Here is a 129,714-nt window from a genome sequence, read left to right on the forward strand (position 1 = left end):
CCGGGGGGACGGACTCCCCTTCTTGGAGCTCTCTGAGCAGAAGTGGGACAACGGCTGGTGACGGCTTCCTTTCACATACAGGCTGAAGCAGACGGCTGTTCAGGTCCCTTCTGGAGAGCTGGGTGGCGCCATGGTGCACAGAGCCCCGGGCTGGGAGTCAGGAAGACTCATCTTCGTAAGTTCAAATCCAGCCTCAGATACTTACTAGCCATGTGACTCTGGGCAAGTCACTTCACCCTGTTTGCCTCAGTTTCTTCATCTGTAAAATGAGCTGGAGAAGGAAATGGCAAATTATTCCAGTATCTCTACCAAGAAAACCCCAAATAGGGTCACAGAGAGTCGCACAGGACTGGACAGTGACAACAAAGGTCCCTTCCAACTTTCAAATCCTTCCTGGTTCTGTGACCTTGTATGTTCTTTCTCCATCTAGACAAGTGTCAGGAGGAGAGCTGGAAAGGGCCTCAAAGGATACTTAGCTCAACCCTTACATGTTACAGATGAGGAAACTGAGGGCCAGAGGTAAGTGACTTATTCAAGGCCACACCGATAGTTCAGTGTTCTAATATTGCAGTCAAGTCAGAAGGTGTGGGTTCAGATCTTAGCTCTGCCATTTATTACCTGAGTGACCCAGAAGCAAGTTTTTTAATCTCTATGGGCTTCTGTTTCTCCTCTGAAAGCGGAACATAGGATATGGATTTAGAGCTGTGAAGGGCCTTCAAGGTTGTCATGTCCAATATCTTCATTTTACAGATGGGGAAGGAAAGTGAGGCCTCGGGCAGGTAAGTAAGTTGATTAGAATCTCATGGCTAGTAGAAGTAAGTGACAGAGCTGGGATTTGAACCCAGGTCCTTCGATGTTAATGTTTTTGTCCAGTCATTTCACTCGTGTCTGACTTTTCTTGCCAAAAATACTGCAGTCTTGATTTGCCTTCATGCTACAGCTTTTCCTCTCATGTTATCTTCATTTTATCCTGTTTCTACCTTGTTTGTCCAGAGCTATTTTCACGTTGTCTTCCCCATCAGACTGTGAGCTTGAGGGTGGGGACGGCCTTGTACCTTCCTTTATATCCCCAACCCGTAGCATGGTACATGGTATATAGTTGGCACTTAATAATTGCTTCTTGACTAACTGTAAAATTGAGCAGATCTGAGAAGGAAATGGCAAACCACTCCAGTATCTTGGTCAAGTAGCATAGATGGCACTGGTGAGCTAATGGTCCACAGGGTTATGGAGAGTCAGATACAACTGAACAACAAAATTTACACCCGCAGGTAATCACTTATACCCTTACATCAATCAAAAGCCTCCACCCAAGCATAGTATATACAAATAAACATACACAGTCTCCCACATAGACACACATGCATACATACAATCAGCTTTGGTGTAGAAAGAGCACAGGGCTGGGATTCACAAAACCTAGGTTCAAATCGCAGGTCACCTATGCAAACTTAGGAAAATCCCTTTGCTCCTCTGGGCTTTGGTCACCTCGTGTGTAAAATGAAAAGTGCACGCTATATCAGAAGATCATAGATTTATAGCCAAAAGGGCCCTTGGGAATTGTCTAGTCTGACCTCGTCAGTTGAAAGATTAGGAAACTGAGCCTGAGAGGTCAAGTGGGATTGGGGATGTAGGTCTTCTCGGTCTGGAACTGGTACTGTTTCCATTTTATCATGACCTTGAAGGTCCCTTCCAGCTCTGATAAATACACAGAGGGACACACGCTTACATGAGCACACAGATCCATTCCCAGATCCCCTAGTACCCACAGATAGTTTCTGAAGGTGCTTTGAAAAGTAAGAAATTCCCTAAGATGCAACGCCGATGGTCACAAACACAGGTAGCTGCATATCTGCAAACTGATAGACACAACCAAACATACCCAAATAGAAGTACACCCACAAATAGACAGACGTCTTTCATGGAGTAGGAGGGTTAGATGAAGATGTGGGCGGATAGCTCAGAAATTAGGGAAGGGACTTTTACTATTACAAGAAAGAGGTGTGCATGCAGGTCGTGGGAGAAGGTGGGAGCAGGTGACAGCCTGTGGGTGGGTGTGAAGGAGAGACTGAGGGGGTGGCTGGGGACGGGAATGGTGTGTGTGTTGGTAGGTGGATGACAAGGAGTGGGTGGCATAGAGAGAGGATGGTTGGTAGGCAGGTGACAAAGAGGTTGGTGGGGGTGATGGAGTAGAAGGTTGGTAGGCAGGTAATAGAGAGTGGGTAGGCTGGTGACAGAGAAAGTGGATGATGGTTGGTAGGTGGGCGACAGAGGATGGTTGATAAGTGGGTGACGAGGAGAGTTGGTAGAGAGTAGAGAAAATGGAACAGCCAATGCTGCTTGACTTTGCCGCATGAGGTCTCTAGTGAAGGCTGAGGGGCTAGAGAAGGTTCCCATGTATGCCAAGGAAGATGCTGCTGGGGCTGGGAGATGGAAACAGAGTGGGTGGGGAGAGGGGATGAAGACAGGGATGAGGTGAGAGGATGCTTGGCTGTGGGTCCAGGAGCTGAGGCTCCCAGGCTTCATGTGTAAGTTCAAGACAAGAGGAGTCTGTTCTTACCTGCTTTTGTCCCAGAGTTCTGGAGAAAGGCTGAAGGTAATAAGGCTCAGTATGGGGTGGATCTTAGAGCCAGGACAAGAGCTGAGGCTGGAATGGTCCTGGCAGGTTCTGGATCAGGAGCTGGGATTTTATCCCATGGTCACATTGGAGTTGTTTCCTTACAAACACAGAATGTCAGCGCTGGGAGGGACCTTAGAACATTGAATGTCAGAGATGGGAGAGGCCTTAGGACATGGAATGTCAGAGATGGGAGAGACCTTAGAACATGGAATGTTAGAGCTGGGAGGGATCTTAGAACATGGAATGTTACAGCTGGGAGGGATCTTAGAACATGGAATGTTACAGCTGGGAGGGACCTTAGAACACAGGATGTGAGAGCTGGAAGGGGCCTTAGAACCCAGAATGTCAGAGCTGGGAGGGGCCTTAGAACATGGAATGTTATAGCTGGAAGGGGCCTTAAAACATGGAATGTTACAGCTGGGAAGGGCCTTAAAACATGGAATGTCAGAACTGGGAGGGGCCTTAGAACACAGTGTTGGAGCTGGATGGGTCCTTGGAAATCATGTCATATGACCCCCTTATTTTACAGAAGAAGAAATTGATGCCCAGAGGAGCTATGCCCAAGGTCATGCTCAAGGCAGAAAGTAGAAGCCACATTTCCAAAGTCCTGATTCTGAACCTTAGCACTGATAGCAGAGAACACTGCTGTGATGGAGCCCCAAAAAGGTGAGTGAGAGAGATGGGACTCAGGGAATACTCTTAGGAAAGAGACAGCTCCCGGCTGGGCCAGGCCAGGAGAGCTGGTGCTGTTGTCTTTGGGGACATTCCTCTCATTTCTTCAGCCCCAGGTCCCTTAGGGGTCTGGCCCCAACTCTCTGGGTGTTGTCCTTCTATTCAGAACGGTGGTCTAGTATCATGAGAAGAGGGCTGGCCTTGGAGTTGATCGATCTATTGATTGACCATCAGCCAGCCAGCCAGCATTCACTAAGTCCGTCAGACCCAAATGAAGGAATTCCTGCTTTCACAGGGCTTTCATTTCATGGGGCAGCAGGAGGCGGCTTGGGTGTCAGGACACACAATACACAGTGCAGACATGAGGTTCTGGGGAGAGCCAGCAGCAGCCGGGGGCTGGTGAGGAAAGGCCTCCTTTGGGAGATGGTGCTTGATTAGAGCTTTAAAGGAAGTTATGGATTTATGTGCTGGAGATGAGGAGAGGGGGAAGCCTTCTAGGCATGGAAGGAAGCCTGAGCAGAGACACAGAGAAGGAAGAGAAGATGTTGGGTTTGAGGAACAGCAAAATCTGGGCTTGAGTTCCCCACTTCGTGGCTGTGTGATTCTTGGCAAATCATGTAACCTCAGTTTCCCCATCTATAAAATGGGAATAATAGCATCTTGTGAGGATCAAATGTTTTCACAAAGCCCTTAGCACAGTTCTAGGCACAGAGTAGGTACCTTAACATATGCTCATTCCCTTCTCCCTTTCCCTCCCCCTCTGACCCTCAGTGCTTTGGAGCTAGCTGCAGCAAGAGCTCTGGAGGATTAAGACCCAGGTTCAAATCCTACCTCTAGTTGACCCTGGGTCCATCTCTTCACTTCTCTGAGATCACACCTGTAAAATGAGGGATAGAGGAGGGGAATGGGATGGCCTCTGGGGTCCTTCCAGCTGTAGGTCTGGAATCCCCAAAAAGGGGTTTGAAACAGATACATTTTTTTTCCTCCTTTGCCCCACCTCATGTTTGTTGTACAGAAAATGTTATTTGAACCCCCCCCCCAAACGGCTCCTCCCCTCCCTGTCAAGATTCTCCATGTCCCCAGCAGTAGGAGGGCCCCTCCATCCCTGGGGACAACCCATCAGGGCCTCCCCCTTCCTTCCAGGCCAAAGCATGGGGCCTGTAGAAGTGATAGATTCAGGTCAGCCCAGTCAGCCCCTCTGCCACCTCATTATCAGGAAAAGCAGTGCATTAATAGCCCTGATTTTTATTTTAAGGAAAAAATAAAATAACCTTATCATCAGTCAGCTTCACTGGGAAGAGATGAGCTGGGTTGAAATTTAAACAAATGGCAGGGGTGGACGGGGGATGGGCTTGGGGGTGCGAGTGTCCGGGGTGGGGGGGAGGATTTAAGAATGGCATTGTGCTAATATGCATCTTCCCCTTATCAGCGAGGATATTAAAGGTATTGAAATGCTAAGTAGCTCTTTAAGGCTGTGTCTGATTTTCATTAAAGCCGAAGAGGGGAGGGGAGGCAAGAGAGGGGGCCAGGGCCCCCACATTGCTGCCTGGGAAGAGATGATAGCTGGATTGTGAGCTGGTGACAGCCGCTGGGGAAGTCTCTTCTGTTCTCCCCCCCCACCCCACCAACCCCCAGTGCTGGGAGACGGTGAGGGAGCAGAATCCCAGGCAGGAAATGAGAGTGGTCACCCAGGGGGATGTTTCTATTTGTTTCCTCCTTCTAGAATCATGGAATACCACTTCGTGCCTATGTGAGCTTGGAGAAATCATGTGACCTCTCTGAGCCTCATTTTCCTTATCTGTAAAACAGGGTTCAGGATGGTTGAATGACCTACCTTATAGAGTGGGCTGTATGGGGTGTTCAGGAGAACTAGCATCTCTGGTGTGAAGGTTGTTGAGTCCTTTTCAGGGCTGTCCTCCCACTTTTGGTGTCTACCTGGTTCACCCAACTCTTACCTGTGGCTTCAAGAAGCCACACCCTGGTAAATCATCTCAGCACATGGGCTAAACCAGGTTGACAGTAACTGACAGACCTCAAACCTGTCAGTGAATTAGACTCCGCCAAGCACACGAAGACTTCCCCTGATGGAACGAGTGGATGAGAACATTTTTCCCCCAATGGCCACGAAAGTGGCTTAGACCTTGGTTAGGCATCGAAGATGCCAAGATCCTGGGTCATCGCCAGTCGTCTTGACTTTTGTCCTGCCTCTGGACTTTGATGACTCAGGAAGAGAGAGTGAGGTGGATGACTTTGTACAACTCTGCCTCACTTCAGTCCAATTCATGCACAAGTTAAGACACCACCGGCGATGTCACTGGTCCCCTTCGAAAATGAAGGGTGAACAACATCACCTTACAGGGTGGTGGTTGCTGTTCATGCTCCAGGAGGACCGTTGTGAGGGTGACATCTTGACTTTTGAGTGGATTGGATTTAAGTGAGGCAGAGTTGCACAAAGTCCTTAGCCTTGCTCCTAAGTCAAGGACAAAAGTCAAGACAACTGGTGATGGCCCAGCACGCAGGTGGCTTTGAATTGTATTTTTAGAAGGAATGTACCCCTCCAAAAAAAAAAACAGAAAAAAAGGAATGCCCAATTAATGAGATCACAGATCTATTTGAATACTTGAGTGCATAATGAAATAGAGCAAAAGAATTAATTAAAAATTAAATTAACCAGGAGTTGGCCTGAGAACACAAATGTTTTCAGTGGTAGGCAGTGCAATTATCCTACTGATTTGACTGATCTTAAAAGCACTACAGAAATTTGAGCCCCTATTATTACAAAGTTAAATGTGAGAGGAATATGGAGAGAGTCTTGCATCTGAAGTTAGGGGACCTGGGTTAGAATCATAGTACTGTTACTACAACCTACTACTTCCCCTCTCAGGACCTCGGCTTCTACCCCTCTAATATGAATTGGTCTCAATGATCTCTTTAAAAAAAAAATATTTTCAGGTTCAAGTTCTCTCCCTCCTTCCACCCATTGAGAAGGCAAGAAATATGATTCCCATTATACATATAAAGTCATGGAAAACATTTCTGCATTAGCTATATTCAAAAAAGGAAGTAAAATAAAGAAAGAAAATAAAAGTCTGTTCCCATCTGTACTCTGAGTCCATCAGTTCTCTGTCTGGAGGTAGACAGTATTTTTCATCATGAGTCCTTTGGAGCTGTAAGGGGATCCTTGTATTGAGCAGAGTTCCTGAGTCTTTCACAGTTGGTTATTGTTATAATATTGCTGTTGCTGTGTAGATTGTTCTGGTTCTGCTCACTTCCCTTTGCATCGGTTCATTTAAACCTTCCCAGGTTTTTCTGAAACCATCTCCTTCGTCGTTTCTTATATCACAGTTGCATTCAATCACATTCATAGACTAAAACTTGCTCTGCCATTTCCTAATTCATCAGCATCTCCTCAGTTTCCAACTCTGACACCACAAAAAGAGCTGCTATAAATATCTTTGTACATATGGGTCCTTTTCCTTTTCCTTTGAACTCTTTGGGATACAGACCTACCAGAGTTATTGCTGGATCAAAGGGTATGCACAGTTTTATAGCCCTTTGGGCATGATTCCAAGCTGTTCTCCAGAATGGCTGGACTAGTTCATAAACCCAACAGTTTATTAATGTCCCTGTTTTCCTACGTCTCCTCCAACATTTGTTATTTTCTTTTTCTTTCATGTTAGCTCATCTGATGGGAATGAAAAGGTACCTGAGGGTTGTTTTAATTTTTATTTCTCTAATCAATAGTGATTTAGAGCATATAACTATTGATAACTTTGATTTCTTTCTCTGAAAACTGCCTATTTGTATTCTTTGACCATCTATCAATTGGAATATGGCTTCTATTTTTATCAATTTGGCTCAGTTATTAATATATTTGAGAAATGAGACTTTTATCAGAGGTACTTACTATAATTTTCCCCTTAGTTTCCTCCCCCCCCATTTCAGCTACATTGATTTTATTTGTGCAAAACCTTTTTGAATTGTCTATCAATGATGTCTTAAGGTCCCTTCTACAACATCTCTTGAAGACTTTCCCTAATTACACTAGTCACCACACAGTCACCACTAGTCAGCTTCTTATCACCTGTTGCCTGGACTATTATAATAATAGCCTTCTAATTGTACTCCCAGCACAAGTCTCTCTCTGCTCTAATCTATCCTCCACAGAGATGCTAAATTAATATTCCTGAAACACAAGACTGACCAGTGTCAATTCCCCTGCTCAAGCATTTTCAGTGGGTCTCTCTTGCCTCTAAGATCAAATACAAACTCCTTTGTTTAGCATTTAGAGTCTCCTCCAAACTGTCTTTCCAGTCTGCTTTCACATCGCTCCCGCTCCATGTCAGTCTCATGTAACCAGATTGGCCTATTTGCCATTCCCTGTACATGGCATTAAAGTTCTGCCTGCACGTCTTTGCCCAGGCCATGCTCCATGTCTGGAATTCTCTCCCTCCTTATCTCAACCTTATGGAATACTGAGCTCCCTTCAAAGTCCAGCTCCTTCCCTCAAGAAGTCTTTTCTGATTCCCCAGTTGTTAGTGTCATTCCCCACTCCCCATATCTTGGGTTTATTTTACATGTTTTATATTTACCTGTGGACATCTTCTGTCCCCTGCACCATCAATAAAATGTAAGCTTCTTGAGAGCAGGTATTGTTTGGGTTTGTCTCTGCATCTCCAGCACCTAGCACAGGGTAGCCGCTTAACGAATGCCAGTCAAATTGTTGAATCCTGTGACTTCAGAGGCAATGCAGCATAATTCAATGAGTTCTGGATCTGGCAGACAAAGAACCCGGGTTCATATCCTAACTCTGCCAGTGGGTGACTTTGGGCACATCACTTAATTTCTGTAGGACACTAGGTGGTGCCATAGTGCACAGAGCCCAGGGCCTCGAAGGCAGGGATACAGACCAGAGTCCTCAAAGATGTGTGACCTGGGCAAGTCACCTCACCAATGGCCTCAGTTCCTCTATCTGTAAAATGGGAAATCTAATAATAACCCCTGTCTGTCAGGGTTTTTGCGAGGATTAAATGAGATAATAGTTGTAAAGTGCTTTGTAAACCTAAAAGCATTAATAAATGCTAGTTATTATTATTAATCTTATCATTATTATTATTATTAATCTGTAAAATAAAGGGGTTGGACCAGATAATCTTTAAGCTCCTTTCCAGCTTCAAAATCATTTAGATTTAAGTGATCCTACAGCATCCAGTCCAACTCCAAAGTCACAGACAAGCCTTTGGTTCCTTATTTTTTTCCTGCTTCCTTCCTGGCCTGGTTGGAATACCCCCATTATTTCCCCTAGCTTACTCAATAAAGGTGAGTTTTTTCTAGGGCTATAGTAAGTAATTGACGAGAACAGGATAAAAAAAAGCAGATCTACAAAAAGGCAGAATGACTAAGTCAGAGAATAGAAGGATTCTACCCCAAGACTCCCCAGTGAAGATCTACCCTGAAAGGGGGCCCTTTAAGGACCTCATCTTCCTGGGGGATCTGACCATTTGTGGATCTGGCCCAGAAGAACGGGCAGCTATTGGAGGCCATAATGCATAGAGCACTGAAGACTAATCTTCCTGAGGTCAAATCTGGCCTCGGACACTAGGTGTGTGACCCTGGGCAAGTCACTTCACCCTGTTTGCCTCAGTTTCTTCATCTGTAAAATGAGCTGGAGAAGGAAATGGTATCTCGGCCAAGAAAACCCCAAATGGTCATGAAAGGTTGGACACGACTGAAAAATGACTGAACAACTATGCTTGCTATGTGCTCGGCACTGTGGAAAGATAGTTCCTCATACCCTTTGATACAGCAACAGCACTCCTAGGGCTGTATCCCAAAGAGATCAAACAAATGGGAAAAGGACCCACATGCACAAAAATATTCATAGCAGCTCTTTTTGGGGTGGCCAAGAATTGGAAATTGAGAGGATCATATAGACTAGGTAGAAAGTGATGTTAGAGAGGAAGGCTCTAGCAGCTGGGAGGGAAACCTGGAAAGGCTTCCTGCAGGAGGAGGCATTTGAATAGAATCTTGAAGGAAGCCAGGAGGCAGAGGTGAGGATGCCTGGGAGACACGCATATCCATAGCTCAACGTGCATTTATTAAGCACCTTCTGTGTACCTGGGAAGGTACTAAGTGTTGTGGATGGAAAGGTCAAATTTAGTTCCTGCCCTTAAGGAGCTCACAGTCTAAAGGGGGTGGGGAGGAGAGAACATGCCAATAACTATATACAAACAAGCTATTTCTGGGATAAATGGGAGATAAAGAGGGATCTGGTAGGCTTTTTACAGAAGATGGGATTTGAGCTGGGATGTGAAGGAAAGCAGGGCAGCCAGGAGGTGGCGCTAAGGAGGAAGAGAGTTCCAGGCATGGGGACAGCCCCGGAAAATGCCCCAGTGCTGGGAGATGGAGTGCCTAGTGTGAGGAACAGCCAGGAGCCAGTGTCTCTGGATGGAAGAGAACACCGGGGGCAGGGAGGTTGTGAGGTGTAAGATGACTGTTTAAAATCAAACAAGGTTTTCCATTTGTTCCTGGGGATGACAGGAAGCCATTGGAGTTCACTGAATTAGGGGGAAGGAGGGGTGATGTGGTCACACTTGTGCTTTAGGAAGATTGATTGATAGCTTAGCAGAAGATGGCCCAGATTAGGGGGGACACTTGTGGCAGGGACCCGCAGGGCAAAGGTTCGTTGACAGGAAATAGAATGTCCTATGTGGGAATGATGGGGTGTTTGGGTGCTTGTGTTTGGGTACTTGGACCCCAATTTCTCCCTAGCCTCAGAAACACTGTCCCTGACAGTTTCTCCCCAGCCCAAGGACACTGTGCCTAGCAATTACTCATGAGTGGGCCCCAGCAAGACCCTTATCGCTCTCCCTGGTGCAGTTCCAAACAGCACCTGAAGGAATTATTAGTTTAAACTGGCTTTGCACTGGGTCATAAAGACATTCTTACCCACTGGACTATCTATTCTACCACCCTACCTCATTATCTACATCTTGGTCTCCTCATTATTTGTATTCTAGACTTAAGACATATGTATACTCCCTACATCTATCTTGTCAAACAAGACATTGACTGGTGGCAGACTGGACAACTCTCAGTTACCCCTGAACTCTAGTTAATTTAGTGACATAGCAGGCCTAAAACCACACCTCCATGCGGCCCCCCTTGTGGCTTTTCCTAGTGAACTCTGGGTAAAACGCCTGAGCAGCAGGTACAAGAAGTGCATGTTCTTTTAAGAACTGACCACTCCTTAACCACTCCCTAATCCCACCCTGAATCCCCTAGTTAGCATATTTGGCACATGTGTTATTGTGTTTTATCCTATATAAACTTTAACTGTACCCCTTTAAGATCTCAGGATCCTTAAGAATCCTTGCCCACTGAAAAGCGTAACAATAAACTTTTCTTCTGGATGGAAGAAGATTTGAGTTGAATTCATTCAGGCAGGGCCCGGCGTCATAATCTTGGGGCTCCCAGGAGCACCCCAAAAAGTCCTAGACCTCTTCAGGAACAGCAAGCAATAAGCCAGTATGGCTGTATCACAGAATGTCTTCAGTATAAGAAGACTGGAAAGATTGGAAGGAACCAAGAACTTAAAGTTAAAGCTGGTCCTAAAGTTTATCGAGTAGGGGGTGACATGGTCACCATTTGGTCTCTGAGACTCTTGGCTCCCTGAGTTCATGGACCTGCTACAGCCTTTCCCCTGATTACAGCCACCAAGTCAAGTCAGGTAAACAAGCGTTCATTAAACACTGACTATGTTTCAGGCCCTGTGCTAAGTGCTGAAATTGCAAATACAAGCAGAAAGAAATTTTGTTTTGAAACCATCCTTAGGATCTTACTCTTTCTTTCCTTTCTTTTTCTGGGGTCCCACACTCCAGACCTCAAAGGCGCTTCCCCCTCATCCTACTTCTGCCTCTTGTTGTTAGGAGACAGAAAATACAAATTTAGAAATGATACAGAAAAATGAAGGGGATGCCAACTGGATAGGAAAGAAATTGACCCATTTTGGGGGGACTCCAGTCCTTCTCCCTCCTGCCCCCCTGATTGACTCATCTATTCTATTCTATCAAGCTAAGCATTCTCCTCTCCCCAACCTTTTAGCCCACCACACCGCGCACACACACACACACACACACACACACACACACACACACACACACACACATTACACTCAAGGGTACTGCTCCTGCTTGGCTCTAAATGAAAATGGTTTTATCTAATACTAAGCTTTATGCTTTAAAGCTCCAAATAGGGAGGGTTTTTCCTTACCTTTTTTCCAGAGGAGTCACAATCTAACCCACTTTCCCCAAGCCCTTTTAGACTTAGAAGCACAACTGATCAATAAGGTCTTACTCATGCTAGTCTTCATTTCTATGAGAATTCTTGAGTTCTGACGGTTCCCAGACCTTGTCATTCACTAGGGTGAAACCACAGTCTCTGACCCACCCATCACCAGCGCCAGGAAGAAAGAACAGGCTCTTGAAATCAAGGTTTTATTAATCACTACTTTGCTAAGCAACCCCCCAATCCCACCCCAAACCAAGAGAAAGAAAGGAATAATGGCAACGGAGGGATAGTGGTGACCTTTCACTCAAAGCTGTGCATATATCTCCCAAAGATCATGAAGATAACAACTTTGTTCTTTATAATCACTAAGCTGGCACAAATACTTAAGTATCATTGGACTAATGAGATCCTGTCCTATCCGACTTTGGCCTTCTCTTACCATAGAGCACTGTCATCTTGGTGAAGAAGAAACCTATGGTCCATTCTCTCTCTTAGGATCATAGATGTAGAGCTTTATCTCCCCCCACCATTTTAAAGAGGGTAAAACTGTTGCCCAAGACCTTACATGTCAAAAGCAGTGTTTGAATCCAGGTCAATTTGGTTCCAGCATAGACCTTACCATCACACTGTACTGTGTCACAGGACACCTTAACAGAGCTTTCTCTTCTTTTCTGTTTCACAGCCAGTGCTTGTTCTAGGCCCTTCCATCAACTCCTGGAACCAGGACAATTGCCCACCATGAGTCTTTCACATTAGCGTATCTCCACCTGTTTCTGCTGAGTGACTGATGCATCCTCTCATCCCTCTTTAATGTCAGAGAAATGTTCACGTGAAAACCCCTCACAAGTCTACCATACCTATATGCAGGTCCCTCAAAGTGGCTAGCTGACCCCTTTTCAGGGATGTTACCAAGGGCATTCTTGATCAAGTGTGGATAGCCTCTGAGGTCCTTTCCAGATCGAGGCTGTGTGATCTATGAACCATTGAATGCCCGAGGCTGTGTAACCTCTGGCCTAAAACCTCTGGAGAGAAGAGAGAAGGGCTCAGATGGTATTGTCAAAGATATAGCTGTCAGTGACCTTGTGCCATAGGCATTGCTGACCTTTAGTGTTTGTGTCTGAGGCCTCAGGCAGCTTGTAGCCTAGCTCAAGGAACATGACTTTCCCAGGTTCACTGAAAACACAGAGTAACATGCATGGCCTTGCAGGGGAAGCTCGCCCCAGGTTATCAGATTCCCTAGAGTTCTGCTGTTAGACTGCAATGAAGCTTTATTGGGGCTCTCTTTCCAATCTCCCCGCTTCCAACACGTGTAGCTCAACCAAGCAAGTATAGTGGGCCAGCCCAGAGACCTGGGATTTCCCTGCTTTTGTCTGCTGCTGTTAGTCTGCCTTGAGTAGAGAGAGGCTAGTGCTCCCATTAGGGATCTGGCAGCAGGTGCTCCTTTCTGCCCCACAAATCAACTGCCTTTTCCTTCCTGGTGATAGTAATAATACAATATAGAGGGCTCCATGTTTCATAGGCTGCTTTCATCATCATCATCATCATCATCATCAATAACATTTATATAGTACTTATTATGTACCAGGAAGCACTCTATAATCATTATCTCATTTGATAATCACAATAATTCTGGGATGTAGGTGCTATTTAAAAAAATTTTTTTTGAAGTAGGTGCTATTACAAGGGCACTGTAAGTGGTACAGTGGATAGAACATTGGGCCTGGAGTCAGAAAGACCCAAGTTCAAATCCGGTCTCAGACACTTACTAGCTGTGTGACCCTAAGCAAGTCACTTAACCCTGTTTGCCTCAGTTTCTTCATCTGTAAAATGAGCTGGAGAAGGAAATGGCAAAACCACTCTAGTATCTTTGCCAAGAGAACCCCAAATGAGGTCATGAAGAGTCGGACAGTGAAAATGACTAAACAACAGCACGTGGTATTATTATCCACATTTTGCAGATGAGGAAACTGAGACAAATAGCAATTAAGTGATTTTCCCAGGGTATGAAGTGTCTGCAGCTGAACTTGAACTTCGGTCTTTCTGATTCCAGGCTCAGTGCTCTATTCAATGCAATAAAGGAAAACAAAAATCATCTCAGAGGATATGAGGTAGATGACAGAACATTAATTACAATGACATTCTAGGGAAAGTCCATCACAGACACCACCAAGGACACGTATGACTGGAGAGGGAGGTGGACCAGTCATGTAGTAAGATGAGGGTCAATCGATGGATGGCTTGAATGCTACATCTGGACCAGATCCACTATGAGGAGTGATGTGAGGGTGGGGGTGAAAATGACAAAGGATGAGAAGGTGCAGAGGAGGATTTCCAAAATGTGCTCGCCCAGAAGAGAACAAAGATTTGCCAGCATCCCAGTGCAATAGGGAATACATGCAATCCCCACCCATAGGAAGAGAAAGGTTTTTTCTTTCCAGAGTGAATCTTACCTCTCCTGCCTGGGTCGAGCTCCCCTGTGAGCAGCAGCAGATGCTGTCCTAGCTCTGCTCCCAATCCCTATCCCCCATCATTCCCCGCTGCTTCCCAGCTTTAGCTTCATTAAGCAGCAGCCCAGAGGGGAGCAACAGCCCAGGGTGGCCTTCCCTGTTGGGCCACAACAGGAGCTGAGCAGGGATGGAGAAAGAAGGTCAGCCAGAAGAGTTCAGGGTGGAGCCCAGGAGCCCTCCATGTAGGGGGCCATGAAGCTGACAGGAAACTGGGGTGGGGAAAATTGTCTTTTGTGACAGCCGTGGTGAGGAGCCTGCCACAACCAGCGGGTTAGAGGAAGCCACAGCACCAGTTATCATCAGCAGGCATTCAGCTACTGAGGGAGGGGGCAGAGGGGAGTGGAACAGGGAGGGAAGGGAGGCATGCCAAAGGTCATTAATGCAGGAGCATAAGGACCTCTAGAAGCCATCCCATGGGGCACTTAATCCACTTAACTTTGGAACTCCTGCCCTGGGGCTTAGCCGTTCACATCGGTGAGTGAGCAAATACAAATTCACATAGCCTGCTGTTATACACACAACCTGCAGGCCCTAGACCAGACCACACTTCCCATCCTCCACAGTCAACCAGTTCCTTACCATCTGATCTGCTGTCTCACAGTGCTTAGCACATAGCAAGCACTTAATACATGCATTCATTCATTCATTCATCCAGATGAAGAAACAGGTGAACAAATCGTCACTCTGAAAATTATTAGCTCTGTGACTCTGAGAAAACCACTTTTAATCTCTTGGATCCCTATTTTTCTCTTCTATAAAATTGGGGTAAAAATCAGTCAGCAATTGATTGCACATGTATAACCCATATTGGATTGTTTACTGTCTTAGGGAGAAGAGAGGGGAGAGAGGGAGGGAAGGAGGGATAGAATTTGGAACTAAAAACTTAAAAAATGTTAAAAATTGTTTTAACATGTAACTGGGGAAAACTAAAATATTATATTAAAAATTGATCAGCAAGTATTTACTATACACCTACTATGTGCTAACCAATGTGTTAGGTGCTGGGGCTGCAAGTACAAAGAATGAAACAATCCCAACTCACAATTATCTAACATCCCAACAGGGGAGACAAGTGCACGTAAACTATAGATGGCATAAATATCAAATTAATAGATGCAGATACACACATAGTAGTTAAATACAAGGTAATTTGAGAAGGAAGGCACTAGCATTTGGGGGATCAGGAAAGGATTTATGCAGAAAATAGTGTTTGATCTGCATCTTAAAGGAAGAGGTCTCTGTGGGGTGGAGATAGAGAAGGGAGTGCATTCCAGTAAAAAAGTAATATTTGCATGACTTCCCTCACAGGATTGGGGTGAGGAAAGTATTTTTTCAAAACTCATAAGCCCCTCTAGACATGAGCATGGTTTTGGCTGTACTCATGTTCAGGCAAGAGTCTGAAGGACTGGGTATCTAAATGGAATAGAGATCCTAGGGGCTGTGGGGGTGTCATGCTGTAGTGATTATTAAATCAGAGAACCTAGGTGTGAATCTTGGCTCTGCTATTCACCAGCTGTGTGGCTTTGGGCAAGTTCCTTAGCCTGTCTGGGCCTCAGCTGCCTTATCTGTAAATTGTGAGTACCGTGCTTAAAGGGAGTTGTACGTGCATGTCCAATCTTAGGGCCAGTGAACAACAAATGATGAAACAAATTTTCCACCTCTCAGCAGAGAGGATGGGGACCGAGGGTATGGAATATCACATCAGCAGTCAGACATAGAGGCTTTGTTGATTATTTTGGCTAACTGTGGGGTTTTTTTGGGGGGTTCCGAGGGAGGATTCATTTAGAGGGGGATGGATAAGAGGAAATGATTGTGATGTAAAAAACAAAAGGCATCAGTGAGAACTTAAAGCCAACTCGGTTTAAAGGACTCGGGTTGGAGATCTCTGAGGTCCCTTCCAGCTCTAAGATTTTGATGCTAAGACTTGACAAAAGGTAAATTTCATCATTTGATTCACTCCACACTCAGGCTATGATACATCCTTTTGAGCCAGAGCCTTTGAGGCTAAGCCTAGCTCCCTGGATCTTCTGCATTAGCCTCAGCATTGGACAGATCCCTTTCCAAGCCAGGGATGCCTACGTTGGCACTGGCTGAGTCCAAGTGGTGGCACACGTGGGTGGGGAGCAAGAACCATGGCAGGACCTCAAGCCCAGAAGTGGTAGATGGCTGTCCACTTGTAGAGTGACAATTTGTTCTTGGATTTTTGGAGACAGTCCTGATTTCAAGGATAGGAAATGTATCTTTTAAAGAGGTTTTGGGGGGTGGGGTGGGAATGTAGCTTTTGTTAGCCCAGGAGTCCTGATCCATTGATATGGATCACCATATCAATGTAGAATGCATTAAAATAGGGCACAGAGAAGCCTCTCTGAACACAAAACATCTCTGCACCTCAGGGGTCACAGTGTCTGAAATTTCCCTCATTTGATGACTGTGATTTTGACTTGGGCAGGCTCTGCAAGCCAAAGAAGCTCTTTTCTTTTTCCTTTCCTTTCCTTTCCTTTCCTTCCTTCCTTCCTTCCTTTCCTTCCTTCCTTTCCTTTCCTTCCTTTCCTTCCTTTCCCTTTCCTTCCTTCCCTTCCCTTCCCTTCCCTTCCCTTTCCTTTCCTTCCTTTCCCTTCCCTTCCCTTCCCTTCCTTTCCCTTCCCTTCCCCCTTCCCTTCCCTTCCCTTCCCTTCCCTTCCCTTCCCTTCCCTTCCCTTCCCTTCCCTTCCCTTCCCTTCCCTTCCCTTCCCTTTCCTTTTTTCTTTTCTTTTCTCTTCTTTTCTTTTCTCTCTCCCTTTCTTAGTTTCCTTTTTTCTTTCTTTCCTTCCTCTCCTTTCCTTTCCTTCTTTCCTTCCTTCCTACTTTCCTTTCTTCTTTCTCCTTTTCTCTTCCTGTCTTCCTTACTTCCTCTCTCTTCCATCTTTCACTTCTTCTTTCCCTTTTTCTTTTCTTCTCTTTCTTTCCATTCATTCATGTATTTGTTTACTTACTTTTTTGCTTGCTTATTTGTTATGGGCTGGGTCTTTCCATCTCACTGCTCTGTAAGGGAACTTTGATCTGCTCTGTTTCCAACCCAGGCTGGTTCCTGCTCTCCTTAGTCACCTTGGTAGGCTTTCACTTCCCGGGGCTCCCATAGTGATTTTGGACTTAGTGAGGATACCAGACTGGCTTTAGCTGTACTGAGCTCAAAACTCCAGAGCTGAAGTAGTTCACTAGCCTCGACCTCTCCAGTATCAGGGATTACAGTTAGCTTTATTTAAAAAATAATTGTAATAAGGTTTATATGGGTGAGGGAGGAGGTAAAGGGAGGGAGAGAATTTGGAACTGAAAATAAATTTTTTTCAAATGAACAAAAAAAGATTTTTCAATGCTTTTTATTTTTATATGCTGGTCATTTCTGGATACTCTCTTTCCCTCTCCACCTCTTACCTCACCTGTTTCCAAATCAAATGTTCTTTTATAACAAAGAAAAACAGTTAAGCTAAACCAACAGATGCAGTGAGTCCTGTAAATGGAAGCATTCTGCCCCTATTGTGTGGCACCCGGAAGGAGAGGCTCAGCTTTGTCTCTTGTCTGGAGTCAAGATAGGTTATCATAGATAGATAGATAGATAGATAGATAGATAGATAGATAGATAGATAGATAGATAGATAGATAGATAGATGTAGGTATAGATAGATGTAGATGTAGATATAATTATATTCAGCATTTGAATCCTTTTCCATGTGTTTTTGACTTATATGCCTGTAATAATAACAATTGTGAAAACACTTCTATGGAGCTTTAAGGATCATAGATCCAGAGATGAAAGGAACCTGAGAGGTGATCTAGTCCAGTGGTGTAGAAACTCAAACAGAAACAGATCCCTACTGGCTGTATGTTGACTTAGAAAACCACAAGTTAACATTATCTATGTTATATTTCAGCAGATAAGAGTGCTGGATCTGGAGTCAGAAGACCTGAATTCAAATTTAGCAGCAGATATGTAAAAGCACTGTGATCCTGGATAAATCACTTAACTTTCATTTGCCTCAGTTGGCACCTACCTCCTAGAGTTGTGAGGATCAAATGAGATAATTGTAAAATGCTTAGCATAGTGCCTGGCACATAGTAAGTGCTATGTTATGCTATATTAGCTATTATTATTATTGTTATATTGATTCATTTATTTTGTTAAACATGTCTCAATTACATTTTAATGTAGTATAGAAAGAACTTTGCTGGTCTACAGGTTTGACACCTCTGCTCTAGTCCAACCCCCTCATTTTATAGATGAGGAAACTGAGGCAGACAGAGGTAAAGTGATTTGCCCAAGGACACACAGCTAGTGAGTGCTTAAGGCAGGATCTGAATGCGGGTCTTACTGTTTCCTGGTCTAGCACTCTATTCATTATACCACACTGCCTCTCAAGAATTACAAAAAGCTTTAGTCGCTGTTGGCAAATGTGAGGCATCTAGGTAACACCATGGATAGAGTATTGAATCTGGAGACAGAAGGACCTGAGTTCAAATACTGTTTCAGACACTTACTAGTTGGGTGACCCTAGCCAAGTCACACTCTGACTCAGTTTCCTCATCAGGAGGGTTGTTGTCAGGATCAGATGAGATGATATTGTTATGTTTATTTATTATATTCTTTCTTTACATTTATTATTTTTGTTCTTTTCATTCTGATCATTTTCCTTGGTAGCATCTATCTACTTCACTTTTCCCATTTCTCTTAGTTTTTCATGTTTGTCACTCTCATTGTGTAAGCATATTTCATCACATTCAAATGCCACAATTGTCCGGCCATCGCCCCCACCCCCTTTATTTCTGTTTCTTTGACGCCACAGAAGAAGCCGCTGCAAATACTTTGGTGTACACGGAACCTGTTCTTCCTGTCTTTGACCTCCTTGGGAATAAGTCAGGTAACAGATTTATCAGGGTTAAACAATATAAATGTTTTATTTATGTTGCATTTCCAAAACAGTTGAATGAGTTTACAGTTTCAACAACAGTGTACGAAGTGCCCGTCTACCTATAGTCCCACCAACGTAAGTCAAAGAAGTTTCCAGTGTGCATGTAGTCTAGAATCTGACTCCAGCCCACCTTTCAAGGCTTATGAAGGCAGCTATGTGGTACAGTGGGGAGAGTGTTGAGTCTGACTTCAAATCTCTCCTCTGAGATACACTGGCTGTGTGACCCTGGGAAAGTCACATTATCTCTGTCTGCCTCAGTTTCCTTAACTATAAAATAGGGATAATAATAGACTCTACTTCCCAGGATTGTTGGGCAGATCCAGTTAGATGCTATTTATAAAGGGCACAGTGTCTTGCACATTGTAGGTGCTTAATAAATGATTGTTTCCTTCCAATTTTCCTTGGAAGAATTCTGGGGGCAGGGGGTGTAAGGATTATTATTATTATTATTACTTACATTTTATAGGTGAAAAAACTGAGTCTCAGTGATGTAGCCCTTTGCTAACACAGTTAGTAAGCATCGGCACTAGGGCATGAGTCCAAGGCCTAGCACACAGAATCATAGACTCTCAGAGTTGGCAGGGACCTCAGCGGTCATCCAGGCAACCTATAATCCCTGGTAGAAGTCATATTCTAACATGGAAATATGTTTTTCAAGACTTTACGTGCATGATGAATATCATATTGCTTGTCTTCTCAGTGAGTGGGGGAGGGACTAGATGGAGGGAGAGAATTTGAAATTTAAAAGAAAAGTTTTTTTAAAAAAGTGAATGTTAAAGTGAATGGTGGCAGCTACGGGGCTCAGTGGACAGAGCATTGGGCCCGGGAATCAGGAGGACCTGAGTTCAGAACTGACTTCAGACACTAGCTGTGTGACCCTGCGCAAGTCACTTAACCCTGATTGCTTCCAAAACAAAAATTAAAGAATGAATAAATATTTTTGAAAATAGAAGTCATACTGCAACATACCTGATAAGCAGTCCTTGAGACTTCTGATTCCAAGACCAAGAATGTTTTTACTTTACCAAACTAAGAAAGCAGATGAAGAAAATTCGGCTGAGAAGGAAGGTGATTGGCCCAAGGTCACACAGCAAGTTTGTTGCAGGCCATATGCCCCTCAGATCCCATCAGGTAAAAGAATTCTTTCTTCTGCCTATGGGCAAGGCCAGCCTTGAGAGGGAGAATCTGCAGTGGCATCAGCATTCCTGGGCTCAGGCTGGCTGAGGATGAGCTGGGTCCTAGCCTGGCCTTTTGCATTGCAGTAACTCTCAGGAGTCCTGGCTAGGGAGGGCTGAATTTCCCTGGCCTGTCAGCAAAGCCAGCCCTCTGCCTTCCCCACTGACAGCCTCCTGACAGGGCCACTTCCCCTTCTCTGCCAGGTCAGCAGTGCCTGGCTGCTGGAGCAGACAGGGCCTCTGGCCTCCAGAGTTCCCTTGGGAGGCCTGGAGAGGTGGGGGCCTGACTACTGCTGGAAGCCAGCTGCCTGTCAGGGGGCAAGGCCCCATGGGCTGGAGAAACGCCACAAGCTGGGGCTGGGGGGCTGTCAGGCTGAAGACAATGGGTCACCATGGCAGCTGGAAGGGCTGTGTCTGACCACTGACCCTGATCAGCCTTAAGACAAGCCTAGGATATGCATGCATGACCAGCTGGTTGAGAATGGGACAGGGAGCCAGACCAGCTCTTGGCTAGCAATCGGCTCCAATGTGAAGTGCATAGGATGGAGACCTCCCTGAGGTGCAGCATCCAGACAGAATGCGGAGTATTTATTTGCCTGAGGATCTAGTAGGTTGGGGTCCTACCAGGAATTCTGGGGGTCTGGATAACTTGAGACAAAGTGGCAGGGATGCCAAAGAAGGGGTTGGTAACCTCTGGCTTTGGGGCTGACATTGGCATGCAGGTCTACTGGGGTGGCATGATGGTTGGTACTGTGCCCTGCTGCTCATGAGAAGGGCCAGCTGGCTACTGGGAGAGCCCCATCTTTAGATATTTCCCAGGTTCGTTGTGTTCCATATTTGAGGTAGTGGAAAACACTTTGGTGAAATGAAAAGAGGGATGGATTTGAAGTCAGAAGGCTCTAGATTGGTTTTCTAGTTCTGCTACTTCCTAGTTGAGTGACCTTGGGCAATTCACTTCTTTAGCTCTGTTGGGCTCTGTGCCTTCATTAGTAACATGAGGTAGTTGGACTAGATGATCCTGAAGGGTTTTTCAATTCTAAATCCCATGAATTTAATTTTAGGTGATAATTCTTTTTGCTTCTTGCCTCTTTTAGTTTGAGGGAGAAAGGAGTGGCAATACAAAGGAAGCTATTTCATTAACAAAGAGGTTAATGGTAAGATGGGGGACCACCAAAGCTTCCTGGTTAACGGAGAGTCAGCTTGGATTCTAGAGTGGTGAATGAATTCAATCCACCTGGTTCAGGTAAGTCAATCCCCAATCCTCCAGTAGATGTTCTGAAGTGGGAGATCCCATTTTCTTTAGGTGGAGGGTAGGGAGGGAACACAGATCTCTGGGTCTAGAATCTTGGAACTCATTAGGGCAGGAAACTTTACCTAGATAGAATGGTTTGGAAGTGCCACTGAGACCAACACTGCTCATAGAATCTTAGAGTCAAAGGGGATCTTAGAGGCCCCAGTCCATTTCCCATCACTCTGCCTTTACAGGGGTCATCTCCCCTGTTTGCATAGTATACGCTTTGGATTTACTCTCCCAACCCTACTCATGCTGACAGTCTAGGTCTTGAGAAAACTATTCTTATGTCTCCCCCTCAAGGTTCTAAGCTGGGTGGTGCCATAGTGCACAGAGTACCAGGCTTGGAGTCAGGAGGACTCCTCTTCCTGAGTTCAAATCCTGTCTCAGACACTTCTTAGCTGTGTGACCCTGGGCAAGTCACTTCACCCCGTTTGCCTCCGTTTCCTCATTTGTAAAATGAGCTGGAGAAGGAAATGGCAAACCACTTTAGGATCTTTGCCGAGAAAACCCCAAATGGGGTCACAAAGAGTCAGACACCACTGAAATGACTCAGCAACAGCTAGAAGGTTCTAAGGGTAGCCTTGAGGGTCGGGAGCAGGAGGAAGAGTGGAGTATCCTTCTATAAGCCCCTTCTAGTGTGTTTCCCCCAATGCTTAGCTGTTGATAGCAATTAGTCAGCCACACTTTAGGTTAATGTCATTTACTAAAGTGGAAAAATAAGAATAGCTGGTACACTCCCAAATCCCCCTAGAAGTCGGAGTAGGATGATTGACGGATTGATTCTTGTCACTTCTGCCTCATAAAATCCAAACACCTACTATATGCAAGACACTAAACAATGTGATTGGGGGGAGGGGCATTAAAGACTGGGGGAATCAGGAAAGGCCTCTTGTAGGAGGTGACTCATTGCAGCTAGCCTTGAAGGAAGAATAGGTCTCCAAGAGGCAAAAGTAAGGGGCCAGCATTCCAGGCAGGAGGCACAGCCTATGCAAAGGTGTGGAGGAAGAAGACGGGATGTGGCATCAGGGGGACAGAAATTGCACCAGTTTGTGTTTGCTAAGCTCTGTGATACAGCCCAGAGGGGCAATGGAAGATATGAGAAGGGAGCAGGAATAAAGTGAAGATCTCACTTGTAGGCAGGAGTAACCCCAGTGGGCTTCATGGAGGAAGTGAGGCTAGGTCTTGAAAGATGAATATCTTTACACTCAATACTGGCCAGGTGAGTTTAGGATCCATTTTGATTTGGAGAATGACTAAAAACAAAAGAAGAGAAAAATGGCTGGAAAGAGAAGAGTTGAAAAAAGGGGAAGCTGGAGGTGATGTGTGGAGACATCATGGGAAGAATGGTTACTTTTGCTTCCATTGAATCTGTGGGATTGTTGTGGGTTGGTTATCTGGGGAGGACCCACAAACTATTTTTGCATGGGATTCTTATTCCTGTCACAGATAACTTTCTAGGTTCTGAATATTCCCTGCCTCCCTTTCAGGAGAGCAAGGGAGGCTTCTGTTGTGGGAGAGGACAATGGATTTGTGAAAGAATATTATTCCGTGAAGCAAAGAGAGATGAAGTAAAGGAGAGCTGGTGACAGATCTTGTAGGTCTGAATTTAGAGAGATTTCCAAGGGTGGGGGGGGATGCTTGGGGACAGGCCTGGCCTCTATCTTTAGAGGGGAACTAATGAGGCATAGATAGCCCAGACCTTAATCCAGGGTTCAGGGATAAATTTAAAGGTGTCTGTGAACTTGGATGGGAAAAAATTATGTCATTTTCACTAACTTCTGATATTTAGCATTTCTTTCAGTGAATTAAAAAAAGGGTTAAGAAGTCCTGATCTAGAGAGATATTGGGGTCCTCTGGAGACCTCCTTCCTGGGTGGCAGTGCAGAGCAAGAGCGGGCCTCGAAACTGGACATTGCTGGGTATCAATCCTGGCTTTATAGATCACATCTTGTCACACACTCTATGGTCCACCCAAACTGGCTTTTCCATCGTTCCTCACATGTGCCGTTCCATTTTGGACACTTACTGCCTGGGAGACCTGGGGCAAATCACTGAATCTCAGGGCTCCATTTCCTTTCCCATAAATGGAGGGTGATGATTGACATGATCTCTGAGGTTCCTTTCGCTTATGACCTAGACTATGATCTCCCATCTTCATGCCTTTCATACGTGTAGTCCACTCTTCCCCTGCCAGCTGCTGGTGCCTTCTCACCAAAATGATCATGTATGTGTTTTGCATGCATTTTGCACAAGCTTATATGTATGTATGTACGCCATATGCCTCTCAATAGAATATAAGCTATTTGAGGACAGCAGTTGTTTTTATTTTTTTTCTTTGTATCCATAGTGCCTAACATAGTGTCTGACACATAGAATACTTATTAATTGATTAATCGATATGTGAGACCCTGAGCAAGTCACTTTACTTCTCTGGGTCTCAGTTTCTTCATCTTTAAAATGGAATAGTAATATCTGCCCTGGCTACTGAACAGGACACCTGTGAGGATGGAATGAGATACTGGATGAGAAAGTGATTTTTGGAGAGTGATTTTAGAAGAAGAAAAATTTTACTCAAGAGATTCAATAGCTTTGCAGCTGGAATTGTCAGTGAGACACCTGTAGCCCCACTCTCCAGGTTGGTGAGACATCCCATTCCAGGAGGAGGAATCTTATCTGGAGGCCAGGACTCCCTGTGTTTCTTCAATCCTAGAGTTTTCACCTCTTCACAATTCTTTCGATTCTAATCTCCTAAGTTCCCACCAGATGCCAGCCTTAGGTACAGGAACCTTTTCTCTTGGCTGGTGACCTGGCCCTCTAGCCGTGTTATGGCAAGATCTAAGAACCTTACCTCTGGCTCATGACTCACAGCTAGTGGTCCTAATCTTGGTTCAACAAACTTGGCTCTGATTTCTAGGGGATCCTGACCTGAGCTCTGTAAACCTTGCCCTGGCCTCTGGGATTCCTGATCTGATGTTGACCTCCTGGCTTCCTGACTTCATTTTCTATGGAGCTCACCTGTCCTTTTCTCAATCCAAAACAATGCGTGTTTCTGACCTTCTCACCCTACCTTTCTGCCTGGTTAACCCACTCCTTTGCCCCACGCCTCCCTTGGTTGAATGGCTGGCTACTGAGACAACCCGGAGCTGTCCAAGTCCTGACTACCACCTGCTCCCATTCCCCTGTTAGTCTCTCTCCCTGTCTTCCTTCCCACCCTCCCCAGGGTGCTGAGATTCTTTTCTTTCCCTCAGCTTGTCCCCCGACAGATCCCACATCTGTCTCCAAACCCTAACAGCTGAGGTGGGGGGGCCCCCAGCTCCAGCCCCGCCTTCTCCCAGTACGCAAAGGGCCTGTAGAGTAGAGGATGAAGCTGTCTCTGACAGGGGAAACTAAAGATGTAAACGGGAGCATGAAATCCCGGGTGACAGCCGTGACCACTCTGCCTCCAACCATTAAATGTAGAGTTTTAACTGCACAGAAAATACACCTGGGGCACTTGTATAAATCTTTCTTAACATCACACGCACATACGCTGAGGCGCACACACATGCGCATGTGCACACGCACGCACACACACACACACACACACACACACACACACACACACACACAAAAGAGTCCCTCACAGATAGACTTCCAGAATATTAAATCTGGAAAGCACCTTTTGAGACTATTAAGTCCAATTCCCTCACTTTAAAAAGGAAGAAAAGAGGGCCTGGAGAGGGTAAGTCTTTTGCCTACACTCCTAGTGTAGGTAATAGCAGAGGATCATGGGATTTAGAAATGGAAGGGACCATTTTTATAGAGGAAGAAACTAAGGGTCTGAGAGGTGATGAGATCTGACCAAGGAAGTGGGATTTAGATTTGGGTCCTTCAATGACAAATCCATCTCACTCTCCAGCCCAAGGCTCCTGACTCCCAATTAGGGACTCTTTCTATATCAAAGCTCTAGCATAATTGAATCTATACATGTATGTCCCATCACTCTTATACTTCACATGGCCCCAGATTTTCTTGTACCTTATACATATGAATTATACCTAAGGGACAGCATATTAAAGCAAAGACTAAGCTAGACTAGGAATCAGGAAGATCATAGCTAGTATTTATATAGCACTTTAAGGCTTGCAAAGTACTTTAGAAACATCTCATTTTATCCTCACAACAACCCTGGTGTTACTACTATTATCATTTTTAAAGATGAGGAAACTGAGGCATATAGAAGTTAAGTGGTTTACCCAGGGTCAGATGGCTAGTAAGGTCTTGAGGCTGGATTTGAACTCAGGCCTTCCTGACTCTAGGTCCAGGGCTCCTTTTACTGAGCCACCACCTTGTTGCCAGGTTCAAATCCTGTCTTTAATGTTGAGTAGCTGGGTGATCATGGACTGGTCTCTGAGCCTTAGCTTTACTAGTAAAGTGGAAATAATAATATTGATAAGTCCCTGCCCTGCAGCGTTATTGTGGAGGTTCCAATGAGACAATGGATATAAATGGAGGTAAAGTGCTCTGCTATTTTTATTATTCTTTTTCCTTGGGCACCATTCTGCAGCCCTCAGAATTTTCAGCTAACATCCTACTCTGTCTGGGTCATCATATGTCAAGTCATGGGAAAAGGGTGTATGCTGTGCCAATCTAACCAATCCATCCTTGCCCATCTGCACTGAAGGGCCCATTTGATGGTGGGGATCAAGCTGGGTTCAGAAATTGGGAGCTACTGAAGGAGCCAGAGAAAGGTCAGTCTTACAAGTGCCCTCCTGAGATTCCACACTGTCCCCTATTCTATGGCCTCACGAAAGTGCAGAGACTGTCAGTTCTGTGGGTTTCATGGCAAGACGAATAATAATATACTCCTTGTTTATCTCTTGTGTGCTCCACAATTTTAATTGTTTCCAGCAATGGGCCTGGCTGCACCAGGCCACCCCTCATCCTTTACCAAGAGCGTTGGGCACTCAGATGGCCTTAACCTTTCTTTAGGTCTCACTCTCTCGTTACTATCTTCCCTAGCTGCCTGCAGACGTTGCCTGGTCTCAGTTCTCTGAAACTGGATAAAGATGTGCTGCTTCTGCTTCCTAGCACCATGGACAGAATCCTGCAGTTTGGTTGTTTTGGTTTTTGGGGGGAGAGAAGGGAGGCTAGATGTGCTTCTGGGTCCTGATTCTGTCACCAACTCCCCGAGTGACCTCAGGCAGATCATTTTTTCTTTCTGAGCCTCAGTTTCCTCATGTGTAAAATGACAGGGTTGGATTAGAAGGCTCTCAGGTACCTTTTGGCTTTGACAGTCTTTGAATTTGATTGTTGGCAGGCAAGCAAACAGGGAGGCCTGGTGCCCGCCCCCTGGGGTGCCCATGTGCTAAGGCCCACCCTCCCCCACCCCCCAGCCCTGCAATCTCCTTTCCACTAGGGACTCATTGAAAAGAAATGACCAGCTTGCCAGAGGACTTCAAAGATAGCGTTTGATGACTTTTTAGCAGCTTCAGCAAAACTCTCATTTGAATTTCAGGGGCTGCTATGTGATTTCTTTCCTCGGTGACAGCTCGGAGGGGCTGTCTCAGGCTGGGGCTGTCACTGAGCAGTGCCTCTCCCCTCTTTCTCTGCACTCCCTCCTAGGAAAGGGAAAATGGCGAAAGGAAATGTGGACCCAGTGAGGCACACACAAAGACGCCAGAAGCAGCTTGAGCAGGAGAGACAGAGACCAAGCGACAGGAGGGGAGGCCTCCGAGAAAGGGGCACCCGGAGGGAGATACTGAGTGAGAGGAAGAAGGAAAACCTGGCTAAGAAAGTGCCGGGACAGAGAACAGAGACAGAAACTGAGACTCCAAGCAAGAGAGAGACAGAGAAAAAAATGCAACAGAGACAGTCGGTCAACAAGCATTTATTAAGCACTTTCCTTGTGTGTGCCAGGCACTGTGTTAAGAACTAGGGGTTCAAAGATAGGCAAAAAATGCAGTCCCTGTCCCCCGGGAGCTCACATTCTAATGGGAATGACAATGGGGGGCATGGGTGGGAATCATAAGATAAATACAATAGAAATGGAAGGAGACAGAGACAGAGACACACAGGAAGACCAAGAGGGAGGGAGGGAGACCAAGTAGGACAAATAGAATGAGAGTCACAGAGCAGAAAACCAAAGATTGAGAGAGACCAAGAAGCCGACCCAAAGGAAGGAAAAAGAGAAGGGAAGGAACGGAGAGATACCAAGAGAGGCAGAGAAATAGGAAAAGACAGTGAGAGACCAGCAGAGATCGGAAGGAGTCAGAGAATGGGGAAGAGAAAGTCTGGAGCCACATGAAGGGGAGGGAGCAGAGGAGAAGCCCCTAGCCCCTCAAGGAACTTGTGCATTCCAGCCGTCTGAGGCACTGGTTAAAAGTATGAAGCCCAAGGTGGAGGGGACTCTAGCCAGCCTGTCCTCAGAGCTGGAGTAGGGCCCTTCTGGCCCCTCATCATCCTGTCCTTCCCTTCAGTAACTTGAAAGCATTAGATATGAGTTCTGGGCACGAATCAAGCTGCATGCACTGTCAAAGCATCACCCGCCCTGCATTTGTCCCCTCAAAAGGGAGTGGGGGTGGGAATAGAGGGATGAACAGAGAGAAAGAAAGAAGGCAGACACCAAAGTGCTTCCTCTCTCTTTGCTCACTCCCAGCTCTTCACAGATAGGGGAGCAGACAACCCTCTCGGTTTTCTCCTAACATCTCTTTCCAAGGTGAGGGGTGGGGCATGGGGAGGAGGGTGTCAGGACTGGAGGATCCATGCAGGAGCAGTTCTTGCCTCCTGTTTGCCAAGAAGTTGGGCATCAAAGGACCACCAGAGTCCTATGTCCTTTGATCCAGTGGTTGGGGTCTTTGGGGTGTGGCTGTTTGTCAGTCAATAGACATATATTAAGCATCTGCTATGTGCCAGGCACTGTGCTAAGCACTAGAGATACAAAAAGAACAAAAGATACTCCCCACCCTCAAGAAGATTACACTCTAATGGGGTAGACAAAAAGCGAACAAATACATACAAAAGGTCATATACAGCTGTTATGAGAATAGGAAATAATTAACAGAGAGAAGGCACTAGAATTAAGAAGGGTTGGGAAAGGCTTCATGGGAAAGTGGGATTTTAGTTGGGACTTGAAGGAAGCCAAGGAAATTGGGGGGAGAGACGAGATGGGAGAGGCATAGGGGACAGCCAGAGACAATGCCCAGAGCCAAGAAATGGAGTGTCTTGTTAGTGGGATAACCAGGAGGCCAGGGTCACTGGATTGAAAAGTACATGGTGGGGAACAAAGTGTAAGAAGACCGGGAAGGTAGGAGGGGGCTAGGTTAGGAAGGGCTTTGAATGCCAAACAGCATTTTGTATTCGATCCCGGAGGCAATAGGGAGCCAGTTGATGGAGTAGGGGGGTGACATAATCAGACCTGAGCTTTAGGAAAATCAATTTCATTGTTAAATGGGGGATGGATTGGAGTGGGGAGAGACTTGAGGCAGGCAGCCCCAACTATTGCAATAATCCAGGTGTGAGTTGATAAGGTACCGCACCAAGGTGGTGCCAGTGTCAGGGATCAGAAGGGGGTGTATTGGGAAGCTGTTATAATGGTGAGATAAACAGGCGTTGGAAACAGATTGGATATGGGAGGTGAGAGATGGCCAGGAATCCAGGATACTCTTAGTTTGTGAGCTCTGGGAGGATAGTGGTGCCCTGGGCAGTAATAGGGAAGGTAGGAAGAGGAGGGGTTTAGGGGAAAGACAACAAGTTTGGTTTTGAACATACTGAGTTTGCTTCTAGCTCAAGATGTCTGAAAGGCAGGGAGAAGTAAGACTGGATGTCGGCAGAGAGGTTAAGGCAGGATAGATCAATTTGAGAAGCATCAGCACAGAGGTGATGATTAAATCCATGAGACCTGATGAGTTCACTAAGTGGTATAGAAGGAGAAAAGGACCCAGGACAGGGCCATGTAGGCTTCCTACAATTAGCAGATGTGACCTGGAGAAGGATCCAGCAAAGAAGACTGAGAAGAAGGGGTCCTACAGGGAGGAGGAGAACCAGGAAAGAATGGTGTGTTCTGAAAACTTGAGAGAAAAGAATATGAAGAAGAGGGAGGACTGCTGGGTGTGAGGCTCTGAAGAGAAGATGGCTAAGCATTCTACAGCTGCCAATCAGCCCCATCCCTTACCCCAAGGCCGGCCAGCCCACATGCTCCCAGCTCTCTCCATATGTTAGGGGAGGCAATGAGAAAGTGGAGATGAGACTCACCGAATGGCAGGACTAAATAGACTTATTTTACAGACTATCAGAACAGAGAGCATCAGTGTTTTCTAGAAACCTGCCAACTCTTCATTTTACAAATGAGGTAACTAAAGAGTTTAACTCCTAGAAAATAATGGAGTTAGAATGCAGTTGATCGACAAGCATTTATTAATCACCTACTATATGCCAGGCACTGTGCTAGGATTAAGAACACAAAGACAAAAATGCAACAGCCCCTGCCCTCAAGAAGCTTACATTCAATTGGGGGGGGAAACAACATTAAAGTTTATATATGTAAATATATGACACATATAGTGAAGATACTGGGTGACTGGGAGTGGGAGGACATTAGAAACTGAAAGGATCAGGAGAGGCCTGAAAGAAAATGAGATTCTAAGGTACAGATGAAGAGGGAGTGCTTTGGAGGCCCAGGACACAGCCCATGGAAGGGCACAGAGATGGGAGAGTGGGGATCACAAGTAGGCCTGTTTGGTCAGAAGAGTAAGAGAGAAAGAAAGAGAGAGAGAGACAGAGGGAGAGAGAGACAGACAGAGAGAGAGAGAGAGAGAGGAGAGAGAGAGAGAGAGAGAGAGAGAGAGAGAGAGAGAGGGAGGGAGGGAGTAATGTATGACAAGTCTGGAAAGGCAGGCTGTGATGAGGTTTTAAATGCTAAACAAGAGAATTTGTATTTGACCCTAGAGGCAATGGGAGCTTTTCAGAATAGGGGAGTGTCATAATCAGATTTGTGCTATAAGAATGTCAATCTGACAGCTGTGTGGAGAGTGGAGTAAAGAGGGGAAGAGTCTTGAGGAGGGAGCCCACATCCAGGTGAGAAGCGAGGACGGCTGTTCTGGGTCGAGAGTGGAAAAGACAGGGATGTGAGATGGGTGGAGGTAGAATGGAAAAGTCTTGGCCAATGACTGGATAAGGGAGGCGAGGGAACATGAGGAGTGGACAATGACGTAAGCTGGGCATCTGGAAAACGGGAAGCAGGGTGGTGCCTTCAACAATAAAAGGGTAGTTTGGAAGAGGAGTGGGTGGGCCATTGGTGATGGAGGACCAAACTCAGGAAAGAAACTAGAGATGGATCTATAGATGTGGGAGCTGTGGCCTAGGCTTGTTCTTGTGCTCATGCATCATTTACTTCTTTTTCTTCTTCTGTCGTTTCAGTCACGTCTGACTCTTCATGACTTCCATTTGGGGTTTTCTTGGCAGAGATACTGGAGTGGTTTGCCATTTCCTTCTCCAGCTCATTTTACAGATGAAGAAACTGAGGCAAACAGGATTAAGTGACTTGCCCAGGGTCACACAGCTAGTAAGTATCTGAGGCTGGATTTGAACTCCCTAAGATGAATCTTCTTGACTTCAGGGCCAGCATTCTATCCACTGCCCCATCTAGCTGCTCCATCATTTTCTCATCACCCCTCTAATCTGTTATTGTGTATGTGGCATTCTCTTGGTCTCCCTATTACCCACAGGTGGTCCACTTCCATTATGATAATTCTAAAATTCCTTTAGCAGATCATAATCTCCCATCATTCTCTCTCTCCCTATGTCTTCTTCTCTCTCCAAGATCTACATTTCACCCTTACTATGACCTCTACCTCTCAGTCCTTTTTTACATCCAGGGTAAAACCCCTACTTGGGCTTCACTTTCCCCCTCTTACCAATCTTGACCCTATAGTTAACCATTTCAACATTACAGTGCCCTCTACTCTCAAATCCCCTACCCTGTAGCCCCTCCTCCCATGTAGGACCCTGCCCCTGATGGCATTTAAAGCTCCTCTAGACTTAAGCTGAACCTTTCCAACATATCTCTGCCAAATCAACACCTGGAGGGCAGGCTAGTAGAGTCATAGGATTATAGATGATTAGAGCCAGAGACATGAGTGATTACCTAGTCCCGCCATTTTATAGATGAGAAAACTGAGACCTATAGTGGTCTGCCCAATAAAATCCAGGATTCTAACAGATACTGTGACTCCAAGTCCCTCAATTCCCACCACACCACACCCTGCAGACCCCGCTATGTTACCTTCATCTCCAAGTTCAGAGATAACAGGTCAGGTTCATGCCTGGACCAGGGTCTGAGCTCACTTCAAGGTTGTGGCCAGACTGCTATTGCTGTGGATTTACATGGCATTGTTGAGTCTCTTTGTCCTTCTTCTTCCTCTGTCCCAGTTCACTCGTTTGTAGCCCCTTCAAAAATTTTTTATTGATGCCTTTTTAAGGAAAATCATGCTCATTTCCAAATATATTCCTTCCCCACAGTTCAACGCCTTGTGACAAAGATCAAAAGGGGGAAAAAAGGCAGTTCAGCAAAACCACCACATGACAGTATATGCAACATGCCATACTCAGTGCCCCCTCCCCCCTTCCTTAATGAAGGCAGAAAGGTATATTTTCTCAGCTCTTCTCTCGGTCACCGCAATTATACTGCCTTGAGTTTCCATCTATTGTCCTTTCTGGGTTCATTGTCCTAGGCATTATGCAGAGTTTCCTGGTTCTCCACATTTTGCAGTGTATCCCATCTTCCCTTCTCTAAACTGTCTATTCAGTCTTTCCTTACAGCACAGTCATGGCCTGTTATATCTGTGCATTGACTGGCACCAGCTTTGCTTCTGGTCTGCTGCTTTGAACACGTTGGTGGTCATGGAGCCTGCTTGGGTACTGGATGGAGCACAGATGGAGGGCCACTGCTTCCTGCTTCCGCCTGCTCCCCAGGACCTAATCCTTTCATTCTAATCCTTGCTATTTCTCAATTCAGATTTCTCCTGAGATTCTACCTCAGTTGCTCCAATGTGGCCCACCTTCTCCTGTCACCAGCGGCAAGCATCCCCTGCCCCCACTCCAATCTCCACCAGTCAATCATCTCTTCCCAGCTGCTTCTTCATAGTCCCCTCTCCCAGCCTACTCCACCTGCCACAGACCTTGGGAGTCAAAAACTTACATGGGAAAATATTTCAGAGCAGTCTAAGGGGGACAGTCCCTGAAGGTGCCCTCCCTAAGGTGATGAGTGGTGGCAGATATGTTGAGGTGAAGGGAAGCTGCCCTTGGACTCAGATCAAAGCTGCAGGGAGGCCTCGAAGGACGCAAATGGTTCTCTTTGATGTCTTCTCACCACCTGTGCTGGGATCAGCGCCACTCCTGGGCACGTTCCCCTCCCCTCTCAGGTACTCTGGGCTCTCCAAACAGCTCTGACAGAACAGAATGGCATTGGACCAACTGCACACAAACGGGTTGCCTTCCTGGAAAGCAGTGTGCAAATCAAAGGAGGTGGATTTTTGAATCTTGTTTTCCTACTGACTTCTACCCAATTTTGCAGCTGTGTTCCCATTTTAAAAGGCCGCTGGCCCCAAGACAAAATCAAAATCACATTTGAGAGCTCTAAAAAACTGAGGTTTAATTAAGGCAAACCACTGTCCAATAAAATATTCATCACAATAAGTCATAGATGAATACAGAAGCTGAGGATGATGGTGAGACCCAATAGCTACAGCTGCTTGGGCCATGATTTGCATTCCAGCTATACTTGGAGTAATAAGAGGTATTTAAAAAGCCGTGGAAGAGAGGGGAAGCCAGGCAGAGAGTCCATTGTTACCTCTTAAATCCTCAATTTCTTCTCTTATTTTGCTTTGTTCTAACTCTAGCCCTGGAGGCTGGCAAAGAGAAGGAAATGATGCTTTCCTTGATCCTTCCAACTGGAGGTAGTCTCAATCTCACACCTCACAGCACATCTCTCTGTACTAGAATCCACTTTGTTTGACCTGCGTCTGTGGAGGGAAGCTGTTTGGGTGAACAGGGTGCTGGTCCTGAAGTCGGAGTGTGGAAGCCTTGAATGTCAGGCAGAATTTAGGCAAGGCAGTTGGCAAAAAAGGAATGAGGGTCTTGAATCGGGGAGTAATATGATGAAAGTGTCATCTAAAAAAAAATTAAGTCTGGCTAAGGATGCAGGACAGATGGGAAGGAAGAAAGATGGAAAGCAGAGGGATTAGCTAGAAGGTGGTCCCAGTAAACCAGGCACATGACAGTGAGGGTCTGGGCTAACTGGAATGTTCAAGGAACAGGGAACCGCAGTGAGCTGAATTTTCGGATTAACTGAGGATTAAAGCAGAAAATCCTTTTTGCCTCAACCTTCGCTGAAAATCTTCCTAAAATGTGGTAGTAAATTCTTGACTTGAGTTGGGAGTGTGATAAGTGGAAAAGGCAGCGTAAGTTTGGAGTCGAGAACCTACTTGCATTAAAATCTCCATTTTGACCTCTTTGGGACTCAGTTTCCTTATCCATGAAAAGAGGGCACTAGGCTAGCCAGAGGTGTCAAACTTGATGTCCCCAAGACTCCACAGTGCAACAGGACCCATAGTAAAATATAACTGGGAAATGTTTAACAAAATAAATATGCAAGGTAGGGAAGGTTAATTTATGGTTTTATAAGTTAACATCCATTTCTATTTGAGTTTGGCACCACGGGGCTAGCCAATTTCTAAGGTCCCTTCCAGCTTTAGATCTATGATTCAATGAATACAGTACAGGCCACACTTTTCTGTCTTCCTTAATGTCTGTGCCATGCCATTCAAGGCTCACTGACCGTCCTGTACATCCCTGGGGGTTACGTCTCCTCGCCTCAATGCTCTAGAGCCCCACTGCTCAGCTTTGCCATTTCCAATCCATTTTTCTCGGGATGCCCTAATGAGAGCAGTTTCATAAGACTCTCAGAATGCTGGAGCCAGAAGGGACCCTAGGGAATATCTAATCCAATCTGATCTTACTGAAGAAATTGGGATCCAGGGAGAAGGGACTTATCCAAGGTCATGCAGTCAAGTGTACTTTTCAGCACTGTTCCATCTTGTCTTATCTTTCCAAACAGATGATAAATGCCTTCAAGGGAAGAGCCACCTCTCTTTATTCTCCTGTCACCCTCAGCACCGCGCTTAGCCCTGGTGATCTCTGGTACAGAACAGCCCTTGGTGACTCTGCACAGGTTGTCTTGCACACCTGCTCACCTGCACTTGCTGAAATGCTTCTCTTCTTTCACGGCTTAACTTCGGTGCACCTCCCTCCATCATCCTTGCCTGCTACTAACTCAGATGTTTCTAAAGTGCTACGCTGTCCAGGCCTCTTCTTTGCCCCATCATCTTCCACCTTGCCATCCCACTTATCGCTCTATGTGTCACCTCCTCCCAGTAGACTGACTGGAAGCTCTTTGAAGGCAGAGGCTGTGTGGCCGGCTTCTTTTTTGTCTTGCTTCGGTATTTTCACTGACTTCCTAGAACAGTGCCTTGGCTGAAGTAGGAACCTAATGACTGTTTGTTCAGTTAAATGAGCACCTGTCAATGGGTCACATAGCCCAAATCTCATACTCCCCTTCATACTTTAGTGGCTTTTATTCAACTTATTTCTTTACGTCAAGAAAGGCAGCTCTGAAGCCAGCTCTTTCTAATGGGAATGTTTGATTCTGGCTGGACCCTGCATGGGGTGCAAGAGTGGGGAGGTCTCTCTTCTCCTCTGCACCAGAGCCCTCCTGCTCGGCTTTGCCACTTCCAATCCAGTTTTCTCAGGACCCCCTAACGACAGACCTGTGTAATCCTCCCTGGAGGGGCACAGTGGGTTTCTGCAGTGACCTTGTCCTGATATGTTCAATCTGATGTTCTCAGGCATCACCAGGGAGTACCTGGTGTGAAAAGAGCCAGCAAGAAGGGCTTGTTACGAGGCCAAGCAAACAGCATTTGATGGGGATAGTAGGGGGAGCTCCCTGGTCCACGTGCATTGCTCTGAGCTTCCTGCTTATCTCTTTACGGGGGACAGAAAGGATGAGCCAAGGTTCTGATGGAGCCAGCACTGGTGGCCATGGGGTGATACAACCAAGAAGCGGCAATGTTCAATTCAATTAACATTTTTAAAGAGCCTACTGTGTGAAAGCTTCTCTTCTCAGCTACACTGGCAGAACAGGAAGGGATGGAGCAGAGACATCAACGTCGGCATCACTCCATCACCTAACAAGCATGTAGTGAGGGCATCCTCAGTGCTCAGCATGCTGCTGAGGCTAAGAAGGAGGAAGCAAACAGGCGTAGGTGCCTTCCCCCATAACCACTGCGCACCACCACCCCCGGAATGCTGGGAGATCAGCTCAACTCAGCTTCTGCTCCTTCCCCCATCCCCCAGGCACACTTCTACTCAGCTTGCTTTGTGTTGAACTACCCACCGTCCTCCACACTGTCCTGCAACATATTCTCGTAAAACCCATCTGCAGGGTAAGGTAGGTTCTGTTTATGACACACCCTCTCTGCCCTCAAAGAACTTATGGTCAATTTTTTTTTTTGGTAAGGCAACTGGGGTTAAGTGGCTTGCCCAGGGTCACACAGCTAGTGAGTGTTACATGTCGGAGGCCGGATTGGAAAACGGGTCCCCCTGACTCTAGGGCCGGTGCTCTATCCACTGCGCCATCTAGCTGCCCTGAGCTTATGGTCAAATTTACACATGAAACAAGCAACCACCAATATAAAAGCTGCATATAAGTAAGGGTCGCTAGATTGTGTGGTAAATGTGACTCAGGAAATCCAGGAATGAAGACTTTAGTTCCATCTTATGCAGAGGCAAGGATGGACTACGTGGGACACGGAGGTACTGTCCAAACAACAGTGGGGTTTGGGAATCCATCAGTTTCATGAAAAAAATCAACCAACAGCAGCCAGGTATTCAACTTGTCTTTGCCATCCTTGGGGCAGGTATATAGCAACCAGGGCTACCCGGGTGGGGACAAGTTCTGGAGGGGTAATGAGGCTTTGTAATGGGACAGATGCAGCCACACAGCTCTTCGGCCACCCTGGCACTGGTTCCTTTGCTCACTTGGTCATGGTTCTGGAATCTGGGTTCTAGACCCAGTTCTACTTCAACCCCTGGCTGTTTTTCCCTTTCTGTTGACCACAACCTTATGTTGGACCAGACCCAAGCAAGCAGGCTTGTCAAATGGGAATCCTTTCATGAGGAGAAAGGATAAGGCAGACTGGAGCCCCAGGGACAGAATGGACCTGAAAGCATCACAGTCCATGCAACACTCTAATGAGGCATAACTTTCCAATGGCCCTATTTTGGTTCTTTAGTCTGCACCAATGCAGGTCTATCTAACAAAAGGAAGAAGCTGTAATCAAGTCCATACGGATTTGTCAACTTTATGGCTGTTCCAGGTACAACCGGCAGGCAACCAGCCCAATTACCCTTGGCACTCTACCTAATGATTTTATATCTGGACAATTGAGAAGAAATCCGATTTAGCTTTGGGAGCACCTCAGCTTTCGCCGTCATCTCTAGCATGGATGGTCTCTTTCTTCCGTGCGTGTGTGTGTGTGTGCGCGCGCGCATGTGTGTGCCTTAGCGCACACACAGAGGAAGTGTCAGGAATCAGATCTCTTCCTTTATTTCTGAGCCTGGCCCAAGTCTGACCAGCTCTGGGACATTCTATCACAATATGACAGATAATTAACCACCTCGCTCTGTGACAATTCCCTAAATCCCAAATCCTGCTAATGCCTCCCTCTATGCCAAACCCTCCCTTTTTTTCTGAGGATTCTAGGGACACCAACAGTGCTAAGCAGATCTCTGGAGCAGGTGCTGCTGAGTGGGGGAAAGGGAGCCTTTCCCCCACACTCTCACTATTAGAAGAGGTGGCCTCTCCCACAACCACCTGGTTCTACCGGAGGAGCCGGCTGGCGTCTCCTTTCACCCAAGAAGGCACCACACACGGCCCTCCAAATGGATGAATGCAGTCTGACCTTCCAACAAGATCCTGCCGCCGGCTTACTGAGGAGCAAGAGAAGAGGCAGCTCATCTCAGGCCCCCTTCTCTCTCCTGTTTCTCTGCTTCCACCTGATTGAGGGCAGGGATCCCATGCACCCTCCTGTTGTCTTGGGCACCCATCACCGCTCCCTCAGCCAGTCATCAGGCAGCAAACCTCTTCTTTCTCGATAAGCCAGAAGCTGTCTGACTCTCTTAAGGCCCTGGGGGTGCTCCATGAAGAAAAGCACTTTATTCCTCAGAGAGGATTTTAATCACCATGGGAACACAACATCCATATTCCAGCCTCTGGTCCATGCAGAGCTGAAAGCTTTAAGAAGGTTGTAGAATCTGGGGCTTCTGAGGCAGATGAGAGAGACTATTTTAAAGAAGAGAATAAAGACTTCTCAGTCTCCTGGCTGCTCCGCTGACCTCCTGGTCCTACTTCCACATACACTACACTCAGAAGCAATGACTCATCCTCCAATGGCAACCCATGCTTCCTGACCATCTAATTGCCTTCTCCCTGAAGCGGTTCCCTGTGACAGTCAAACCCTGACTCACAGGAGCTCCATAATTGATCCCTGAATTAGATTCCCGAACTGCTTTCTCCTCCTGGCTGCTTCTCCATCAGTCATCAACCCTACCAGAGGAGCCCACAGTAGATGGATTTGTGATTCACTCCCCTGAAATGCCACACACTTCTTGAGAAAACGTGTAGTCCCTCCCTTGGCAAGGGGATCATTGGCTCATGGTGGACATGTTGGGGCCATGATGAGAATAGATTATTTGGAATAACATCGAAGGAAGACAGGAGGAAGGGGGAAACCCTCACCGGGGCAATGTGCAGCTGTATTCCTACTCAGAACCCTCTCTGGAACAGATTCTACCACCCCTGCTCAGCAAAATCATTCAGTTTTAGAATGAAACAGAATTTGGAGAACCAATAATAGGTTTTGCAACTACCATTTGCCACTGCCAGATCCGTAAGAGCTCCCTTGGTGGGCCTGATCAGCAACCTGGCCTCTCAACCCACTCTTGCTCAACATGCCACAGGCCTGACAATTCTGTTGAAGGCTACAAGGCTCCTCTCTGAATGCCTCTCTCTGCCAGAAATCTGGAAGGCCTTTTCCCAAATGCTCACATGGAACTGAAATTTAAGTCTGCAGTGCATGGCCCTTTCTATAGAACACAAATCCATGAGACCCCACTCTTGTCACCTCAATTATGAATCTGTTTTCTTTTGTTTTCTCCCTCTTCAGCTAATTGTAGGCAACAATTCATGGCCCATGTGCTGCTGCCGGTGGATTCTCTGGGGTTTGGCACCAGGACCTTCTCGATGCACGTCATTCCATGATGCTGACGTTACAGGTCCTTCTAGGTCACTCCCTGTGGGTCAAGTACTTTCTAAGTCTGAGAGCTTAGGGGGACTGAGGAAGCTTAAATGACTGCCAAGAATCTAAGGGGAAGTCACTGTGGGGCCTTCACATTAAGGCTAAAGCCAAGTCTTAAAGGTTTGAGCACCATCTTCTGGTCATTATCAGTCTTTAAGGCTGTCCCCTTGGAAAATTTCATTTATTTCAGGTTTACTGGATGAGCCTGAGGGACATATACACTGATGTAGGGTCATTCAGTCACCCTACCCAATATTCTTAGCAGTCTGGCCCTCAGAACCGGCCCAGGCTAAAGCAGCTGAGGCACTGCCCCCATGGAAGGGCCAGTCTGAGACTCCCGTCTACAAAGCCAGCCAGTTCACAGACAGGTGTGAAGCCCCCACAGCCACAAGCTGAGAGGCAGAAGCAAAAAAGGCCTTAAGCTAAACAAAACAGGTGCTTACTTCTGTGCACAGCTGTGTGCAATGCATTTGGAAAAAAAAGGGCTCTCTCTCCTGTTGGAATTGGTTCCAGGAAGAGTGATGAAGTGGACATCGCTCTCCAGAGGGGGTCGAGGCCTGGGCTGTGGCAGGGATCACGGCTCAGCATGTAAACACTGCATGGGCAGAGTCCAACCTTTTGGCACAAGGAATGGAAGATAAATGCTAGGCACTCCCTCTAAACTGCAGGAACCTACATCCATCTAATTGCACTTCATAATGGAGTCAACAAACCATTAATTATCAGATTATATTTTAGGAAACGGAAGATAAAAGGCTTTGGGAAATGCAGTCATAGAGGGGCCATGGCCTGGCAACAAGAGAGGCATAAGGAATGGGCTCTGACGGCAGCCTGAGCCCCAAGGCTCTGAGAACCCTTCACAAGGAGGCGAGGAGCCGGGGGCCTGCGGGCAGCCTCTGCTGCCTCTCATGCCACACTGGGGTAGAACTGACTGCACTCCTGCCAATTCAGCGACCGTAGTTGTATCAGATGCCTACGGTGAAGGAGCGCGGCTCTCAGGGGACTCCTCTGCTCCTCCAGTGGTGGCTTTGGGCTTTCAGTTAGGGAGTGGGGAAGCTGGCACAAATGAAGGGACAGCTGGAGGAGCTGGTGTTTCCCTAGGGCACTTTCCAAAGAATGTCCCAAAGGGTCAGGATGGAGCTGCTGGGGCTGCTTTGGCAGCTGGCATATCTCACATTGCATGTTCTCAATAGAAAACCTCCAAACTCTTTGTTCTGGGAGAGAGATTACTGCACCACACAAGGTGAGATCTGGGTGGGAAGACAGCCCATTATTTTGATGGCCCAGTGATAAAAAAGTAAAAGTTGGCTTGGGTCATCCCCACGGGCAGTGGGTTAGGGAACGGCGCTAAGGCCCTGGGTTAAAGGGGAGCTTTTCTCCCTGTTCCTTGGACATCGTTTCAGCGAGAGGGTGATGGGCTGCTGATGGCCTCCTGATCACCACTTACCAAGGCAGGACTGGAAAAATGAGCAGCACAAGGAGACCCTGGACTGTGGTCTCAGCCAGGATGGGCAGAACATGCTCCAGGCTGGAGCTGCCTGATACCTTGCTAAGGCATTTCACATAAAGATTACAAACTGGGTGTTTGGCCTGACTTTGTTGGCCCCGTCCATGATCAAACTAAGCTTCAGTCCCCAACCTCCTTTGCCCGATGCTCATCAGGCATGGGTTGTGGAAGTGACACCTGATTTTAGGCTGACATGTAACCAGACTCTAAAGCAGCTGACCTGCATTAGAGGCCAGGCTCAGGGTCTCCATCCCAGACAGAGTGGGCTCTGTGGCCCAAGGCAGCACACTCAGAATGCTCTCTGAAGGGTAAGTCACTGTGTGGCTCTCCCTGGCTCCCCCCCGACATCTCTCATAGGTGCTGGAGCGCTTTCACTTGGCCTCTCCGCAGATGAGGGTCACGGTCCCATCCAGTAAGTCCTCCACCGTCACTGCCACGAGCTCTGAGCTGGCTTGAGGGGTCTGGGAGTCGGGCAAGTCACAAACACCTGGGATCCAGCCAGAGGGGTCTGCTCCAAAGTGATCACTTGCTCAGCTGACGCTCCTGCCTCTGGAGCCTGGATCACCTGTAACAGACAACAAACCGGGGCTCTGGGAGAGGCCTGTGGGCAGCCTTTCTCTGCCATTTCTTAAGCTCGGTCTCATTTCAGCCTCACACTATAATGATCATATTTGTTCTCTCACCTGAGGAGAGCAATTACAAAATGCATGTGCCTAATGGGAAACTCCAAGTCTAATACGGCAGTGATGCAACTGGGAAGGCAGACAAACAATCTGAATAACTCTACACATCAGATTGCTATAATTTGGCTCCGTATGCCTTCTCAGAGCACACAGACTCTGTGATTACATGCTAGCGAGTACCCACTCACAGGTTTTTTTGTGTCTCAAGGGCCAGATCACAGTTATTTCTGCAACATGAAAGGCATATAAGAGACAGTGGTTGATCTCACCCACGGATCTGCTTCAAAACATGGACACGTGGATTACTTTGCTGGGTTTTCCAAAAGGGTGGTGGGCTCTCCATCAATTACTGCTAATAAAGGGTGCACAAAGCCAACTCTGAGGGCAGGTAGGTGGTTCAGGGGATAGAGCACCAGGCCTGGAGTCAGACTCATCTTCTTGGGTTCAAAGCTGGCCTCACACACTTGCTAGCTGTGTGACCCTGGGCAAGTCACTCCACCCTGTTTACCTCAGTTTCCTCATCTGTAAAATAAGCTAGAGGAGCATGGCAAACCCCTCCAGTATCTCTGCCAAGAAAACCCAAAGGGGGTCACAGAGAGTCAGACAGAGCTGGAACATGACTGAACAACAGAAGCCAACCTTGAAGGGCTCAGATCACAGGGCCAATCGAGTCACAGAAAGTAGGACTTAAGAGCTGGAAAAAAACGATAGAAATTGTTGTGTCCAAACTCCCTCATTTCATAAAGGAGGAAACTGAGCCCCAGAGAAGGGGAGTGCCTTGTCCAACATTTCCTAGGTAGGAAACAGGCCTTCTTCCTTCAAATCCAGTGCTTTCCCCACTGACCACGCCGGCTCTCATGTCAGAGGCCCTCACAATCCCGAGGCACTTCTGAACCCTGTTGGGTGTGCACACACAGACAATACTATTTCTTATGGGGCAAGAAACACACAGGGAACTAGAGAGAGGACAGTACAGCACACGTCCTGTAGGTCTTAGCCCAGCATCTCTGTCTGGGGACTGTGATGAAGTGTTGAGTGTCTCCCGAGAAGCAGGGGCTACCTCAATCCTACCTCAGTGTGACGTTCATCTCCGCAAGGAACGTTCAAAGTCATACAAGGGGTGAACATGATTCCTCATTCTTCTGGACTCCTGGTTATCTACAGCACCGCGACAAAGATTGAGCCTGGCCGAAAACCACAGATCCTCACTAAAGTTCCCATAAAGGCCATCAAGCGATCGATACAAGATCAATAGCAAAGGAAAACAGGCAGAGAAGACCTGAAAAGCCAACAGACTGAAGAAACAGTCCTTGAAAAACCCTCAAGCGCATGGGTTCTTAGAGTACCAAGTCAAAACAGAAGCCATCCATGCTTCTGTCTCCTCACCCTGCTCAGGTGTGTAGGGTTGGAGATGAAGTGAGAGGGAATGCTAATGGAAACCACGCCACAAGCAGAGGAAAGAAGAAGGGGGAGACAGAGGTTCTACGTGCCACTGACGCGTCTGGTGGCAAACAGGAGGCGACCATATGACTTTGTTCTCTGAGCTTCCGTTTCCTCCTTTGTGAAAGGAAGATACGGATATCGGGGGGTTCCAGCTTCACTGGGTCATTGGGAGGTTCAAATGACATAAGATAACCAAGCATCCGGCAGATTTTAAACTGTTTCAGACACGCCAGTGTTACCATCACAAGTCACATTACCACCGTAGTTTGCAAGGATCCTTTCTTCACATGCACTCTTGTTTGATCTTGACAGCAGCCCTGTCTCAGAGGTGTTATTGTCATCCTCTACTACAAATGAGGAAATGGAGGCTCAGAGGGGTCACACAGCCAGGCTAGGGAGTGTCAGAGGTGGGGTCGGAACCTTGGTTTTCCTGACTCTGACCTGACTGCTCCCTCTATAGCAGTGCCATCCCACCTCTCACCCTCAGCAGTGGTGGGATCCAGACAAGCTCCTGAGGTGGGAGGTCCTTTAGCGGTCCCCTGGTCCAGCCAGTACAGGAATCTTTTCTATCATTTCCCCCCACAAGAGGTGCCCTAACCTCCAATACCTGCTAAGTGGGGCCGTTTACTTCTGGACCCTGCTCATCATCACAAAGGTTTTCCCGACATCAAGCGGAAGTCTGTGTCTCTGCCACCCCGACCCACTACTTCCAGTCTTGCCCTCTGGAACTAAGCAGAAGACGGCTAAGCCCCCCTCATAGCACGCATTCTTGAATGCAGGTATCAGCTACTGCCCAAGTCTTCCCTTCTCCAAGCTAAACACGCCCAGTTCCTTCATCCCATCGGCCGAGGGTGTGGTCTGACCCCACTCCAGTTGGTCACTGGGGAGTTTACTCTGAAACATGGAGCCCAGAGTCAAACACAAGCCAGGACTCTGCTCTGCTCTCCTCCACCCCTACCTCATGCCCAGGCTGTCTCTCAACACCATCCCTTTGGCCCACATGCATTCTAAACCCTTGGTTCGTCGGTGCTAGACGGTCAGATTCCCTTAGTTGTGGCGGATGGCCTGGGCACGAGGAGTCCAGAGGCTGCAGAATGGCGTTCGCCCGCTTGTACAGCTTGTGACATTCCCTGACAAGACAGAGGCCAGGACTGGGGCAGTGCTCACCTACGCTGCAGTAGGCAGCTCCCTCCCAGGGCAAGGAGAAACACTCCTTCACTTGAACAGGGCCCTCCAGGGTACCACCACCCTGGTCAAAGGTGCCTTTGGCAGTCTCCGAGTAGGACACGTGGGGCTCAGGAACTCCTCCGCTCTGTATTTAAGGATGCCCATGTTTGGGTAACTGAGAAGAGGCATCGTGCTACAGCGCAAATCTATGTTGGACTTAGAGTCAGGAAGACCTAGGTTTGGATCCTGGGTCTGGTGTAACTTAGCCTCTATGAGAGGATCTGGCCTTGTGTAAACTGAGGATAAACAACAGCCTCTTCACCAAGCCCAGATGAGATCACGTACAGAAAGAGCTCTGTAAGTGAGCTAGAAACGCTGACTGTTCTTATTCCAACCTACTTTCCCTCCTCTCTGCCTTTAAACATCTTTCTTTCCATGTTCCTTGGTCCTCTCTGATCAGACGGATTTCCCTGGAACACTTTCCCCAGACCCTCCTTTGCCTCCTCAATCACAACAGAACACCAAACACTGATTTCGGACCATGCCGTGCCCCACTAGACTCCTGTGAGAAGGCTGGAGAACGTGCTGCGGGTCATCTTCACATACAGGCACCCAGCAGTGTGTGGCGGGCGCCAGGCCCTTACTGAGCCTGGAATAAGGGAACAGTGAGTGTATGAAGGAACACGGGAGTCAAGCCCGAGAGACCTGGACAGTCTGCAACGCTGCCCTCACTCCCCTAGCCATTCCCTGGCACCCTGGCTTCTGCAGTCGGCACTCATCCGATTCTGCCATTTGCAGAGCTGCCAAATCTGATGGATTTTTCTGTCTTTGTCTTCTTGACCTCTCTGCAGCACTGGACCCTGCTGACCATTCTCTCTCCTGGACATCCTCCCTTCTGAGTTTTCATGACACTGGTCTCTCCTGGTTCTCTTTCTACTCGCGTGACCACTTCCGCCCAGTCTTCTTTGGGGGCTTCTCAGCCATATTTTCACCCCTCATCTGGGTGTGTTCCAAGACTGTTCTGGGCCCTCTTCTCTCTCTACATTCTATATGCAAATCTAACCAACTGACTCCTGTCCCCCATCAACTCCAGTGACTTCCTCCTGACTTTCTCTAGAATCAAACATAAACTCCTCACTTTGGCTAAGACCCTTCACAACCAGTCATTAGACATGACTCCCCATCCTGTAATCTGATTCTCTGTTCCTCACTCATGACATGCCACCACTAGTCTCTGGGCTTTCATACGGACTGTCCCACATAGTGAACACACTTCCACCCTGACACACCCTGCCCATCGCCACAATTCTAAACTCTTGGCCGCCACTACTCACATGCCACTCTCCATCTCACATCCTCCTCAGCATGACTCCTCTCGAAACCTGTGCTCTCTGGAATCCCTGATGCATAGGTAAAGTGCGAGCCTACATCTTCCATCTTCTTTTCTTGCTCCCTCCATATTCCTGCACTCACAGAGCCAAGGCTGGCTCCCTCCTGATGACAGAGCTTCCCTGGGCACCCTTCCCAGCGCTGGCTACTCTCACTCCCTGATGGACTCCCTGATGGTGGGAGAGCTGGAATAGTCCTTGCTCCCCAGTGCCACTTCCCATATCTCCCATTTCTCTCTCCGTCCTCCCCCCCCACCCCATCATACAATAACCTCTCCTCCTCTGAGGTTCATTCAATCCATATTTATCACCTAATCAGGATTCTGGTGTTTGTTGGCTACTGGCCTCTCAGACAGTCTCCTTCCTCAATGAGATCAGTGCCTGTGCCTTCATTTTAAAAGGCTTCAACATTCACATTCCCTCAAATATCTCAACCTCCCAGTTCCTCCATCTACTCAATGCCCACGACTTAATTCTACAATTCCCCCCCAACCCATAGAGATGCTCATCTCAGAAGCCTCAGTTTAGCCCTTGTGTCTCTGCTGAGTTTCAGGCCTGCAATACCGACCGGACGCTTCAAACTGGACATTTCACAGACCTCTCAAACTCACCATGTTCAGAACAGAAATCATGATCTCTCCCCTCCAAATGCCTGCCTCTTCCAAACCTGTCTATTTTTGTCACAGGGAATTATCCTCTGAGTCTCCTGGGTCAGCAACCTTGGGGTTATCCTTGACCTCTTACTCTCCCCTACCCCACATATCAAATCCATTGCCACATCCTGTCCATCCCGTCATTTCATACCTGTGCATCATCCCCAGCACACTCTGCCCTCTCTCTGCTCCTATGACTGCCGCTCTAGCTCTGGCCTCCTCACTGGCTTCCCTGACTCCACACAGCTGGCACAGGGACTTGGCTAAAGCACAGATCCCCAGGGGCTCCCTATTCCCTCTAGGACAAATATAAACTGCTCTCTGGTTTTTAAGATCTTCAAGCCTGTCCCTCGCCTTTCCAGCCTCATTCTATGTCAATCCCCTTCTCACACTTTGCAATCTAGCCCAAAGCAGCTTCATCCCCCATCTCTGCACCCTTCCTCAGGCTGCCCTGAGTCTAGAACACACTCCCTCCTCATCTCTTCCTTCAAGGCAGTGCTCAAACTTCCCCCCTTACACGGAGCCTTTGCAGCTTCCCCTGCTAACTAGCATAGTTAGCACAGTCCTCTTCTCCTCCATGCATCATCTATTTTGAATTTCTTCTGTACGTGCTTACAGACGGGTACACGGCCTCCCCCAGTGGGCTGTAAGCTATGTGAGATCAAGGCTGCTTTATGTATGTCTCTGTGTACCCCTCCCTCAGCACACAGTAGGTGCTTAATAAATACTTGCTGCCTGTATTTTCTTGAACAATCTGCTTATGTTCTTTCACTTACTGTCCTCCTCTGTGGACCCATATGGTTTGAAATGGCTGTGGGAATTACCTGTACCACCTGGGTGGTGGCTGCTGCGACCTGGGCTTCCGTGACCACTACCTTCCCGTGTTCAGAGTCAAAGTGTGCCTCTAGCTGGGCCTGGGAAGTGAAGAGCTCTCCACACACCTCGCAGGGGAACGTATTCTCTGTCTGCCGGAAGTGCTCGGTGGCCACGTGGTGCTGCAGGGCTCCAGGGAAGCGGAAAGAGGCTGCACAGTACAGGCACCTGAAGGGCTGGGAACCTGGGGGATGAGGAAGGACGAGAGGCTGAGAGCGGAAAGGCGAGAAGGGCCAGTGGCTACATAGCAAGTTCTACTGAAGAGGCAGTGCTTCACACAGAAGATAAAGGAAGAAGAAAGTCCAGGGGGAGGAAGGAGGAGGAATGGTTGGGCAGGGTCCCTAGGCGAGTGACACTGACCTGAATGCCGGCACTTGGCATGAACCTGAAGCAAGGCCAGGGTAGGAAAGAGCTCCTGGCAGGTCTCACACTCGTGGAACTTCACGTCTGGGGAGGAGATGAGAGAACGAGGAGGAATGCAGAGGGACAGCAGTGACCCTGAGCGCCTCTGGCAGTCCAGGGCAACACACCAGAAGTCTTCCCTGCATCTCCCCCTGACCCTGAGTGGGTGAGAGTGGTGGAGAGATCAGATCAGCTGGCTCCCCAGCCCCAGCCCCACCCCAGCCTCACCTGCGTGCTCTGCCTTGACATGCTTCTTGTGAGCGGCCGTGCTGGTGAAAGTTTTGTCGCAGGAGCTGCACTGCAGTGCAGAGAACTTGGAGGACCGGTGGTTCTGGGCAGCAAACACGTCGGGGTGGTGGGTCCGGTTGTGATACCACAAACCAGACAATTGCTGTGCATGAGCAAGGGAAGGTACAGTCTCAAAACATGTTAGGATGTGGGCAGACATGCTCTCCATGCCCAACAGCCAGACTTCTCCCCAGTGGGTCAGGGAGGGCAGCTGGGGGTGGGCTCTGATTCTGGGGTGGTGGGGGATGGCCAAGGGGCCCCTGCTGAGCAGCTCCCATCCAAGCCTCCCAAGTCCTCAGAGCTTGTCCATCTTAACAAGGTCTGGGTTTTTCTTTTTCCAGGTCAAGTGTTTAAAGGGCATCTAATTGGTTAATAATAGTCAGTCCTGTTGAAAAGCCAGACTCACAACTGAGCTAACACCTCAGGAGTTATTTTTCCCACTCACATTAGTTCTGCATCATTTGAAATTCCCCATAATCAATGGTGGCTTCAGGCACTTATTTGTCATGTGACCCCAGACAAGTCACTTGACCTGTTTTCCTCAGTTTCCTCCTCTGTAAAATGGGGATAATAACAGCCCCCACCTTGAAGGGTTGTCGTGAGGATCAAATGAGGTAATAGCTCTGAAAGTGCTCAGTGCACCATCTGGCATACAGTAGGCACTACATAAATGCTTGCTCCCTTCTCTCCCCACGTTCTGACGTCAACCTCGGCCTTAGTCCAAAGGCATCAAGACCCCTTCCCTCCCCTTATCTCAGAACTCTACCTACATCCATGACATTCCTCAGAGCCCATACCCTCAGCAGGTCTCACTGTTAGCTCCTAATGAGGAAGCCCGGCTGAATTCCCAGAGACGGAGAGCAGCAGCACAGCTGACTATTTGCCCCTGGTAAGCCAGGCAGTCTTTCTTCCATTCCCCCATCCTGGGCCTGCTCTCCTCAGGGTATCCGGGCATCCCTGAACGAGCTGGCACCTGCCTGCGGCTGAGCAGGATGACCCAAGCATCAGCCTCCGGGAGGATGACCGTGGAGCCACCAGCAGGCTGAAGACCAGCAGCCAGGAGGAGGGGCCCTCACCTGGTAGGCCTTGTCACAGATGCCGCAGCTGAAAGGCTTCCCTCGGACGTGGGTCACCATGTGTCGCTCCAGGAGGGACGGGGCGCTGAAGATTTTCCCACATGTTGGGCAGGGATGGTATTCCTTGGAGTGGACCTCGTGAATGTGATTTCGATGATCTTGCAGGGTAGGAAAACTCATCCGACACTTCTTGCAGTCATAGGGATCATCTATATCTGAGGCCACAGAAAAGGTAGAAGAAAAGGAAGGTAGAAAGTGAGTGAAAAGAAGAAAAGCCGCAGGTACCGAACAGTAAGAAAACAAGGAAACAAAATTCTTAGCAGTCCATGTCACTGTTCCACTGAAAAATACTATATACACCAAAATCCCAGGACTCTGGCGGGAGCCCAGAGATCACCACATCGACTCCCCTGCCTCCAGCCAGGACGAGGCCAAGTCTTCCCACAGAGACGATCCAACACTTCCATTCTTTCAAAGGTGACTCCCAAAGGGGTTTGCACAGCTGCCCAGGATGGCCCAGCCAACTGCCCACCAACTCTGCTGGCGTGAAGCAGGCGATCAAAATTCCTCAGGCTGCAGTCTGATCCTGGTCCTCCTACTCAACGGGACCCCAGGTCCCCAAGCTGTCGCCAGACTTGCCAGCCCCCCTCTCTCTCTCTCCCTCCCCGCCCTCTGCGGGCCCCCGAGCCCACAATCTTTCTTTGCCACACACGCTATAGAGCTGACCCTCCACTCTGGGCTGCCAAAGCTCTCTTCCAATCAGGCTCATGCTCTCCTCTTCCATGTGCCTACATTCCTCTCTGTCCTCCCAAGCCCACGCCCTTGAGAAAGTCTCCCTGACTAGGAGAAGGACATGTATAGAACTTACAGCCACCACCAACCTGACAAAGGTGCCTTTCCCTCCCCTTCTATAGGGATCAATAGTCAAATCAATCAATCAATAAGCATTCACTGAATGCTTGCTATGTGCCAGGCACTGTGCCTGATTACCAAAGATAAAGACATTCACTCTATAATCTCAATGAAGCGTTCAAGAGGCTTCTTAAAACTACAACTTGAATAAATGCCCGGTGCAGCGTGGGTAGAGGACAGCTAGTCTTGCAGGTAGAAGCACGAGTTTGAGTCCTGGCTCTGACACTTTGGAGATGCACGGCCCCGGGTTGGACTCATCCCTTCTCAGAATCTAGGTTTCCTCCTCTTAAAGGGGATACAAGCCCTCCCACAGTAGTTGTGAAAAGCTTTTATAAACCTTGGAATATTCAGGAAACATCAGTCTTGGGGATGATTAGAATTCACCTTCACTTCTTCTCTCTTCTGTCCTCCTACCACTCAGCGCTTTGCCAGGATTCCTCCTTTGCACTGTCCCACTCTCCCTGTCCCATAGTTAGTTATCTATTGGTCCTGCCTCTCACTAGACTCCTAGATCCTTGAGAGATGGCCTAGGTTACATCAATTGCTCATCTCCATCGCTTACAGCAAAGCCTTGCACCTAGTAGTAACCTTTGATAAGCACTTGCTGAATTCAAATGACTGAGGCAGGTTTGGGAAAACATGGACTTTCCCCTGAAGCACAAAGGAAGCAACAGTAATTCTTTCCTTCTTCTACAGTGAATGAAATGCGGGAAGAATCTCATCTGAAGCGTTTGGTGGCCCATGCCTCCAGCACAGTCCTCCTGAGTCTTCCTTCCACATGGCGACCACAAGGCTCACCACACTGGCCAGGTGTCAGGACAGGCCTGGAGCATTCTGAGGACCACCGTGGCAAGGCTCATCACCAGAAGGATGGCCCTTAGAGGATAAATATATTTGGCCACAGCAATTCAAAATGATTTGGAGGGATAATGGTCTAGGCAGGCAGAAGGAATGCCCGCACCAGTGAAAACACAGATCTTTTCAAGTGAAAAGATGGGACATCAAACTATCATAACAACAGGCTATTACCGAGTACTGAAAACTCACTGCTTTTACTGCCATGAGATAATAAGCTCCTTTCGCTCGGGCTGTTAACTCTCTATTTCTCACAGTCTTGCAGAACCCTTAATACATAAGTATCTGTGAATGGATTGAAATCAAATGTTCCAAGTGTCCTGTTACAATAACAAATTTGGGGGCGGGTTGCAGGCGGGGAAGAAAAAGGATCATTAGTTTTGCTCTGTTTGGCCCCAGAAAGCAGGACTGGGAGCACTGCATCCAAGTTTTTTTTTTTAAATAATTTTTTAATTTTTTTTTTCCCATATGCTTTTGAGTTGAAAATTTTTCTCCCTTTTCCTCCCCCCCACCCTCCCCAAGAAGGCGCACAATCTGATATAGTGCATCTGAGTTTTAAAGAGGCAGATTCAGGCTTGGAAAACCTTAGAAGAAACAGTTGAAGCTCTCCTCCAAGGGAATGGGTCACATAAACAGGCTACGAGTTCAGGTCCTCCTCAATGTAGGTCTTAAGTAAAGGCCGGTGGGTCATTCGTCAGGTCATTTTGTACAGGGGTGTCTTATTCAAGTATCAGTGGGACCAGACACTGACCTCTGACCTTCAGTGAAAGATGAGAAGGTCAAGCAAGCAAGCTGTGAAAAGCAGATGGAGGCTTGTGACTGCAAAGGAACAGCAGTAGGGAGTGTAAATACTCGGTCCCCTTTGGCTGTAACCACACATGAAACAACCAAGGGGACATGTGACTCAGAAGGAAAACTCCCCTTTCATCCAGAGGGAACGGTGTCGATGTGGGCAAGCTACAGATCTGTCTTTGGCTTTTTTTCCAGCGGGAGTGAAGGCCCATGTGGAGGCTGCCCTTCGGATAAAGCAGCCTCTCATTTTCCCATGTAGTCTGGGGGTCAAGGGAACCTCAGACTTTGGGCACTGTCTTACCAGAGTAAGCAGTCCATGAACCAGGAAGATCATGACCCATCCCCAGCCTCTCATGCTGCACTCCTGGCCCAGGTTTTTCCGTAAGTGTCCCACAGAGAATCACTTCACCCACTTCCCTGGAGGACCTGCTGTGGTCCTCCTCCTACTTTGTGTGCTAAGAGCCTTCTCGGGTCTTTACCAGGCCAGCAGAGGAGACCCTTGCTGATCTGCCTCCTTTTCTGAACATCTGTTTCCTGGATAATGCTGCTTCTGGGATTTCTTCAGCTTAAGTCATCATCAGTAATGTGCTGCAGAGGGCATATACTCACCCTATACTCACAACAACCATATGGCAGAGTTATTCAAGAATAGTTATTATTGTACCAAAAGGATCCCCCTTGGCCAGTGGACTGATTACTAAATGAGCAGGGGCCTGTGAGAAGAAAGAGGGTTTTCCCTTCAAACAAAACTCGGATCTGTATCTAGGTCAACAACAACAACATTGTTATTTACATAATGCCCTGCCCATGGGAAGAAGTACTGCAGAGATGATGATGATGATTATTCTTTAACAATGAGGAAGCTGAAGCTGAGATGAGGGCTTTGTCCATGGGGACACGGTTATTAAATGTCAAAAGTGGGACTTGAACTTAGGTTTTCCTGACTCTGAGTCCAGACCTTTTCCTCATCCTATGCTTGAGCTGTCAGACATGTAATTAGCCTCAGCCTCTAGAAACAAACATCACAAAACATTTGATTTTATCTGTAATGTGGAGACAAACCCTGAGCTTTTCTCAGCAGCACAGGATGACAGACACTGGCGACACAGTCTGCTTCCCCCAGACCCACCCCAGGCTGGAGGGCATTAACATACATACTATGAAAGGTTCGCAGGTGGATGGAGAGGCCGTTGGCCTGTCGGAAGCCTTTGCCACACTCGCGGCAAACATACGGCTTATCTCCGGTGTGAGTACGCACGTGCCGAGACAGCTCAATCGACTGGGCAAACACAGCATTGCAATACTGACAAGCGTACATCTTCCCTGAAAACAACAGGAAGATATTACAAACTAAATCTCGTGGAAGTGGCACGTGGCACAAGACACATTATTGGGTAACAGGAGCACAGAGATGTACACTTAAGGCTAACTTCAGACCCTGTAGCGCTGGTCATGGGCTGAGCTGGCCACTGACAAGTTACAGAACCTTCCCACTCTGATCTGCCCTGATAAATAAAAGCTAAGACAGACTCCACGATACACCCTATGGGTGACTAATCAGCCATTATAAGCACAGCTGCAGGTGAGGTGGAATCTCACTTTTTCATCCTATCACAACAGAAAACATTTGAGGACCCAGCCACACACTACACCCCCAAGACAAAGTCAGACTGTGCTATAGCCTAAGTGTGTCAGCGCTGGAAGCACTCCTCGAGCACAGACTACCACGGGTAGCGGGAGCCTCAGGGACCGTCCACAGAGACTGTGACTGGCCCAAGAGCACACAGCTGCTTGGCAGCCAGGAAGGACTAGCACAAAATGGATGCTGCATTTAGGGATAATCTTGTTCAAGGGTGAGAAAAACCAAACTAGAATCTTAGCAGGAGCAAGTAACACCTTCCAGGTCTTTTGGAAACTCACGACAGTTTAAGCGAGCTGGCTTTAAAATGGCATTAACAAAGCAAATGCTTGTTAAGAAAATAAACTGCACATAAAAATTCTTGGAGGAAATAGTGCATTATTGAAATGCTAGATTGTGGAAGAGTAAAGATGGAAAAGGTGTCATTACACAGACTAACACTGCAAAGAGTACTGCGAATTGTAGCAGTAAATCACAATAACCCACGGCAATTCTGAAATAGAGTATAAGATAAAATACTGCAAGAATTAGGATATTATTTAATCTACAAATGCTTCATAACTAGCCTCCTTGGCCCTTTCTCTCTCTCTCTCTCTCTCTCTCTCTCTCTCTCTCTCTCTCTCTCTCTCTCTCTCACACACACACACACACACACACACACACACCCCCGTACATATTCTCATTCATCCAAGCATGTGCCAAGGAATCATCACCATTATTAAGTCCTAAGAATGGCAGAGGTCCTTTAGAGGCCATCTCTGCTCAATCACAACCTCCTGCTTGCTGCCTAGCTAGGTAGTTCTGGGCAGGATCACATGAATGGCTTTCTGTTGCAGACAATGAAATGAAGGTGGTGAGAAGGAAGATGAGCTGCCCACGGTCCCTGGCTCTGTGGTGGGTGAGCTGGGACTCGGCCCTGGGCTTCAGCTCTTTCAACGGGAGGAAGCTTTACCTTCAGCGTGCTTCTTCTTGGTGTGATAAGCCAGGGCGGACGCCTGTGTGAAAGTCATAAGGCAGTGCTTGCACATGAAAGGGCGATCCCCAGTGTGAAGGCGGAGATGGTTCTTCAGCGTCGAATTGGCCGCAAACTTGGCTCCGCATTCTTCACACGAGAAAGGCTTCTCATCAAAATGTTCTGTCAGCTTGTGGTACTGCATTCCTAGGAGAGCAACACCAGAGACCAAGAGAGACCAAGGGATTTAGTCACCAGCAAAAGGACTCAGTAAAGGTGTCTCCCTGACCGAAGCAAAGTCAACATGGCAGGGCAGCCTTGGAGAGTGACTCCAGACCCCTAGGAGCTACTTGACTGGCATCCCCAAAGTCATCTCTAAGCCCTCTCCAGACCATGCCCCTCATTGGAAGCCGGCCACCCGGGGTCCACGGCCACGGCTCTCAATGTTCTCCTCGGATTCTCTGTCGACTAGAAGGCCTATGGCTGCCACCAGCAGACTGATGGTCGTAGAGCCCAGTACGGCCCATGTCAGGTCCTGCTCACAAGGTCCATGGCTCCCAACTGTGTCTAGGACCAAACACAAGCACCTCAAGTCCTCAGCCTCCCTTTCCCAACTCCCAGCACATGACATCCCTTCTTGGTGCCATCTGGCTCTTCCTGCCCTAGCTGCCAGGCTTTTCTTGACCCAATACTACTCGTACCTACTTTTTATGCTTTTTGTACTTATTTCTCTGTCAGAGGTAGCATGGTATAGAGGAAAGAGAGCACTCCTCAGAACTAGGAGGACATGGGTTCAAGTTTTACCTCCCACACAAACTGGCCATGTGACCTTGGGTAAATCCCTTGACTCTGACCCTCAGAATGAGAGAGAACACCTGGAGTTGGCAGGCTTTGAGGAATGCTGTCAGGCGAGGAACCCAGGCCCATTCCCACTTCCTAGCCTACTTCTCGGTGTCTCCCCCCACTCCCAGGGTTCAGGCCAGGCTTTTGCCTTTGTGTTTTATATGTTTATCTTTGTTTCCTGGAAGCTGGATGCCACAGCGGCCAGAGTGAGGGACCGGCAGTCAGGGAGACCCATGTTCAAACCAAGGCCAAAGTATCAAACAGGAACTCCCCTATCGCCTCCCTCTCTGGCCTGTTGTGAGCATCAAGAGAGATAGTCCATGTAAGCCCTCTGCATACCTTGAAGTGCTATACGAGGGCTCACTTTTACTGCCTACTATTAGCCCCACTGCCCCGAATGATGCACGGTGGGCTGCTTTGAAACTACAAATGCTGGTTATGGAAAGAACTGTGCTCTTTTTGGGCAAAGGTCTGTCACTTCATCCATAGACAGCCCTCTCAGTGTGCGAGCTCTTTGTACAAATACAGGTGTGAGGGTCCTAGGGAGCAGGGACCTGTTGCCCCACAGAGGGCAAGTGACTTGCCCAGGCCCACCATGATAGTAAATGTGTGAGAAGGCTGGACCCGAGGTCTTCCAAATGCAACTTCATCCCTTTATGCCCGACCTCACACTGCCTCTAACGTTAACAACAATGAGAAGGCCACGGGGCAGTGGCATCTAGCGGGCCTAGGTCAACCTGAGGATGGCCTAGGCCCAACCTGAAGGCATCCAATGTCCTGCACCCAAGACCTGATCTCAGGGAGGGGAGGGAAACTCGTTCTCTTCCCCCCATCTCATCTGCCCCCTCTACCAGAGGCGTGAGCGAACTCTCTGCCACAGATGTCGCAGGTCACGGGGAGCCTCCTCTTCTTCTTCTTCGGGGTGCCTGGTGCCCCGGCCCCACCGTGGGCCTCCTGCAGGTGCTTCTCCAGCTCTTTCTTGGAGGCCTTTGTCTCGCCGCATTCCCTGCACGGCACCTGCTTCCCCTGGGCCGCGCGACAGCGCTTCACGTGCACTTTGAGGCGGCAGTAGAAATGGAAGCTCTTGTCACAGGCCGCGCAGACAAAGCTCTTCTTGGGGGAGGGGGCGGCGCTGCTCCCCAGCTCCTCCAGCCCCGCCTCCTTCTCCTTAGCACTCCCTTCCCCAGGCTCAGCAGGACTCCTGGCAGACGCCTCCCCCTGCACCTCCAGCACCTTCCACCGCTCGGGAGCACCCGGCTCCTTGTCCTTCGTAAGGAGACCTGCATGGGAGAAAACGGTCATTGTTCAGGGACTCTGTATGTGCCAACTTCTCGGGGGGGGGGTGGAGCCCACTTGGTTTCTAATGAAATTCTATTACAACGTCATCATTAGTTGTATCTTCTAACAAACATGAATCATATCCTTTTATATCCATGCCCCAAGCCTCCCTCAGGTATCAAGAGCACATCAAACAAGCAAACAACTCCAGGAAGGGGTCGGCCCATCTCTGGGACGTGAACTCCTGTCTCCCGTAAGGCCCCGTTTAACCTCAGTAAGGCCCCTGCCCGCCATCTCTTACCCAGGCTCCCCAGCTCTTGCAGGACCGCTTGCAGGCCTGGAAACACCTCATGAAGGCTGCAGAGAAGGCGGCACATCTCCATGGTGGGGAGTGACTTTTCCTGGGCTCTGCTAAGAGCTGCTTTCAGGGAAGCTTCAGGGCTGGCTGGCTCACAGGAAACACTCAGAATCTAAATAAGCACCAGGGGACAGAAGCTGTGGGTGAGCACCGATGGGTTCTGTCCTCTGTTTTCAATTTGGTTTTTATTGTCTCTTAGGAAGGCAGGACTCATCTTCAGGGAGGCTGAGCTCCATGTGATGAGCATAGTAGAATGCTTTATGTCTTTCAGAAGGGTTAAGAAAAAAGGAAGCCGAGGATAGAGAAAGGGAGGAATGCTCTCCTGGTGCTTGGAAGTAAGGAAGCAAACATCAGGAGCCCTCCATGAGACACCTTTCCATGGATGGGGAGCCCTAAGAGACTCCCTTAGATCTCTGCTCTGAAGACTCAGAAAGGCAGCTCAAGGCACGGGCTCTGTCCAGGAGATAAAGTAACTTCTCACAGGGCAGCTGTCTCAATGGTACTAGGCTGTAACTCCATACAACTGGGGTCAGCTTCACATTTTTAGCCACTTTATAAAGAAATATGCACTGTATTAAACATTATTAGGAGAAACCCAGAATTTTTAAGAAGATTTACATTGGGGCCCAGAATATTCTTTCAAAGCCTCCCTGTTTCAGATGTTAGGGCTTGGAGTAGAAAGAGCCAGTGTGCTCAGAAAAGCAGGATAAACCACTCACAGATGGCCAAATGGAATTTTCATTTTGGAGATATTTTATTTCTATGCTTTTCAAGTCAGTCTAAGTAAACCTGATGTCCCCGGAGGCATGCATGAGACCAATTAGTGAAGAGAAAACAGATCACCTGCAGACAGTTGTATGTGTCTGAAGTAGGTGGAGTTTGTGAGGTGAGTGAGGTGAATGTGAGGATGGCAAGGACCAAAATCAGAGGGTGTTAAAAATCAGTGTTGCCCACAGCCTCTGCAATGGAAATGAACGGGGGGGGGGGGGGTCAGCATTCCAATTCTGTGTTTCTGTGAAGGCTTTCCATTCAGGACGTATGTGGCCATGGGCCGGACCCCCACGAAGTTGCCCCTTCCCCACCTGGTTTTTCTGGGAGGCTGGCCATGTTGTGGCTGGCACTGCATCTAACATCTGTTCATTCTACGGCTAACCTAGCTCTTGCTAGGAGCCAGGACAGAGCATGTCATCTGCCCACGACACTACACACGGTTTGATCCTCCTCCTGCGGAAAGGCACTGGCTGTGCAGAGCATGCCAGGGCCCAGCCACTGGGCCGCCCTTCCCTCCCCAGGACCAGCACCGAGTCTGCTTTAGGCCCTTTGCTCTTCAGCCCCCATTACCTCCTTCACGGCCTCCGCCAGTCTCTCCTCTCCTGGAGTGAGGCACTTTAGCTCAGCTCTCGGCTGAATGGCCTCGGTGATTAGCTTGCCATGTCTCAAGATGATTTCTATAGTAGCACTTTCTGGGGTGGCCACTAAAGAAAGTAAAGGGGATTAAGAAAATCAATAGCACAACTATGAACACCGTATTTACCCTTCACCTTTTCTAAAAATCTACTCTTCGCACTGAGAACAAGCCTCCGTCTCCCGCCTCGAACTAGAAACTTGAAACGTGACAAACTGCACTAATCAAGAGAACACCAGAGAACTCAAGTTTATGGGGGAAGAAGCCCCTAACCAGGCATTAAAACCTCAGCAAACGCCTGTGTCCCTGCACTCCCTTCTCCACGCCAGGGGCAGGTGTCTGACGTCTGGCCCAAAGGGGGTCATTCCCTGAACCTGGAGCCCGCCTGGCAGGTCTCCAGCATGGGGCAGCAGGGCAGCAGAGCTGAGGGCAAGTACCTGCTTGGAAGAAATAGTCAGCGCCAGGCTCCTTGTGCATCATCTCCATGAGCAGGTTCAGCGGGCCCGGCTCAACTGTCTGAGCCCCCAGCAGCACCTTCCACACGGCCCTCCCCAACAGGGGCTGTCCTTCCAGCACTGCGGAGACCAGGGCGCCGAAGCCACCGTGCCCACTGTCGCCTTTCACGAGCTGTTCCATGGCCTTCAAAAACAGGCACCGAGCACGCACAGATCAGGGACCAGGCATTTAAAGGTAGCAATATATTCAATTCCAGTGAATCTGACGAGCATTTACAAAGTGCCAACTACTTCCAAGGCACTGTGCTAAGGGCAGGGGCACCAGGGCACCATCACCACCAGAGCCCTTTTCTCCTAGGAGCTCCTGGGGAGACATAACATAGAAGCAAAGACATACAAGCCAGTCTGAGCAGGGGAGAGGGCAGTGACGACCAGAGGCACTGGGACAAATCCCAAGAAGAGAATCCGAGTAGAACAGGGCAGGAAGCCCAGGAGCAGCAAAGGGGATGAGCGTCCCAGCTCTCCCTGGTTCTTCTGGTCCCCTGGCAGGGCAATTTCTCAGCAGAGTGATGCAAAGGCAAAAGGACCCTGTCCCAACGAGGTGCCCATTCCTTCTTGGCCCTTCCCCTCTTTCCCTAACTTTGCTGTTGGGCACTTGTGCAATGATGCTGAGCAAGTCATTGACTTTCTCTGTGCCTCAGTTTCTGGGGCGAGGATAAAAACTGGGGTGCTTAGCCTCGCTTTGTGTCATGGACCCTCCCTTTGGGAGTCAGTCTGGTTTAGCTTATGGACTCCTCAGAATCAGGTTTTAATGCATAAAATACAATCCACAGGATTACAAAGGAAACCAGTTATGTTGGAATATAGTTATCAAAATACTTTTAGAAAAGAAGTTCTTCGCAGTCCCCAGGGGAAGAAGCCCTGGTCCAGGTGATCCAGTCCTATATCCGCTGAGCCCTCACCACCACTGACATTCAATCGAATGCACACTTGAGTCCCTGAGGAAGACAGTGGGGAGAAAGCTCATTCCTCTGCTCTCCATGGAGACAGTGACTTGGTAACATCCCCCTTTTGGATCTCCCTCAGAGCGAGGCAGTGCTCTGCACACAGTGGGCGTGTAATAAGTACTGTATTTGCATTTTGCTGCATCTATGACTCTATAACCCAGGTTCAGACATGAGATCCTAAATGACTCTAGAACTCAAACTCTTCATCTGTGAAATCAGAGGCTTGGAGAGAAGAGACCGTGAGTCTCTAACCTCTGCTGTTGTGGACCCCCCTGGCAATCTGGCAAAGCCCACGGACCTTGTTCTCAGAATGTTTTGTTGCCTATGTTCATAATCGAAGGAAACAATAAAACGCAGTTCAGGGTTAGTGAAAAAAGATGTAAATTTTTTTCCCATCCAAATTCAGGGACCCATTGGGGGGAGGCCATTAACTCCAGGTTCAGAACCCCTACTTAAATGATCTCTAAGGACTCTTTTTGCCTTCTACCTCTTCGTCATCGCTGTGAAAACCTCTACCGCCCCATCCTCCTTGGATGGGCCTGGAGTCAGGAAGATCTGAGTTCAAATCTAGATTCAGACTCCTATTAGCTGTGTGGCCCTTGGCAAGTCACTTACCCTATTTGTCTCAGTTTCTTCAACTGTAAAATTGGGATAATAACAGCACCTACCTTCCAGGGTTGTTATGAGGATGAAATGAGATAATATTTTTTAAGGTGCTTTGCACATTATAGGCACTAAAGGCTTATTCCCTTCCCTTCCCTTCTCATGCCCTGGTTTGGAGACTCAATTCTCCTCCTTCTTCTCCATAGCTCTCCTTTTGTATCTGTCAATTACTGAGGCAAGTCAGTAAATATCTATTAAGCACCTACTATGTGCCAGGCACTGTGCCGTCAGCGTTCTTGCTGCTCCACATTCTGATTCCTCGTGCTTCTGCACAGCCCTGCCTGAAATGGATGCGCTCTCGCCTTACCTTTGCCTCCTGGCTTTCCTCCATCTCTAACCATCATTAGCTCAAATGCCACCCCTGCCGGAGGCCTTTCCTGGCCTGCTCCACATCCAGTGCCTGCTGAGGTGACCTTCTATTTATACTGTACATGTCTTGCATGTACCTGCTTTACATGTCGTCTCTCCCACTGGAACATGGGTTTCAGGGAGGGCTGGAATCAGCCTTTCTTTGCATCCACAGTGATCAGTGCTGTGCCTGGCACATAATGGGTCCTTAATAACGATCTCAGAACAAACTCAAACACAGAGATATTCACAAACATCCCCCTCTCTTACCTCTCTTTCTCCAGAAGTTAAACTGCTTGCAGATGAGATCACCTTTAGTAACATCTCATTGTCAGTGAAAATTTCAGAGAGGTTTTCATGGTATCGTCTCAAGAGCTCAGTCCCAAAATCATCAGGGCTTGGTTGGACTGTAAGGATATTATCAAAACAATAATGTTTGTGCAACATGACCTCCTTAAGGGTTTCTCCTGCAGAGACTGAGGGGGATTACAAATGAGAAGAGGGAGAGGGAGTCAATGCAAAAGCTTCATCATCTTCAGAGCTGGATTCAACTCCCATCTTGGGACAGAGTGAAAATATATTAATGATTTTGGCTAAATCTCCCTGGGTCCATATTTATCCAACTTCTTTCTGCAGGACTTCAGAGCCCACTAACGCACATGCTGCACTCTAAGGTTTGCTAAATGCTTTTTTCTCCAACAACCCAGGGAGTAGAGAGGGCCAGTATGAGCAACACCTCCCACCTCCCAGTTTAACAGAGGAATAAAATGAGAGAGATTAAATGACTTCTGCTGTAGGGCTAGAGCCGGGATTGCCAGCCAGCTCTGCTAATGCCGAGTCCAGAGCTCTTACCACTATCCCACCGTGCCTCTCAGAGAGGAACTAATGCTTTCAGTGCTGACTCCTAACACCTAAACCTCAGAGGTTTAAAGCTGACACACAGGGCTAGTCTGTTATGCACCTAATTTAAACTGTCCTATTGCTCCCTCATTCTCAAGAGTACTAAGTTTGGCCAGAATTAAAAAAAATTAAAATAAAGCAAAAACATATTAGACTCAAACTTATATGTCTCTAAAACTGCCCACTAATTGATCTAAATAAGATATAAAAGTTTAAAATAGGCTGAACTGTTCTGGGTCAAGAACCACGATCAGTTTTGTTTCAAAAGCAGGATGCTTTTTCCAACGGAATTCTTGAGCTTGAGCAGAAGGCCGCCAAGCTGGGAAGACAGATTTTGAAGCTGCACTATTGTATCAAGGTTCCCTCCAAGGAAGAGTAAAAAGGGCAAGGCTGGAAGTCACGCCACTAGGATCTGACCTCTCCTGCACCCACCAGTTAGTCGTGGGCCTTGAGCAAGCCCGGCCCTTGGAATCCCTGACTCACTTCAAGGCCCAGCTCAATGCCACCTCCTCCCAGAGGCCCTTCTTGACTTTCCTAGTTCTTACTGCTCTTCCTCCAAACCACCAGGCATTTACTTTTTATCTATTTATTAAGTTCCTGTATTTACTTATCTGTGAACATACTGTATCCCCCAGGAAAATAGAAGTTCCCCGAAGGCAGGAATGGTTTCAGTCTTGGCATGGTGACCCCACTCCTTAGCACTGCGCTCGGCACACAGGAGGTGCTTAATACATGCCTGCTGGTTGACTGCTAGAGCTACTCTGTACTTATATGAAGGGGGCAGAGGGAAGAGAAGGGGCTGGGGTTCTGGTGCTATCTCATCAGCAGCCGTGGCTGGCCAAAATCATGTCTTATTTCATCAGTCATGGGCCAACACGGGCCAACAGAGGCTAAGCAGAAGGGACAGCTGGCATCTCCGTGGTGTCTATACCCTAAAACACACTCTATCTATATACACACACTGAACTCTGCAGGTGGAAGAGTATGAGGAAACTTGGGAGGGGGAAAGGAATTGAGATGAAGGAAGCCCCACTTTCCTGGAGTTGGGTCCCGGTCTAGTTTCTGTTTACAGGGCCATTTGTCAACAGTCCCTTTCCCTCGTGGCCCTCCCCAGCCCATACACCCCTGCCTTCAAAGACACTGCATGGAATATAGTTTTACATATCGGGCTCGAGCCCCCAGATTTGACTATTAACTGATACCTGCGGTGCTTGGCACACTTGCTTGTTTCTGTAAATCCTTCAGCAGAAGGTCCAAGTTGGGGAATGTGATCTTCACAGCCTGAAGGAGTTTAACCAAACTCTCAGCAGTCAGTGTTTTCTCTTCAGTCACTCTGTGCAGCAAATTTTCTATTGTCTCCTTGGGTGTTCCACCCTCGCAGCAATTCAAAATCACCTGCAGTGGCGGGCAATCAAGCAGACACCAGTCACTGGCAATGCTAAATTCATCCGACACACAACCGCAAAACCCAGCGAGGCTGCATTACAAGATGTCCTGATCATCTTCTGCTCCTCCCAGGCTCCACTTCCTTCCTCAGCCCTTTCATTAATCCTTATTCTGTCTCATGAAGAAGAGAAACAAAAATGCTCTCTGTCCCCAATGGAAAAGAGATGGAACAGAAAAAATCAGAGGAACTCTATAAAACAACAGAAATGTAAATAACTGGGGGGGAGAAAAAATACCGGGAGGAAAATTTGCAGCAAATCTATCCTATAAAAACCCAACATCAAAAGCCAACCAGAAACTGAGAGACAGACCAATACCACAGTCCATGGTGGATAAATTGTCAAAGTACACGAATAGTCCATTTACAAAAGTAGATAAGCAAACTGCACATAATGACATCAGAACGATCAAGGAAATACAAATGAGAACATCATGGACCTGGCAACAAAACCCAACCCTGGTGCAGCTTTGGGGAACCAAGGTTGCTCATCATAAACACTGCACTATACACCGGTGGAATTGTTTCCAGAAAGCAAGTTGGCAGAATGCTGCAGAAGATTAACTGTAAACTATCAATGTGATACAATGTTTTAATGTCATTAAGAACACAAGCCACTTGAGGAAATATGGACCGGAGAATCAATACTGTAGGGGACAGAGCACTGAACCTGCAATTCAGGAAGCTGTGTGATCTTGGGGAGGAGGCTTGCCGTCTCTGAGCCTTGGGTGGCTCTTTAAGACAATCTAATAAATTCCTATGCTGATGAAATAGCAGATCTCTGAACTGCTGTCATATGGAAAGACTTAACACAAAAGTTAATTTAAGTGAGAATGAAAGAGGGCAAGGCTAGGAAAACAATTGGCTTTGGTTTTAGTTTCATTAAAAGGAAAATAGTTTATAAGAATGTAAGGGTAAAGACAATGATTAGAAGGACATGGAGTGAGTTACCATGTAATAGAAGTGTGTGTGTGTATATGTATATGTATATATATATAACATATGTGTGTATATATACACATTCATACACATATATGCTTTACACATACACATACATACACACACACACACACCCCTTTCAGATAAACTATTATCTAGCCAAGTCTCTCCCTCTTGGACTTGGTGAAACTGATTTTTTTAACCTAAGCATAAGACTATAAATTTAGACTATTAACATTATATTATATATAATTATATATGTAGTTATATATAGTTTTAGGTGTATATATAACCAGACTGATGTTTAAAGTTCTTAATAAACTATATTTTGAAACAACTAAAACCATGAAATCTTTTTTTCATCCTAAGTACATGAATGCAGTTATGTATGAATCCTTTTTTCTCCATTAGCTTACATTTGGGGAGAACATGTTTGCCTCTTTTTCAATTCCTTTCAACCGTGATATTTATGCATCAGTCTCTAGGCCTGATATTAGCAGCCTTCTCTTCTATATGCGCTGTTATTTCATCTAGGCTCCTTGTCTCCTCGTCTCATCCCTGGAAGGACACACACGGTGACTTCTTTAATCACAGGATCACAGGACTTGGAACTGGAAGAGACCCTGAAGATCATCTAATCTACTTCCTTCACTTTACTAGATGAGGTAACTGGTCCAGAGAGAAAGTGACTGGCAAGGGTTGCAAGGCAGTGTCAAGGAGGCTTTTTATTCGCTGGCTGATAACAATACACTAATAACTGGGATCACCTCCTTAATCCTGGATTCCATGCACTTCTAAATACATCCTAAAATTATATTGGCTTTCTTGGTTGTTACATCACACTACTGATTCACACTGGGTTTAGTGTCCACAGACATCTTTCAGATAAACTATTATCTAGCCAAGTCTCTCCATCTTGTACTTGGTGAAACTGATTTTTTTAGCCTACGCATAAGCCTTTATAGTTAGACTATGAAGCATCTTATTAGATTCAGACCAATGTTCTAGGCCTGTGGGAAGGTTTTTCAATCCTGAGTCAGCCATCCAATATGTTATCTTAACTTTTCTACCTTTGTACCAGCTGCAGACTTGATAAGCACGTCATCTATGCCTTTAACCAGGTCATTCATAAAAATGTTAACTAGCACAAGAGGCCAAGGTCAGGTATTAAACCCCAAAGGACTGCTTCAGAGGCTGGTCACTCATCCAGTTCCAAATCCACATTCCTCTGTACCATTATCTACCCCACATTTCTCCTTCTTGTCAACAAGCAAAGCATGATAGATGATATCAAATGCTTTCCTAAAATCTAGGTAAAGGCTCTTTACGACATTCCTTAACTCACCTATTCTAATAACCTTGTTGAAAAAGGAAATGAATTTAACCCTGTTTATTTTGTTTTTTAAAGTTGTATTGAGGCCTCTTGTGTTTATACTACAGTCACTTCCAGGCATATCCCTCCCTCATCTCCCTCTTCAACTTGAAAACATTGAAGAACAACCACCCAATACATAGACCATATGCCTGCCAGTGCACACAGTGTTCCACTTCCCTACGTCCCCACCTCTCCAACGAAAGAAGGGAAGGGCACTGCCCCACTTGCTCTCTAGGACAAAAGCTGAACACTGCAGTTACACACTGCAGCCTTCCCTTTCACTGCGGTTTTATGAGGTCTGGATCTTTCTTGCTAGAGCCACGTCAGCTGCTTTTGATCACGCTTCTTTGCCCCGATGGGCCCTCACTGCACCTTTCATAACACCTTTTAACTTTAGACAGGACCCACAGTGAAGCTCACTGGCCTGTTTTTGTCAGACTCTACTCTCTTCCATTTACACAAAAAATCTCATCACAAAGAGCCAACACACAAAAACAAACTCCTTATGTCTCCCTCGACCTTTCTGGCTAGCCTTCACTCACTGTGAGTACTCCTAGCACTAATTTTTTTTATTTGGAACTTAACCCCCCCTCCCCCCAAAAAAAAGCATTTCCACACACACAGTAGGCCACAAAATGAGGATTCCATGTGAAACCATGACCCTCCATTTCATGCTGCTTGCTCTTGTAAAAGTATATATAAGAAATTTCATAGATTATACTTTTAAAGTTATCCTGCTTATCCATGCTTCTTTCTGGTTTTTTTTTTCTCCACTTGGAGAAATTAAAAAACCAACCAAACAAAAACAACTCTTTGTAACAAAACTGCACTGAAAAGCAAAAGGAATGCCATGACTCCTTCTACACTTGGTGTCCGTCCCCTCTGTCAGGAGGGGTAACACGCTGCATCCCAGGTCCTCTGGAGACAGAATGGGGCACTGCACTGATCAGAGCTCAGAAGTCTTTAGGAGCTGCTCTTCACAGTGCTGTGCTCTGTGCATACATGGTTTTCCTCGTTCTGCTCAGGAAGTCCGTTTTGCTTGTAACTACTCCCTGCCTGGTATTATCCTCCCTCTTAACACGCCGCCCTTCCCTGACTTTTTCCCTGTTGAGTCTGATGTAATTCTGCACCCAATTCTGTATCCCTTTCCTTTGTCCCTTTCTAATAAGAATGCGGCTCCTTCCTCCTTCCCATCCATTCCTCCATGTTTATATGCTCTCCTCACGTTTCCCAATTATGCTAAGGAGCAAGTTCGATCCCCTTCTTCTTCTTTCTGCACACATGTAGTTCTTTTACCCTTCTTTCTCTTTTGACTCTTTAAGCTCCCAGGACAGAACCAATTTACCCTAGGACCTTTTGGTACTTAATTAATGTTTTCTTAGCTGGATCTGTGCACACTTGTCTGGGCTCTCTGCTGGCTTCTGAGCTCCTAAAACACTCAGCATGGTATCTCATACCCAGTGCATACTCCAAAGTCAAATTTAGGGCCTAGCATTTACTATCAATCTCCAGGGTATTAGGCATTGAGGAAAATGCTTCCCAAGTCTCTCTCTCTCAGACACATTAAACAGGTTTATTATAATTTGAGGACTGGCACTCAAAAAAGTCCCATCAATATTGTGATTCTTTCCTTTCAGAAATATAAATCCCTATCTAGTACAAATAGGTGAAATCAACAATTTCCTCCAAATTTAATTAGCCTATTAAGTCATGTCAAGAGCTCTACTTTTCCTCTTGGCATGAGGAGGAGTAGGAAAGTGCTAAGAAAAACATTTAATATCTAAGATGTCTTTAAAAGAGCTGTTGGCAAGAAACAAAACAAAAACCACAAACTTTTTTCAGAATCAAATACCTCCTCCCTGTTAACAAAGCCATTCCAATCTAAAAATCCTAATTTTAAATTCAGGTATGAAAAAACCCTCAAGGTGCTGGGTTAAGTCAGTTAGAACACGGGTCACCTCCAATGGTCCCCATCCTGCTCTACCCACTTGCCTCTTTTTCCACACAGGTCAGGAGCTCCCCCGGGGCTGTCTCTAGGAACTCCCTAATGGGTCTCAGCTGGGTTACACTCTGTATCAGGTCCTCTTTGTGTTCCAGTAACAGGATGGACAAGGTCTTTCCCTCCTTGGTGCTCCCTGCGGGAGAGAAAGTGTTAGAAACACACAAGAGAGACCAGTCAATTTGAAGAAAAATGACAGCTTGGTTTGGTGAGGGAGATCTAACAGAATAGTAAAGCAATCCACGGCTTATTCCGACCACCGGAATGCAGATACTCTTTTAGCAAAGGAAAACACTTTATTATTCTGTTTAAACTTTATGAAAGGAAAACGTTTCCTTTTTCTGATGGATCACAAAGCTGCAAAGCCAGCCAGAGGTTAACTTCGAGTTGGCAAGGCCACTGCTTTGTGTCTAACCCAAATGAGGAAGAAACTCAAGCCCTTCAGCTCAATTAGAGAGCCAATTCACCTTGGATGCCCAACCCATCGATCTGGTAGGCCTTCTTATTTTTCTTTTTCTGAAGGGCATAAGAACACTGCTCATTTTCTCCCAATTTAAAGTATAAGACCAGTTATCCTAGCAATGGAAAAGCTAATTTTGCTTTCATAGATACATCATACAGCTATGAGAATTGTACATAGCACAACTCAAGTGAAAATCATATGAACAGATAACCAGGCCTACGGGGATAATTAGAGCTGAACTCTGAAAGCCCCTTCGACGAACATAACAGACTGGCGCAAGTGATGGGAGTTTTCCTACTTTTCAGCTGCATGTTTTCTCCATCTTCTGGCTCTCGCTTTCGCAGTGCTGCTCTTATTTCAGGGTGGCTGTCCTGGAACAGCTCCAACAAAGACACCACAGTCTCAACATCGAGGCACTCATTGTTTCTGACTTTATTGAGGATTCTTTTGAATGCTGAGATTCCTTCTTTAGCTTCCAGACACTCCAAGATGGCCTTTTGAACAAAAGATTCCAGGCAGAGTAATCAGCAACCCTGCTTAATTCCCCTCTGCTCTGCTTGGTGGCTTACTGCCCTATGGTCATGAACCTGAGACCCAGACCTCCACATGCAGGGCTTCCAGAATCCGTGCTACTAGTCTCTGGAGAAGTGAATCTATTCATCACTAGAGTTGCAGCCCTAGGACCCCACCTTGCCAACTGTCTGCTATAAATCTACTGGCTGACCCTAGACATCAGTGCAGGATTCAGCTCACTATCCCTCCAACTATACATACCCAGACCATCCTACCATCTGCCTGATGACACTGCAGCCCTCACACTTCTCCTGCACCGACCTCTTCATACAACAGTCGGATTTTATAATAATAACATAAACATGTCAATTTAAGAATGTTCTACATGGCTTTAGTTTTCTAAACTATAGAAAGTGTCATACTTGTTTTGAAGTTAAGCCTTCCTAATTTGGACTTATTTACGGGAGCAAGTAAATCTGAATCAGTGAAATTTCTAAATTACAGCCTGTTTCAAAAGGAATCCAGTTTTATTATTTTTCAGATCTTGCACAGTATAGTGGAAAGAGCCCTAGCTTTGGAGTCAGAAGACCTTGGTTCAGGTCTCAGTTTCTGCTACTTATACACTACCAACTTCACAGGAACTCAAGTTTTTTCATTGAAGTTTTCATTTTCATTGAAAGAATGAGGGAGACCAGACTAGAACATCTCCAATATTTCTTCTAGCTCTAAATTTTTCATCCTTATCATATCACATAATCATAGAATATTAATGCCAGAAAGGATGTTAGAAATAATTTAACCTAAGCCATTAATTTAAAGAAAAACCAGCAAAAAATCTTCAAGTTTTCCTGATGCTTTAAAAAACAAACCAAAAAAATCCATTTCTAGCTAGACCGTTAAGAATTCTAAAGAATTCTATCCCTCAAATCCTTCCCTTGTAGCAAAGAAAAATTGTTTTAAACAAAACCCACTGCTAGGAGTGTGTCACTCCATAGCTGTGATCCTCAGCCTTTCCAGTGAAAGAGGAAGGTACATTCCCTGAGCTCATCCAGGGCCACAATTAGTCATCATAATTATGCAACATTTGGCTTCATTTTAGTAACTGTGTATATTATTTCTAGTTCTGCTAAATTCACTCTGTAACAGTTTATAAAAGACCCATGTTTCTGAGATTCCTCACATCTGCTGCTGTGCATTACCATTCTCCTGCATTCACATCCTGTCCATTCCCCAATCAATAAGCACTCACCATTGCTCCAGTTTTTTTGTCTCAGCTTCAAAAAATTTGATGTGTACATGACCTCTGCATAGGTACACATACATGTGAGTGAGCGCAGGATCTCTGGGTTAAGGACAAAGGTTATTTCCATTTTACTGAGACAAGGCCTGCAGAGGGAAGGTGACGTGGCCCAGGTCCCCTGGCTGGTCAGGGGCAGAGGTACAGTGCCAAGGAAGCAGATCAGAACTGAGCGCTCTCCTCCAGCCCGGCAGACAGTTCCTTCTCCAGCTCTTGCCCTCAGGACTCGGTCCTGAGCCCTCTTCTGTTCTCTCTCTGTACTGCCTCACTTGGATCTCATCAGCTCCCAGGGATTTAATGACCTTCTCTATGCTAATGATTCTCAAATCGACCTGCCCTGCCCCAACCTCTCTGTCCACCTCCAATCTCACATCTCCAACTGTCCTTCAGACATCTTAAATTCAACATGGCCCAAATGGAACTCATTATCTTTCTCCCTAAATCCTCCGACCTTCCCTATTACTGCCCAGGGTACTCCTATCCTCCCAGGCCCTCAGGCTCCCAACCTAGGAGTCATCCTGGACCCTTCACTATCTCTCACCACCCCACACCCCCATATCCAAGCTGTTGCCAAGGCCCATTGATTTCACCTTTACATCATCTTTAGAATGCACCTTCTTCTCTCCTCTGACACTGCCCCTACTCAGGTACAGACCTTGATCACCTTATGCCTAGACTAGTGCAATAGCTGCTGATGGGCCTGCTGGACTCAGGTTTCTCCCTACTCCAAACCACCCTCCACTCAGCCATTAAAGTAATTTTCCTAAAACTCAGGTCCAATCATGTCACAACACTGCCCCCCCCCCCCCCCCCCCCCCGCCTAAAAAACTCCAGCAACTCCCTGCTGCCTGCAAGAGCAAATGCAAAATGCTCTGTTTGGCATTCAAAGCCCTCCAAGAGCAAATGCAAAATGCTCTGTCTGGCATTCAAAGCCCTTCCCAACCAAGCCCCCTCCTGCCTTTTCAGTCTTCTTACACCTTACTCCCCAAAACATATTCTTCCATCCAGTGACACTGGCCTCCTGGCTGTTCCACAAAACAAGACACTCCATCTCTTGGCTCTAGGCATTTTCTCAGGTCGTCATCCATGCTTGGAATGCTCTCCCTCCTCCAGACTACTGACCTCCCTGGCTTCCCTTAAGTCCCAACTAAAAGTTCACACTCTACAGGAAGCCGTCCCCGACCCTTCTTCATTCTTGCGCCCTCCTTCTGTTAATGATTTCCTATTTATCCTGTATTTGTTTACTTTGTAAAAATTTATTTGCATGATGTCTCCCCCTTAGATTGTAAACTCCCTGAGGGCAGGGATCGTCTTTTGCTTCTCTTTGTATCCCCAGCACTTGCCACAGTAGGTACTTAATAAATATTTACTGATTGGTTGATAGATATATAATTCACAAATTAGTCATTTGGCTCTCTGTCATAACATGCATGATATATGTGTGTATATACACATACTATTACATACAATATGGGTATATATGTCTATATGTGTGCATGTGTATACACATACATATATTATGTATGTGCATATCACACAAACACATATAACCTTAGAAATCAAGACAAGGAATCAAGGATTACAAGATGAATGTGAAACTCTGTGTGTGTGTGTGTGTGTGTGTGTGTGTGTGTGTGTGTGTGGTATAAAACATATATCTACCAAGAACCCTCGGAGTCATCGTGGACTCCTCACAATCAGCTGCCAAGCCTTTTACGTTCATCCCCTTCTCTCCATTTACGTAGCCACTCTCACAGCACCGACCTCTCCTCACTTCTTCCCTATTGAAATAGCCTTCTAATTGGTCTCCTCACTTCATCTCTCTCCACTCTAATCTATTCTTCACCAAGCTGCCAAAACAGTATTCCTAAAGCAGAGATCTGACTGTTGACTCTCTCCTGCTCAACAAACTCCTATGGCTCCCCATTACTTCAAGATCAGAGATACACTCCTCTGTTTGTCATTTAAAACCCCTCACACCCTGGCCCCAACCTACATCTGTCCTTTTCACACTCTACAGTACAGCAAAACTGGCCTTCTTACGAGCCCTTTCATACCACACTTCACCTTCTGTCTCTGCCTTTGCACTGACATCTCCCAAGCCTAGACTGTATTCCTCCTGCTTACCTCTACCCTCTAGGCATGGCTCAGACACCACCCTGATCTCATCCCCACCCCCAGGTGTTAGTGACTTCTTCCAACAATTAGAGGATCATAGATCTGGAGCTTAGAGGGACCTAAGCAGCTTTCTAGTCCAAATCCCTCATTTTACAGGTATGGAAAGGAGAAGCTAAGGAAGTTAGGTGACTTGCCCAAAGTAACACAGGTAGTGCTGGGGAAGGATCTGAAGCCAGGTCCAGAACCCAGCCTCTTTGCCATGGTACTAGGCTGTCTTCCTTCACCCTGTTCTCTATTTTGCCTGCAATTGTCCGCATACATTTTGCCTCCCTGGGCTAGACTGTCCATTTTACTTTTGTTTTTGTATTCCCAGATCTTACCACAGTACCTGGGAAAGACCACCACAATGGTTGCTAAATGGTGCTGAAACATTAGTTGGCCAACCTCCATTTACAACACAGGTCCTCTGGCCCCACCCCCTGTTCTGTCCATTAACAGCTGTCCATGGAACTGCCAGCCACTCACTGAGGGTCCCAGTGTTCCCTAGTGAGCCTCTGTTTACTACAACTGTCCCATGGTCTTGGTCTCATCACGTATAGCCACGTCCACTCCACATATTTTCATGAGCTACAAATATGAGCAGGTAGGTGGCAGCATAGTTCATACAGCACCAGACTTTCGGTCAGAAGACTCATCTTCCTGAGTTCAAATTTAGCCTCAGACACTTAGCAGCTGCGTCACTCTGGGCAAGTCACTTAACCTTATTTGGCTCAGTTTGCTTATCTGTAAAATGGCAAACCACTCCTGTATCTTTGCCAAGAAAACCCCAAATGAGGTCACAAAGAATCGGATATGATGGAAAAATGACTGAACAATAACAACAAATAAAAAGCTGGTTAAGCAAGAGTAAATTCTCAGTATACTCTCTGTAAGGATTATCTCCATTTCTTCCTTACTGGAGCACTGATTAATGAGATTTGACTGCGAAACTACACTAAATCCTAGTGCACCTTTCTTCCAGTAAATTCAAAATGCCTGACAGCCATTATCTCATTTTAACCAAAACTCCCTTGTGAGGCTAACTGGGCAAGGGGGGAGAACATGTACTCTCAATATGAAAGAACAAACATTTCTGAAGTGCCTGTCTTATGTGGAGCCTGGTGCTTGGGGCTGAGAGAGATGCCAACAACCAATTTGGAGGGCCTGCTGAAACCGGAGCAAAAAATACCGTGGAAGTTCTACTGTCACATTTTTGTGATCAAATAATAGCTAGCCCCAAAGTAGGATGCATGTACATACCCCAAGGTGCCTTACAAGGGAGTCATTTACACACACTGAAGGCAGTTGCAATGCTAGTGAAATAATTTTAATAACAGTGTCAATTCATGGCATTTGGCAGCGAATTTAAAAAGAAAAAAAAAAACTAGCAACCTGGCTAGATTTTAACTCAAGGATGACAGAAATATATATATGAACACACACACACACACAAACATATACACACATATATACATATATATTTAAGTTTTGGATAATCTTTCCTCTCTTCAAGGTTACACAAGACAATAAAACAAACGAAACTGTAATTATTTACTTTATCCTAACCTGACAAACTGAACTTGTTTTATGTAAATGACTGACTTTGCAAGCCTCTTTTATAAGTTGTTTCAGCACTTTACTGGAGACAGAAATTATGGGGGAAAGAATTTTGTAGCCAAACCCTAACTGTACAAGCACAGAAATAGTCTCCTTTCACCTCCATGTAAAAGACTAGGAGTGTCACTGCTCACTACAGCTGACCAAGGTGCAGTCAGGTTCATGAGCTCCCGAGAAATGGTCCAGGCCAGTGTTTTCTTGAGTTGGAGGACAGTGTTGTCTGAGGATTCAGAAAGACCCTCTATACGGGGGACTACTGGCTACATTTCTGCAACGTCACTCTCACTGCCACCCTCTGCTTATTTTACTTGACCTTTAAGGCCCAATTCAAGTCCCTTCTCATCTGCAATATATGCTCACTTTTAATATCTCAAACTAGACTATAAGCTTCCTCAGGCAAGAGCTGGATTTAGACTTCTGTACTCCTTGTACCATGGAAACCAATGTGCATAGAACACATGCAAGACTTCCATATAAGATGGAAGTCCATCAGGCTTTGATCATCAGTCACTTCCAACAGTATGACTTATTTCAGTGGAAAAAGGAAAACAAACTGGATGTGAAGTAAGAAGACCTGGGTTGGAAGCCCTGCTCTGCCACTAACTCCTGATGTGACTCTGGGCAGATTTGTCCCCTTCAGGGACCTCAGTTTCCTCATCAGTACAAAGGAAGGACCAGTGGACAGTTCCCAAGCCTCCCCCACCCCAGCTCCAAATCTGTGTTCTCATGATCCCTGCAGGCAGAGGCAGAGTCTTTACAGTGCTGAGGACTGGGCTCAGTGCTCAATGAATACTTGTGGGTTAGGTGGTTTTTCATTTTTGTCTGCTACTTTCTCCTAACAAAATTCTATAATCCTTCTAGGTCAATTCTGAGTGTTGTGTTGAACAAGTTCCAGATTAATACAGTGATAAACTCTAAGTCCAGAAGACTGAGGATAAGCCACCCCCCCGCCTCTTGCCACAGAGATGATGGACTTAAACTCCACAGTGACAGACATGCACCTGTGGGCACGTCCCATGTGGGAATCTGTTTTGTGGACTTGGGAGGGGATTATGGTTTTGGTTTGGGTGGGGGAGGGGCAGTGGAAGGGAGGAATAATAAATGCTTGTTAGTTCCTAATGGAATCTCAGGGGGGTTGTAAAGCTGAAATAACTGTCTCTATCTCTTCATATTAGAAATAAATAAGTAAATCATTTCAAAACTTCATCCTTTTTAACAAGTTCATTTTAATAATGGATTTATACTCTTTTGTAGAAAAGTCCTGAGTTCAAATTCCAGCTCTAACAAGTCTTAGCTATGTGAGCAACAGCAGCTTAAGGCAGCTCTCTCATACCCTCAGTTCTGACAGGATCTCTGAGGGAGAGACGCTGCTACTTCCCTGGACGCAGCGACGGGGTCCACGTGCTTGCCCATCTCCAATATCCCAAGCTAACCATTTTTTCTATCTTGACTTCCATTTTCTTTCATTCAGACACTGTAAGTGAAGCAGGTCTGGCTGTCTGCTTCTATCCTGACTTTCTCTTGCTGACAACATGTGCCAGACTATTTTTTTTTCTTTAGCTCTTAGGCTTCCGGAAATCTAGCTCTCCTCATATTGTCCTGACTCCCTCTGGCTTTCTGATTTGAGCTGGTGGGTAAGAGAAGCTTTTATCAGCAATGGCATCTGACTCAGCTCATTATCCTCCCTCTTTCCTCTCCCTTTGCAGAGCTACTCAGCAGTGAAATTAAAACATTTGTTAACTTCATTGCTCAGCAGTGAAGACAAGGTGGCCATCTGGGGCGAGTAGCAGGGGCAGACTCAGGGAAGAGCCGGGAGGCAGGAGCCAGCTGCCTGGACAGCCTGCTCCTGGCTCTTCCTACTAATCCCCAGTGAGAAGATGCACTAGAGAAAGCCAGTTACGGTTGAGGCTCCATCAGCCATCTAAGCTGCTCAGGATTCTCCAGCCCAAACGAACTGGGCAAGGACCACCTTCTGGCCCACCCTCTTCTAAAATAGCTGATCTGTATAGATGGAAGGCTATCTGTCACCTGTTAAAACAAGCCAGGGGCCCAGGGGTTAAGTACCCTGTGATAAAACTCCAACTGTTCAACCTAACACACAGAGCCTCTCCCAAGGGGCTGAGGGCTTTAAATGCATATTTACTTGCACAGGAAAAAACAATGCAAACAACAGATCTGCCCTTTTGTGAAGGTAGTGCATTAAACCAATGGGCACTGAGCTGACATCCACCCCTAGACGCAGGCCTTATATAAAAAAGGCTAACTTCTCCATGTTCTCTTCCCACTCTATCATGTGAAAAGTCACTTTAATTTCCCCTCATCATCTGGGACTCAGCCAGGATTACTTCCTTCCCCAAATCAAAGCACTTCTGCCTGCCCCCTCTCCAGACTTTTAATAGGCTGTGATCACATACTCGTCTTCATTTTCCTCTTTCTCCTTGGGTGCTTTGAAGAGCCACTGACCTCACTGTGTGGGACACCTTACCCTTTCTCCAGGTTCTGCCTCCCCAGCACCAAAGCGTGACTAGGAATCAGATCATCCCAGCCTCTGCTGGCCTTTCTAAGAGGATTTGTCTCCAATCACTTGATGGATATCATGAAGTCCATCTATCCTCCCTTTCTAGAAGGCTACCAGTACTCCAACGGTCCTTCTGGCTGCGTTTCTCATCCTGACTATGTAGGGACTCAGAGAGACAGGGCAAAGAACAGCTTTTTTCCTCATTCCTCTAGAACTCACACAAGTAACCTTGCTCCCTGCACTCATTCACAACAGAGCTGACTCTACACTGTCACAACGGAACAAACAAGCGTACGCTGGACAACCCTCTCTAGCAGGCCTACTTGCTGTAGAACACATCAGATTTACAATGAAGAAGAGAAGACTTACCTGCCTTTTAGACAAATGAGTGTAAGGGGAGAAATGACCGAATCTTAGATCTTCCAGCTCTAAACCTGTGATCCTATGACTTTAGGGATCTCTCCAGAACTTTGTGGGGAAAGCAGGAAAAAATGTAAAAGCTAGGAAATCAACAGCAAACAGAGGGAAAGCTCTTTCTTAACTCTAGTCAAAGGTGCCATATTACATCTAATTCACTAAGAAAAATGAAAATGGTCAGAAAAAAGGAAGGAAAATTAATATAAGCTATGGCACAAAAGCAATACGAAAACATGAATTTGTTCCCAGAAGAAATGATACAAAGACAGTCCCTGTCTATCTAACTGGCAGGTGATACTATCCTGAGATAAAGACACCTTCCAATTCTAGGCCCCAGAGGCTCCTTAATCAGTTTGGGTTTGGTCTCACACCATCTTCAGCAAGCCAGCCTTTGCTTATGTTACTGCAATCACTGCTCAGAGAATAGATTTGCCACTTTTCATCATCTATCCCTAGGAAACAAAATCAGGAGGACATCAATGCAAGGTATCCTCCCCAAACTCAGCACAAGGTTATTTCACAAACTAATTTCAGGGAAGAAATACACAAAGCAGTTAACAACTAGCCTAGACCAAACCTGGGTCCCTCTCCTTCAGAACAATGTGTCAAAACTCAAGCCTCAAAAAGAGTAAGATTGTATTCAGGAAAGGAATGAAACTTTTTGAGTTTAACAAAACACTGACAAATAACAAGATGACAATGAAACGATCTAACTTCTTCGCAAGATAAACAAAACCTAAATGGAGCAACAATCATCTAATAATCATCTCTGATGACACCACCAATACTCTCGAATCCTCTCCACCAAAAAGAACAGGTAAACAAAAAGGTAAGATTTCTATGCTCCTAAGAAAGACGTTAAGGAGAAGTGGGCTCAAACTGTCTCCTGAAACAGCTGGAGGAGTTAATGAAGACATGGTGATCATTTGCTACCTTTTAATAGAGATGAATGTACAGGGCGTGGCCTCCCTAAATCCAGTCCTCCTTCCTGCCCTCCCCACTCAGGCATCATGCCTCTACTCTGAGGAGTTAGCCGTATCAATCAATCAAGAATCTAGTCCCTGGGCTGGGGACCCTCCGCTATGGTTGGACAGGTAGTTAGGAAAGAAGCCTCAAGGGACTTATTTTTTAAAACTGCAAAAAATTTTTTAAAAAAAAAAGACTATAAAACATCAAGTCAACACATTAATAAAACAGCGGTGACCAGCCAGAGAAAAAGAACAACTTGAAAGTCCTTCTACATAACAGGAGCACCCAAAGAGTCCCAAAGAGAGGCCTTTATAACTGGGTAGCACTTTTAATATGGAAGCCATCAAGCTTAGCTATTTTTCCAGAAAAAGCATCAATTTATATTCAGGGGAATAAACAATAAAGCTGATTCCATTGATTTAATTACCTGCATCGTCCCATCAAGAAGAATATATACATTCTTCCTCACCTGCGATTTATCTGGTGGTATACTATGTTGTTCAAAACATAAGCAAGCCTTGGGCTTCTCTCAAAATCTGGTTTGTATAAAACCTGAGTATGGTCCATAACAATGAAAGTAACAACAAAAGTAGTGACTTTAAAAAATTAAAAGTCTCTATTTGAATTGAAAGAAATTTAAAAAAAATTTTAAATGGCAAAAACATGTTTAAAATATAGTAATTCAATGGAATTTTTTTCATCATATGCCTATGTATTTTTTTTCCCTTTCAAAGGGCCCACACTTTAGGAGCATGGCCTATCTTCAGATCAATACAGTATAAAGATCCTATAAGAATAAAAGCTAAGAAAATGAAATATAATTTAAGAAAAATCTGCACTATCAGAATATTCTGCATATCCATTTTGCTGGGCTTCATGGCAAGCTGATAGAAGATTGTTAAGTAGAATGCAAGCTCCTTGAGGGCAGGGGGCATTTTTTTGCTTTGTTTTTCTATCCTGAGCATTCAGGGCAATACCTTGCACATGGTATACACTGCATACCTGCTTCCCAGATTGGCTGAGATGTGCTAAAAGTACAGCTGATAGGAAGAAAGCAGCACATACCTCCTTGTGGGGACTTTTAATGTCTCTACACTCATCTAGTCTTTTCAGCACATCCTGGGCAACAGAGAGCGCTTCAGAGAAGATGCTTTCGTTTTGCAGAAGGAAATCCAGCTTAGACAATTTCCTCTCATGCTCTGCATGTAAGAAACAAGATCAGTTCGTCATTAATTGAAGGGATTAAATGGAAGTTTAAGCTGCCTGCAAGTCTTTAGGTCAGGCACATCTTTTAGCTGTTCTCCAGAGTGTCAGGTATAATAAGGACAAGAATGTCACTCACAGCTTCCTCCTTTGTGCCACACTCAGCATGGTTAGAACAACGAGCGTCAATCCAAAATGGCACATTACTGTCGGTCTTACTAACGTTTCTGGTCTTCAGACTGCCGACAGGCCCTCTTCCCACAGAGCGAGGAGGGTTGCTGCTATTAGACGCAAACTGGGAGAATGGGACAAATCTGAGAATCTCGCAGAAGTATGCCAAGAGGAAGAGAGCTCAGCCTCACACAAAAGCTCTGAACACTACACTGGATAAAACTGAGGCCAGTCATTTGAACGTAGCTAAGCCGGACCTCTAGAAGGCTGCTACCAGAGCAGAGTGCATTGAAAACCATCAGCTGCTACGCTTCAGCACTTCAAAAGAGCTTTGACTTCGTTGGGGGGTGTCCCTTTACCAGGCCAAACTGCAGTCACTCCCTCCATGGCTAGGAGGTGATCTTCGGGAGCCGCATGGCCCCAGAACATCTTCAGTTGGATCACCCTTCTGGTGAGGTCTATAGCGAGTCACTGTGGACACCCCAGAAAGGCATGTGCTGAGAAGAGAAGCTGCCACATAACTTCAATTCTGTCCCACTGTTAGGAAAGGGCAGTAACTGTTATGTATGCACACAACTCACATAACAAAAGGTAAAAAAGGGAAGCGTGGCAGGAGAATGGGCTCTTACAAAAATGTGTGGCATCATAAAGCTTAGGTTTAAAGGGCGAGGCTAAGAATATAAATAAAAAATAGCACAGAAATCAACTGATAATGGTAGGCCAGGCTTCAAGACAGCTTTGGAGGCCAGTTACCTGGTTTGGTGACGTTCCCTGTCATTTTCTGAGACGTACATGCTGCTTCCACCACCTCCTCTTCCTCCACCTCCTCACCTACCACTTCTTTCCCAGGAGAAAGAGAATGCATTTGGGGGATGTTGGCAGTCTCTGGCGGTGAAGCTGCGTGCTTCATTTCAATCTCCAGAGCCTCTTCCTGGGTGGCAGCAGCAGGATTCACCTCCCCAGCTTCTTGGGTCATTGCACTGACCACCACCACAGTGTCAGCCTTCAGAGCCACAGGAGGGGATGGACCCTCTCCTGAATGGGAAGACACAAGCACGTTCTTCGGGGAAGGATTCTCGACCAGCAGCCTATCAGCATCCTTTTTGCACGGCTCCACTGTCTGAGGGGACGCATCTCTTATTACTTGACTTGGACCAGAGCAGCTCACGAGGCTGGTGAGCAGATTCTTACAGCTAACTGCCACGTCAAACATCTGCAGGCTGTCAGCTAAGGAGATGATCTTGGAGAAGTTGTGTTTGCCCACAGGGAGCTTGCCAGTGTACATCATTTCTAACAGGAGAGCAAACTCATCTGGACTCACAACAGATGCATCAATAGAGATCGTGTCTGTATTGTCCAGCAACGTTTTAAAGAGGAGGCTGGCAGCGGCCAAGATCAGTTTATGGGCCCTGAAATAAACTGTCCCAATAGAAATGGTGCAGTCACAGAACTGTCTCTCCTTGCAGAGCATATACAGCTGCTGCAGCAACTGGCAGCTGTAGTTGGGAAGCTCCATTGCTCCAGCCAGGGGCAAGAAGAGTGCTGTTAGCCCTTCTGCCAAAACGCCTCCTTGACGATCAGCACCAGCTAGGGAGAACCAGAGAAATATTAAGTTACTATTTTATCAGGATTGAATGTGTCAAAGTTCCTGTAAGCCAAAAGTATAACTACAACAACAACTACCACCAGCACCACCACCACCTATATGAAGCACTTTGAGACCTGCACAGTGCTTAACATGTTAACATAGGTCACAACTGTGATGGGTGAAATCTGAAATGACTGAGGAAACAAAGGTTCAAGCTTCCAGGCATACTGTTTTATTAAGCAACGTATGCCAACTGCATGACAAAGTGAGACCAGGCCTCCTCAGCTTGGCAGTGGACCCCAAGTACAAGGGCAGACAGATTTTTATGCATTGAAAGAAAATATTTAACAGGATATAAAGCAGGATACAAGATTAGGTCGTCTGATTTCTAACTGGAGGAAAGATCAGGGGCTTTCCGAGTTGGGAGGGGAAGAGCGAACAGGTGCAATTCCCTGAAATCAGCAAAAGAGGTATCCCAGTCTCCCTGCCACACACACACACACACACACACACACACAACACAACACAAACACACCACACACACAAGTGGCTGTATTCAATCAACAAGAAGATGATAACTGACTGACCAGTACACAGCTAGTTTTCAGATAAGACATCTGGGTTGTTTGGGATGTATAGTTGTGAGAAAATGCCTTGTATCAATCTTCAGATCTGATTCAGTTTCTGGTCAGCATAACCTAGGTCCTTGGTTAAGGGTCTCTGAGCAACAGGTGGGGTGGTCCAGCTTTCCAGCCATGCAAAGCTAGATTCAAACAACGCAATAAAATTTTCTCACAATTCCCATAATTGAATAAAGTTTTCTCACAAGACAGAAATTGGACTAAACCCACAACTGAATAGAAAGCAACTGAGCTGGATCCAGAATTTAGTCACACGATGGAGTCAGTGTGATTCACTCAGTTCCCCAATTCTCACACAACAACCTGCAGGCAGACACTATTATTATCCTCACTTTACAAATGAAGAAATTGATATAGACAGCAGTTAAGTGACCTACCCAGGGTTACACAGCTAGTAAGTATCTAAGGCAGGATTCAAACTCAAGTCTTTTCTGATTTCAGGTCCAGCACTCAATCCACTGGGCCATCTGCTGTCTCAATCATTAAAGTCAAACACCCTAGTAATTAGGGTATTAAGGAACTTTCAGAACTTACACTTTTTGACTTGGAAAGAACTTTAAATATCATATAGTTCAATCCTCTCAGTTTACAAATGAGACCATAAAGGCGCTAAGAAGTCAGGTGTACAAAACTAGTATGGCAGAGTTAGGCCCTAAAATCCCTGTTCCCCAAATTTCAGGCCAATATTCATGGGGGACAAAAGAAATACCAAAAGATTACAAATGGGTCAAAATGATGACTCTCCTTAATGAAGAAGAGACACACACACACACACACATACAACTTTGGAATGTAAACTTCAACATGCAAATGCCTGGAAGAACATGACATAGTGACTGATAGGCCCCAATAAGGTTTAAGAACATACTGTTAGCCTAATTCAATTGTCTTCTAAGACAAGAACATGGACCTTGAGATAAAGGAGAAGTAACATACATAATGTATTTGGATTTGCATCACGCTTGTGATTTTAACTTTAACCCATACAAACCAGGAACATATGGTGTGTACTCTGCTACCAAGTCAGTAAGCAGATGACCACAAAATTACATCCCCAAGGCATAGTCGTTCCCAGTTCACTATTAGTCTCTGGGGGAGGGGAGGCAGATGGAAATGAGCTGTGCTGGAGGCATAACTCACAGGTCTTGAGTCTAATACCGTGTAACATTTGTATTAAATGACCTTAAAGTTAAAATAGAAAACCAGGCTTAGCCAGTCCACAGGATCCAGTTAAATAAGTTTACTACCAAACTGTAATTACAACAGGAACAGAATTTAAAGTGAGGTCAGCAAACATGAAGTCACAAAAGTCAACATATGGGGAAAACAACATGGAAGCACTATCAAGCAGAGGCCACAACCAGCAGAAGCAGGAGAGGCTCCCAAGTTCCTGGGAAGTATTTACTGATGACAGTAAGACATTCAAGATCTAGGCAGTGCTCCTATGTCCTTATTCAAATAGTAATAATTAAAACTGATGTTAAGGATTTATACACATTATCTCTTTACATGTTGATTTTTATGTATTTGTTTATTTTTTTTTTAGTGAGGCAATTGGGGTTAAGTGACTTGTCCAGAGTCACGCAGCTAGGAAGTATTATGTGTCTGAGGCCGGATTTGAACTCAGGTCCTCCTGACTCCAGGGCTGGTGTTCTATCCACTGCGCCACCTGGCTGCCCCATGTTGATTTTTTTAATAGCCCTGTGAAGTAGGTACTATTATTATCTCCTTTTACAGATAAGCAAACCTCACCTCAGAGATGTACAATGACTTGCCCAGAATCATACAGCTAGTAAATCTGAGGCAAGATTCTTGCACCCAGGCATTCCTGGTTCCAAGTCCAACATTTTGTCCCCTTTGAAGCATTATCTCTTTTAGAATTATGTGCTAGGAAAGACCTTGTAATCACTGTGTCTAATTTGGGAGATTCCTGAAATGGACATGTGCTGATGAGTCAGTCAGTTACACCCGACTCTTTGTGACTCCCACTTGGAGCTTTCTTGGCAGGCATATCAGATGGGTTTCCCATTTCCTTCTCCAGCTAATTTTACAGAGGAGGAAACTGAGGCAAACATGGTTAAGTGATTTGCACAGGGTCACACAGCTAATAAGTGTCTGAGGCTAGATTTGAACTCAGGAAGATGAGTCTTTCTGACTCCAGGCCTGGCACTCTATCCATTATGTCGATACTCTACAGCTGCAAATCATGGAATCCAAGATATATGGTGGGCATGAATAGGCTGAAGCATATTATCTGCGATGCAAAAGGTATGCTAGAAATGGATGCGCAGAAGAACAAATGGGCTGGCAATGTAGAATGTGAGGTACAACAATAGTCCGCCAGAGTGTTAACATCAGTGAAGCTGCAAAGACTTCTGCAGATATCGTAGCTATTGAAGATCACGTAGAGAGGATTTCCAGGAGGGCACACAGAAGAACTGTATGGGAAGAGGAAGACTGCTATCTGCACTGCTGGAGGGAGTGCCCATGACCAGTGAGAGGGACCCCCTGAAATTATGCACTGCTATCAATAATCCCAGATGTGGGGTCTTTCATTTCTCCTCAAAGGGACACTAGTGAGTTAAGCAGAGTGTACAGTGCGATCTAAACTGCTCGTTTCACTGCACGGTTCCTTGCTAAGGTAAATAAACGTAGCCGTGTTTTCTTCCTTGTTCTCTTGTGGGGAGGTTATGGGCTTTGTGTAATGAGTGACTGAACTGAACTTTCTAGAGAGACAAAAAAACTGAGGAACACTGCATGCTGAGATCTCTAAGTGGAGTCCTGGAGGTGCCTGTATAGAAGCAACTGAAATTACGTTATTAAGCATTTACTGAAATTGCTAGGCTTGGGAAAATTGTCAAGGGTCCCAGGGGAAGAACATTTAAGCAACAAAAGAGCAGAGGAAATCCGCATGTTCCTCAAAGGAACAATATTAAAGGCATAAGAAAAGACTGTCCCGATATAGAATCAAGATAGGAGGGGTGAGACACTTAATTGGTAGAACCAAGTGCAGCATAAAATAAAGCCCTGAAATTCGAATGGGAATTGTACACCAAGTGGAAACTAGGCCAACTAGCTGAAGAGGAGTACAAAGAAATAGCAGGTGCTTAGAGGAGTCAACTCGGAAAAACACAAGTGAGAACCAAGATACAATTTACAAGAGACACGAGGTCTCTTTAATGGATGGGAAAGAAAATGACACTGAAAATACAGACTTAAAATCCTCCTCTTCCTTCTCTTCGTGCCATCTCCCCCTACCCCCCACGGACTTCTACAATAGAAAAAGGTCAGCTGGAGTGGTGAATGCCTTGGAAGGGCAAGACGCCACACTAGAAAAATGGAAAGGTCTACCTGAAGACACTAATGTTTAATTGAATAAACTGAATGTTATCACATTTACAAACCCAGGTGTGAGGCAGAATAGCCAGCTGGCTGCTAGCTCCCCACATTGGCTGGCACCACAGGAGAGGGCAGGCTGAAGGTTCTTTCTCCAGTTCTTCCAGACCTCTACCGGAACCCTGCCCCGCCCCCCAGCAAAACACTTATCTCTCTGTCCAGTCCCGTCCTGTTCCCCCCCCACCCCCCCACCCACTTCTTGGTCCCAGGCTCTTTGGCCAGCTTTCCCAACCACTCTGAGCTTCTTCTTCTGAATCTCTTTAAAGTCTACATCACATTTCTCTTCCAGGCTGTGCAGAGCTGAACCACATTCCTAGACACCAGATATCTTTCTTTTTGTTAACCCCAGGCTCCTTCTGAAGGAAAATCTTTACTCTTATTTCATACCGCTTAAGTTTTATAGGAACTGGAGAGCTGAAATCTCACTTGTCTCTCTGAGAGACAAAAGAATTTACAGAGCAGTGGTGGAGACAGAGAAAGAAGGTCTCTGACTCTACCCAAAATCTTTCCAGGAAGAATACTGCTTTTCCCTCAGAAAGGGAAGAATCTCAGAGTAAAGGCAGGATGGCACAATGGGGGGAAAAGCAGGTGATTTGTCAGAGGGCCTGGATTTGAATACCAGCTCTGCTACTCATTAGCCACGTGACCATGGGCAAATCCCTGAACCTCACTGCACCTCAGTTTCCTCATCTATAAAAAGGAATAAAAGGTGCTGTTCAAGGGTCACAAAGCACTTTATAGGCAATATCTCATTTGATCCTCACAACAACCCCATGAGCTAGGAGCTATTATTAACCTCATCTTAGAGATGAGGAAACTGAGGCTCAAAAAAGTTTTGTTATCAGTACTACCTACTTTTCTGGGTTATTGCAGAGTAAAACAGGATAAAGGTAACTTACAAAGAATAAAAGCATTATATAAGTGTAAGGGGTGGTGGTGATTTAATCAATCACTCCATCTCCATAACTACCTTAACCAGGTGAGGAGGTGAATTAATCTATCAAAGGCATTAAACTAGGTGCAAAAAGTCCTTAGTTTAGAAGCATTGACATAGTTGGATAAAATGAAAATGATGCTCTGTGGGAGTATAATTGGTTGAGGAGACTCAGCCATGCTCATTGGGCTTGTATAAAACAGCAAGATAAACTGCCTGAGCAAAGGGGAGAGGATTAATAAGAAGAGCCTCCCTTGCCCTTCTACCAAAGGATAACTTTGAAGGGTCAGAAGATCTAGACTTCTCTTCAGCATCTTAGCATAGTCCCCAGAACGGCAGAGTTTAGCAACAGCGTCTTATCAGAAACCAGGGGAAAATGAGACATACTGAGGGAAGGAAGTTTCCAGACTACAGTCAAGAAGCCCAGCACGAAGCTATAATATACCTAATGGGAATGTCATGAGGGCTCCATGAAAGGAAGAGGGACTTCTATCCAAAGGACTCCCAAGAGTTGTGAACTGCCCTCTTTGCCACGTGTGACATCTAAGTTAGAGCCTGACCTCCGTATGCACTTGTATTTGGGGGACAGCATGCTCTGGTTTGGGGGAATGTTCACCCAACTACTCTTACTATACAACCTTAGTAAATATTCATCTCTAAAAGCTCATTAAGTCTGGCTGGCTACCTGACAGAAACTGATGAGCAACTGAAGAAGCACACTAGCGGAGGACAGCGGAATTAGAGGGAAAAACGGCTAGCCAAGATCTAGGGCCCCAAGCTGCTAGGCAGAGTGAGTGTGCCCAGAGGATACATGACAAACTTCATGTGTTTCAGCTCTTGTTATTCTATTCTCCCTTAGGCCAACAGCCACTTAGCTTCCTACAGTCCATTTCTATGGCCAAGCAAAAGAAAAAACCTCGAGATAACATAGATGACACCAGGACACAAGCAACTGAGGCACATGTAAGGAGCTCCCTAAGGAGCCAGGCTTAGGTTGGTATGGAATTATTGGAAATCATTTCAGAGAACTCACAGGACCGGCAAGGTTAGGAAAGGATGAATATTGATTTTTGATATGACAGATCTCCCTGATTCTAAAGGAAATGTCATTTGGTCCCACTAAACCCTCCTACCTCTGACCGTGCTGAACGAATGGCCGTGTGTCTCGATGTATTCCCAGGGCCTGCACATCTCTGCCCACGCCCCTGGGATTCAAAGATCTTGTAGTATGGGGGCCGCCCTGGAATCCAGGACGGTTCTGAGGCCAAAGTGGCCTCTGGGAGACCCAGCAATTAATTATGGAACTTTCCAATTACTGAAAAGAACCGAATAGCCAACAAAGACCAGTGATCTCAGCTTGGACTTAATCAACTGGGACTCCAGAGGTCTGGGTCCGACTTTCGTTCACAGCTCCATTACCTTTCACTTCATTCACTCTGGGGAGTTTATTCATTTATTACACACTTACCACAATCACCTTAAGTAGTAGAAAGGACATTAAAAGTCATCTAGTTCAACCTCCTCATTTCACAGATACAGAAACTGAAGCACAGAGATGTTAAATTACTCATCCGGGGTCACACAGCTACCTGGATGGCACAACCAAAGTTTGAACCCAGGTCTTGACTCCTCCTACTCTAAGGTATCATGTGAACCTGGACAAGGCACTATCCTTTTTACTCATATTTTATTAAATACCACCTCTACACAATCATAAGGATTTGCTGAGTGAAATGCTGGTGTAAATACCACATCTATATAGTCATTTAATAGATTCACCTCATGAATCATCACCTATACTTCAGCAGCCCATCACCTGTGATGGCTCCAGCAGAGCCAGGCAGTATCACCGTACCCAGTCAGCTGTGCCATACCCAACTACTCCATCACAAAGACACACAGAATCTCTTGGATAGTGACCTCAGAGGTCCAAATCCTTCCTCATCTCTGTCTCTAAGCATCCTCATCTTCCTTTAAGGCTCAGGTCAGGTGTCACCTCCTCTGTGAAGTCTTCTTTGATTCCTGCCCTACCCTTAGCCTGGAAGAAACCAGGTACAGACCAACATCTTACACCATATAAGTTCAAAGATAAGTTCAAAATGGGTACATGATTTGAACATACAGGGTACATCATAAACAAATTAAGGGAGCACAGAAAAAATTACCTGTCCGATCTATGGACAGGGAAGAGTTCATACAGGAAAGACCACAGGAGGTAAAATAAATAATTCTGATTACAGTAAAAAGGTTTTGCACAAACAAAACCAAGGCAGCCAAAATTAGAAGGGAGGCAAAAAATGGGGGGGAAATTTTTTTACAGCCAAATTTCTCTGATTAAAGGTCACATATAGGGAAATGAGCCAAATTTATAAGAGTAATTAGGAAATTGATAGTCAAAGGCTATAACTGGCAGTTTTCAGAGGAAGAAATCAAAACCACCAATAGTCACATGAAAAAATGCTCCAAATCACTAATAAGTAGAGAAAACACAAATTAAAACAACTCTGAGATAGCACCTCACACCCATCAGATCAGCTAACGTGACAGAAAAGTAAAACGACAAATGCTGGAGGGGCTGCAGGAAAACAGGTACATTAATGCACTATTGGTAGAGCTGTGAACTAGTCCGAGCGTTTGGGAGAACAATTCAGAACTATGTTCAAAAAGCTATTAAACTATTCTTGTCCTTTAACCCAGAAACATCACTACTAGGTCTCTACCCCAAAGAAATCAAACAAAAAGGGAAAAGGACCCAAATGTGCATGCAGACTTGTAGCAGTGCTTTTTGTGGTGGCAAAGAACTGGAAATTGAGGGGATCCCCATCAATGGGGAAATGACTTAACAAGTTACATGAAATACTGTTGTGCTGTAAGAAATGATCAAGAGGATGGTTTCAGGAAAACCTGGGGAGACTTATTTGAACTGATGCAAAATGAAATGAGTGAAGCCAGGAGAACAATGTACACAGTAACAGCAATATTATAATAATAAACTGTGAAATGCTCAGCAGCTCTGATCAATATACAAACCACAACAATTCCAAAGGACTCATGATGAAAAATGCTATCCACCTGCAGGCAGAGAACTAACGGATTCTTGCAGATTAAAACACTTTTTTTTCCCTCTTTCTTCTCTCTTTTTCTTTTTGTTTTGCAACATGGCTAATATGGAAATAAGTGGTATTATAGTTCTTGCCTTCTCAATGGGTGGGGGAGGGTAGTGAAGGTATGGAGAGAATTTGGAACAGAAAACAAAAAATAAAATAAAATGAGTCTGAGAATGAGTCCATAGGCTTTACCAGACTGCCAAAGGGGTCCATGGCCAAAAAAAAGAAAGAAAGAAAGAAAGAAAGAAAGAAAGAAAGAAAGAAAGAAAGAAAGAAAGAAAGAATGAAAGAAAGAAAGAAAAGGTTAAGAACCCCTGCTTTAGCTGAATAGGAAATCAATGAGCCTTGGCATATACCTTGAATACTGTGATATACTTTACTGACCATGGGAATATAGCCAAAAATAATTGGACTACATAGTCACAAGCCTAGAGGCCCAATTCAGTTCAGTACCTCAAGGTTTTCTGACACGACCCAGTCTCCTGAGGGTTTCGAATTGGCCTGCTTTGCATGAAACCACAGACCAGGAATGACTCCAAGCCAGTCCAACATTCTGGAATTCTTGACACTGTGATGACTGGATGTCAATGAACCACCCCCTCAAAATGATCCTGGCCTAAGCCAAAAGAACTGACTGAAACTACATTTGAGGGTGCAATGAGTTAATGAGCAAGCAGTTAGCCCCCATCAGTGCATATACCTTGCTGTTCCACTTATTAAATTTCTCAAAAGCAGTGTGGTTTTTTTATTTTAGAACCTAACAAAGTAATGTGTGTGGTAGACACTGAACTTAATGAGCAACTGCCAAACCGCTCTACAATAGAGTGTCTCTCTACCATCTCTACCATCCATTGTCTACAAAAGGCTAAACTCCTCAGAGCTTAGCATCTAGGACACAAATCCAGTTTCTTCCCAACCTCATCTCCCAGGGTACCCCTCCAGCCAAAGTGGAATGCCACTGGTCACCTACACCCCATGCTGTCCTCCTTCAAGGTAAAAATTATATCAAAAGGGAGGCAAATGACAAGGACACAGTGTGCTCACAGAGTCCATCCCTGCCTGACGGGGACATTTGCTCAATACTGTATTGCCTCTTCCCTAGCCCCTAGAGCTCAGCCCTTCCCATTTAGGGCTTCTCTGTCTGGCTCCTCACAAAGTCCGCTTTCTTTCCTAGTTCCTTTGAGCTTTTATGTAACACCCAATGTGAGCTTTCTCTAAGCACCATTAAAGAAACAGCCAGCTGTTCTGTATCTCTGGTTTTCTAGTTTGTTCCCGCATAGGGAGCACACCTCTCTGGTTATGTGAGTCTCAAGACTTTCAAGTCCAGCAGAGGTCAGTTCACTCTGACCTTCTCCTAACTCTCAGCTTCCCCCTAGACTAGCTTCTCCATTCTTCTTCTGGTCTTAACTGGCTCAGGGGTGGGGAACCTGCGGCCCCGAGGCCACATGTGGCCCTCCAGGCCCTCAATAATTTTTGTTCTGTGAAGTTTGGATTCAGTCAAAGGGCCGCACTTCAGGACCTGGAGGGCCACATGTAGCCTCGAGGCCACAGGTTCCCACCCCTGAACTACATGTTCATATTTCTTTTCTTCCTGCTTCTTGACTCATCCCTTTGTCCCCACATACCTTTCACACATTGTCCTGCCACCCTAGCTCTATCACAAATGATTATTTCCAATTATGCACATTAACTCCAAAAAATGAAGAGTGCGACCAAAGCCAATTCTATAGGCAACATAAATTGAAATCTTAGTCAATATCCCTCGAACCTATGACAGTCCATAGAAATGTTAAGGAAGCCAATAAGGTGTGATGGAAAGAATACTGGACTAAGGTCTGGAAACAAGGGTTTTAGTTCTGGCTCTACTATGACTGTTCTGTGCTGGCAAGTCACCTTCTCTCTCTGGCTTGCGTTCCCAAGTGAAATGAGAGGGATGGACCTCAGAAAGGCTCAGGCATCATTCAGTCAATAAACATTTATTAAACCGCCTGTTTATACTTAGCACAGGTCCTGCACTAAGTGGTGTGGATACAAAGAAAGGCAAAAGAGTCTCTTTGGGGGCAGCCAGGTGGTGTGGTGATTACAGTACCAGGCCTGGAGTCAGGAAAACCTGAGTTCAAATCTGACCCCAGACACTTACTAGCTGTGTGACTCTGAGCAAGTCACTTAACCCCTATGTATTTGCCTTAATTCCTTATCTATAAAATGGGGACACACTGGAGAAGTGGAAAACCACTCCGGTATCTGTGCCAAGAAAACCCCATGGACAGAGTCCAGGAGGTCACACAGTCAGACACAACTGAACAATAACAAAAAAGAGTCTACTCTCAAGGAGCCCAGAGTTCACTAGGGGAGAGAACATGCAGACAACTCCGTATAAACAAGACAGACACTGGAGGCGCCGGAGGCAATCAACAGAGGGAAGACACTGGACTTAAGCAAGCCTGGGGAAGGCTTCCTGTAGAAGGTGGGACTTTAGTTGAGACTCAAAGGAAGTCAGCGAGGTCAGTAGTCACAGCAAAGGAGGGAGAGCATTCCAGGCACGGGGGAAGAGCCAGAGAAAAGTGCCTCGAGTCAGGAGATGGAGTGTCTTGTTTGAGGAACAGCAAGAAGGCCAGTGTTACTGGGTCTCAGACTACATGGGAAGAGTGAGGTGTTAGAAGATTGGAAAAGTGGGGGGAGAGGAGAGGTTATGAAGGACTTTGAACACTAAATTGAGAATTTTCTATTTGCAACCAAAGTTACAGAGAGCTACTGGACACGTGACATGGTGAGAGATCACTTTGGCAACCGAGTGGATGATGGACTGTAGTAGAAAGAGACCCTCCAGCAGACTACTGAGGGCCAGCGCCAGGGTGGAGGCTGTGTCAGGAGAGAGAAAAAGGAGCTTGCAAGAGATGTTGGCAAGGTAAAATCAACAGGTCTTGACAACAGATTGGACACGGGAGGTGAAACTGAGGAACAGAGGACAACTCTTAGGTTGTGAGCCTGGGTGACAGGAGGCTGGAGTCAGCCTCAACAGTAACAAGAAGTTAGGAAGAGGGGAGGATGAGGTGGAAAGATAATGCATTCAGTATTGGATGTGTTGAGCTGAGAGATCTATAGGACATTGAATTTGAGGCGTCTATTAGGCAGCTGGAGATGCGGGACTAGAGGTCAGCAAAGAGCTGAAGTAGACTTGAGAATCACTGGCAGAGGGATGATACTGGCAGAAGGCATCTGGGTGATGTGAGATGAGGAGGTTGCTCGAAAAGAAGGGGCTCAACTTTTTCAGTACAATATGAAGCAAGGTCTTCAGCTGAGTATGTAAAGAAGAGCCATGAGAGGTTTCAGAAGAGTTCTGGAAGAGCTTGTAGTGAGTAGGATGGTGAGTTAATTGGGGAGGTTTAAAGAATTGCCTTGCAGCAGCGAGGACCCAGTCAAGGTTATATGACACAAATTTATGTGGCCCCAGTCAGAGGTTTCATGATTTTCTCCACCTTTGTTTAGCAACATGTGTGTAAAAATAAAGACAGCAGAAGCAGCAGTGATCACACACGGCAAGTTCTGCAACACAGGTCCTTGACAGGACAGTATGGAGTGGAACTGGTTCACCAAGGGGCCAAGATGGAAAAGAATGTAGTTAGTGCAGGGCTTATGTCTTGGGAAAGAAATGAGGGTCAAGGGATTAGTCTAATCCCTAGACTACTTTCTCTCTCTGTATATACACACACACACACACACACACATACACTATACTAAATCTAATCATTAGAGGGTATGAACAAAGTACTGGACTTGAGATGACAAGGCAAGGAGAGAGATGGAATGACAAGAGAATGCGATTAAAGAACAATAACATAGAAACAGGGCATTTGTGGGTGATGGCACATCCAGGGTAGACCATCTTTGCATGTAGCTGAGGTGGGGTACAGAACAGGACGAGGGAAATTGTAAAATTTTGGGCTTAGGGTGCTCAAGAGAGGATCAGTATATATGTTGAAATCTTCTAAATGAGGGTGGAAGTTGAGAAAAAAACTATGAGCCAGGTCCAAACTCATTGAGGAAGGTGGGGAGTGTCCCAGAGGCTGGTAGACAATAGCTCCCAGAATTTTGATTGGCTGTAGATAGGGACCGAGCGAACCTCAAAGGAGAAGTTTCTGAGAGGGGGTGATACAGGCAGAATCTAGAAGTGGCAATGGGGAGTACTCCAACTCCTCCTCCCCACCAGTGGGGGGTGGGGTGGGGAGGAGGAATGAGTGGAAGTGTAACCAGTGCTAGAAAGAGTGGCTAGGTAGGCTGTGTCATCAAAAGTGAGGCAGGACTCAGTGGGAGTCAGAAGATGGAAAGAGTAGAATGGAAAAAAATTTTAAATGGAAGCCAAGTTTATTGCCGTTCCAGAAACCACAGTGGAAAGGTAGACAGCTTTGGAGTGCTTTGGGGTGGCACATGGGGGTGTGTGGTGGGAGGGTTGAAGGGAATGGGAACAAGGCATTTATTTGGCAGTGAGTGACAGGAAATGGAATTTGACCAATGGGGAGCGGGGATATACACATAATCATTGGAATGAAGAGAGTATGACCAGGGTGGAATTTGTTAATCCCCGAGGAATGAGTTTGGGAAGATTTACATTGTCCAAAGGAGTCTGACCTCATAGTAGAGTCCTCTTAAGGCCTTAGGCAGTTTAAGTGAAGGAACAGTTACTTGGAGCTGAAGGAATGATGCTATAGTCAGCATCCTCCAAAGCAGAAGAGCAAGCTGCCTTGAAAGAACAGCCTTTCTCCCCTTCCCAAGAAAAGAAGAGAGTACGATGTCCAATAGAATAGCACTTCTTCTCTTCCCCTGGGAGGCTGGAGAACAGGGAGGAGACTCAGCCCAATGGGTGATATTTTCTCCCCTTATCTCAAAGGTAGGAAACTGGTTCCCTAAATTTTACAATTCTAAGACTCACATGGAGTAACTGAATCAAATGTAAATGGCCCAGCCCATTTATTAATGGGTAGAATTACAGCTAAATAAGTGAGATAATATTTAAAATGCTAAGTTCAAATTAATGAAAACTCTTTGAATAAATAAGCTTAAAAAAACCTCACAAATGTTTTTTAAAATCAGTGAAAATCTTTTATTGGCTTCATCTTGAAAAAAAGAAATAGCTTCACTATTTCTTAAACTTCAATCAAGCTTTCCATTAGCAAAAGCAGCTGCAGGCGGTGCACCCCATTTGTAAATAGGTCAGTACCTGCCTGAGCACCCTAATGTGAGCATGAATGCTCAGTTGTAGAAGAAACCCTGAAACCACAGAATACAGCAAGAAAAATGTGCAGTATCCCCATGCTTTCTCCCTACCAATTCAAAAGTTCTTCTCCTGTAAACATTCATTATCAAAAGCTTCCAATTCTTTTTATAGGAAGACAACACCACAGCCCCAGTTTTAGAAATGAAAAAACTGAGCTGCCTCTCCCATACACCAAGCAGGCGGCAGAGCCGAGAATCCAGGAGCCGCCATCTATGTATGCTCCCTCCGTTCCTGCTCCAATACTACAGCGTGCCTAACCTCCCTGCTTTCCCCACGCTGGTAGCTCCAGTCTAAAATGATACAAAGCTTAATATTTGCAGACAAATTCTCCTTGTTCATAACTATTTCCTTACTAACCTTCACCTACGAGAAAGCAATACATCTCAAAATTGCATTCCTGGTAGGTCAGAAATTGCCATCGGAGTCAACTGATTTCTTTTTCCAAGGGCTCCATTTCTAATGGAGATGTTCCTCTGAGAATATCTACATGATACTATGAGGCACGACATCAATATTTTCAATGCAATAAACCTCTTGTAATTCTCTTGCTTTCTGGCTAATTCATAGACTCACAACTTGTAAAGACTGTTAACATGGAAGAAAGTTTTAGGATGAGCATCATTTCCTGCCTGTACTGAGCTAATACATGATACAGTTCAGGAGGATTTCCAAGAACTCACTATATCTTGAAATGAAAATGAAAAGTCTTTCAAAATGCCCACCCCATAAGTAACTCAAAATTACTATTAGATTTCACTTAATTCTCACCCTTACATCTGGTACAATCAAGGATCTCACAAACCAATAATGACTTTGACATTTTAAAACCCAACCCCAAGTATTTTTTTAAGTTCTTGGTTTTGTCAGTGGCAGAGATAGATGTTTCTGTCATTTCTAAGCTTACCTTCCTCATCAATGAGGCACTAGTTAGGCTCCCAAACTGCTTCTTCAAAGCTATCCGTCTAATAAAAAGAGGTAATGAGGCCAGTGAACTAGCAGAGAATCTTAGGCAACCACAAACCACAGCTACCGGAATAGGCTACTCTTCTTTTTAATTTTATATACATACACACATACATATACACATATATGTATATACAAATATATGTATAATACATACACACACACACATATATATATATATAATATACACATATATATATACATATAGATATATGTATATGTGTTTTTAACAATTGGCAAAAATCCATGTTCTCTCTCATCCATACCCTACCCCCATCCCGGCAACTGAGGATACGAAGAAACCTTCATAATAAACATTGCCAAGGAAAACAAATTCCCATATTGCCATGTTCAAAAACTATATCTCTCCTTCTGCACTTGAAGTCCGTCAGGAAGTTGGATAACATGCTTTGGGAAGGGCTAGTCTTAAAAATGATTAAGGTAGTAAAGAAGTGGAAAGAGGAGACAGGTAGGGTGAGGCCTTCAAATCTAAATAACTTTTGATACTGAAAAACTGTGGCAAAGTAAATGAAGTACTGGACCTAAAGTCAGGAAGATCTCATTTCCAATCCTGTCTCAGACATGAGCAGTGTGATCTTGGAAGGGTCACTTCACCTGTCTGCCTCAGCTTCCGCATCTATTAAATAGGGATAATAACAACCCTTATCTCATAGGGTTGCTAGGAGATCAAATGAGATAACTTATCTCTCGTTAGCATACTAAAAACTACAAATGCTAGTTACTTGTGTGTGTGGCAAGAAATGGGGAAGGGTGAGGTTTCAACTTTGAGAAGCAGGAAAAGGAGACCATGGAATTTTCAGGGACGAGGATAACAACTCCCTAGAAGGTCTGCTCACAATAGCCCCAGGAGGCATGCAGGAGGTATGACTATCCTCACTGTGGATGATGTAACTAAGTCTCATAAGTGAAGGGACTTACCCAAGGTCACACAGCTAGCAAATGCTGGGAGGGGGGATTCCAATCCAGATGCCCAACCCTCTTCTTACTACATCATGCTGGCGAGGAAGTAGCCTAGAAGTAGAAAAGCCTCTAGGACGGAGAAATTGGCTGAATTTCTTACCATCTGCTTGGGATCTTTTCAAAGATCCACAACAGGTGAAGTGCACTGCTGTATTGCTAGTGGCTATAAAGACCTGGGACATGAACAACTCCCTACTCTGCAAGCTTTTTCTAACTGTCATCCTAAGCAGATTGCCCTTCTCTAGCACAGTTGACAGAGCTATTCCCACTCTTCTCACTTTCTACACTGTAAAATTTTGCAATCTTTTTGTCTTTGAACATTTGAGGATTATTTTGATCTACATATTTCTCTAATACCTATCACTAGGGAATCTGACAAGGGGTTAGATTAAACACACACACACACACAACGCAGAGGTGTTGATGAACTTCTATTGCCTTAAACTTCAGGACCTAGCCTCTGGGATTCCATAGGATTGGCTCAAAACTATTTAGACAGATATGGAAAAATCTGTCAAGAATTTCTTCAACATTTTGTTGCTCGAAATAGCCAGAACTCCGGGGGCCAATTATTCTACTGTCATGGACCCTGACCTTGGAAAGCTCTCCCTAGAGTTTTAACTAGATTAAAAAACAAAACAAATAAACTGGAGACATGCTGGCAGTTGCATACTGGCTGAGTGCTTATGTCCAGGGTGGCCAAACTTACTGTCAGAGTTGTATGTGATAATCGTCATAAGCTGAAGAGCTGTGCTGGGTTAGTATTGGGGAAGGAGAATCTTTAAAAAATACATTTTCAAGCATTTCTTTGGGGCTGGAGTTCAATTTTGGAATGCCTTGGAATGAGAGCAGGTAGAATGGCTGAGGAAGGCTCCAGACCTTCCATAGTTTCCCAAATAATCAACATTCAAGAATATATGACAACCCCCAAAAACCGATTTTTAAATTGCTATCTCTGAGCCACCCGCTCTCACTTAGTGTGTCCCTATGGCTAAAATGAAAGTCACTGCTTCCTAAGCCACTAGAACCTTGAGGCTTGGGGAAAATGGCAGAAGCTGGAGGGCCAGAGAGGTGGAAGAATAGATAAAGCTGGCTCTTTTAGCACTTCCAGCAATGTTTAGCAAGTCAAAACCAGAATGAGAAATGGGAGTATCACTATCAAAATAGGCTTCTGTCAGTACAAAGAAAGGACCACTCAAGTAGGTTCCCCCAAGGACTGCCATGAGAGCCCTCTCTTTCCTCTCTTTATAGCCTTTTCCTATCTCCCTCCTCATTCTCCAGCCTCTCTAGCAGCTTATTCCACTTCTCTCACTTCTCCAGGATCATTAGTTTCCCAAAACCATAGATCCTACCCACATACCAGATGGTGGCTCGTGTAAAGAGCAGGGTATTTTGAATCAGAAGTCCAGGTTCAAGTCTAGGCTCTACTACTTACCCTCTCTGATCTTGGATTACTCATGCAAAACATTTGGGTCTCTGTTTTCTTATTTCTATTACTGAGGGAGTTGGCTAATCTCTCAAATCTTGGTCAAATTGGTTCCTAAAATAATCCTTTTGGTAGCAGCCCCATTTGGGTAACATGAGCCTGTGATAAAAGATTTATGAAAATTTCCATCTTTCCCACTACTACTAAAAGCAGAAATGACTATGTATGCATTAGATTGTTTTATGATCTTAGCTAGCCTAGAGCTCCAAAGCCAGACAGTTTTGATGTGAAAGTGAAGATATCTTTGAATGTCCAAAACCAACATTGCCCTGGATAAGACCTGTCTGCTCTCCTCTAGTCTCTGTTCCTAGTCCAGTTTCCCTTATTCCCCCCTCCTCTCCACCCCCCTTCACCTAGCCAATCTTCTTCCCCTGACATCAATCCTATCCATCTTCCTGTCAGCAATTTATGTTCCTTTGAGAAACAGACTCTATCTAAAAGTCAACAAGTATTTACTAACAACCTACTATGCGTTAGATACTGTGCTAAGTGATGGGAATATAAAGAAAGCAAAAATAACCCCTGCCTTTGCCCACAATCTAATGGCAGAGCAGCTTGTAAACTAGGTACCAACATGATAGAAGCAGAAGGAGTCCCAGGGCCTGGCACTGGAACGTTACATGTAGGCAGGTGTATCATCTTTCCTTCAGGAGACAGGGCTGATGTGGTGAGCAAAAGTGCTATGCATAAAAGCATTCAACTTCCTTTCTCGGTCTCATATTAAGCCTGAACAAACTAATGACCGGCATAAAATTCTGAATTATTTTTCAAGAGTTTATGAGTCACTGTCATCCCTTTTTCTCAGTGGCTGGCAGTACACTGAAAGAGCTGAGAGGCCTGGCCTGCAGCACAAAGGCCTGAGTGGGAGTCTCAGCTTAAAAACTTTGCCCAAGTTAATCTTTCTGGTTCTTAGTTTCCTCATCTATCAAACGATGGAGTTAGAGTAAATTCCAAGGTCCTTCCAGCTCTGATCTTCTATGCGTCAAAATTAAATCAAAATAAACAAGACATGAAAAGCTATTCCTTCGTTCCCAAAATAAGATTTTAACTGGATGTTGCCTTTTTGAAATAGAGAAAGAGAGCATGGTGAAGCAGACGTTGAGTCAGAGGACAGATCCACAGACTTCCGAGAGTCTGAGAGGACCTCGGCTGCCACGGGTGCCAGCCACACAGCATGTTACCAAGTGGCCATCGAGCCCCTCCCTGAAGCCCATGCTGCTGGGGGATACCTCCAAGTTCCACTCATCGTGCCTACTTCCGTTCTCTGGGGGCAGACAGAAGGAACCCAATCCCTTCCCCATGTGACAACATTGCAAATATTTGAAGACAGACGTCAAAATGCATGAATCTCTACATCCTGGTTCCTCCGAGGGATTCCCATATGGCACAAATCCAAGGTCTTCATCCTCCAGGTTGCCCTCTTCAGGGCACTCAAAAACTCATCACTATCCTTAGAATCGTGCTGGAATACAATATTCCAGACGTTGTCCAACCAGGTCAGAGTAAATTGGGATAAAGACTACTTGTCCCTGGAAGTCACGCCTCCCTTCACGAAGCCCGGAACTGCATGAGCTTTTTGGCTGCCACATCACCACTGACTCATACTGAGCTTGCAATTCACAAAATCCCCAGCTCTCCTTCAGACAAACTGCCACCTCATCGCTCCCTCCCCCCCCATCTCACACACACAAATCTGGTCTTCTTAACCCAAGTATAAAACTTTGCATTTATCCCTATTGAATTTCACCTAGTTCAATTCAGCCCAATGTCCCAGTGTCTCAAGACCTTTGGATTCCGATAGTGTGTTAGTAGCCCAGCCCTCCTAATTCTGTGATGTTCAACAGCCTAAGCCAAAAGCACAGATGACTGGGGCGCTCTACTGCAGAACTTTTCAGCTGTAATAAAAGCTACGAAGGACTACTCATCGAGAATGACTATTCAACAGTTCCAAATCCACCTGAATATACTATCAAGGACACAGTCAAGCTCACTGGCCTGTAGTTTGCAGACTCTATTTTCTCCTTTTTTCAAAACACAAGCATTTCCTCTTCTCCAATCCTGTGGTACCAATCCCTTCCTCTAATATCTTTCTTATTAAATATACTGTCACCTTTTGTTTCTTAGGTTCTCCCCAATACCTCACTCCTCAGCAATAGGGCCCTGACCCTGGAGTCAGGCAGACCTTAGGTCAGATCCAGCATCAGACATTTGCCAGCTGTATGACTCTGGGCAAGCCACTTAACCTTTGTCTTCCTCAGTTTCCTCCTCTGTAAAATGAGGATAATAACAGCACCTACCTCCCAAGGTAATTTTGAGGATCAAACGATATAATATTTGAAAAGTGTTTAGCATAGTGCCTGGCACATAGTAGGCACTTCAAAATGTGTGTTTCCTTCCCTACCTCCTATTTCAGACCCTCTTCCAGGGAGCCAACCCTTATAACAAAGATTATTTTAAAAGAATTTTAAAATCAGCAAAACCAATCAATCCAGTGGACTCTCTCCCTTCTTTCAAAGATCTTTGATGGTGGCCGAGCAGCCATATTTGCTAGCTCTTTCACTTCCAAGGATATAGATCACCTGGGTTGGATAACCCAAATTCACCAAAGGCAGCTTCTCTCAACTCTGAATTCGAATCCCAGTCTGGCCCACTGGCAAGCTTGGGCAAGTTGTAATTTCTCCGGGCTTTCAATTTTCTCATCATAAGGAGGTTGGACTAGGTGACTTCTGAGATCTCATACAGCTCTCTATATTTGTGATTCTACAGGGCTGTGAATCTTGGAAGAATTAAAATTACAAATGATCCAAAAGGGAATGAAAAGATGCATGGCTGGTATTTACAGGGTATAGCATGTAACCAAAGATTCGAATGCCAGAGTGGACCATATGTATGTGTGTGTGTGTGTGTGTGTGAGTGTACGCATGTACATACACACAGAGATGGAAAATGAAAGACAATGACAGCCAACAAGAGGAGCTGGATGAGAAGGTGTGGAATAGCCAAAATTTATCAGTGGATAAAAACAGCCAAGTGCATCAGCTGACAAAGGGCCCTCTCTGAAGGAATCGTGGTGCCTTCAAAGGATCAGCATCAAGGGCACGAGGAAGAAACTCAGCACCTTGTGTATGGAGTCTGACCTCAGGCAAGTCACAGCTGCTCTGGGCCTTAGTTTCCTCAATTGCAAAGTGAGAGGACGAAGGTCTTTTAGACCTCTAAATTCAATAATCCAATGAACCACAGTAAAGAGGCTCCAGCTACATTTCTGCGAGAACAAATTCAATCTTCAGGGATGTCAATGCATAAGTTACATCAAGAACATACTAAAGTTTTATTAATCTCATTAAATTACATGCTTAGGGTCCTGATTTTGACTTAAGTCACAAATAATAGGGAAATGCCATGAAAGTTAGTTTTCTCTAGCTCAGCACTCTCCTAAAGGGCCAGAGGAGAGCCAAAACCAAACATAATCCTTCACATTCACTGCTGAACCAATCCACCAAGTTAGAGAGTGACAATCTCATCACGGAATTTAAATGCCCTTAACATTATTTTAATACTTTTCTCAATGTGCTTAGCGGCTTGCTTTTCTCCTCATTATCCAAGATGATGCTCTGAAAAGCAGGTTACTGGAGATCCAGGAAACCATATATCCCAATTCAATTTCCTTCCCCAAAATCAAAGCTTACTCTCTTGAAGAGTTGAGAGAGGCCAAGAGGTCCCTGCCTTCCCCCAGGGCGCTGCTGGTCCAGGCAGCGCTCCAGAAGCATAATGTAAATACTCAGCATGAAGCACCAGGGCATACCAATTTGTTTTTCAATCTGTTTTATTTCAGTTCAAAGCATCATTGCAGACAGAGAGCCCAAGAAAACAAGTCACATTCTGGTTATACCCAATCCTCCTCAATCTCCAAAAGCAGCAGAGTATTGCCAAACTGTGGCTTGTTTTCCTGAGTTGTCCATTTGCAATGTCGCTTTGAACTGAAATAAAATAGATTGAAAAACACATTGGCCGCCCTGGCTCTTCCTCCAGGGCTTTCCATCATCCTGCCAAGCAAAGGTCATCACCTACTCTCTGGCTCAAAACCCAGCTGACCCAAATCACTGAGTAACACTGTACTGATGTGAATGTGAAGGGCCACCCAAACCCAAAATAGCAAAGAAATTCAGGGCTTGCTTTTACTTTGTGTTAACAGTTACTTTGTGTTCAGTTTCTTGTTCCACTTGCTAGGTTGGATTATAGCTTCTGAGGACATTTGCAAGATGGTTTCTGGATACAGTTTCAAGTCAAAACTTTAAATTTCTGTTCTTTCTATAGTACTCTCTTGATCTATTACTGCCTCAGCATAATTTTTCACATTGGCTTAAACAAAACCCCCAAAACCCAGCATCCCATTTTGGACAGTTCAAAAAACCTGTTACTTTTCTGCCTACATATACAATTACAGAATCATAAATTTGGAGTTAGGAAGGACCTTAGAGGTTATCTAGGGAAGCCAGCTTGGTACAAGGGAAAGGCAATTGGCTTTGCTGAGGAACTGGGTTCATATCCTTCCTTTGGTATTTACTATCTGTCTGACCTTGGGGAAGTCATTTAACTACCTTGGGCCTTAGTTTCTTCATCTGTAAAATGAAAGGGTTGGGCCAGATAACTTCTAGGGTCCCTTCCAGCTCTACATCTATGGATGGATGGATGAATGGATGGAGGAAGGTGGAGAGGGTGAGAGACACAGAAAGAGGAGGAGGAAAGGGAAGAGAGGGAGGGAGGGGAAGAGAGAGAGAAAAGAGAGAAAGTAAAAGGCAGAACTAGAATTCAAACCCAGCCCCTCTGACTCCACATCCAGCACTTTACAATAGATTATGCTACCTCTGAAAATTTTCTTTAAATTATTCAACACTTTTTAAATTCTGGGGGCCAGAGGATAGAGACCTGTGATATCTATCATAGATAGAGGGAACTCCCTTCAGATAAGCAAACTCCTTCTATTAATGTAGGTCAGCACCTACTCTGCAATTTCTTTATCGTTTTAGAGAGCTGCTTAGAGCATGGAGATATTAACTGCCTTGCCTGGGATGTTTCAGAGGCAGGACTTGAACCCAAAGCATCCTGATTTTAAAGCCAGATCTCTATTCACTATGGTACTGCCTCTACCACCATTTTCCTAGCACAGTAATAGTAGGCTGGCATTTACAGAGCACTTGAGGGTTTGCAAAGCACTTTACAAATATTCTCTCATTTTACCCTAACCATGATCCTGAAAGGTGCTATTATTATTCCCATTTAGCATAAGCCTAAAATAAATCATGTCCTTAGCTGCCCAGGAAGAAACAGTTTCAGGCATAAACTCCTGAGTCTGGCATTCAATGCCCTCCACAATCTAACCCACTATGGGCACATGTACTCTTGTGGCCAAACAGAGCTACTCTCCAGGCCTGTGTCTCTGTCCATTCCCATCTTGGTGCCTTTGCTCCTACCATCCCTCATTCCCATGACAGCACATGACATCCCCACAGATGTCTGTTGAACTTCCTCCTTTCCTTCAAAGCATGGAAGGAATTTAAAAGCCAGAGAGCCTCCAGAGGAGACAGACCAGGATGGTGAAGGGCTTCAAGCTCATGCCCCCTAAGGACGAGCTGAAAGGACTGGGGGTATCTGGCCTGGAGAAGAGAAACCTCAAGAGACAGGGGTTCTGTCTTTACATATCTGAAGGGTCATCATGTGGAAGAGGGGTCAGATTTGTTCTCCTTGGGCCCAGAGGGCCAAGTAAGAGGCAGATTTAGGCTGGATCTAAGGAAGAACCAAAAAGTACTAAATTACTGAAATAAGAAAAGTGGTGCTGGGGCTTGAAAGATACAAGACCTGGCTTCGGGGTCTCCTGACCCACTGGCTGTCTGACCCAAGGCAAGGCCCTGATCCTTTCACTGCCCCATAGGCAATTCTTGAGACTATATAACACAAAGCAAAAAGTGAGCCTTGCATGGCTTTGTTATTTTAGGTTTGGGTGGGCCCTTTATATTTATATCAGTATGGTGCTAGTTGATAATTCTACAATGTTGATCTGCCTTGGTGGTTTGAGTTTCCTTACCAGGAGAGTCTCCCTAGGCCTGGCCATCTCCCCCAAATACAGCTGTCCAAAGGTGGAATGAACAGGCTGCACAGTGGTTCTCCCTTACTGGAAAAGGTAACTTTCAGCAGAGGCTTCAGGGTTTTAAAAAAATAATCCTGAACTTGGCAAATACCACATAAAATAAAGATTTCCATATACAAAGTAGAACAGAAAAAGATTACACATGAAACTATGAATCTCCATTATTTACAGCTTGCTTTCTCTGATAGCATATAACAAATTTAACATTTAACTTTCAAAGCTGTTCTACTTGTCTGGGTTTCCTTCTGGTCTCTTCTGTGTATTTCCTTAAAATGCTACCAAGACCCTCTTTTCTTTTTCCTTTTTAGCCAGGGTTTTTGAAAAGGGAATCGTTAGGGGGCAGCTAGATGGCACAGTGGATAGAGCAGCATCAGCCCCGGAGTCAGGAGGACCCCAGTTCAAATCCGAACTTAGACACAAAACACTCATTAGCTGTGTGACCCTGGGCAAGTCACTTAACCCCACTGCCTAGCAAAAAAGAAAAGAAAAGAAATGAAATGAAATGAAAAGGGAATTGTTGTCAGCATGATGCTATCTGAAGTGCCTTCAAACCCAGAAATTCTGTATAATTCTAAGGAGACCCAAGTTCCAGAACAAGCTCTGAACCTTTATCAGTTGTATGGCTATGAGCAAGGTACTACGTCAGCACATACAGTGGAAGAATCGGGGTCAGATGACCTCTCAAGGGTGTGACTTGGATAAGTCATTTCCCCTCTCTGAACCTCAGTCTCTTCATTTGTAAGATGGGGGTTAGACTGGATGCCCCTTTTCTATTTCTAAATCTATGTCCTTAGACCTCATTTCTTCATCTGTTAAATGGGGATAATATTTTATTTCACTAAGGTCTTGTGAGGTAAGTACTTTGCAAACCTCACCCTAACCGTTCTATAAAGCAATCTGACCCAGAGATCCAGGAGATCAAAAGTTAAAGAGGTGCTATAGACACTAAAATACTTACAGTAACACTTCATAGCTAAGAACCGAATAGCAAAACAAACTGTGGTGAATGAAGGTAAAGGAGTATTACTGCGCTGTAACAAATGATGAATGTGAAGACTTCAGAGGAGCAAAGAAAGACACGAACTGATAAAAAGTGACAGGGACCAGAACACAATAACAACAACATAAATTGAAGGGAAAAAAATTAAAACTGAACTCTGTGTAATTATAATGATTAAGCCTGACCTCAAAGAAGAGCTATAGAACACACTTCTTTCCCTTGGCAGAGGGGAAGAACTTTGGGTGTAGAACACTGCATGGGTCTAAAACTGGGAGGGATCTCAGAGGCCCTCCAGGCCAACCCCTTCATTTGACAGGCAAGGAAACAGAGTCCTCTGGAGGTGACATGACTTGCCCAAAGTCATACTGGAAGTATCAGGCATAGATGTAAACCCAGGTCCTCTGCCCTCTCTCCTACATGGAGAGCGCCTGACGTGGCTGAGGCATTGATTTTACTGAACGTTTTTTTCCTTTGCTTTTTACTCACTGTTACAAAGAACAGTGTGGGAGGGATATACTGGGAAATGGGAGAGAAACAGAGACTGACCTGTGATTTCTTTGGTACTGGGAATTCACTCTCCCAATGCAGGTGAACACCCTCTCTGTAGTTTACAATTTTAAGAGTTGCCTAGAGCAGAGATGTTAGGTGTACTGCCAAAGGTCAAATAACCAGGACATGTCCAAGGTGGGTCTTGAACCTGGGTCTTTCTGGTTTTGAGGCCAGCTTTCTGTCAAATACAAACTGCCTGAAGGAGATGGAAGAACAAAAGACAGCAATCATTTTTAGAAATGCTGACTCCACAAACATTAAGCACCAAGTTTGTGCAAGGCACTGTGCAAAACATGATGCAGGCTCAACTTCCTTTCCTAACCTCAAGGTCAAAACTCTTGCCTCAGTTTCCCATAACATTTTGCCAGACCTCTCCTTCCACTTATCTTGTACCACAGCTACTGGTGAGCCTGCCAACCCCGTGCATAAGACTAGCTCTGTTTCCTTCACCATTTCCAAGCATATGGTGCTGGGAACTGAAGCTGAGGGGTTAACTGGCTAAAATCATGAAAAATGCTTTGACTACAGGGTGCTATAATTAGTTTAGAAGAAAATTAAATTATCTTTGGATGAGTTTCTCTCTAAAATGCGGTGTCAATAAAATTATTTTAAAAAATTGGAGGGAAGGTTGAAAAAAAAAGTCTGGCTCTGTAGAACGGCACTCTGCTTCTATAGAAATAACTCTTAAGTTTTATCTTTGGCCGACTGTTAATCAGCACTCCAGGTCACCTACAGCTGGAGCCCATATTTGGGCAGTTTTCTCTAGTATGCAACAAGTAAGTATCTAATAATAATCTATAAGAATTCCAAAGCAGCTCCATAGCTCACATTTTCCCCCTCAGGTTCCCTTTGACTTCACAGAGCACTCTATTCATTCGATAAACGTTTATTAAGCACCTACTATGTGCCAGGCACTGTACTAAGCACTAGGGACACAAAAAGAGGCAAAAGACAGTCCCTGCCCTCAAGAAGCTCACAGTCTAACAGAGGAGACAACATGCAAAACTAACACATGTTGTTGGTGTTGGGTCGTTGTTTTTTCCTAGTCGTGTCTGACTTTTCATGACCCTATTTGGGGTTTACTTGGCCGAGATAGTGGAGCGGTTTGCCATTTTCTTCTCCAGCTCATTTTACAGATGAGGAAACTGAGGCAAACAGGGTAAAGTGACTTGTCCAGGAACACACAGCTAGTAACTGTTTAAAGCCAGATTTGAACTTACCAAGATGAGTCTCGCTGACTCCAGGCCTGCTGCTCTATCCACTGTACCACCTAGTTGCCCCTTAAACAAACATATAGAAACAATCTACAAATAACAATGGCACTGGAATTAAGAGGGGTTGGGAAAGGCTTCCTGTAGAAGGTGGGATTTTAGTTGGGACTTAAAGGGAGCCAGGGAGAGTAGTCAGAGCAGAAGGTGGAAGAGTGTTCCAGGCATGGGGGACAGCCAGAGAGAATGCCCAGAGCTGAGAGATAGAGCAGCTTGTCTAAGCAACAGCCAGGAGACCAGTGTCACTGAACGGAAGAGTGAATGGCAAGGAGGAAGGTGTAAGACGACTGGAAAGGCAGGTGGGGTTACATATAACAATATTTACCATGTTAGAAATTAAAACATGTTAAGTATTGCTGGGAACATAGTTTTGACCTCAAGAAGCTCCTGAAAGGGCCTTAGGACCCCCAGGAGTCATCAGACCATTCTCTGGGAGCCACTAGACTAGAATGGTGGCTAGGACCCCTTCCAGCGCCAAATCTGTGGTGTTGTGAACAAAGACTTAAAAGTACTGGAGATGCGTTCAGCCCGCTCCACCTTCATCCATCTTCCTTTCTCCTTGGAGTCACCTATTTCATCCTTGTTCTCCTGCTGCCACCCCGCTCTCCTCCTAGCTCTGCTCCCTGTGCTTCCAGACCTCTTCCTCAGCCTCTCCCTGCTTTACAAGGCAACAATTAACAAACTCATTGAACTAATGAGCCAGTGAGAGAAGACTCCCTTTGAATATTCCATCCAGGTCCAAGGCCATGCATGTGCATTAAAACAAGGGTCTTCTGTAGATGATAAATAATTATTTGGCATTTTTATTGTTACTTTATGGAAATTAATAAGATGTACAAACCTGTTCAAATGCAGTATCAGTAAACAAGTAATTATTAAGTGCTATGTGTCAGGCATGGTACAAATCTGTAGAGTGTGAAAATGTTAAATCTCTCTGGAGTGAACAAAAAATCTATATACTTATGGCTATAGTTCACGAAATACCACAACCTGAGAAGAATCAACATTATAAGTAGGCCAAAGGACAAGTAAAGCCACACAGTGATAACCTTAGGCAAATCATTTTACCCCTCTAGCCAACTGCCACATCTACAAAATGAGAGGTGGGTGACCTCCACCAACCCCTTCAGCTCTGAACTGTATGGGTACAAAGGTAATACTAAGAATGAGAAACTGTCTGGTAGACAGCCAGAGGCTTATCCTGGTAACCCCCCAAAAAACTAAAAGGACCAGAATAAAGCATCCAATCATGGTGATGAAATCTCCTCTGAAAGGGTTATGGAAAGACAGACACAGGAGGAAAGGCCTGGAGAGGCTATGAAGCACATGGCTGAGGGAGAAGACTCAGAAAAATCATCGGAAGAATGCAAATAGGTACATAAAAACAATAATGTGGCTGTTTAAAAAGTGATATTTTAATGGTACCACAAAAAATGGCTCAGCTCGCTTTAAAAACAAACAGAAAAAAAGGTTGTCATCCCTGCTTAAGATAGCCAGAGCTGGATAGGCCCTTCAGACGAGGCATGGCAGGGCTAGAAGGGGCTTTAAAGAATGTGACACATTCCTTGAGGGCAGGAAAAAAAAAACACAACACCTTTCTTAAAACCTTTCTTTGTATCCCCAGGGCTTAGCACTGTGTCTGGCACATACTTAATAAATGTTTACTGACTAACTGACCATCTCCCTCATCTTACAAAGGAGGAAACTGAGGTCCAGGCAGGCAGGAATAGCAGAAAGAACCCTAGACATAGGTGAAGTCAGGAGTCACCATAATTTGAATTCTCACAGCTGATGCCTCAAGACGTGTGACCCTGGGCAAATCACTTCTCTCCAAGTCTTAAGTTTCCTCATCCTTAAAAGCAGACAATTCTAGCCCTATTACCTACTTTACAGTGGAGGGAGATGATGTATTTGCAAAGGTCTTTGTAAACTTTAGAGCTATACTATGTAAGTAATAATAGCTAGCATGTTTACAGGCTTTCCTTTTTGGCAAACAGTTTACCTAGGATCTCATTTGAACCTCATAACCCCCCACCTCCCCAGGTAGGTTCTACATGAATTAGCCTATTTTACAGATGAGGAAACAGAGCCTCCTCCAGGTGAGGTGATCCAGACACCTCTTCCAGTGCCAAATCTATGATGCCAGGGTAGGAAGCGAGATGGAATTGGACCTCCACCTCTCCAGGCTTGGCCACCACTCCCCCATCCCTGAATTCCTCCCAACAGCTCCGTTTTGAGGAGGTGTCATCCCTCATTCCCAAGCTTTGTCCACCTGGGCTCGAGTCCCATTAAAAAGTAAACTCCGTGTGACCTGCTAGTCCCAGTGCCCGGCACACACTTGTTGACTGACTTTAGGAAGCCCCAGCGCCCACTAAGGGTCCCAGCTACCGGCCTTCCAAGCGCTTCGGCGTTGACAAAGCGCTTTCCACGCCACCCCCTCCGTTATCTCCGACCCTCACCGGGGTGAACTGGAGCCCGGGGAGGTCCAGGCGCTGGCCTCTTTCTGCCCAGCTGGTCAGTGGCTGCGGACTCTTTCCACCAGTCCTCCCTGCTTCCCAGAGCGGCCCTCCTCCCTTCCCTGCTCTCACCACGCCATCTCCCCCCCCCACGTCTCAGGATCTCTGCAAAGAGCCCCGGGATTGGGAGTCGGAGGGCCTGGGTGCGAATCCTGGATCGGCCAGGTGTTTATCTCATCTGAACCCAAATATCTTGTTCAGTTCGTAAAAGGAAGGCGTGAGGCGTGAGGCTGAATGCGCTCTCAGGTCCATGGTCCATTGCCTGGGATTTCCAAGAACCTCATGGGGGAACTGTCTACCTCAGTTTCCTCAACTGTAAAATAAGGGTGGATATAGGAAGTGCCTTCGGGGTTGTTGTGGGGATCAAATGAGATAGTATTGCTAAGGCGCTAAATAAATGCTTGTCCCACCCCTTGTCCGGTGTGCACAGAGAGGTCAGAGGGCCGGCCCGGGTGGCACAGTGGGGGTCCGAGGCAGGGCTTCCCTAAGTGCGGTTGGGGTACTTCGGTCGGGATATAAGAAAGGGCCGGGCCCCGGGCCTGGGGTGGGTGTCCGGCTTGGAGGTCCAGGCCCAGGCCCGGCCCGCCCGCCGGCGTGGCCTCCCGAGGCCAGGCCCCAGGACCCGGCTCGGCTTTGGGGCCCCAGCCCGCCCGGGTGGTCACGGCGGCCGAGCCCCAGCCCCGCGTCACTATGGTTACCTGCTCGGCGCCGCCGATTCAAACTGTCTGTTCTTTATTGACAGCGGCTTGGAGGACACGCGAACACTCGGGCTCCAAGAGGTGATGGGGATGGTGGCGGCGGCGCGGGGAACAATAAAGCTTTCTCCATTCAACAGCGCCGCAGCCGCCAGAGCGACGCCATCTTGAGGCTCGCGAGGGGAGGCGAGGGGAAGCGAGGCGAGGCAAGGCGAGGCAAGGCGGGGGACGCGGGGGCCGCGCGGAGTCTGCGACTTCCACCGTCACGTGCCAGGGGCGCTAGCGGAAGCGGCGCCGAACGGTGGGGGAGGGCCGGGTCGAGTGAAGGATGGCGGGGCTTTGACGCTCTTTTAAAGGTCCCCAGCCCCACCCCCTGAGGGCTTCGTGCCCTGTTATAGAAAGAACCTGGCTAGGGTGGTGTTGGTGCCGGGGGAGGACCGGGCAGGGAGGGGGTGGAGACAAATGGCGGTTTAACTTAAACGTTTTCTCCGAGCCTACGGAACACCCATAATCGTAAAGGGTCATCCGGGGTCTGTAAGCAATAGAACGCTCCATTGGTGGAGTGGCTCGGCCTTCAGTCTCACATGATTGGCTGAACGATTGACTTGTATGCAGTCACTGCTGAGCACAGACATTCTGATCCCCGCCCTCAGGTTCCCTGGTGTCTTGGGCCGAAACAAACAGTCAAGCGCGCGGACCTTCAAATGGGACCAAGTTGCGCGTCATTGCGCACGCGCACTCTCTGGAGGCACCTAGGATTGCCAGCCTTCCTGCTGCGTGTCTCATCTAGTCCTGCCATCTGTCAGTCAGTCAGTCAGCCATTGACATGCGAATCCAGTTAGGGCTTGAGCTCTTGCTGTATGCATGCATGTCCCTGTCAGCCCCTCCTGTCAGTTGTCACCCATTCAGTCCCTGTGACATATGTCCTGCACGGTACTTAGTGAGATCCTGCTGTGTGCACAGCTGTTCCGTCACCCCGTTCCCAAAACCTGTCACTTGTCACCTGACTTATTCAGTACAGTATGTTAGCTGCACTATTAATACACGTTGTGTGTACAGCTGTCCCCATCAGTCACCCCATTACTGCCCCTTGTCATTTGTCATGTGTCAGTTACAGAAATCCAGCAGTGTTAGCGAACTCCTACTGTGTGCACAGCTATCCCTGTCACCCCTTTCCTATCACCTGTCACTTGTCACTTGCTCAGTTACTGTGACATAAACATAGTGCAATATTTACGAAAGAGGAAGGAAAGGGAACAAGCATTTATATAAGTGATTGCTGTGTGCCAGGCACTGTGCCATGCTTTTACAAATATCTCATTTGACCTTCACAACAACCTTGGGAGGTAGATACTATTATTATCCTTATTTTACAGTTGAAGAAACTGAGGCAAACAGAGGTTAAGCGATTTGCCCAGCGTCACAGAGCTAAGAAGTGTCTGAGGCTAGTTTTGAACTCAGGTCTTGCTGACTCCAGGGCTTAGGGAGCTTCTGCTATGGGTAATACTGTCTCCTTCACCCATTCAGTCATACCTAAATCTAGCACAGTATTTAGTAAACTACTGTGGACAGCAGTCTTTGTCGTACATTCATCAAAGCATTTCATGGTCTTCTCCTGTATGTGACTGTCTCTCTCTATCCCAACACACACCTACCATTCAGTTGCAGTCGCACATTCAGGAAAATATTTTCTGAACTCCTCCACTACTGTCCCAGTCGTCCATCTTGTCACCAATCATACATTCAGCCACTGTCATGGAAAAACAGTACAGTATGGATCTAACTCCTGCTGTGTTCATGGCTGTTCCATCCTATCCCAGTGACCCATTACCTTGCTCAGTCATTATCACAGAAATACAGTTTGTTATTTACTAAGTTTCTAGTAGGCACGTGGTTGTATCATCCACAGTCAACAGAATTTACTGATCTCCTACTGTGTGTTTGCCCATCATACTCTGTCCTGATCACCTATCACCTGCCCCATAACTATTACATACCACTGTTTTTCTTCTTCACAGAAATTCAGTGAAATATTACCCTAGTTCCTAATGTACTATAGGCTGTCACACTCCATGCTAGTCACTACCACTGTCAGCACAGTCTCTTACATTGGCACACAAACTCACTACAGTACTGTTTGGGGGGGGGGTAGGGGAGGTGGAGAGGAAAGCACTTTGGCCTCACCTTGGTCTTCTTGTCCACTCCTTACCCCAACCTCAGTCTCCACGTTGGCCAGGGGAGGACCCCTGTGAGTTTTGAAGAGTCAAGTGAATGTTGGACTTCCCATCTTCCCATCTGTGTTCTACTAGATCAGCTGATGGCAGTACTTGCAGTGGGAGTCATGGACATATTGGTCATAGCTTCATGGGAGCCCAGAAAAGAAAGTACACCATGTCTAAGGAGAACTTTCTAAGAAGAAAAGGACTTCCAGTAACCAGGAGTTGTGAGTTCCCTGTTTCCCCCTGTTCTCTAAGGTAGAGCCCACTTTCTCCAGGACTCTCTATGTACTTGTGGGAGAGTATCATAGACCAGTGGAGGAGAGAAGGGGATATTTTGCACCAAATATTCTTACTGTATTGCCTTCTTAAATATCCCTTTCTAAAGGTACTGAAGGCTGGCTGACAAATTGATAATCAACTGATAAATCTTGGAAGAAAGCACACCGATGGGAGTTGAGTCAATGGCATTAGAGAATCACCCCTGACTCCTCAGAGATACCCCTAGATGGGAAAGGTAATCTTGCTTTGGGACCCAAGACTTGTCTGTGAGAGTGAAAGTTGGGATAAGAACCTTTAGAACTATATGACCTTCATATAAAATGAAGGAGTTTGGCTAGATAGACTCCAAGGTCCTTCTAGCTCTGGATCGAAGATTTTATGATCTCGTAAATATGTTTGTTATAGACGTTCAAACAATTGCTTACATGAGACCAGGGGTCATTACTAACTTAGAGAATTAGGAAGGGCTTCTTGGGGTAACATTGAAGTTGAGCTTAGAAGAAATAGTTTTAAATTTATTGGGTAAATGAGGAGAGGATCAACATTGAAAGCATAGGGAATGGAGTGAGCAAAGGTGTGGGCAGGAGAACTCAGTGTAAAGCACACATGCAATCGCGCACACAGAAATAATTCCCCCATTCTTGAGATCATGAAAGGCACACCCATCTAGGCTCCAGTCATATTAAGATAAAGGTGACAGGTGAGAGTGGGCATCAAGGTAGCTAAAACTGTGTAAATGAGTATGGGTGTATGTGGGCTGGGGGGGAAGGGGGGTGGTCCACCGGGACAATGAAAGTCACTGATCTGTGTCTAAATTCTGATGGTTGGTGATGGTAACTGATATGATTGGGGTTCACATACAATACTAATTAGTAACTGACTTGTTAATTGTGGGAACTGTGTGAACCACGATGACTCCATCTTGTGACCCAATTATGAATCCAACTTCGTTCTTTGCTGTTCAATTGTGGGTCTAGTCCAATTTCTATCTTGTGAGAAAAACTTTATTCACTCAGGGGAATTGTGAGAAAACTTTATTGCATTGTTTGAACTTAGCCTTGCATACTGGACCACCCCTACCTGTTGCTTAGAGACCCTTAACTAAGGACCTAGGTTGTGCTGACCAGAAACCCAGTCAGATCCGAAGACTGATACAAGGAATTTTCTCACAATTATTCATCTCAAACAACCCATATGTCTTATCTGAAAGCTGGCGCCGTCCTGGTCAATCAGTTACTGTTTCTTTGTCCCTTTGACTGAATACAGCCACTTGTGGGGGGAGTCGGACACCTTTTTTTTTTCCTTTTCTCCTGATTTCAGGGAATTGCACCTGTTCCCTCTCCCCCTTTCCACTTGGAAAGCCCCTAATTTTTCCTCTGATTACAAATCAGGTGACCTAATCTTGTATCCTGGTTTACATCCTGTTAATTGTTTTCTTTTAATGCATAAAGATTTGTCTCCCCCTGTATTTGGGGTCTAGTGCCAAGCTGAGGAGGCCAGATCTCAATTTGTCATGCAATTGGCATGCATTGTTTAAAAAATTGATATGCTTGGGAGCTTGGGCTTTTGTTTCTTCAATTATTTCAGATTTCACCCATCACAGTTATGACTTCAGGCAAATTCACTGAATGGCTCTGTCCTCAGTTTCTTCATTTGCAAAAAGGGAGAGAATAATATCAGTCCTAAAGCTGCGAGGATCAAGCAAGAAAATAAACATGAATTGTTTTGTAAATTTTAAAGTGCTACATAAATACCAGCTATTTTGTAAGTAAGGGTAATGACATTTCCCACTGACCTCACATAATGCTTTGTTCCTCTTTTGGACTTCAGGCATTTATGTAGGATCATAGAGCTAGCGCTGGAAGGGATTTCAGAGACTAGCAAGTCCAATTACTTCATTTTACAGATGAAGAAATTGAGGCCCATGGGAGTTAAGTGACTCATCCAAAGGTACATGGGTAATCAGTGTCAGAATCAGGATTTGAACCTAGGTCTTTCAACTCCAAATCTCTTTCTACTATGCTATACTGCCTCCATATGATATTGTGTATCTCAGCCACCTGTGTGTGTTATCTTATTCTCTGTTAAAATGTAAACTCACTACTTACAACTTCACTAATGTGAAAATATGTTTAATGGGTATGTAAATGTAAAGCCTATATCAGATGGTGCCCCATCTTGGGGAGGATGGGGGGGAGGAAGGGGGAGAAAAATTTTCAACTCAAAAGCATATGGAAGTGATTGTTGATAAATCAAAATAAATTAATAAAATTTAAAAAAATAAATAAAATGTAAACTCAATGAGGAGATGTACGGTGTCTTATCTAACTCCCTAGAGCACATTATTCTGTACCCAGTAGGCATCTGATAAATGTTTGTTGAACTTGAATATGATGGTATGAGTGGGACAGTGAAAGTGGCTGAATGTTTATACCACAGGAGCTCCAAAAATGCTCCCGAGTTCAATTCCAGCCTTAGATATTTACTAGTTGTGGGACCCTGTGCAAATCACTTAAGTAAGTTCCTACTGTGTGCAGGCGAGGCTGTCACTGTCCACACGGCTACTTTCCATTGCCACACAGATTCAGTATAGTTATCCAGTGACTGCTGGGTGCATGACTGTGGCAGGCCAACCCTCCTCACCCCCAGTCACTTTCAGGGCATTGCCAGGCTCACAGTGTTACCCAACTTCCATCAGTATATTTGCCAAGGAGGTATACACATTACCTCCTTAAAGCCTCAGAGGAGGGGAGGAAAACAACCCTGTACTACGAGTATTATTATTTCCATTTTACAGATAAGGAAACTGGGGCTTTGGTAGATGAAGTGGCTTTCCCAGCATCACACAGCCAGTAAGGGCTAGAGATTGGATTTGAACCCAGATCTTCTCAATTTCAAGCCTAGTGCCCTATCCACTATTTTACACTGTCTTTTTATCTACCAGTCTAGAAACCTTGTCAAAAGAGGAAATTAGGTTAGTGTGACGTGAATTAAGCTATACTAGCTTTGGGTAATCACTGCTTCATTTTTCACTATTTGGATACAAGTAGCATAGAGAATAGAGTACTTGGCCTAGAATCAGGAAGACCTGAGTTCAAATCCTGACTCAAATATTAACTGTGTGACTCTGAGCAAGTCACTTAACTGTTGTCTGCCTCAGTTTCCTCAACTGCAAGATGGAGATAATAACAGTACCTGTCTCCAAGGTTGTTCTGAGGATCAAATAAGACAAAATATGTAAACTGTTTTAGCAAGTCCTAAATTATATAAATTCTGGTTATTATTCTTATTACTACCACTATGATTGCTTCGATGGATGTTTGCTCTCCCCCCAGTGATGGGGATCACAACCTGTCCCTCCTTTCTGTCCCTGATCAACTCCTTCCCAAACCTACACTGAGTATGGGACTGTCTTTCTTTTTGCTTGTATTCATATCCCCAGCACTTAGCACAGTGCCTGGCACACAGTTAGTGTTTAATAAATGTTTGTTGCCTTCTTACCATTAATATTCTTCCTGTGATGCTTTGTGGTTGCAAATGTACAACAGTCTCTGGAAGGGGGGGAAGGGCCCCTCTGTGGATGGCCAGGGAGGGGTCTTTTGATTTGGAAAGTCAATGGAATGGTATATGCAGTCCTGGGAAAATTTATATCATAATCATATATTAAATTGTGTTGTGTTTATGCATATATAGGTATGTAATATAATATATGTGATGTATATAATACATACATTGTAATACAGCTATATATGTATGTCAATGTGTGGGCACATACACATATATACATATGCACACATAAATATACCTACACATATACATATGCGTGTATTTGTGTGTATATGAGTATGTGTATATAAATTGCATAATGAATAGAGTGCTAGGCCTAAAGCCAGGAAAACTCATCTTCCCAAGTTCAAATCCAGCCTCATGTTTACTAGTTGTGTGACCCTGGGCAAGTCACTTAACCCTGTCTGCATCAGTTTTCTCATCCATAAAATGATCTGGAAAAGGAAATGGCAAACCATTTCAGTATATTTGCCAAGAAAACCCCAAATGGGGTCATGAAGAGTCAGATGTAACCGCGATGACTGAACAAAAACATATATTCTGTGTGATATGACATGGGTATGACATATAGCATACAATACAGACATGTGTATATACACATTCATGTGTTTATATCACATACATATACCCATGCACACATGCATACATGCATGCATACATACATTTACTCCTTTTTCAGGACCTATATAAGTATTGATTTGATTATGTTTCCAGAAATGGAAAGGGAGGTGGAGGGTGGGAGCCTGTGATACATGCCCTTTGACAGGATAGTACATGAGCTGAAGGAAGCATGGCAGTCATGCCCTGTGAGGTACTCACAGATTAAGACCTGTGGGAGTCCCTGAGCTGAAAGTATTAAGTTCTCCAGGGTCTTTGGGAGGGGATACAATAGAAGGAAAGAAGCATTAAGTGCCTACTATGTGCTAAGCTCTTTATAATTATACCCTGGGAGGCAGATGCTAATATAATCCCCAACTTACAGAGGAGGAAACTGAGGCAGACAGAGTTTAAGCATCTTGCTCAGGGTCACACAGCTAGGAAGTGTTTGAGGCTGGATTTGAACCCAGGTGCTTTAACCACTGCACCACCTAGCTGCCTCAGGGGTAGGGCAGCTGGCGACCAGATGGCTAGAATGATCTTTCAGGTCAGCTCCTCTGTCTTACAGAGCAGGAAGCTAAGGCCCAGAAAGCAGAAGGGCCCTGCCCAGGTTGGCGGTAGAGCCCCACTGGACCCCAACCCTCCTGATTCCTGGCCCAGCCAAGCCTGAGGCCCAGGTCTTGTGGCTCTGAATCCAGTACCCCTCCCAGTGTGGGCACTGTGTGTTCTCAGGCACTTCTGGTCCCTAGAGCCCCTCTCCATATACTTGGGAAGCATTGGCTTTTCCACATCCTGAGCAGCCTCCCCCACTCTGCTTTAGCTCGTGGCTTCACATCAGAGTACTTACTGGGGTAATCTGCTGCAGCCTTCTCCCACTGGGAACCTCGTCTACATCGTTTCACACTCTGGGCCCAGGGTTCTTTAGCCTGATTCTGCCTGCTTTGTATACTTACAGAAGCCTTTCTTCAGCTCAGCACGAACAGAGAGCAATTGCTTCAATTTCCTGCTGTCATCCACACTCCTCACTTGGGAGTAGAAGGTAATAATAAGTAGGAATAGACTGCAGGAGAGGGAGAGATGTAGCCAGTCAGAGAATGTCAGAACTCAGAGGGTTCTACTCTAACAGTTTGTGTTCTAGGGGCCCTCCCAGAAGCTCTGACATTCTGGGTTCTAAAACCCCTTCCAGCTCTGACATCCTGAGTTCTAAGGGCCCTTCCAGCTCTGACATCCTGTGTTTTAAGGGCACTCCAAGCTCTGAGATTTTTTTGTTCCTTTTAGGTCTGACACCCTGTATTCTCAGGCCCCTTTGACTTTTTTATAATCTTTAGTTCTAAAGAAATTTTAAAAAACCTTTCTAGGTCTAAACCTATTAGTGGAAACTATCATTATTAATATCTTCTTTTCTCTGTCTCTGTCTCCTCCAGACCCTGCTTCCTGCTAAACTCTAAATCCTCTGTTCCTATAGTAATTAGTTAGGCGGTATACTATTCCTCCTGTGCTATTTTCCCAGGAAAATCTGGTTCTCCTCTGGAGTGGCTTTCTGTTTTCCCCTTTGTGTTTTCTTGCTGTCTTCTCTCCCCACCTCCCCCACAAAGATCATTTCCAGGATCTCTATCAACTTAGCTGCTTTCTGTAAATAGCACCTTCTGCAGGCACTGCTGACTGGTCAAATGTGCCTGTAATTCCCTGTGTCGCTGGTGTCATTTGTAGGGAGCCAAAGTCGGGTTTGCCGTGTGCACGCCATATGCCACATATTTATCAGAGCTGGCATCTGGGCCTTGGCGTCCCATTTTCTGATATTCTAATTATGAGACCAGCTCGGTACTTTTCTGTAGGCCAAGGGAATTGGGGCTACTATTGCTTTCTTCAGAGCCTGCTTGGCAGAGGCCAGGAAATCTCAGTGGTGGAGGCTGCAGGAATTTGCTAAATGAGGCAGAAAGGTCAGTAGGCTTCTCATCCATTTCAGGTGCAAAAAGATTGAGATGAGTGCAGCTGCCAGCCTGAGACTTTAGAGTTTGACACTCTCTGATAGCCATGCTTGCCGTCTTTTAGAAATCTGAGACTTTAGAGCCGGGAAGGGTCTTAGAGGTCATCTGCTCCAATGCCTTCATTTTAAAAAGGAGGATCCCAAAGTCCAGAGAATGAAGCCACTTGCCCCAGGTCACACAAGAGGCTTCATGGCAGACCTTGAACAAGAACCCAGGTCTCCTGGCTCCTAATTTAGCCAGCCTTCCACTAGAGCATGATAAAAACTTGTACCACAATAGGTTTGCCCCAATGACGCTTCACTGTGGTGTGAAGGTGACCCTGGCTTTCTTAATGGTCAGTCTATGGCAGGTTTTACCAAGTTACAAAAGTCTCGGAGCACAAGCTCAGACTCACATCTGTTGCATCTGGAACATCCTAGCTGAGGTCAAAGAGGTTTATTATCCAACTGGTCCAGGGGATGATGAATTTTTTGAACCACAATGACTCAAGAAGTTTATTTATCAAAGGAAGGAAGGAAGGAATAAAGAGGAAGGGAGGAAGGAAAAAAGAGGAGGGAGAAGGAAAGAGGGAGGAAGGGAAGAAGAAGGAAGGAAGGAAAGAAAGAAAAGAAGGAACAAAGGAGGGAGGAGGAAAGGAAGGAAGAAAGGAAAAGGAGGAGAGAAGAAGGAAGGAAAGAAGCATTTATCTACTATGTGTCAGGCACCGTGCTAAACGTTTTACAAATACTATCTTATTTGATCCTCACAACAACCCTGGGAGGTAGGTGCTGTTATTATCCCCATTTTACAGTTGAGGAAACAGAGGCAGGCATCAATTAAATGACTCGCACAGCTCATATACCTAGGAAGTATCTGGGGTTGGATACGAACTTTGGTCTCCCGGACTCTGGGCCTAGCACTATCCACGTCGCCAGCTAATCGCGGAGTGGTCTCGGGTGTTCACGCCAATGAAATCACATGCCCTTGAAGCCAAAGTAGAAGGAGAAGATTTGGTTTTGGTTTTTTGGGTTTTTTTTCACGTTTAGGCTCAGTGAACCTCTGCGGTAGAAAGGAATTTAGAGGTAATTTAATCCCACCTGCTCTCGAATGTGAGAATTGCCTCTGCTGATTACCTCCAATTTATTGTGTGTGTATCTGTTTATGTGGCCATCTCTGATTTAAAAAAAAAAGTTCTTATCTGTTGAGTTGAAACCTGCCTCCCTATGATTTCCCCACATTGGTCTTAGTTATATCCTCTGGGGTCAGGTAGGTTACTTCCAGGACAATGGGTGATTTTTCTGCTGTGGGTCTTCCTTCCATGGGTACATATTATAGCCTTGCTATGCCTTAGGAGATTGTCTTTGGAGTTGCTCTGGCTGAATGATTCATCCCCGTGGGGTCAACCTGATAATGAACTACTTGGAACTTAGCAAGGCTGGTCCTCAGACAACAAACATACTATCCATCATGAGGCAGACTTCAATTCAACAGATAGAATCTTCTAAAAATCAGAGCTTTCCAACAATGGAGTAGGTTGCCTTGCAATGTTGCTCCTCACCACCAGAGATGTTTGAGCAGAGGGACTTCAGGCATTCACTGGAAGGTAGGACCACTGAGGCATCAGAGAAGTTTTGTGGAGGTCCTTGTGAAGGCCTTTCAGATGTTTGAAAACAATTATCTTATACATGTATTGTCTTATATTAAACAATTATCTTATACAGGTATTCATAGGCTCACACATTTGTAGTTGGAAGGGACCTTGGAGGTCATCTTGTTCAACACTCTCATATTTAAGAGGTTCAGAGAGGTTAAGTAGTTTGCCCAAGATCAGACAGAGAGCAAGGGGACATACTCTGTGATCCAGGGACTCTGTTTCCTGACTGTTTCTTGAACTCGCCATCTCCTGACTCTGGGCATTTTCCTTGGCTGTCCTCATGTCTGGAATGTTCTCACTCTTTGCCTCTGCCTCCTGGCTTCCTCTTAGGCTCAGATAAAATCCTACTTCTATAGGAAGCCTTTCTCAATCCCCCTTCATTCTATTGCCTCTCCTCTGTTGATCATCTCCAGTTTCTCCTGCCTATATCTTGTTCATACATCACTGTTTGCGTATTGTCTCCCCCATTCGACTGTGAGCTCTTCGTGGAAAGGGACTGTGTTTGTAGCCTTAGCACTTAGCATAGTGCCTGGTACATAATAGGTGCTTAATTAATGTTTGTTAACTGATTGGCAAGTCCTCTGACTTCCAGTTCCAGCATTGTCAGCATGCACTGTGCCATCTGATAATTATCAAGCATCCACTCTGTGGGACAAGATCCTGTTGATGTCCTCTAGAAAATCCTGATCTCATAGTGGGCTAAAATGCATATACAAGAAATTAAACTATAAGGCAATGCCCAATCTTAGGCTATATGAATGAAGCCGTCACACCCACAGTAAAGAGAATGATTGTCCCTCTGTTTCTTAGCTTTTGTCTGATGACATTCAGTCTTGTCAAGGTCAGTGTTCCAGGTACTAACACAAGGTCTCAAACAGAAAGAATAGAAAAGAACTCAGAGGGTATTTGCAAGGATAAAGTCTGAGTCACTGACTTTGGAGAACACAGTCACCATTGCCCAGCCTTTTGGTATACTACATACCCAAGATCTTGGTCAATATATAGCATGCTCCAATATTTGTATATGTGTGTGTGTGTGTGTGTGTGTGTGTGTATATATATATATATGTATATATACACATGCATACATAAATGCATACACGCACATACACATTCAAGGTCTAGGGCAATATACAGCATGGTCCAATGCACATCTGTACACCCAAAATCTTGGGCAATATACAGCATGGTCCAATGCATAAGCCCTTCCTCAGGGATATACACAACACAGGAAAATACAAATAGAAATACATAGAGCCACCCAAGCAAAACTATACTTCCCAGAGCCATAAGGCTCTGCCATTATAAAGACACTATGTTTTAGAGGCAGCTAGGTAGTGCAGTAGATAGAACATTGAGCCTGGAATCAGGAAGATCTGAGTTCAAATCTGACCTAGCTGTGTGACCTACGTAGGCAAGTCTTTTAACCTCAGTTTCCTCAGCTGTAAAATGAGGATAATAACAACATCCACCTTGCAGAGCTATTGTGATGATCAAATGAGGTAATATTTGTAAAATGCACAATGCTTGCTTCTTCCCTTCTCTTTTCTTGTGCTGTCCTATCAACACATTCAGCTCCATCAAAACAGTTTTGAAGGGTCAATTTATGAATAAGCAGCCCAGAGGCCAGGCTCTTCCAAGCTTTTTTTTTTTAGTCAATTGGGGTTAAGTGAATTGATCAGGGTCACACAGCTAGTTAAGTGTCAAGTGTTTGGTCTGAGGCCAGATTTGAACTCCAGTCCTCCTAACTTCAGGGCCGGTGCTCTATCCACTTCACCACCTAGCTGCCCCTTTTCCAAGCTTTTTTTGTGCTTGCTTATAGTAAAGTAGCCTTAGAATGGGAGAGAGGCTGATGGCCTCATTAGGCTTCTTGACCCAGCTGCTACCTTCCTTCTTCGTACAAAGCCCAACTAGTCTGTTCCCCGAATTGTGTTAATGAGTGTTGTGTTCAGTTCTGGAAACCACATTTTAGGGAGGACATTGACAAACTGGAAAACAGCCAGTAGAGGGTGAATAGTGTGATGAGAGAACTGGGAATTCTGCCATACAAGAATCAATTGAAAGAACCCGGGATGTTTAACCTAGAAACGTGGGAGCGAATATCTGAAGTCTGCCCTGTAAAAGAGATAAGACCATTTCCACTTGGCCCCAGAGGGCAGAAACAGAACCAATGGGCAGACATTGCAGGTAGGAATATTTCAGCTCCATAGATGGAAAAATGCCAATTTTGTTGTTATTCTTCAGCCATTTCAGTGTTTCTGACCCCATCTGGGGTTTTCTTGGCAGAGATACTAGAGTGGTATGCCATTTCCTTCTCCAGCTCATTATGCAGATAAGGACACTGAGGCAAACAAGGTCAAGTGACTTGCCCAGGGTCACACAGTAAGAGACTAAAGCCAGATTTGAACTCACAAAAATAAGTCTTCCTGACTCCAGGCCTGGCACTCTACCCACTAGCTATCCAGCTAGCTTCCCTTCTACTAAAAGTTGGATGGGCCACATAGAGAATGCCATGGGCTCCCCACCACTTGTCTAGGACTGGAGAGAGGGGTTTTGCTTGGGTCAATATTGGACTAGCTGTATTCTGAGGTTCCTTCCAAACCTAACTATGAGTCTAGGACCTGTAAGAGGCTGCTTCCCCAAACATGGGAACCTGTTACCAAATCTCTGAACCGCCAGAGACCCCAGGCCAACTCAGAGACTCCTGACCTTACCCTGAGCCTAGTGCATTCTCCACGTATGGCCTGTCTTCTGAATAGGCTTCATCCAGGAACTGATGCTGAGTGTGAACTCAGGATCAGTGAGCCAGAAATCTGTTACCAAGTGTTTACTGGCCTGCGCACTCTACTTACCCCCTTCCTCTGACACCTCCATCCTTAGCTCCCTGATGGTTGGATAAAGAAGATGTAGAACCATTGCTCCCATATTTTCCTATTCAAATTGTCTATGACTTCTTTGTATATTTCTTTTTTTTCCCTCCCCCATTAGATTGTGAGCTCCTTGAGGGCAGGGACTGTCTTGTTTCTGTTTGTATCTCAAAGACTTGGCACAATTCTTGGCACATATTAGGTGCTTATTAAGTGTTTGTTGACTAACTGAATGATTGACAGTATCCTCAGTCATGACAGTACCCAAGCATGTTGGAACTCTGGTGATTTAGGTCATCTTTGGCAGAGGTTCCCAAACTTATTTGGCCTACTGCCCCCTTTGCAAAAAACAAATTACTCAGTACCTCCCTGGAAATTTACTTTCTTTAACCCTTTAGCATTTTTAAAAAAAATTTGCCTCATTTCAAAAAAATATAAAATATATATTTTAAATGACACATCTTAAATTTAATAATTTCTTATACATTTGTGTTTTTTTCTGCATTGAAATTTTGGTGATGCAATATTGTGTCATGTAACTATATAGTGTCATTTTGTAAACAAATTATTACATGCATATTTCCTGCCAGTGGATGCTGGACTTCCTGACAATGTGCTATACACTTGTCTGCCAACACTTGCTTGTTAAGACCTGTCGGCAGACATGACCACTGATTGGTTACAACTTGCATTTTGTGTATTTATTTGGAAAATAATGTAATCACTATGATTTTAATTCTGTTACACAGTAGATGAAACATGTACAAAATTTCTCCCTTATTTTTATTTGATGCCCCCCGATTGCACTTGAGGGTACTACCACCCTCACCCCACCCCTGATCATTCCAGCACCTGCCAAGGGGTGGTATCACCCACTTTGGGAACCTATGGATGTAGATAGAAAGCAAACTGACAATTCCTTGTGCTGTCCTAATTCCTGTTATTCAGAGCTGCCTTATGTCATGACAAAACCCTTTGCCCTGCTACCTAGCCCTGAAATCTCATTCCTATCTAGCACCCCTCTGAACTAATGTGTGTTAGATTGAATCTATATCATCTGGTCCCAGTGTCATCTACTGATCCCATCAGGTCACAGGATCCTAGCGGCAGAGCCAGAAGGAGCACAAGTCCAACCCCCTTATTTTACAGGGGAGGAAAATGAGGCCCAGAGAAGGGAAGCGATTTGCTAAGCATCACACGGCTGGTACTTATCTGAGGTGGGATTCACCCCATGTTAACCTTGGCCCCAAGTCTCATGCTCCGTCCACCATACCACACTGCTCCCTCCTTTCTTGAGGAGTTCACCTGGTTCACATCTTCCCTTCTACCTCATCATTTGCTCTCCCCCTCATACCCTGGCCTCCCTGGTCATTACCTTCGACTCTCCCCTTATCTTCATTCCACCATCCACAAGGATAACCATAACTTCCGTCTCACCATCCTCTATAACTGCACCACCTTCATGATCCTGAACTGAGTGCCCCTTCCCTGATCAAATTTTCTGGGTTTTCCAGCCTCCTTTTGCCTCATCCTTCCTTAACTAATTTTTTTTCCTCTTCATCATGACTTCCGATCCTTCCTGCCTTCCCTGTTCTCCTAATCCACTTCCCTTGCTTTGGCCTGTCTTCTAAATCTTTGCTGCTGTCCCCAAGGATAAGGTGGCCTTTCACCTGGTCAGAGATGACCTTTCTGACTGTGGGGGCCCTTGATCCCTCTCCCCTCCCCTCTTGTCTCCTCTGGTAGCTCAGCCCTTTGATCATTTCCTTTCTCTCATCTTCAGGTGTTTTCATTTTTACTGACACCTTCCCCGCTGTCTCTAAGCATGTCCAGTTCTCCCCATGCTTTAAAACACACACACACACACACACACACACACACACACACACACACACACACATACACACACGTACACACACCCTTCACTCGTCCCTGCCATCCCCTGAAGCCATTGTCCTATATTTTTCTTGCCTTTCACTGCCAAGCTTCTAGGGAAAAAAATTGACTCTCCTCATTGCCCTCATTTCCTCACTACTCACTCGATTTTCAACTCCTTACAGCCTGGTGACTCCATCCCTCTAATGAAATTGTTCTTGTCCTTTACCTTTTGACATAGCTGACCATTGCTTCTGCCCCCTGATCTCTCCCCTTCATTGGATGGCTCCTCTTAGACCCTCAGGTTAAGAGTGCCCCCAAGCCAGCCATGTCTTTGTTCCTCTCCAGGCTCCACTTGGGTCTTTCTCTGTGACTGGGACTGTTGCTCTACTCCCCTCCACCCCATCCCAACTCCTTGTCTTCTCCTATTAGAATGTAAGCACCTTGAGGACAGGACTGTCTTTCTGCTGTTATTTGTATTCCCAGCTCTTAGCCTAGTGCTTAACACAGAGTAAGTGTTTAATTAGTGCTTGCTGCCTGTCTGACTTCCTCCTAGATATTTTCTCCTTCCTTGGCTCTTACCACACTACTCTCTCATTGTTCTACCACCTATCTGATGGCTCCTTCTCAGTCTCCTTTGTCTAAGCATTATCCACGTTCCACCTTTTAAATGTAAGTAGCCTCCTCTCTCTCTCTCTCTCTCTCTCTCTCTCTCTCTCTCTCTCTCTCTCTCTCTCTCTTTCTCTCTCTCTTCCCCTCCAATTATACATATATTAGTTTTGTATGTATATATATATATATCCACATCTATATCTCTATCTATCTATCTATCTATCTATCTATCTATCTATCTATCTATCTATCTATCTGTTAATAATCTCCAGGTCAGCTAGGTGGGCCAGTGGATAGAATTGGGCCTGAGGTCAGGAAGACTCATCTTCCTGAATTCAATTTCAGCCTCAGACACTTACTAGCTGTGTGACCCTGGGCAAGTCACTTACCCCATTTGCTTCAGTTTCTTCATCTGTAAAATGAGCTGGAGAAGGAAATGGCAAACCTTTCCAGTATCTCTGCCAAGAAAACCCCAAATGGGGTCACGAAGAGTTAGACACAGCTGAAAACTGAACAACAACAAAGGCCCTTCACCATGGTGGTCATTTTTGCTCTAGCCACTCTCTAGTTTATCAATGTGCTTCCTAAAATGTGGCCCCCAGGTAACACACGTCAGACCACAAACTCTCAAGATGACAGCCACATCTTTTGTGGTCTGGTTTCTATGGAAAAACTTAGTTTCGATGCCCCTCAAGGACCTTATTCCTTCCTTCTCTCTGTAGTGATTGTTTCTGTTCTGGTCAGAAACTGTAAGAGTCTTCTCCCACATGGATTTTATTTTGAGTAGGTGAAAGAAGCCTTTTCTTTGGCCTTGTTTCTTACCTAGCCTTAAATCACTGAATGGGTATTGCCTCAGACAAACTGAGACCTGGGAAAGAGCTTAAAAAGGCTGAGGTCCCCCACTGCTTCCAGGAGCCATCTCCGGTCGTCCTGATCTATGTCTTGCTGCTGGACCCAGATGGTGGCTCTGGAGGAGAAAGTGAGACTGGTAACTTTGCACAGCCCTGTCTCACTTAAATCCGATTCATTTGCGAGCCAAGATATCACCTTGCTGATGTCATGGTCCTCTTCCAGAACAGAGGGCAAACAGCAACTAATACCACATTCTAAACTGTCTTGAGGCTAAAAAAAAAAAGCCTAGATTTGTGTAAATGAGCATAAATTATTGAGCAGCATCTAAGAGAGGGGCTTTCCTGGAGGGGTTAGGCCCAGATTGTTGGAGACAGAACGGGGCAAGGAGTATCGATGGCTTCCCAGAGACTCCCAGATCCTTCCAGCCATTGGAAAAGCCAGTAGAGCTGGGTGACAGATGCCCATGTCAGATGGTGCTCTTTGATAACCAGAGATAGCAGGGCTGGGCTGGAACTAGGGATGGGCCAAAGTTCTGTAATCAAAGCATTGTCTGACTTGGAGCCCAAACATCTGCTACTTTCTCCCTGACTTGTGGACATGTGACTTTACCTGCCCAGATAGGTTTCTCCATCTTTACTAATAGAAGGGTGAGGTTGATTGGCTTACTTGTTACCTCACCTGACTTAAAGTGATAAGGTACCCTCATAGCTTAACAAAGTAAGGGCAAATCTCAACCCAATCTCAGTTATAGGCTTTAGTTTCTACTAATCACAGGTTTTATTTTTTAAAAAATCATTATTTATTTATTTTAACATTCTTTTTTTTCTTAAATTTTGAATTCTAAATTCTCTCCCTCCCTCCAGCCCCTCCCCCATCCATTGAAAAGGCAAACAATACAATATTAATTATACATGCGTAACAATGCAAAACATGTTTCTACATTGGCTACATCACAGAAAAAAGGCAAGAAAAATAAAGTGAAAGAATTGTACTTCAGTTTGAACTCAGAGTTCATCAGTTCTCTCTCTGGAGATGGATAGCATTTTTCATCATGAGTCCTTCGGAATAATCATAGGCTTTAGATTAAATATAAAAAGTATTTGGAAATATTACAGAGGAAATATAAAAAGTATTTGGAACATTACATGGGGCTGAGAGGAGAAAACTTGGTCATGCCCTAGCGCTCAACTATAAATTATCAAGCTAGGTTAGAACTGGGGTCATTCCAGAGCTTGGAGCAAGTGCAGTATTCCAGCTAACCCCACTGAGGAGGAGAGGCTCAGGCTCCAGCCTCAGCCTTGGGCTCCTTCACTGGTCCCATCCTCTTTGGCCAGAGAGGACCCTTCGAGTCTCAAAGGGTCTGGGGGATTTCGGACTTCTGCCTTCTCCTCAGAATCCTAGCAGCTTCCCCAGGTCAGCTGAAAGCAGTGTCTGCGATGGGAGCCAGGGATAGACTGGACAGTGATGTGGGGTTCCAAAAAGAAATTACACCATGCCTACGGGAAACTTTTGAGCACCCCATGAAGGGGAAAATAACAGCAACGATAAACAATGAACATTTATAGAGCTCTGACTAGGTGTGCTTTATAACTCTGATCTCATTTGATCCTCACAACAACTGTGGGAGGTAGGAGCTATTATTATCTCCATTTTACAGATGAGGAAACTGAGGCAGAGATTAAGGAACTTGCCAGGAAAGATCTGAACTCAGGTCATCCTGACGCCAGGCCTAATGCTCTAGGCACTATGTCGCCACCTAGTGGCCCAAGGACTTCTAGTAACCAGAAGCTATGAGTTAGTTACCCCTTTCCACACGCATGCCATCTAAGCTTAGGATCATTTTCCTCTGGGCTCTGGATGTACTTGTTGGAAACCTTTGGTGCGGAGGGAGAAGGCAGGAAGGGGCCGAGAATGTTCTTACTGTATACCACTTTTGTAAACATCCTTTCCTAAAAACACAATAGGGCAGCTAAGTGGTGAAGTGGATAGGGCATCAGGCCTAAAGTCAGCAAGACTCATCTCCCTGAGTTCAAATCTGGCCTCAGACACTGAGCAGCTATGTCACCTTGAGCAAGTCACTGAACTCAGTTGCCTCAGTTGCCTCATCTGTAAAATGAGCTGGAGGAGGAAATGGCAAACCACTGCAGTATCTCTGCCAAGAAAATCGCCAAATAGGGTCACAAAGAGTCAGATACAACTGAAAATGACTGAACAACAGTGACAATGAAAACAAAATTGAGTCTGGCTGACTAAGTGATAACCCGTAATCACGGGAGCTTGAGCCAGTATCATTGCCCTGTCCTCAGGAGTACCCCTTGAACTCCAGGAGGCAGATGTAGCCAGCCTCCCTCTGGGAGAGCGGGTCCTCAGAACTGCCGACTTTGAAGAATAGATGATTGGATTTGTGTGAGCATCCACTCTGCCCACGCAGTGCCGAGTTCTTCTATGCCTTAGGAGACAATTTTATGAGTGACTCTGGTTCTTTTGAACCAGTCACCTGTTGTCCAGTTCTCTGGCGAGCCTCTCCACATTTAAAATTGTTTGCCTTGTCCTCAGATGACAACAAGGCAGCCTCTGGTGGGATGCGGTAAGGGGAGAAATTGCTTTTTTCCTGAACAAAGATCTAGGCAGGGCTGGCCATACTAGGGAGAGATTAGGCAATTTAAATGACACAGTGAGGCAGTATGGTATAAAGGAAAGAAATTGCACCTGGAGCCAGGACACATGGGTCTGAATGATAAAAACAGCTCTCGTTGGTATAGCACCTTAAGGTTTGCAAATATTATCTCATTTCATTCTCACATTTGGGGGAGATAAGCTCTTAAATACCCCCATTTTACAAATGAGGAAACTGAGGCTGTGTGATCCAGGGCAAGTCTATTAATCTGTCTGCCTCAGTAAAACTGGTGTAGTAATAGTACCTACCTCCTAGGTCAATAAGAATAAAAATGAGATAATATCTGTAAAGTGCTTTGCAAATCTTAAAGAACCATATTAACATGAGTTTTTTTTTTAAAAAAAAAACAACTCTAACTTCTCAACACAGCTTATTTTACTTATGGACAGATTTAATTGTTAGGAAATTTTTTTCTTTCATCAAACAGAAACACTCTTTGCAGTTTTCCCACATCACTCCTAGGTCTGTGCTATTTCTGCCAAGCAGAATGAGTCAATTCCATCTTCCCCCATGACAGCCGTTCAAATACTTGAAGGCAGATTTCACGTCCCCCTCTAAGTCTTCCTCTTTCTCGATTACACATCTCCACTTCCTTCAGCCAGTTTTGAGCCTCTTTACCGTCTTGGTCTTCCCCCTGTAGATGGTGTCTAGTTTTTTCAAAGACCTTCCTAAAATATGGCACCCAAAAAATGAACACAAGTCCTCATGCAGTCTGATGAGAGCAGAGCACAAGACAATCATCTCCCTAGTCCTGGCTGCTCTGAGACTACAGAAGATTTATGATCTTATCAATGTGGGTATTGACTCCAATGATGTAGATTGCAATCTGTCTGCAACCCAGCCTGCCTGTCCATCCTGTTTAATTCCTATCTATATCCTCCCATAAGGTTGCCATGGACAAGCTACCCAATTGATGGGAAGTCTTCCTCTTGTTCTTTTGATATTATGAGGATACCAGTGGAACACATGGACTTTCCAAGGATGATACCCCTCTCCCACCGTATAACCTGGCCAGCTTCTTTTTCAATCATTCCCTTCTTTTGATGACATGACTTCTCTGCAAGGGTGTGTGTAGGTTAGGTGTCCACATGAATCTGTTTAGCTGTGGCTTGAATGAAGGGATGAATCAATCTAGAATCTCTTCTACCCACCCTTCTCTCTCTTTTGTTTTTTCAGGCTCCCAAGCATATTGATTTATTAAGCAATGCATGCCAATTGCATAACAAATTTTGAACAGGCATTCTTGGATTGGCACTGGACCCCAAATACAGTCCAACCATCGTTCTCTAAGGGAAATCTAGATTTCTATCCATAGGGGAATCAGGACACTGGTGTTAGAGGCTGGCCATTCTGTTCTTCTCAGAGATCGGGTGCCAGATTAGAATTGTATCTATCTTTCCCCTTCCTCTCCCCAAATATTGTTAGTCTAGGGGAAATAAAGGGCAGCCGGATGGCTCAATGGATAGAGTACTGGACCTGGAGTCAGGAAGATCTGAGTTCAAATCTAGCCTCAGACACTTAGTAGCTGTGTGACCCTGGGCAAGACACTTAGCCCTGTTTGCCTCAATTTCCTCATCTGTAAAATGAGCTGGAGAAGGAAATGGTAAACCACTCCAGTATCTTTGCCAAGAAAACCCCAAATGGTGTCATGGAGAGTTAGACACAACTGAAACAACTGAACAGCCACATTGCCTTTTGGGTAATCCTCAATTCCACTTTTATGGGAGACTATGGTGCTCTCTTGAATCTGAGCCATACAACATCGCTGGATGAATATTGGACTTTCATTTCTTGGAGAATCTGGGAATCATTAAAAGAACAATGTCTCAGAGCCAACCCAGCCTAGTCTCCTCTTTCCGTTCAATTCTGGACCTGGCTCATCATTAACAGTACCTATCGAAGACTCGAATACCAATGGGTTATCTATATGGGTTGTCTAGCTAACTGCTGGACTAACTGGGCAATGGGCATTGTTCATCCACCCGAATTTTGCAGTATAGATGATTAGGCCAAATTCTTCTGAGTGATTATGAATCTCACCTAGGAGGCTTTGAAGTATCTGTGAGCCTGATGTGACCAATACAATGTTATATGCAAAAAGGAGAGACTAGAGGTCCTGACTCTCTATTTTCAACTAAGCTTCTGGGCT

The 129,714-nt window shown here is 45.6% G+C and overlaps 1 protein-coding gene across 3 annotated transcripts; it reads right to left on the reverse strand.

Moving 5' to 3' along the window:
- Positions 1-33,102: 33,102 nt before the first annotated feature.
- ZBTB40 (zinc finger and BTB domain containing 40) lies at positions 33,103-108,813 on the reverse strand. 3 transcript variants are annotated; one of them, XR_002323762.2, is made up of 19 exons: positions 108,406-108,813; positions 78,612-79,445; positions 77,550-77,683; positions 67,295-67,490; positions 66,527-66,669; positions 61,979-62,171; positions 60,147-60,283; positions 57,841-58,042; positions 57,340-57,473; positions 55,942-56,110; positions 55,214-55,642; positions 53,520-53,726; positions 52,087-52,251; positions 48,370-48,584; positions 47,234-47,396; positions 46,964-47,050; positions 46,555-46,787; positions 40,617-40,961; positions 33,103-37,874 (listed from the first exon to the last, which is right to left on the reverse strand). XR_002323762.2 is itself a non-coding variant. In XM_020983028.2 (18 exons), the coding sequence occupies exons 2-18, from the start codon at positions 79,372-79,374 to the stop codon at positions 40,824-40,826; spliced, it is 3,708 nt and encodes a 1,235-aa protein (XP_020838687.1). In that variant the 5' UTR covers positions 79,375-79,445; positions 108,406-108,813; the 3' UTR covers positions 33,103-40,823. The 3 variants fall into 3 exon arrangements, 2 of the variants coding, with proteins under 2 accessions (XP_020838687.1, XP_078001739.1); XM_020983028.2 differs by having other exon boundaries at positions 33,103-40,961; XM_078145613.1 differs by lacking the exon at positions 108,406-108,813 and adding an exon at positions 103,921-104,121 and having other exon boundaries at positions 33,103-40,961.
- Positions 108,814-129,714: the final 20,901 nt, after the last annotated feature.

This window comes from Phascolarctos cinereus, unplaced genomic scaffold (genome assembly GCF_003287225.1).
Source record: "Phascolarctos cinereus isolate Bilbo 61053 unplaced genomic scaffold, phaCin_HiC Scaffold_726;HRSCAF=1367, whole genome shotgun sequence".
In the NCBI taxonomy this organism is placed as follows: domain Eukaryota; kingdom Metazoa; phylum Chordata; class Mammalia; order Diprotodontia; family Phascolarctidae; genus Phascolarctos; species Phascolarctos cinereus.

Excerpts from the sequence above, each read along its gene's own strand:
- ZBTB40 (XM_020983028.2), bottom strand. The coding sequence starts at position 79,374 with ATGGAGCTTCCCAACTACAGCTGCCAGTTGCTGCAGCAGCTGTATATG. Across the intron at positions 60,284-61,978 it reads AAGTGTGCCAAGCACCGCAG|TCCAACCAAGCCCTGATGAT; the intron begins GTATCAGTTAAT and ends ATATCCTTACAG. Across the intron at positions 40,962-46,554 it reads CCACCACCCAGGTGGTACAG|GTGATCCAGGCTCCAGAGGC; the intron begins GTAATTCCCACA and ends TGTCTGTTACAG.